Here is a 144179-nt window from a genome sequence, read left to right as displayed (position 1 = left end):
TATTTATACAAAGGTGACACCACCACATAATTACAGCCGCGACAAAAGGGGAGGGGGGATGGGAACACCACAGCTCAGTCTTCTGAGGCGATTGTGCCTAACGGCCCCTCGGGGGCCAGGTAAGCCCAATTTAACCACTAACCTACCGCCCACTGTCATATGATGGCGGGACGGTAAGGCTCTAGTTCTGGGCAGACGTCATATGACATGAGCCCGTTTAAACAGGGCATGCGCGCAATCGTGTGCGCGCAGCCCTGTACTTTCGGTGACGGCATGTCACCAAGACACCGCTCGTCCCTGACAGGGGTGAACAGCCATTGGGCATGGCTGTCCACCACGTGATTGGCCGTAATGAAGTCACGGCCGATCACGAATGGTAACTCCCCGCATTGCATGGCGCATGCGCGCGATCGTGAGCATGCTGTGCGTGCATGTCGGTGGCGGCTCACCGACGATAGTAAACAGCCATTGGCCAGGGCTGTGTACCACCTGATCGGCTGTGATCCATTCACAGCCGATCACTAAATGTAAACACAGAGCGGTAACTAGCTGTTACCAGCACTTCTCTCCTAACACACCGTTTCCAGTGTGAGGAGAGAAGAGCTAGGAGCAGTGAGTTACAGATCTGTGTTTAGTAGTGTCTGCACCAACACCGCACCTGTCCCATCGCCCCCCCATTGTCATCTGTCACCCAACAGTCACCCCATAAAAGTGCACCTGTCACATAAGAGACTGCCATCAGTGACCATCAGCGGTGCAACCGTCACCCATCAGTGACCGTGCCCTGTCACCCGTCACCCATCAGTGACCATGCCCTGTCACCCGTTACCCATCAGTGACCGTGCCCTCTCACCCGTCACCCATCAGTGACCTGCCCTGTCACCCATCAGTGACCATCAGCGGTGCACCCGTCACCCATCAGTGACCGTGCCCTGTCACCCATCAGTGACCGCCAGCGGTGCACCCGTCACATCAGTGACCGTGGCCTGTCACCCATCTGTGACCTTCTCGTCCGTGGCCTGTCACCCATCAGTGACCATCGCCTGTCACCCATCAGTGACCGTGCCCTGTCACCCGTCACCCATCAGTGACCTGCCCTGTCACCCGTCACCAATCAGTGACCATCAGCGGTGCACCCATCACCCATCAGTGATTGTGCCCTGTCACCCATCACCTGTCACCCATCAGTGACCGTCATTGGTGCACCCGTCACCCATCAGTGACCGTGGCCTGTCACCCATCGCCCATCACCCATCACCCATCAGTGACCATCGCCTGTCAACCATCTGTGACCATCACCCTTCACCATCCGTAGCCTGTCACCCATCAGTGACCATCGCCTGTCACCCATCAGTGACCATGCCCTGTCACCCATCACCCATCAGTGACCGTACTCTCTCACCCGTCACCCATCAGTGACCGTGCCCTGTCACCCATCAGTGACCATCAGCAGTGCACCCGTCACCCATCAGTGACCGTGCCCTGTCACTCATCACCCGTCACCCATCAGTGACCATCAGCGGTGCACCCGTCACATCAGTGACCGTGGCCTGTCACCCGTCACCCATCAGTGACCGTCGCCTGTCAACCATCTGTGACTATCACCCATCACCGTCCGTGGCCTGTCACCCATCAGTGACCATCGCCTGTCACCCATCAGTGACCATCTCCCATCACACCATCATCACCTCTCAGTGAACGTCACCTGCCACCCATCGCACAGCCCATCAGTGACCGTCACCTGCCACCCATCTGTCACCCGTCGCACAGCTACCCACCACACAGCCATGACCAAAAGAGTATATACTAGTAAGGAGGCGTTCCAGATCCTCTCCATGACTGATGAGAGCACCGGGGAGTTCTCGTCAGATTCCAATTCTGATTCTGAATCAAATTCGGCATTTGAACCGATCGAGAGTAGTAATGATTCGGATGAAGAATGGGTCCCTCCTAAAAGGGCACTACACTCTGAAAACCAGGCTGCCGCCAGCAACCAGGATTATATTCCCAGGCCCAGTACCAGCGCTGCCGCCAGCAATAGGCCCCAAGAACAAAGGCCCAGTACCAGCGCTATGCCCCAGGAACCATGGCCCAGTAACAGTGCTGCCGCCAGCGATAGGACCCGCAAACAAATGCCCAGGCCCAGTACCAGTGTTGCCACATCACACCTGAGTACCAGCACAGGAAATTCAACTCCCCCAACTACTGGAGTGTCACGTCCCCCAAGAGCCAGGGCAGCTACATACATGCCAGATGGTCTTACCAACCCAACATGGCTGCCTTCCAACTCGGGATCACCAATTATTCCCTCTTTCACAGCACAGCCAGGTGTGCAGGCCAACACCCAAAATTTCACAGAGATTGATTGCTTTCATCTGTTTTTGCCCGACACTTTGCTGCAATTTATTGTGGACCAGACAAATTTGTATGCCCAGCAGTATATTGCCAACAACCCCCAATCATCTTATGCCCATTCGTTTGAGTAGAGAGTAGGGATGAGCCAAACACCAGAACACCAGAACTTGCGAACAGGCAAAAAATTTGTTCGAACACGCGAACACCGTTAAAGTCTATGGGAAACGAACATGAATAATCAAAAGTAATAATTTTAAAGGCTTATATGCAAGTTATTGTCATAAAAAGTATTTGGGGACCATGGATCAATACAAAAAAAGTTTTAAAAACTGCCGTTTTTTCAGGAGCAGTGATTTTAATAATGCTTAAAGTGAAACAATAAAAGTGTAATATTACTTTAAATTTCGTACCTGGGGGTGTCTATAGTATGCCTGTAAAGGGACGCATGTTTCCCGTGTTTAGAACAGTCTGACAGCAAAATGACATTTCAAAGGAAAAAAAGTCATTTAAAACTACTCACGGCTATTAATGAATTGCCGGTCGGACAATACACATAAAAGTTAATCGATAAAAACGTCATGGGAATTCCCCACAGGGGAACCCTGAACCAAAATTTAAAAAAAAAATGACGCGAGGGTCCTCCTAAATTCCATACCAGGCCCTTCAGGTCTGGTATGGATATTTAGGGGAACCCCGGCCAAAATTTAAAAAAAAATGGCGTGGGGTCCCCCCCAAAAATCCATACCAGACCCTTATCCAAGCACGCAACCTAGCAGGCCGCAGGAAAAGAGGGGGGGAAAAGAGAGCGCCCCCCCTGAACTGTACCAGGCCACATGCCCTCAACATTGGGAGGGTGCTTTGGGGTAGCCCCCCAAAACACCTTGTCCCCATGTTGATGGGGACAAGGGCCTCATCCCCACAACCCTTGCCCGGTGGTTGTGGGGGTCTGCGGGCGGGGGGCTTATCGGAATCTGGAAGCCCCCTTTAACAAGGGGACCCCCACATCCCGCCCTCCCCCTGTGTGAAATGGAAAGGGGGTACAAAAGTACCCCTACCATTTCACAAAAAAACTGTCAAAAATGTTAAAAATGACAAGAGACAGTTTTTGACAATTCCTTTATTTAAATGCTTCTTCTTTCTTCTATCTTCTATCTTCTTTCTTCTATCTTCTATCTTCGATCTTCCTTCGGTTTCTTCCTCCATCTTCTTCTGGTTCTTCTGGTTCTTCCTCCAGTGTTCTCGTCCAGGATCTTCCTCTGCGGCGTCTTCTTCCCTTCTTCTCCTCGGCCCGCTCCGCATCCATGATGGCATGGAGGGAGGCTCCCACTGTGTGACGCTTCTCCTCTTCTGACGGTTCTTAAATAATGGGGGAGGCGGGGCTTACAAAAAAAAAGGAAGGACATGCCTATTGGTCCACCAACCTTATCCACCATATGCCCATGTATTCTGCCGCAATGCCCAAGTCCCGATATGAGATGATTATGAGATTCTTTCATTTTAACGACAACACCCAGTGCCCTCCCCGCAAGCATCCAAATTCCAATAAGTTATAAAAGATTCGCCCACTGATAAATTTATTTTCCCAACGATTTGCAGAACTCTATAGCATATATGTGTGGATGAGTCCCTGGTACCATTTTCAGGCTGGCTAGGAATAAAACAATATATTCCTAGCAAAAAGGCCAAATACGGAGTAAACTTTTACAAGCTCTGTGAGAGAGCCACGGGATATCTTTATGCGTTCCGCATATATGAAGGAAGAGATTCCCAGCTCCAGCCCCCTGAGTGCCTGGCCTACATGGGCACAACTGGAAAAATCGTATGGGACCTGGCTTACCCACTTCTGAAAAAAGGATATCATATATACCTTGACAACTTTTATACCAGCCTGCCCCTTTTCAGACACCTATATATCGAAAAAACCCTGGCCTGCGGAACCTCAAGAAAAAATAGGAAGTGCTTCCCACAATCCATAGTAAACAAAAAGCTGCAAAGGGGGGAAAGAGCAACACTGACATGCAATGAAGTGCCGGCCTTGAGGTGGAAGGATAACAGGAACGTGCACATGATGTCCACCATTCACGATGACACTACAGTTGTAGTTCAGCGAAGATGAGGTCCCATTGAAAAACTGACATGTGTCCAAGATTATAATCTCTACATGGGGGGTGGATTTCAATGATCAAATGATTCAGCCCTATTTGTCAATAAGGAGGTCCCGATTCTGGTACAAGAAGTTAGCAATTTATCTCATCCATTTGGCCGTTTATAATTCCTACATAGTCTACACAAAATCCACAGAAAGCCCCGCCCCCTTCCTAAAATTCATAGAAGTAGTAGTCACGTCCCTCATCTATCAACAAAGACCCCCCCAGAAGACCTTCGCTCTTATGCTATTAGCCGACTTCATGAATGCCACTTCCCGTACAACATTCCACCATCGGAAGCAGGCCGAAGATGGCAAAAAAGATGTCGCGTGTGCAGCAGAAGAGGATTTCGAAAAGATACCAGCTTCCATTGTCCCCAGTGTCCCTCCCAACCTGACCTTTGCATTGGTAAATGCTTTGAACTTTATCATACATCCCTAAAATATTAGCCCATATTTTCCCCATTTTCATCATCTGTGCTGACCATTTTCCATGCTTCCCCAAATAACCATGCCACTGCCTTCCACGTGAACTGACCTGGCCTACTTTTTGACTATGCCTCTGCCTACCGTTTGGACTGCTTCCACCTGAACTGACCCTGGTCTGTTTTGTGACTATGCCTCTGCCTACCGTTTGGACTGCTTGCATGTGAACTGACCCTGGCCTGTTTTGTGACTATGCCTCTGCCTACCGTTTGGACTGCTTCCACGTGAACTGACCCTGGCTTGTTTTGTGACTATGCTTCTGCCTACCGCTTGGACTGCTTGCATGTGAACTGACCCTGGCCTGTTTTATAGACTATGCTTTTGCCTACCGCTTGGACTGATCTGTTGCTCTGCTACTGTAGTACACAGGGGTCTCACATATGTGAGAGGCTCCAGAATAGTTTTTTCTGGATGGAGAAAACAATTATTTTTGTTTTCTCCGGGTTTTGTAATTTCCGGACTAGGGTCTGGAGTCCGGAGGCTTCATAGAGATTTGGGTGGGTCGAAGCCTCTACCCCTGTGCCCCTGAGCACAGATCTTACCCCATTGCGGCCCTCAGCCTGCTGCTGACTTACTGCCATCATGCCTTTGCCTGCCGCATGAACGGACCACACCTCTGCCTACTACCTGGACTATGCAAATAATTAGCTGTAGCAAGAGGCAGTATGTTTATGAAGGGATGGAGAGTGGTACAATAATGAGTGTCTGCAGGTAACAGTGTACCAGGACCAATATTATGGCTGTGCTGGGTGTCTCTGCCTGGACAATTTCTATGGACAAATGCTTTGGCTGTGCTGACAATATCCTTGTGCTGACTATAGACAATATTCCTGCCTGCTACCTGGATAATTACTATTGCTGTCGCTAAGCACATCCCTGACTGCTGCCTGGACCAGTGCTCTCTTCTGTGGACGCTAAAAGCACAGGTAATACTTTTTTTTTTACCCTTTCTGCAATAGAATTTATTTTGGATTGTAATTCTTGGTATGTACATGCTATGTGTTAGAAATATGAAGGGCCTTCAAAAATGATAGGTTGCCAGGAAATTATCTATGTAATGTATGCTCTTAGAACACCTGATGGTGCTACTTGGATGTTGGGCCTCTGTATGTGGCCAAGCTGTGCAAAAGTCTCACACATGTGGTATCCCCATACTCAGGAGGAGTAGCAGAATGGATTTTGGGGTGTCACTTTTGCTATGTGTTGGAAATATCTTATAAATAGACAAATTTGTGTAAAAAAAAAATGCATTTTTATTTTTTTCCACATTTTCCAAAAACTTCTGGAAAAAAAAAACTGTTCAAAAGACTCATTATGCCTCATAGATTATACGTTGGGGTGTTTGCTTTGCAAAATTAGGTCATTTTGTGGGCAATTCCATTGTTCTTGTGCTCCAGGGCCTTCAAAAGTGTAATAGGTGGTTGAGAAATGAGATGTGCAATTTATGCTCGTAGATCGCCTGATGGTGCTACTTCAATGTTGGGCCTTTGTATGTGGCCAGGCTGTGTAAACGTCCCACACATGAGGTATCGCCATACTCAGGAGGAGAAGCAGAATGTATTTTGGGGTGTCATTTTTGCTATGTATTTGCTATGTGTTGGAAATATCTTATAAATGGACAACTTTGTGTAAAAAAAATGCGTTTTCATTTTTTTCCCACATTTTCCAAAAACTTCTGGAAAAAAAATAACCGTTCATAAGACTCATTATGCCTCATAGATTATACGTTGGGGTGTTTGCTTTGCAAAATGGGGTCATTTTGTGGGCAATTCCATTGTTCTTGTGCTCCAGGGCCTTCAAAAATGTAATAGGTGGTTGAGAAATGAGATGTGCAATTTATGCTCGTAGATCGCCTGATGGTGCTACTTCAATGTTGGGCCTTTGTATGTGGCCAGGCTGTGTAAAGGTCGCACACATGTGGTATCCCCATACTCAGGAGGAGTAGCAGAATGTATTTTGGGGTGTAATTTGTTATATGAATATGCCCTGTGAGAGAAATAACCAGTTAATATGACAATTTTGTAAAAAAAAAAAAAAAAAAATCTTCCTTTTGCAAAGAATTGTGGGAAAAAAATTACAAGTTAAAAAAACTCACCATAATACTTACTTAATACCTTGGAATGTCTACTTTCTAAAAAGCGGTCATTTGGGGGTATTTGTACTTTTCTGACTTGTTAGTATCTCAAGAAATGAGATTCACCTGATGTACTGAAGGCCTGATCAGATGTTTTCAATTTTCAGTGATTGGCACCATAGTTTGTAGACTCTATAACTTTCACAAAGACCAAATAATATACACTAATTTGGGTTATTTTTACCAAATATATATAGCAGTATAAATTTTGGCCAAAATTTATGAAGAAAAATTGCTAATTTGCTAAATTTTATGACAAAAACAAAGAAAAAGGCAATTTTTCACAAAATATATGGTCTTTTTTTATTTATAGCACAAAAAATAAAAAACCCATTAGTGATTAAATAACACCAATAGATAGGTCTATTTGTGTGAAAAAAAGGACACAAATTTAATTTGGGTACAGTGTTGCATGACTGAGTAATTGTCATTCAAAGTGTTAGAGCACCAAAGCTGAAAATTGGTCTGGGCAGGAAGGGGGTTTAAGTGCCCTGTATTGAGGTGGTTAAACTGGATTTTCCTGGGCACACACACGAAACCCAGAAGAGGTCACCTGTATGCCTCTCCCAAGCCACGTGCGCACCAAAAGATTCCCCTGAGAGCACGAGCTCCCAGGGGGAACTTGAAACTGCCTATTCCCGCCACTCTCCCATGAGAAAAAGGGGAATTGAAACCGCCTTCCCCTTTTCCTATCATGGGACAGCAGGCAGGAACCATAAATAACAAACTATAATTAAAATTAAAGAAACTCAGACAAGTGTTGGATTTTATAAGGCCAAGGCTGTTTATTATTGGTTTCAAAAACAATATATAAATGCATCATATAAAAGACTAAATATATAAACTTTAAGCAACCTAGCCACTACGACTCAGGCTGCATATTAAAACCACCTGTCCCCAAACCCCCGCACCGCGGCCATCTCAACACAAGAATTTAAGCCTGCATTAAAAATGTCCAAACCAATGTCTGATAAATGGATTGCATCCTTTCTATACAAACCCTGTACACCACCTTCTAATTCCAAATGTCTAAACGATAAAATGCCTAATATGTTAAGTAACTTGGCTACTGCTCTATTTAACCGTTTTCTAATTTTTTCCAAGGGGCGCAGTGAAAGAAGGAAAAGCCAATGCAATCTCTGCACTATCTCGGAGAAAACAATAAGTGTTGGGTATAGACAACTGAATCCTGTGTAAATCGTCCCTAATTCCAAAAATGATGTCTAATGTTTTTCGTTTTCCAATATCATTCCCCCCAAGATGTACAATCAATACATCCGGTGGGGGTAACTCTGTAAAAGCTTCCCTTTTTCTCCTAGTAAATCGGCCCACACCACACCTCTCCTCCCACTCCAAAAAACCTTAAACTTCTTTGGCTCCAAACCTAAATTAACAGTGTAAACTCTTTTCTTAGCTCTTAGTTGTGTCCAAAAAACATAGGAATGTCCAATAATCCATATTACCCGGCATTTTCCTGCAATGAATCAAAAAAATTGATTAGAATGAATGTATAACAATTAGCTATCAGATTTCCATATACCTGTTTTTTAAATTATGTTAACATCTAATCCTAGCCTTGAAGCTTCAGTAGCTGCTCCAATTCTAAACGAATGTGACATGAGATGAGAATCTTGTAAGTTCAAAACTGTTAAACTTTTTTTTAAAACGCATATGAATTGGTATTTAGTAAGGGGAGAACTTGATTTATGTATGAAAAAATGTGAACCCACTAAAAGTCTAATATGAAAATAGTTTTTTAATAACTTTACTGGACAAATGGGGGAACCACTACAAGCATATAGATTAACCCAATTACCTTTACCCATTTGATCTGTTTTTGACCTGCTAATAAGGATTTTAACATTGGTATCAGAAATAATAATATTATCATTAGCTTGGATAGAAATCATCTCAGAAACTCTAAGAGCAGCAAAAAATGTAACTGAAAAAAATCCTCGAAAGGGTACGGACTCAAATGGAGAAAAACAAATTAGATCAGTAACTGAGCAAAGTTTACCCAAAATATCTGGAGTAATAGGTTTATGTGGATCCATTTTAAAATTATTCTTCTTATAACCTTTCAAAGCTTGCTTGACTGAAAAATATTGTAAACAACAAGGTAAATTATTAAGCTTCAAAAAGAATGAAACCTCAGACAAGGTCTTATGTATGTAGGACCAGGAATATTGTTTAGTAAATAAGAAACTCAAAAACAATAACACTAAGCCTTCAGAAAAAGATCCCCTGGGTTCTTGGATGGAATTCAAAAATGAAAGCCACAGCAACCAGGCTGATTGATATCCAGCCCAGGTCGAAGGTACTACAGAATTCCTAATACACTCGGATATGGGCCTCAAACAAGGTCCCATAAATTGGGTGGACATGGCATACCCACTTGATCTGCATTCGGAAACAGCTGGAAAAAGCGATCCATCTGTAGGCAAGATAATGAATTCACCAATTCATTGTCCCTTCCAGCCACATGAATTGCTTTCAACCAAATCTTTAAACTCAAGCATTTGAAGATCATATTGCATAAGAGGACATTGACCTGCGGAGACTTGGATGTTAAGCAATTAATAGCGTACATAACTCCCTTATTATCAGTTCTGACCAATATCCTCTTATATTTAAAATAAGGACCCCAAATCTCAAGGGCCACAATAATGGGGAATAATTGTAAAAGAACTATATTTTTCAAAAACCTTTCCCCTGCCATCTGGGACTCCAACGTTTCGCGCACCAATGGGATTGCCAGATTTCAGCAAAACCAAGAGACCCAGCGGCGTCAGTAAATAGAAAAAAGTCTTTGTCCAAAATAAATTTTTCCTGCCACATAGCCCTACCATTAAAATGTGTAAGAAATTGCAGCCAAACTAGAAGATCTTCCCTCATATCCTGTGTAATTCTAATATGAGAAAATGGGGATTGACAACCAGAAATTGCAAGATATAGTCTTCTAGAGCAGTGGTCATCAACCCTGTCCTTAGGGCCCACTAACAGGCCAGGTTTGCAAGATAACTTAAATACATCACAGGTGATATCATTTGCTGCTCAGTGATTGCTGTATTCTAGTCTGCATCTCCTCAAGGTAACACATAAAACCTGGCCTGTTAGTGGGCCCTGAGGACAGGGTTGATGATCACTGTTCTCGAGAACACTTTCCCAATTGGCATAATCCTAGATGCAAAAGCCAGAAGTCCCAGCAGAGACTGCATTTCTTTTAAACACACTTTCTTTTTGCCAATTACGACCAATAACAAAGCCCTAAGCTTGGTTATTTTTTCTTTGGGTAGTCAAAACTCCATTAAATTAGTATCCATAGTGATACCCAAAAATTCCAGACAAGTGGATGGCCAGGCTGTCTTTTCCAAAGCGAAAGGAACACCAAATTGAGAACAAACTTTAAAAAATATCTCCAATAAAAAAGAACAGTCAGGAGAATTGGTCGAGCCTAAAAAAACCCCCAAAAATCATCTAAGTAATAAATTATGAACGTGGAAACGGATTCTGAACTAACCACCCATTCTAAAAAAGAAGAAAATGCTTCAAAATTAAAGCAAGACAGTGAACAACCCATTGGTAAACATTTATCAAAATAAAAGCTACCTTCAAAGAAAGACCCCAAAGAATTAAAACATACCGGGTTAATTGGAAGAAGGTGAAAGGCCGATTTAACATCCGCCTTTGCCATAAGATCTACTTTCCCTAAAATTCTAAGTTTTTCTAAAGCGACAAGAAAGGACAGATGATGTATTAACCTAAAACAGTTCTTCTCCTTTTTAGGGAAAATGCCCAAAGGACAAATCCTAAAATTACTAAAAGGAGGAGAGCTAAAAGGGCCCTCTGCCCTACCTTTCTGAATCTCTCTAGAAATTTTATCAGAAACAATATCTGAAAAATTCTCAACCGATTTTAAATTCCTTACCAAAGTGCATCCTTGACCAGAAATTATAGGTAATAAAAATCCATCCCAAAAGCCTTCAATTAGAAGCTGGGCCCTCAGCTTGTCTGGAAATATTCTGAGCCATGGGAGTATATTTTGTAATTTTACCGGTGTTACTACTTTTGGAAAAATTCCCAGGTAGTTGATTTGCTGCGGACATTTTTTTTAAACATTTTGACACTGGATGCGCTCCGGCACAAAAGGCACACTCACATCGGTATTTACAGGAGTTCGGCCACTTACATTGGCTATTGTTGAAATTGAAGCAAATTCTTTTTTTATATACGGCTTAATGGCTGAGAATTTGGGTTCTGCCTGGTATAAACTGATCTGTGGGGTAGAAAAAGGTTTAGCCATAGGCCAACATCCTTTACTCCCCATTTTAATGTAGGATGTACCGATAATTTTTGACGAAAAGCCTCGTCATAATTATACCAAGCAAAACCACCAAAGTTTTTAAAAGCTTCAAGAACAATATCTAAATGTTGAAAAAGTCCTTCACGACGTAGTGTGTTACCAATTGTTTTCTTGGTAACTATGGTCCCAGCTGCCTTGAGATCATTGACAAGATTCTCCCATGTAGTTCTGGGCTGATTACTCACTGTTCTCATGATCATTGAAACTCCACGAGGTGAGATCTTGCACAGAGCCCCAGACCGAGGGAGATTGACGGTTATTTCGTGTTTCTTCCACTTGCGAATAATCGCATCAACTGTTGTCACCCTCCCACCAAGCTGCTTGCCAATAGTCTTGTAGCCCATTCCAGCCTTGTGTAGGTCTACAATCTTGTCCCTGACATCCTTGGACAGCTCTTTAGTCTTGGCCATGGAGGAGAGATTGGTATCTGATTGATTGCTTCTTTGGACAGGTGTCTTTTATACAGGTAACAAGCTGAGATTAGGAGCACTCCCTTTAAGAGAGTGCTCCTAATCTCAGCTCGTTACCTGTATAGAAGATACCTAAGAGCCAAAAATCCTGCTTATTATTAGAAGATCAAATACTTATTTCACTCATTATAATGCAAATCGAATTATAACTTATTAGAAATGCTTTTTCATGGATATTTGTGTTGTTATTCTGTCTCTACCATTAATATTATAGACTGATCATTTTCTTGTCAGTGGGCACAAGTACACAATCAGCAGGGGATCAAATACTTTTTCCCTCACTGTATTCCATGAAATGGCAAATACAGTGCAAGAGATTAAACAGTCTTCCTAATACTACAAAAACAAATCCAAAACTTCCCATTAAGGCCCACCCTGTACACTAACTACAGAGAGATTAGATTCCTTGATCAGTAAGAAGTTGGCAACTGCAAAAAACATGAGGGAAAAGTTGATGGCCAACATAAAAGCCTGCAAGCCCATAGTGTCATGCTTGTGATAGTGTTTGCCACACATAATTCAGGCTCCCTGTTTACCTGCCTTGTTCCAGTGCTTTGACCTTTACCTCACCCAAGCCCTACTTACTCTGCCTGCCTTTTGACCATTGATTTGACCCTGACTACTCTCTGAACATTGCCTGTTCTGAACCTAGACTGCCTTTAGATCACTCTACCTGTTTGCCACCCACAAGTACCTGTTTGCCCTGCTTAGCTCACTCCTGCCCTAGCATGGTGACCAGGCACTATAGCATTGTGTATAAGACCTGGGGGCAACCGAGTACCAGTAGGCCTACTTGCCTTATGGGAAAGGGGGCTGCTATATTTGAAGAACACAGAACCAGCTATAATGCCTGACCACCTATGTTAGGGGTTGGCGTGACACTATTAAATTGCAGTGGCTAGGGATAGTGGAGTGTAAACCCACCTGATTCACTTTGATTTGAATGGACCCAGCATTCTTTTTTAGGTCTACTTTTTTTTTTTGAGGTGTTTAGTTGTTTTTTTTTTTTTTTCTAAGTGTAGCTTGTACTCATGTCCTTTTTTTACGTTTATGAACCCCATGCAAAAAAGTGATGATGTCATGCACTTAGACTCCACCCTATGCGTTTTGCTACAAATAGCATTTTTCGGTACATGCTATAGGGTGGAATCTAAGTTTGTGATGTCACGATCTGTGAGCTCGCTCCTCTACTGAGACTGGCTGTGATTCACATATGTTTCCTGCTTTTTTAACTTTGTTACTCGGTTTTAATAAATGAGAAGCACTTTTTATCAGTTTCACACTATGTTGTTCCCCTGGTTTTTCTTTTAATTATAATTGAACCGTAGGGTGATCGGTGAGTCCTGACCTGAAATGGTGATTATGGATGGTTCTGTGGTAGAAGCTTGGTCATCGCCTGGCAATTTTGACTGTTCAGTAATGGGGGCCAAAGCATTCTAGTAAACAGGAGCCATTTTGTGTTTGATAGAGGTACACATTAGTGGGATTTAACCCCGTTCACATCTGGCATTTTTTTTGACTTTTTTCACTGGACTTTATTTATTGATATAATTTAATTCACTAGTTTTCTTTGCTATTTATAATTTGCACTATATTGTATATGTGCAGCACTTTTATATATTAGCAGTTGTGACCAATTTATATCTGTTGGTGTGGTTGCTGCTATAGTCTTGTTGCATCTTACTGTTTTAAACTTTGAATATATCTCAATTTATATATTTCCAATAAACTTAGTAAAAAAATAAATCTTTGTGTAGCAAACCAAACAAAAACAGTCCATATGGCTTTAAAACATCAACCTAACCTAAGTGCATTAAAACAAAAGAACAGTTTCTACAACAACTACACTTAATATGCAATGTCAAGATCCTTATAGTCGTCTGCCATCCGTAAAACACACAGCTATATTTAAGTAATCATTTTGTAAGGAATAGTAGAGAAAAAACTACAAACACTACAATTTACACAACTATAGTAAATGATATGTTACAAGACTTGATACATTTAAATAGCACTGGTCTCTGAGCTAAATATGATTTCACTGTGGATGATCAAATTCCTATGTGCTACAATAGCACACGATTGCCTTAAGGCACTGTCTATCAATGGCTGTGCATGGGAAAATCTTATTGCCTACAAACCAGCAATAAGACTCTTATATTTTGTACCTATTCAACAGACAATAGACTGAATTATCCCACAGATCTGGAATAAATACACAATGCACACTAATGCCGCGTACACACAGGCGGACTTTTCGACTGGACTGGTCCGACGGAACGAATCCGTCGGACAATCCGACCGTGTGTGGGCTTCATCGGATCTTCAGCGGACTTTTTCTGTCGAAAATCAGAAGGACTTTAGATTTAGAACATGTTTCAAATGTTTCTAATGGACTCGAGTCCGGTCGAAAAATCAGTTCGTCTGTATGCTAGTCCGATGGACAAAAAAGGACGCAAGGGCAGCTATTGGCTACTGGCTAATAGCATCACAATAAAAAACCAACGGACTTTCGACCGGACTTTAGTCTGTTCATGTGTGGGCAAGTCCGGTCGTTCAAAAGTCCATTGTAACTTCCGTCGAAAGTCCGTCGGAAAGACTGTTGGACCTTTGATGCTGAAAAGTCCGCTCGTGTGTACGCGGCATAAGATTCAAGAAGGAATACTTGTATTTAGACAATATTTGCTTATTCTGGAGTTCAGCTTTAACTAGGAGCACACTAAAGACTGCTTGGCAGTTGAATGCTTCCTAACCTTCAACCACCATCTCATTTCTGTGACCTCATAATTTTTAAGTACAAACATTAATTGTTCTGAACTCTTAAACAAAGTCTTTAACAGCAGAAAATGTTTCCACGTTTTTAAGGCTGGCCATACACGGTGCAAATTTCTTTCCTGCAACCACGAGTTGCAAGAAAGAAATTCACACGATTCCCATCAAGGATTCCATCCCAACCCACGATTCTATTAACACGATCATTTAACTTGGTACAATCAGCCTGCCCATTAACGTTTCGAATCTCAGCCAGTTTCTGCTGAACCGGCCGAGATTCGAACCATGTATGTCTGGCCTAAGTCAGGGAATTCGGAAATTGGTGTGTGGGTGTCATGTCTACATATACATCATTCCTAAGCGCAGGGGCGTTGCTAGGGGGTGGCTATTGGGGCTATAGCCCCGAATCTGGGGCCCATAGCCCCGAGTCTCTTACTTCAGGATCCCTGCCTAACCAGTGGGTTGCGGCTGCTGCGGCGGGCTGGCTGCATGAGAGAGGTGGAGGAGAGGAGAGAAGCAAGCGGGCGGACGAGCAGAGATGACATCTCTCTCCACCCGCTCCACATCATCGCTCTTCACAGCCGGGCCTCTTCAATTTGGGAGCGAAGTGTGGGGAGCAGCAGAGAGATGACATCATCTCTCACTGTCCGCCACACGTCAGTGCTCTTCCGCCCTCACAGCACGGTGGAGTGGAGGTCATGTGCTTCCTGTCATCATGGAGCTCCACTTTGCAGACCCCCTTGCTTCAATGTCGAAGGTGTGGCGGGGAACAGCAAGATGACATCATCTCTCACTGCCCGCCCCGCATCACCGCTCTCCTGCTCTCACTAAATGGACTAGTGCTGTCAGCTTGCCACCAATGCAGCATCAATGCACATTTGGTGGCACTGGCTGGCATGGCAAGTGACAATCCACATCAGTTGGCAAGTGTCAAGCCACATCTGGTGGCCAGTGACATGGCATTTGACAATCTGCAAATGGTGGCAGGAGATGTGGCAATCTGCAAATGGAGCCAGGAGACGTGGCAAGTGGCAATCTGCAAATGGAGCCAGGAGAGGTAGCAAGTGACAATCTGCAAATGGTGGCAAGAGATGTGACAAGTGACAATCTGCAAATGGTGGTAGGAGATGTGGCAATCTGCAAATGGTGGCAGGTGACGTGGCAAGTAGCAATCTGCAAATGGTGGCAGGTGACGTGGCATGTGGCAATCTGCAAATGGTGGCAGGTGACGTGGCAAGTGACAATCCACATCTGCTGCCAGGTGAAAGTGGGAAGTAACACGCTGCATCTGGTGACAGGCGAAGGTGGCAAGTGACACGCTGCATCTAGGAGCAGTAGATGTGGCAAGTGACACGCCCAGGGCCCAGTTGAACCACTTCATTATATATTAGAATGTAACAATAGAAGTAATGCACTTCAATCACCTTGACACCATATCAACCATGGTACCATGATGATTACTATAGCCTGCAGCACTGATCAAATGAAAATTTTCTGACAGGGTGGTTGTACAGAAATCGATTGGTAAGTCGACTTCTGTACAACCATCCTGCCCATATATGGATCGAAATTAGGCTGGTCTCTGCTGAACTGGCTTAATTTCGATCTATGTATGGCTGGCCTAAGGACACAAGGAGAACAAAAGTGCAAGCCAGCTGGTACGCTATAGACAGGTCGACAAAGAGGAGGGAAAACACATAGATAAAAGTGGTCAACAGCACATGTTCACCACACAGTTGTTGAAACGTTGGACAAGAATCAATAGTTCAAATAAGGAGGCATGGGCCTATCGACCAGCTGAAGGAGTGCACAAGGCAGGCCAACAACACTTCCACTTACTGCAAGGCAGTGCTTTATGTTTGTAAGCCTATAACAGGACATGCTGTTGCTGGCAGGATCTCCAAATGAGAAGCTTTACAATAGATTCACAAAAAAATGTTTGCTTCAAGTGTTATTAAAGGCAGTTTTTTTTTTTTTTATTAAAAATAACAAATGTTCAATAAAAAAAATAACAAATGTTACTTATACTTACTTGCTCTGTGGTTTTGCACAGAGCAGCCCTGATCCTCCTCTTCTCTGGTTCTCTGCTGGTGTTCCTGGCCCCTCCCCCCTTGCTGAAGGCCCCCAGTGCAAACAGCTTGCTGTGGGGCCACCCAAGCAGGCTCAGTCCCGAGCCACTGCTCTGTGTGTCTGTTCACACACAGAGCCATGGCTTGGCCCCACCCCCTCTCTCTTCTCATTGGCTCATTGTCTGCCAATGGCTCTCGCTGCTGTCTGAGCCAATGTGGAGGGAGAAACTTCTGGGAGCTGAAGCTCTCGTGCAACATTACTGGATTGAGAAGAGGCACGGGTAAGTATTGGAGGGGGGGGGGGGGGGCTGCTGCACACTGAATGTTTTTTTACCTTCAAGCATAGAATACATGAAGGTAAAAAAAAACTTTAGCCCTTACAACCTCTTTAATACAGTGAATCACAATGCCAAACATATTGGAAAATAGATTTTTGTTTAGATACACTTTGAGGGCTTACAGTACCTGAAAAGTACAGTAGAACCTATGCTGGCAATTATTTGTATTCATCTTTCTCTATAAAATAAAATTTCTTTCATAAAAATGTCTTAGCAAACATCTGTATATATAGTTTTTTTTTTTTTTTTTAATCTTATATGTATGGCAAACATCATCCTTGTTTTGGGACTGGACAAATGGTTTAATTGTGAATATTATTGATACAGTTGAGTGTTTTAGAATCTCATATATTTTAATAATAGAAAAAAGGCTTTATTATGCCTAATTCACAGAAAATATCAAACTGTGATTTGACCTACTTTTGAGCATGTAGGTTGCATACGCTCTTTTGCCAAATGAATACTTTATGAAATGATACTGTATTTGCTAACTGCAATAAATATCTCATTACAACCAAATGATACGGACAATCCAAAACAGCACATAGCGCTGGTTGCATAAGTGGATAATGTGAATCTGCTCATGGCTTCACGCTAAACAAACAGCTCAATATTCATTTAAAGCACATAAATGCGATCTACCTTACCTGCTGAAAGATTTGGAATTCTGTTCAGTCAGTCTTGTGATTAGTACACTCCTACCACACTAAACAGCCAGTTCAGTGAATTCAAATTTCTCCACTGCAGTTAAAGTGACACAAATATCCCTATTCTCCAAAAATAATACATACACATCTATAACTTAATGGCCCTGCAATCTATTTTTCACGAAATAGTTCCTTGCTGTTTGTTTCTGTCTCCATGTAATGTCCTCTGTGAGCTCAAGAACCTCTCCTTTTCTTCTCACTTCTGTTTATTTGATACAAGCAGTGCATATTAGTTCTGGTCATGTGCATTGCTCTATGCACGCTACAAATTCAATAGTCCCTAATCCATCTTAAGAGTGAGCAATAGAGAGTGGCTACTTTCCTAAATACAGTGGGACCATAGAGATGAACATAGCCACCCGTAACAGGAAGGTGGGTGACAGCAGCAAAAAATGGAATTTGGAGGAAGCTGAGAGCAATAGAAGGTTAACCATAAAAGTATCATATCTTTTTGCATACATACCTGTATACATATATGGTACAACTGTTATCTACAATATTTTTCTTTTTTCTTACACATATTTATTACCTTTTTGAATCACTTTTAATTTCATACATATACTGCAGTACATCCATAGATATAGAGATATATATGTGCAGGTATGTATATACAGTATATATATTTTGCCTTGCAGTTTACAACCATACTACCACAGATTTGAGGCCCGCTCTATCACTTTAATACGGCAACATCTAGGTCTATGTATGCTCTTTAGGTGCAGGTAGGCTGAACTATATCCACCCCCTGAATGTATATTTAATCAATGCCCTATATCTTAATGACACAGGTACATTCAAATACTCTCTCTAATTATAGGATCGAGCTTTCCAGGCCTCAATGCTTCCTATTTCTCTCTCATGGGTATAGCGCTCTTTGGCGCCCTCTTATGCTACTACTGGCTTCTCAAATAAAATGATGCTTATTACCTTGAAGGTTGGGCAGACCAGCAGAACTTTAATACCCCGTACACACGGTCGGATTTTCCGATGGAAAATGTCCGATCGGAGCGTGTTGTCGGAAATTCCGACCGTGTGTGGGCTCCATCGGACATTTTCCATCGGATTTTCCGACACACAAAGTTGGAGAGCAGGAGATAAAATTTTCTGACAACAAAATCCGTTGTCGGAAATTCCGATCGTGTGTACACAAATCCGACGGACAAAGTGCCACGCATGCTCAGAATAAATAAAGAGATGTAAGCAATTGGCCACTGCCCCGTTTATAGTCCCGACGTACGTGTTTTACGTCACCGCGTTCAGAACGATCGGATTTTCCGACAACTTTGTGTGACCGTGTGTATGCAAGACAAGTTTGAGCCAACATCCGTCGGAAAAAATCCTAGGATTTTGTTGTCGGAATGTCCGAACAAAGTCCGACCGTGTGTACGGGGCATAAGACTCTGCTTTTAATTGAAACATGGAATGTTCCTCTCTAGCACCATTTAAATGATCTTAAGTCTTGGATTTGATAGGAATGTTGCCTAAGCCTTAGATTTTTGATATAGGCATGTTTTTGATTTATGCATTTATATTGTAGACGAATGATACCTCTTATAATCCTAATGAAGGAGATGCTTAGTTTCTGAAACGCGTCAGGTAGAGGAAGCTATACTGTATCATCATCATTCTCACAGTTGGTGTATCTAATGGCTATTCATACCATGTGTCTATGTTTCTTTTATCTAGTGATGTATCAATAAAACATTTTGTTTTTATGAAATTCATTTTTCACTTGGTATATACTTTAGTATCTAGAAAGTCCATTCAATAGGGGAACCCCCACTTTCTTTGTGTCCAATTTTCAGGGATGTGGCACCTAACGGAGCTTAATCACCTTTATCTTTATACCCCAAGCTAAATATGGGCATTTCTATTGGGGGATCCACAGCCCAGCACTAAGCACCACCCTCTCTACAAGATTCTAACTGTAAATGCGGATGAACTTATACATTTACATGCATTTACCATTGCCATTCATGCACTCTATGCCAGTCATCTCTGGTTAAGCTTTGTTATAAAACTGCAGGCTGCTAGAAATCATTCACTGCACTAGCAAATAGATCACACAGCCCCATGAGTGCTGATTGCTCTGGCACTGGCAGAGCTGTGTGATCTATCTGCCAGTGCAGTGGATGTTTACTAGCAGCCAGCAGATCTATTACACACAGCCCCATCAGCACTGACTATTCATTCACAATAGTAGACAGCAGTCAACACTGTGTGATCTATTTGCTACAGCAGTGGATGTTTACTACCAGCTGCCAGATCTATCACATAGACACACCAGCACTGACTGTTCATTCACAATAGTAAACAATCAATCATCACTGATGGGGCTGTGTGATCTATCTGCTAGCAAACATCTACAGCACTGGCAGATAAATAACACAGTCCCACCAGCGCTGATTGATCTTTTTCTAGTTACTTGTGTTATAAATGGAGATAAGCCTCTCTACTATACTGAATGACAGCACCTGTTTCCAGCATGTAATGAAAACAACAAGGACAAGACCAATGAAGCTGCCTACTAAACACAGGTGAATATGAGCGTCTAAACGGTTTACCTCCTACCTGCTCAAATTAAACACCTGTCTATATCCTCATCCCTGATTATGAATCGTGATCAGATCACATATCACAGGGTGATGATCCTCTGAACTTAACTAACAGCATACAAAAAAATATTGGAAAAAAGGTTCCAGACAGCAGTTCTTCAATGAGGACCTACTGATATATTGTGTTAATTAACTTTATTGAAAAACCCTTGGGTATAAAAATACATATATAAACAAAGTAACTACAATTGAAAAAAGACTATTCCTCCCTCCAGCCAATGATAAAAATAAGACAGACGTCTTACAGGGAACATGGGTGGCCACCTTGCCTTATACACACACTTCTCTCAATCACTCGTCTTGCATACACATACAGACAATGGTCTTAGACCCGGGTCTAATGGATAAATTTTAGCCAAAGCTGCTCAGATGCATTAGGAATAGACTAAAAGTCCATGGGCTTATAATCAGAACAACTGTCTGTATTAAGTCTGCATAATAGGTGAGAAGTCCACCCGTAGGATCGACCTAGAAATATCAGTTGTAAACCGACATCCATGCAATGTATCACTGTTAAATACAGGAGTCAGCGATTTGTGACCTGTCGGATCCGAGTCCACTGATGTTTTCCATGTAATAACATATATTGATCGCTCACCGTTTAGGCGTCTTGATCTGGTTGACTCTCGATCCACAGATGTCCCGTGCTGCTGCCGTCTCCTTGCTAATCACAAAACCGCGCTGGGAACCATGCACTCCAAGCGGTATTGGTTCCTCCAAATGAAGTATACGGTAGGTCGTAAGGTTCAAAATCAGCCGACTGGGCAGTGTCCAAAGGCTATATAAACGATGATGTGACAATATATCAGTGGGTCCTCATTGAAGAACTGCTGTCTGGAACCTTTTTTCCAATATTTTTTTGTATGCTGTTTCCAGCATGTGCCTGCTGGCAGAGATGAGCATTGTCAATCAGCCCTGTGGTCAGACAGCAGTGTGTATGGGGGGGTTTAGCGATCAACCATGATAGCTCGAGAACACCTCTTATACATGTTCACAACATAATTTTTTTAATAAAATACCTCTAGATATTAATTCCAATAAATTGTGGTCCACATGCCTGCTTTTCAAAGGTTATTCCTTTAGAATTAATGTTAAAGGGTAACTCCACTTTTGTGGTATAAAAAATCTTGAATAAAAAAATAATAATATAGTGTATACAATTGCGACAAAAGTCATATTGTGATTGAATGTTATTAAAAATTACCTTTCCTTTTCAATCTGCATCCACTGTCATTTTCTGTGAAATGCAATGAAACATGGCAACCTGGAGGTGTTCTGTACAAAGTATGTGTACAGAACGGCCCCCAGATATGTCGTTGTCTGCTTCTGTGATTGGATAGTAAATAATAAATCTAGCGCTATGTGTAAAATTATAAATATAAAGTGCAAATCTCTAAAATAAATAAATCCTACATATAAATGAATAGTCCATAAAATGAAAAAATTAAGAAATAAAACATGAAAAACTCTTCTTGTGATCAGTGTCACACAATTCCACCACAGTGAGTGTTCGTCCTCAAAAGGAGTGCACACCACCACCAGTAAAAATGCGCGCTCACCTCCCAGATGAGTCAAAACTCATATGCGGATCTCCCCACGAGCTCTTTGCTCTCACTTCCTCTTCCCAATAAATGGTGGGTAATCCAGATGGCTCTTTTCTTAATGGTAACTCAGCTCATTAATATCCAAAGAAGCGGATCATCTCCCAGCTTGGCTCAAGATTCCATGAGTTCAGGACATGTAAATAATAAGTATAAAGACCATAGTGTTCTCCGTATACAAATTTGTTCAAAGCCCCAAATAGACAAGTTGCACTTACAAAATAAAAACTTTAAAATCACATAAAAACCTCCAGAGTAGCACCACCGTTGGTATTATATTTATAATTTTACACATAGCGCTACATTTATTAATTTACTATCCATTTTGAAATTAGTGTGGTGTACCACTTGGAATGTTTAGCAGCTGTGTACGTTTATTATTAGGTTATCTTATTTAAACATCACAATTTTTTATTTGTGGCGCTGATTGTTTCATCTTATAATTTGCTTCTGTGATTGGCTTACTGATTTTCCAAGAAGTCTGCACTAAGATACAAATCAGATTTTGAGCATCCCCTGCAACAAAAAAATCTATTTTGGTGAGATAAGCTCAAAGGGAAATGTCGTCTAAAGGGATGCAAACCCTGCAAGTTTCCGCATTAGAGCCCTGTACGTGAAGCAGCTCATTGATAATTATAAAACCACTCCCATGCAGATTCAATCAGATCCAAACAAGCGCTTTGTGACCTCCCTGAGTAAGGGGGGTCGCTGGCTTTCTGGTAAGCCTCCATTTTGTTGTGGTGATGGGTATCATGCTGTCAGGTGTCTGATTGTCATTTCCAATACTTTTCCTCCATGGGACTTTTCTTTGATGAAATTCAGCTCTATGTGAACTTTTTCACATGTGATGTAATATTGCATATTTATTTTAGAATTTATTCACAGTCTTTACGCAATTTTTCTTGTTTTCTTGTTTTGCTTATATATTACTAACTGCACAGATTGCACTTTAGTATATCTATTTGGATGTTTGCACATATCACGTGCATTGTGTTATTCGCACAAATTTCACTTTACTTATCTAGTGCTGCACTTTATTTATACAATGTACATAGATCACCCAGAAAGGAAGATTTCTTTCACTACAAAAGTGGAGTTACTCTTTAATGCTAACTTTTTTATGTTGTTCTCCTTAAAGATTTTACAAAATATTCTTTGTAAAGAAAATACATACCAGACATAGACAATGAGTTTTGATGGGAAAGGCCTATCAATCTCCCAAACATTTGGTGCCCAGATGAACTTACTGAGTGCTCTTTCTCCAGTAGGAGAGCCTTTTTTTCCATTTTTTTGCCATATACAAGAGTTAAGGATTGCCTCTCTTCTGTGGGATAATGGACACAATACTTATTTGGTTTGATAGATTTATTCATGCTTGATAATTTTTCTCAACCCATTATCTCCCCATTATGTCTAACAATGTTTATATCAGTCTTTTTAAAAGGAAGAAAAAACATAATTGGGAAAGTAAAAGACTGTGCTGTATGTGAGATGTGCAATGGTAAACAGGTAAAATCTTCTGAGGCAGCTCCAAACAGATAGCGGGAAACTCCAAACTCCAAAATAAAATGGACAAAAGCACCTCTATGCGCATCACTCAACTCATACTAAACACACACTCTGTACACCACAGCAAACACATCTGTATCAGGATAACGTGATCCCAGTGAGATTTGACAACTCTCAGTTGACTCCAGACAGAGATTCTATTGCTGGGAGAAAGAAATTAATGACAGCAATGAAAGGCTCACCTTATAGTAATGCCACAACAATTAGTGCACAGGCAGAGAGAGGGCTCTTCTAAGGAATTCCAAAATTCCAAAGAAATCCATTAAAAAGAAGGCACGTGGTTTTGTAAATATTTTCTTTACTTCGTTAAGTTCAAAACAATGAATAAATATTTTGTTTTAGTCAGATAAATACAGTATATAGTCAGGTAATTTTTTTTTAACCAGCAGGCTGCATTCTGTGCACATTTTCACATGTCTAGATGTTAGCTCCCTATGGTAATTTAGAAAAAAAGCCTGTTTGCAGTGATCAGTAGCTCAAGCTGCTATTTATACAAAGAACTGAACAGGTCATCACTGTGAGTTATCCCTTACCGGACAGCTCAGTCCGAGCTTTCAGTCAACCAAAACCTACCTCAAGGCAGCCTGTTACTGCGGTGGGCTATCCATACTGCCTGGGGATTCCATTGTAATGTATTAAATATCTATCTATAAAAAAAATTGCATAGTTACAATGTTTATTTAGGTTGAAAAAAGACACAAGTCCATCTAGTTCAACCAATAAAAATTAAAAAAAACAAAAAAACAATCCCATATACACAATCCTTCACCCACAGTTGATCCAGAGGAAGGCAAAAAACCCCAGTAAAGCATGATCCAATTTGCTACAGCAGGGGAAAAAATTCCTTCCTGATCCCCCAAGAAGCATTCAGATTTTCCCTGGATCAACTTTACCTATAAATGTTAGTACCTAGTTATATTATGTACATTTAGGAAATAATCCAGACCTTATATAAAGCAATCTACTGAGCTTGCCAGAACCACCCCTGGAGGGAGTCTATTCCACATTTTTACAGCTCTTACTGTGAAGAAACCTTTCTGTATTTGGAGATGAAATCTAGACGTAAAGAGGTCCCCTTTGTCCTCTGTGATGACCTTAAATGTGAATAACTCAACACCAAGTTCTCTATATGGACCACGTATGTATTTGTACATGTTGATCATATCCCCCCCATAATCTCCTCTTTTCAAGAAAGAATACATTCAGAACCTCTAATCTTTCCTCATAGCTGAGCTCCTCCATGCCTCTTATCAGTTTGTTTGCCCTTCTCTGCACTTTCTCCAGTTCCCCGATATCCTTTTTGAGAACTGGAGTCCAAAACTGTATATTGTACATATAAGGTTTCTATAACCTCATTTGGAGGTAGCTGATTACAATGATCATTAATTTGCCACTCTCTATGAGACAAAATTCAATCATGTACCCTCATCAGTTCAGAATTGTGTGACAAAGGTATAGCTGGTAGGTGACACAGGAAACATGTTACTGAAGTCCTGTGAGTGTGTCCTGCTGTCAGCATCAGCTAAAGATTAGGACATTGTGCTTGTTGAAAAATAAATCCACAACTATCCTTTTACATAAATAGTTTTTTAAATCATTTTTTTAATGTATTAATACTAGTTCCACAGGATACCAGGGATGGGTCTTGGATGGGAGATACATGTCTCCATTATTTGGGCTATGGTCCCTTTAAGGGGGACATCTTGAATGCAGTTTGGAGTACTCAGGCGTTCTCACCCATGCAGGGTTGGAAAGGGGGTAAGCTGACTTGCAGTTTGCCCAAGATTGATAAGTCCTTTTATGTGAACTTGGAATTTGGAGGCTTGGAAGACTTTTGGTGAGAAAGAGCCTCCAATTCTGAGTACAGGGACTTTGGTCCTCAAAGTCTTAACCCCCCTGCAGGAAAGACCTGAAAAGGAGCAAGAGGAAGACAGTTCAAAGCTGCGAGTGTAAGTGGACTGCCTGGCAACTTAGACATGTTCAACTGAGCTCCTGTGGCCTTTGCAGAACCCTGAAGCAGATGGGAATCCTAAACCTTGGTTTGGGATAGGCATATTGGTGGTAAGCCATCAGGCTGTTTTTCATAATGCCAGAATTATGGACTGTTTATGTTTACCTTTGTTGAAGAAAGCTGTTTGCTTGATTTTTGAATAACAATAAAAATGTTATTACTTTTATAAGCAGCTGGCTGGTGATCCTGAGTTCCCCATATTGCATAAAGCATAGTAAGCATAGTGACACCACTTTGATAGTATTTTTGTGCATTTGATAATCTTTAAAAAACATTTTTTTTTTTAATAATAATCAGTAATCACTGTCAGTAATCACTAATCAGCAATGTACTATCTGTGTATCTAACCATGCCCCAGTTTATGTTACCTTGGCTCTGACACCATCATACTCTAAACCTCCTTCATGGAAACTCAATGAGTTTAAAATTCCAAGATCCCATATGATCTGATGTCTCTTCTGCACTTGTTTTTTTCTTCTCCTGAAACTTTCGAACAGTAACAGCTCCCCTCACCATATGGGAGACTCATAAATGTTTTTTAAGCTCTACTCTGATGATGCTTCTTTCCGCTGATGCAGAGTAGGCCTTTGACAGGGTGGTTATCAGTTCTTGTGATCCACTCTGTCTCATATATGTCTCGGACAGAATATGCTTTTGTGGCTCAATACCCTATATTCATTCTCAGTAGCAGCAGTTTGTGTCAATGAGACCCGCTCAGCTTATTTTCCAATATCCAATGACACATGCTAAAGTTGACCACTTTCCACATTGATCTTTTCCTCACATTGGAACCCTTGCTCTGTTTTTTTCTAACAAATAAAAAATCAAGGGCTTGCACAAACTGATTGTCCATCACAGTAGCTGCCTACGCAGATTACATATTGATCTACATATCTGACCTAGAGAAATTCCTTCCAGCCCTTAAATAACCATTATTAAGTATGGTTCCTTATCCAATTCCAAAATAAATTATTCCAAAACTGAGGCCCCTAATATTTGTAAAACCTATGTAACCTTCTTAAAGTGGTTGTAAACCCCCTGAGACATTTTTACATATAGGTAAGCCTATAATAAGGCTTATCTATATGTAATGAAAATATCTCCTAAACGTGCATCTTGTAGTGCGCCAATGATGTCATTCGCTCATGCGCAGTGAAGAAACAGCCCTCCATGCCGTTTCTTCCCCAGCGTGTGCCGTGACTAGCAGCTCCCGTGCGCATGAGTGGGAGTGACATCACACAGCCGGTCACCGAGCCGGAGTCCACGGCCCCGGAAGGAAGAGGGTGAAGATGAATGCTTCCAGCAGCGGGGACATTGCAGGCTTCATTTGCGGGTAAGTTCCACATAATGGGCTAGTATGTGATGCATACTAGCCCATTATGCTTTTACTTTGCAGGGGAATAAAGAGGAAGTAAAATCCATCAGGGTTTACTTCCTATTTAAAACCGACTCTCCTTTCCATTGGGCTCCAGACCACATCAAATACAATATTAGATAGAAGGGTTGGTCCCGATGTTTAAGTCGAACATAAGTTCGACTTGAACATCAGTGTTCAATTGTTCGAAGAACAAACAAGCATATGGGGTGTTCGCGGCAAATTGGATTAGACAGGTTAGTTAGTGGCATGCAGGCAGTTTAATATATATATATATATATATATATATATATATATATATATATATATATATAGTGCATTAAGTGTGGACTATATATACAGTGCAGGCAGTCTACTATACTGTATATATATATATATATATATATATATATATATATACACAGTATCTCACAAAAGTGAGTACACCCTCACATTTTTGCAACTATTTTCTTATATCGTTTCATGTGACAACACTGAAGAAATTACACTTTGCTACAATGTAAAGTAGTGAGTGTACAGCTTGTATAACAGTGTAAATTTGCTGTCTCCTCAAAATAACTTAACACACAGTCATTAATGTCTAAACCGCTGGCAAAAAATATGAGTACACCCCTAAGTGAAAATGTCCAAATTGGGCCCAATTCACCATTTTCTCTCCCCGGTGTCATGTGACTTGTTAGTGTTACAAGGTCTCAGGTGTGAATGGGGAGCAGGTGTGTTAAATTTGGTGTTATCGCTCTCACTCTCTCATACTGGTCACTGGAAGTTCACCATGGCAACTCATGGCAAATAACCCTCTGGGGATCTGAAAAAAAAGAATTGTTGCTCTGCATAAAGATGGCCTAAACTATAAAAAGATTGCCAAGACCCTGAAACTGAGCTGCAGCACAGTGGACAAGACCATACAGCGGTTTAACAGGACAGGTTCCACTCAGAACATGCTTCGCCGTGGTTGACCAAAGAGGTTGAGTGCATGTGCTCAGCATCATATCCAGAGGTTGTCTTTGGGAAATAGACATATGAGTGCTGCCAGCATTGCTGCAGAGGTTGAAGGGGTGGGGGGTCAGCCTGTCAGTACTCAAGCCATACGCCGCACACTGCATCAAATTGGTCTGCATGGCTATCATCCCAGAAGGAAGCCTCTTCTAAAGATGATGCACAACAAAGCCTGCAAATAGTTTGCTGAAGACAAGCAAACTAAGGACACAGATTACTGGAACCATGTCCTTAGGTCTGATAAGACCAAGATAAACATATTTGATTCAGATGGTGTCAAGCATGTGTGGTGGCAAACGGGTAAGGAGTACAAAGACAAGTTTATCTTGCCTACAGTCAAGCATGATGGTGGGGGTGTCATGGTCTGGGCTGCATGAGTGCTACCGGCACTGGGGAGCTACAGTTCATTGAGGGAACCATGAATGCCAACATGTACTGTGACATAGTTCAGGCAGTCGGTGTACAAGTACAGTATATAATACAGTGCTGGCGGTGTACACAGTATATAATACAGTGTGAACAGTATATCATACACTTCAGACGGCGTACAATATATAATACCGTGCAGTCGGTGTACAGTATATAATACAGTGCAGGTGGTGTACACAGTATATAATACAGTGTGTACAGTATATAATACACTTCAGGCTGTGTACAGTATATAATACAGTGCAGTCGGTGTACAGTATATAATACAGTGCAGGCGGTGTACAGTATATAATACAGTGTAGTGCGTTGTGAAAAAAAATCCCGAACATGTCCGGAAGGCCACCAAGGAGAGGCAGATGCTCACAGGCCACTAAAAGAGGGCAAGCAGCCTCTGTGTCTACAGTGAAAAGTGGTGGTCGCAGACATGGTGCATCCTCTACAGGCGGGGCACATTTGTCCTTTTTTCTGCTGCTAGCCTTGTTATTGAGCCACAACGTGCAGAAGAGTTGGTGGAGTGGATAACTAAGCTGTCCTCATCTTCCTAATCCTCTGTCACCCAGGCTCATACTAGTTTGCCTACCAACGCAGCTGCCAAAGGTGAAGGAGTAATTACTAATTATACAGATTGATCCATCCAATCATACAAGCGGTGTGACCTGTTTCAGGTCGAATATCTGAGGTGAGGGGCCATCTAAGAACGGTGGAGGGAAAAAAGTCACCATCCAGATATCTATATTGTCACCGGTGGTTCCTGTCCTCCTATCCTGCCATTATACTTTTACCCTTTGTATGTTTGTTTAAGGACATTTATTTGCGCAGCACTCTTTATATACTTAAAAGCTGCCTATTCCACCGTCTCCTTGTCCACATTTACTCCTTCTGTAGCCCCACCATTATGCATGGAGGAGTCACCAGAATTATTCAACCATAGTGTCGATTATATGCTGCTGGAGGATACGCAGCAATTTGAAGGCTCCGATGTTGGTTCCCAGGAAGGGAGTAACGTGTGCCTAGAGAGAGCTGGAGAGAGCAGGTGCCACAGAAGGACAGGTAGAGGCGCTCTACCTGCCGGATGCTGGGATGTGTGGTCAGCCGAATTTGTAAACAAACAAATCAAGGGTTGCCTGCCTGCCGGATGCTGGGATGCGTGGTCAGCCGAATTTGTAAACAAACAAATCAAGGGTTGCCTCTCTCAGCCCCAGTATATCGCTCTGGCCTGTACGCATCCGGGTTGGGCGGAGTAGGTGAAACTATGTACCTCCTAGTGGAGACGTGTTGTCTATCAATATCTAGCTAAAACTATAATCATCTAGGAACAGCATCTGTACCCACAAAAATACACCTGCTCACCACCCCTCCCAGCACATCTTGCTTTTTCATGTGGTTTTTAAAGCTTTCCTCAGAGTAACCAATGAAACATTTTCAGATGAACCCCTCTTTTCAATTATAACCCTGAAGAAGGACTGAAATATTAAGTACCCCGAAACGCGTCGGGCTTGAAAAGAGTTTCTCTGTACACAATATCATTGTCTACTGTTTGATGTAAACTATGTCAACCATGTAATATGTTTTTGCTACTTTGGATATCCACAATGTTTTTAGAAAATGCAATTCTTTATTAAATAAAAAATATTCTTTTATTCTTTATATTAGTTTGTACTTTTCTACATATTCAATTTATGTGCAAGTGCCGGGAAAATCCACTTAGGGGAACCTCCTTTTTCTATTATTGATGATTCATTGGATGTGGCACGGCTTTCCCCTCTTTCCTAGGAGAGTTGGTCGCTCTCTTGTTATAACCCCAATACAAGGGCACATAGAATATACAAAAAGAAAAACAGTGTAGCGCTAGACTAGTAAAAAAAAAACATATGTCGATATGTACAAATATGTCAAGACCCACAAGATTATTATGAGTCACTAAGTGATACGTAAAACAATAATCAATGTGACACTGGTTTAAGGTGATACAATACACATATATACTGAGAACACTTGTGGATTATTCACCTGAGATCTATACCATTATAAATAGTATAATATAAATCATATATGTGATAATCCTTATGAATGTGAGTCTATACCCTAAAGGGTGTATATTAAGAAAAAAAAGCGCAAAAATAAACAATAAAGTTCATAGGTGTCTCAAATGAAAAGATGAATCCAGACAAAATCCAGAGAGGCTATTGCAAAGATCAAAATTGCATGGTCCACCTTCAGTGCAGCCCACCACCAGATGGTAAAATTAGAGGCTTACTAGAAAGCCTGCGACGGTCCTTACTCAGGGGGGATCAATACAGGCTTAGTAGTGGAAGATATCCGTGGATGGTGTGTTTCCTGGATCGTTCTCACACTCTTCCTCACCAAACAGATATGAGAGGTCCTCAGCAACGGGGACTCCAATGTAGAAAAGGTGCTCCCATGGATCCCTTCAATACTCCTTCCCGGAGGGGTCAGGCATAAAAAAAGCCACAAATCCCAAAAGAAAACAAAAGGGACTCCAATAGTGCAGATTGATTTAAAAAGGGGGGTCTATTTATTAAGCTAAAATACAGCCAAAAGCACTTACAGCGAAGTGACAGTGCAAATAACTTCCTAGCTGTTTAAAAACAATTCACGCATGCGCGATGCGTGTCGGCGTTGTGACCCTATGGCCGTTTCATCACAACTGAGGTCATCAGGGGTACGTGACCATGCTCGTGCATGCGCTATAAATACACAAGCGCTACAGCGCCATAGCGCATTCATTGGCTGAAGGGGAACAGGGGCGGACATTAATCCAATACATAATTACTCCCACCTAGTTGAAACGCCCATAGATACCTGAATACTCATTTAATGTGGAGGAAAAAGAAAGTATTCATACGGGACAGGGGTGTGTAATACATACTGCCATCTAGTGGCAAAAAAGGAGGAGAAATGTTCTCCAAAGTAAATTAAATGCATAAATGCTCACTTGAGTGTAAAAAATCGAGTCATTCATACAAAGTAGAGGTATATGATGCACACTGCCATCTATTGACAGAAAAACAAAGTGTTCTCCAATGTAAGTAAACACCAGAGAAACACAATTAAGAATAAAGTAGTTCTCATAATAAGTGCATAAAAAAATAATAATAATGAATACAGTGGAATGAATATGGGTGAAATTGATTTACCCATCAGCCATGATGCATCACTAACTAAGACACAAAAAAAAAGACAAAATTCCAATAATATAAAAAATTATTTTAAAATACATAGTAAAAGAATGATTTATAAAAAATTCAACTATTGTTAATAAAACAATTAATGTCCCACTCTATGTTCAACCCATTTGGGGCATGAGAACCAAGTCTGTAGATCCAATTTGTTTCGGATCTAGAGATGGTTCTTTTCCCATTACTGCCCCGCCAATGGGGAACATATTTTTCGATGCCAATAAAAACGGTTCCTTTAGGATTCCTGTTGTGTACTGCATCATAGTGTCTAGAGACACTGTGTTTGTTGAAGCCCTGCTTAATGTTGGTAATGTGTTCTGCCAACCTCACATTCAATTTCCTAATGGTGCGGCCAACATACTCCAACCCACATGGACACCTAAGTAGATATACGACACATTTAGTCGTGCATGTAAGCAGTGATTTAATGGAGTATGTGGCACCTGTACCACTAGAAGTGAACTCGGTTACTCTTCTGTCTCGTAATGAGTTGATACTACAAACATTACATCTCCTACAGGGGGAGAATCCTTTTAAATCCCCAAAGAACGTAGGGCGTGTGGGTGGAACTGGGATGTTGGGTGCCAACAAATGTCTGAAGCTAGTGGCTCCCCTAAATAAAATTCGTGGTTTGTCAGACAATAGGGGTCCCAAAACACGATCATTCTTAATGACAGACCAGTGTTTTTTAATTATCCTTTTAATGGCCCAATGTTGGCTTGAATAGGTCGTGAGGAAAGCTAACCCAAAATCCTCCCTATCTACTACTGGGGAGGTTTATCACGTAGTAGGTCCTCACGCTCTCTATTCTGTATCTCCTCAATTAGGGAATCTAGCTTAGCAGCGTCATACCCTTTATTCACAAACTTTGATTTCAAGGTTAGGGCCTCCCTGCGGAACTCATTAGAATCGGAACAATTATGTCTTAAACGTAAAAACTGGCCCTTAGGTACTGCAGATAGCCAGGACTGATGATGGCAAGAGTCAAGTGGTATGAAGCTATTCCTGTCAGTTGACTTGAAATAAGTCGAAGTGGTAATAGCATCATTGATAACCGTAATGACCAAATCCAAAAAGTGGACTTGAGTGGGACTGGCTTCATGGGTGAGTATTATACCTCTGTCGTTATTATTGAGGACAGACAGGAAAGTGGTCACAGAATTGATGTCACCGTCCCAAATGAATAGGACATCATCAATAAATCTCCTCCACATGACCAGCTGGGGTGGACTGTCACTTAGGACCACATCCTCCTCCCACTTGGCCATGAAAAGGTTGGCCATACTGGGAGCAAATTTGGCTCCTATGGCCACTCCCTTTGTTTGTAAATAATGTGTGCCACCATACCAAAAGTGGTTATGCCCCATCGAGAAGTCCAGTAGCTCCATCACGAAATTACATTGCGTGATGGAGATACTGTAGTCCCGATAGAGAAAGTGGCGCACAGCTTTGTGTCCTAAGCTCTGGGATATTGATGTATAGAGTGATGCAACATCAGCTGTCTCCAGCATGTATGTAGCTTTCCAATCTATTTCACTCAATATATTAAGAACATGTTTAGTGTCCTTGAGGTAGGAGGGGGTGCCCATCACCAGTGGTTGTAAGAAAAAATCAATATACTTCCCCACACGTGAAGTTACGGAATCAATACCACTGATGATGGGCCTCCCTGGTGGATTGGTCAACGTCTTATGGATTTTCGGTAATATGTACATCACCGGTAGCCTAGGGGCTAAGGGGACCAAGTACTCCTTTTCTTTTTTATTTAGGATCCCCAAATCATAACCTTTATCGATCAAGACCTTAAGTTCCCGCTTAAAACCAGATGTTGGGTCAGATGGTAAAGGAGAGTACGTACTTGTATCCGAAAGGATCCTTAACATTTCGTTGGTGTAGGAATCGTGATCCAGGATAACTATCGCTCATATTATACGCCCCTTTGTCAGCGGGGCGTATAATGATATCCTTTCTATTACTCAAAGCCTCCAAACCAACTCTAATATTATGTTGAGTTTGTACTGGTCTAATATTTAAATTAGCCAGATCATTCAGTACCAAATCACGAAAGATGGTAACATTCGGTGCTGCAGTGCTAGGAGGATTAAAAAGTGATGCATTTCTCAATCCTGAATGTGTCACCGCAGAAGCTTCTCTATTTAGTTGTCTAGCGGGATTACTTAAAACATACCTCTATATTTAACCCTTTCATGACTAAGCCTATTTTTGAAATTTGGTGTTTACAAGTTAAAATCCGTATTTTTTGCTAGAAAATTACTTAGAACCCCCAAACATTATATATATTTTTTTAGCAGAGAATCTAGAGAATAAAATGGCGATTGTTGCAATATTTTTTATCACACGGTATTTGTGCAGCGGTGTTTTAAACGCAAATTTTTGGAAAAGTGACACTTTCATGAATTTTAAAAAATCCAAACAGTAAAGTTACCCCAATTTTTTTGTATAATGTGAAAGATGATGTTACGCTGAGTAAATAGATACCAAACATGTCACCCTTTATAATTGCACGCACTCGTGGAATGGCGACGAACTACGGTACCTTTGAATTTCCATAGGCGACGCTTTAAAATTTTTTTACGGTTACCAGGTTTGAGCTACAGAGGAGGTCTAGGGCTAGAATTATTGCTCTCGCTCTGACGATCGCGGCGATACCTCACATGTGTGGTTTGAACACCGTTTACATATGCGGGCGCAACTTCCGTATGCATTTTCTTCGCTGCGCGAGCTCGCGGGGACAGGGGCACTTTAAAAATTTTTGTTTTTTTATTTAATTTATTTATTTTTGTACTTTATAAATTGTGTTTAAAATTTTTTTTTTTTTTTTTTACTTTTATTGCTGTCACAAGCAATGTAAACATCCCTTGTGACAGTAATATGTGGTGACAGGTACTCTTTATGGAGGGATGGGGGGTCTAAAAGACCCCCCATCCCTCCTTTACACTTCAAAGTATTCAGATCGCCGAAAACAGCGATTCTGAATACTGTGTACTTTTTTAAATTCGGCGCCATTGGCAGCCGAGTAAACGGGAAGTGACGTCATGACGTCGCTTCCGCGTTTACAACAAGAAGGCTGGAACGAAGCCGCTCGCAGCTTCGTTCCAGCCCGCCCCCAGCCGCCGAAGGCAGTCGAACGGACACCGGGCCTCCCGATCGCACTGGAGGCCCAGTAACAGCGGCGGGAGGCGGCGGGAGGGGGGGATGACCCCTCCCGCTCCTCCGGTATAACAGCCGAGCGGCTTTTAGCCGCATTGGTTGTTATACACGGGTAGCCGATCGGGTACCGATCGGTACCGGGATGATGCCTGCAGCTGCGGGCATCATCCCGGTATAACCCCGGAAAGCCGAGTACGCATATCTGCGTACGGTCGGCGGGAAGGGGTTAATTTGCGCGTGTATTTCTGCACATCAATGAACGTCTGAAATTTGTTAAGATTCCGTGGTGGAACACATTTCAAACCCTTACTAAGGGTGGAGAGTTCTTCCTTAGAGATTTCCTTGGTGCTTAAATTTATAATACCACTTATATCCTCCTCATTTTTGGGGTGAAGTTTCCTCCCTTCTCTGCACCCTCGCTTGTGTCTCCGTTTCGTTTGTTCCTTCCCCTGCCTGCCAACTGAAAATCCCGATTAAAGTGGTTATCTCCAGTGTGCCGGCTATGGGAGGAGTCAAGAGGATTGTGATTCCTACTTAGACCTAATGCATTATCATTCATGCCATCACATGCCATTAACCCCATAGTGATCACATACCCCATCGTTATTACGATGGTCCTCTCAGAACCTCTGTCCACGAGGATACCCCTGATGACGTCAGTTGTGACGAAACGGCCGTAGGGTCACAACGCCGACACGCATCGCGCATGCGCAAATTGATTTTAAACAGCTAGGAAGTTATTTGCACTGTCACTTCGCTGTAAGTGCTTTTGGCTGTATTTTAGCTTAATAAATAGACCCCCCTTTTTAAATCAATCTGCACTATTGGAGTCCCTTTTGTTTCCTTTTGGGATTTGTGGCTTTTTTATGCCTGGCCCCTCCGGGAAGAAGTAGGGGGATCCATGGGAGCACCTTTTCTACATTGGAGTCCCCGTTGCTGAGGACCTCTCATATCTGTTTGGTGAGGAATAGTGTGAGAACGATCCAGGGAACACACCATCCACAGATATTTTCCACTACTAAGCCTGTATTGACCCCCCTGAGTAGGGGCGGTCGCAGGCTTTCTGGTAAGCCTCTAATTTTACCATCTCGTGGTGGGCTGCACTGAAGGTGGACCATGCAATTTTGATCTTTGCAATAGCCTCTCTGGATTTTGTCTGGATTCATCTTTTCATTTGAGACACCTATGAACTTTATTCTTTATTTTTGCACTTTTTTTTCTTAATATACACTCTTTAGGGTATGGACGCACATTCATAAGGATCATCACATATATGATTTATATTATACTATTTATGATGGTATAGATCTCAGGTGAATAATCCACAAGTGTTCTCAGTATATATGTGTATTGTATCACCTTAAACCAGTGTCACATTGATTATTGTTTTAAGTATCACTTGGTGACTCATAATAATCTTGTGGGTCTTGACATATTTGTACATATCAACATATGTTTTTTTTCACTAGTCTAGTGCTACACTGTTTTTCTTTTTGTATATACTATGTGCCCTTGTATTGGGGTTATTGTGTTTTAGCTGCAAGACTTCCTTCACGGTTCTTTATTTCAGTTTTTATTATCATTTATATTTAGCACCTAGCGCAATTTCTTTCCCCTCTTTTTTTGATCTTTTAAATACTTAGTTATTGCAGCTGGTGTCTCTTCCTGCAAATGGATATTTTTGAATATAGGTCTCAGTTAGTCATTGACACCACAGGTGTCTTTGAGGGCAGAGAAGATTCTAGGGATGATATAGCAGGATGTTTCCTTAGATTAAAAAACCTCACCATTTCTGAGGTACACTTAAGATGGGATATCGCATATCTAGAGGAGTATGTAAAAGAAAACATGGTCCCAAGAAGCTTAAGGTGGGAAGTAAACCCCCAAAAAGAGGATAACGAACTTACAGAATGGTTCAAATACTTTAATGAGGCAGGTGTGGGGTTTTTGCAATTTCTAATTGCCAAAAAGAAGCGTAGGCTCACTATGTTGGATATAGAGATTAACACCATTAAGACCAAACTCACTCCATTTAAAGAGAATCAGGAATACACCCGCAAATCAGAATCCTTGAAGACCCTTCTAATTAAGGAGGAGTTAGAACAGAAACTCAAGAAAAGGAGGAAATATAATAGGGATGCCAAGGATTACAGGGACAACCTGGTATTTAAATGGCAGGTTCCTGCCTCCACTGATCCCCCTACTGCTACTACCCCTACATTTCCAATGCCCAACCTCAACCTGTGCCCCAAGAGATGCAAGGGAGCACTAGGTTTGAGGCAGTCCCGAGTCAATTTCCCTCCCCCCATTTACGGGAAAGTGGGAGATCTCGAGGACGTCCCCACCAAATAAGGGGTGGAGGGGGAAGGAGGAACTCCTCTTCCCGATCACGACGTCGGTCTCCTGTATCTTGGAGACAACTGAAAAATCGGGAAGTTCGTCAGGACTTTGTTAGTAACCAACAACATCATGATCCTCGTGGACAGAGGTTCCGGGAGGACCATCGCAATAACGATGGGGTATGTGATCACTATGGGGTTAATAGTGCCCACCAACCTCCTCATTTGTGACATGCCCACCAGGTGGAACTCATCATTGGCAATGCTGCAGTGGCTGCACATACATCAGAGGGCCATCAATGAGTACCTGTGTGAGTATGGCGCTGGACAGGCTCAGGGGAGCTTGTCTTCTTTTCGCCACACCAGTGGCTACCAATTAAGGATGCATGCACTGTCCTGTCACCATTTGAGGAGGCAACAAGGATGGTGAGCAGCGACAATGCATGCATTAGTGCCACTGTCCCTCTAGTCTTTCTGCTGGGGCACACACTTTGTGGAATCATGGACAGGGTACCTGAGGCAGAACAGCAGGAAGAGCAGTGCTTCCTTTCCTCTCCAGACCCCCTTTATGCAGATAGCATTCCTGCGGGGCCGCCAAACATACAGGAAGAAGAGGAGGATATTGTCAACATGGATGTAGAGGACAACACGCAGCAGTCTTCAAGGGATGGTTTTCAGTCCCAGAAACCCAAGTAATGGTACGTGGCTGGGAAGGGGTAGTTCCTGACAATGTCATCCTTAGTGACCCAGAGAACTCAGAATCGAATGTCTCTGCAAACTTACGCTGCATGGGCTCCTAGATTCTGCTAAACCTGCAAAAGGACCTTAAGATTCGTGGTATTAAGGAGAGGGATTGTTACTGGCTGGCAACCCTTCTTGATCCACGTTACAAGGGTAAAATTGCAGAGCTCACCCTGCCTACGCAGAGGGAGCAGAGGACAAAACATCTTCAGGATGCCTTGAAGAAAAGTTTGTGTAATGCCTTTCCAGACCCTGGGAGGTTACAATTTCCTGGTGCTGGATAACATGTTTCTGAGGCTTTGTTCGGTCAGAGGAAGAGCAGTGGCTGGCTGACCGATGCCTTTAACCACTTAAGGACCGCCTCACGCCGATTTACGTCGGCAAGGCGGCACGGGCAGGCAAAATCACGTACATGTACGTGATTTGCCTCCCGCGGGTGGGGGGTCCGATCGGACCCCCCCCGCCGCCCGAGGCGGTCCCGTTTGGTCCCCCGGCGATCGGAGATGAGGGGGAGGCCATCCGTTCGTGGCCCCCCCCTCGCGATCGCCGCCGGCCAATCAGATCACTTCCTTTGCTGCTGTATGCTAAACAGCAGCAAAGGAAATGATGTCATCTCTCCTCGGCTCGGTATTCCGTTGCAGCGCCGAGGAGAGAAGACATCAATGTGAGTGCACCAACACTACACAACACAGTAGAACATGCCAGGCATACAAAACACCCCGATCCCCCCCCCGATCGCCCCCCGATCCCCCCCCAATCACCCCCCCCCTCCTGTCACAAACTGACACCAGCAGTTTTTTGTTTTTTTTGTTTTTTTTTTCTGATTACTGCATTGGTGTCAGTTTGTGACAGTTACAGTGTTGGAACAGTGAGTATTACCCCCCTTTAGGTCTAGGATACCCCCCTAACCCCCCCTAATAAAGTTTTAACCCCTTGATCACCCCCTGTCACCAGTGTTGCTAAGCGATAATTTTTCTAAACGCTGTATTAGTGTCGCAGGTGACGCTAGTTAGTGAGGTAAATATTTAGGTTCGCCGTCAGCATTTTATAGCGACAGGGACCCCCATATACTACCGAATAAATGTTTTAACCCCTTGATTGCCCCCTAGTTAACCCTTTCACCACTGATCACCGTATAACCGTTACGGGTGACGCTGGTTAGTTCGTTTATTTTTTATAGTGTCAGGGCACCCGCCGTTTATTACCGAATAAAGGTTTAGCCCCCCGATCGCCCGGCGGTGATATGCGTCGCCCCAGGCAGCGTCAGATTAGCGCCAGTACCGCTAACACCCACGCCGCAGCATGCGCCTCCCTTAGTGGTATAGTATCTGAACGGATCAATATCTGATCCGATCAGATCTATACTAGCGTCCCCAGCAGTTTAGGGTTCCCAAAAACGCAGTGTTAGCGGGATCAGCCCAGATACCTGCTAGCACCTGCGTTTTGCCCCTCCGCCCGGCCCACCCAAGTGCAGTATCGATCGATCACTGTCACTTACAAGGCACTAAACGCATAACTGCAGCGTTCGCAGAGTCAGGCCTGATCCCTGCGATCGCTAACAGTTTTTTTGGTAGCATTTTGGTGAACTGGCAAGCACCAGCCCCAGGCAGCGTCAGGTTAGCGCCAGTACCGCTAACACCCACGCACGCACCGTACACCTCCCTTAGTGGTATAGTATCTGAACGGATCAATATCTGATCCGATCAGATCTATACTGGCGTCCCCAGCAGTTTAGGGTTCCCAAAAACGCAGTGTTAGCGGGATCAGCCCAGATACCTGCTAGCACCTGCGTTTTGCCCCTCCGCCCGGCCCGGCCCAGCCCACCCAAGTGCAGTATCGATCGATCACTGTCACTTACAAAACACTAAATGCATAACTGCAGCGTTCGCAGAGTCAGGCCTGATCCCTGCGATCGCTAACAGTTTTTTTGGTAGCGTTTTGGTGAACTAGCAAGCACCAGCCCCAGGCAGCATCAGGTTAGCGCCAGTACCGCTAACACCCACGCACACACCATACACCTCCCTTAGTGGTATAGTATCTGATCGGATCAATATCTGATCCAATCAGATCTATACTAGCGTCTACAGCAGTTTAGGGTTCCCAAAAACGCAGTGTTAGCGGGATCAGCCCAGATACCTGCTAGCACCTGCGTTTTGCCCCTCCGCCCAGCCCAGCCCAGCCCACCCAAGTGCAGTATCGATCGATCACTGTCACTTACAAAACACTAAACGCATAACTGCAGCGTTCGCAGAGTCAGGCCTGATCCCTGCGATCGCTAACAGTTTTTTTTGTAGCGTTTTGGTGAACTGGCAAGCACCAGCGGCCTAGTACACCCCGGTCGTAGTCAAACCAGCACTGCAGTAACACTTGGTGACGTGGCGAGTCCCATAAGTGCAGTTCAAGCTGGTGAGGTGGCAAGCACAAGTAGTGTCCCGCTGCCACCAAGAAGACAAACACAGGCCCGTCGTGCCCATAATGCCCTTCCTGCTGCATTTGCCAATCCTAATTGGGAACCCACCGCTTCTGCAGCGCCCGTACTTCCCCCATTCACATCCCCAACCAAATGCAGTCGGCTGCATGAGAGGCATTTTCTTTATGTCCTCCCGAGTACCCCTACCCAACGAACCCCCCCAAAAAAGATGTCGTGTCTGCAGCAAGCGCGGATATAGGCGTGACACCCGCTATCATTGTCCCTCCTGTCCTGACAATCCTGGTCTTTGCATTGGTGAATGTTTTGAACGCTACCATTCACTAGTTGAGTATTAGCGTAGGGTACAGCATTGCACAGACTAGGCACACTTTCACAGGGTCTCCCAAGATGCCATCGCATTTTGAGAGACCCGAACCTGGAACCGGTTACCGTTATAAAAGTTAGTTACAAAAAAAGTGTAAAAAAAAAAAATATATATAAAATAAAAAAAAAATTGTTGTCGTTTTATTGTTCTCTCTCTCTATTCTCTCTCTCTATTGTTCTGCTCTTTTTTACTGTATTCTATTCTGCAATGTTTTATTGTTATTATGTTTTATCATGTTTGTTTTTCAGGTATGTAATTATTTATACTTTACCGTTTACTGTGCTTTATTGTTAACCATTTTTTTGTCTTCAGGTACGCCATTCACGACTTTGAGTGGTTATACCAGAATGATGCCTGCAGGTTTAGGTATCATCTTGGTATCATTCTTTTCAGCCAGCGGTCGGCTTTCATGTAAAAGCAATCCTAGCGGCTAATTAGCCTCTAGACTGCCTTTACAAGCCATGGGAGGGAATGCCCCCCCCCCACCGTCTTCCGTGTTTTTCTCTGGCTCTCCTGTCTCAACAGGGAACCTGAGAATGCAGCCGGTGATTCAGCCAGCTGACCATAGAGCTGATCAGAGACCAGAGTGGCTCCAAACATCTCTATGGCCTAAGAAACCGGAAGCTACGAGCATTTTATGACTTAGATTTCGCCGGATGTAAATAGCGCCATTGGGAAATTGGGGAAGCATTTTATCACACCGATCTTGGTGTGGTCAGATGCTTTGAGGGCAGAGGAGAGATCTAGGGTCTAATAGACCCCAATTTTTTCAAAAAAGAGTACCTGTCACTACCTATTGCTATCATAGGGGATATTTACATTCCCCGAGATAACAATAAAAATGATAAAAAAAAAAAAAAATGAAAGGAACAGTTTAAAAATAAGATAAAAAAGCAAAAAAATAATAAAGAAAAAAAAAAAAAAAAAAAAAAAAAAAAAGCACCCCTGTCGCCCCCTGCTCTTGCGCTAAGGCGAACGCAAGCGGCGGTCCGTCGTCAAACGTAAACAGCAATTGCACCATGCATGTGAGGTATCACCGCGAAGGTCAGATCGAGGGCAGTAATTTTAGCAGTAGACCTCCTCTGTAAATCTAAAGTGGTAACCTGTAAAGGCTTTTAAAGGCTTTTAAAAATGTATTTATTTTGTTGCCACTGCACGTTTGTGCGCAATTGTAAAGCATGTCATGTTTGGTATCCATGTACTCGGCCTAAGATCATCTTTTTTATTTCATGAAACATTTGGGCAATATAGTGTGTTTTAGTGCATTAAAATTTAAAAAAGTGTGTTTTTTCCCCAAAAAATGCGTTTGAAAAATCGCTGCGCAAATACTGTGCGAAAAAAAAAAATGAAACACCCACCATTTTAATCTGTAGGGCATTTGCTTTAAAAAAATATATAATGTTTGGGGGTTCAAAGTTATTTTCTTGCAAAAAAAAAATAACTTTTTCATGTAAACAATAAGTGTCAGAAAGGGCTTTGTCTTCAAGTGGTTAGAAGAGTGGGTGATGTGTGACATACGCTTCTAAATGTTGTGCATAAAATGCCAGGACAGTTCAAAACCCCCCCAAATGACCCCATTTTGGAAAGTAGACACCCCAAGCTATTTGCTGAGAGGCATGTCGAGTCCATGGAATATTTTATATTGCGACACAAGTTGCGGGAAAGAGACAAATTTTTTTTTTTTTTTTTTGCACAAAGTTGTCACTAAATGATATATTGCTCAAACATGCCATGGGAATATGTGAAATTACACCCCAAAATACATTCTGCTGCTTCTCCTGAGTACGGGGATACCACATGTGTGAGACTTTTTGGGAGCCTAGCCGCGTACGGGACCCCGAAAACCAAGCACCGCCTTCAGGCTTTCTAAGGGCGTGAATTTTTGATTTCACTCTTCACTGCCTATCACAGTTTCGGAGGCCATGGAAAGCCCAGGTGGCACAAAACCCCCCCAAATGACCCCATTTTGGAAAGTAGACACCCCAAGCTATTTGCTGAGAGGTATAGTGAGTATTTTGCAGACCTCACTTTTTGTCACAAAGTTTTGAAATTTGAAAAAAGAAAAAAAAAAAATGTTTTTTCTTGTCTTTCTTCATTTTCAAAAACAAATGAGAGCTGCAAAATACTCACCATGCCTCTCAGCAAATAGCTTGGGGTGTCTACTTTCCAAAATGGGGTCATTTGGGGGGGTTTTGTGCCACCTGGGCATTCCATGGCCTCCGAAACGGTGATAGGCAGTGAAGAGTAAAATCAAAAATTCACGCCCTTAGAAATCCTGAAGGCGGTGATTGGTTTTCGGGGCTCCGTACGCGGCTAGGCTCCCAAAAAGTCCCACACATGTGGTATCCCCATACTCAGGAGAAGCAGCTGAATGTATTTTGGGGTGCAATTCCACATAGGCCCATGGCCTGTGTGAGCAATATATCATTTAGTGACAACTTTTTGTAAATATTTTTTTTTTTTTTTGTCATTATTCAATCACTTGGGACAAAAAAAATAAATATTCAATGGGTTCAACATGCCTATCAGCAATTTCCTTGGGGTGTCTACTTTCCAAAATGGGGTCATTTGTGGGGGTTTTGTACTGCCCTGCCATTTTAGCACCTCAAGAAATGACATAGGCAGTCATAAACTAAAAGCTGTGTAAATTCCAGAAAATGTACCCTAGTTTGTAGACGCTATAACTTTTGCGCAAACCAATGAATATACGCTTATTGACATTTTTTTTACCAAAGACATGTGGCCGAATACATTTTGGCCTAAATGTATGACTAAAATTGAGTTTATTGGATTTTTTTTATAACAAAAAGTAGAAAATATCATTTTTTTTCAAAATTTTCGGTCTTTTTCCGTTTGTAGCGCAAAAAATAAAAACTGCAGAGGTGATCAAATACCATCAAAAGAAAGCTCTATTTGTGGGAAGAAAAGGACGCAAATTTCGTTTGGGTACAGCATTGCATGATCGCGCAATTAAAAGTTAAAGCGACGCAGTGCCAAATTGGAAAAAGACCTCTGGTCCTTAGGCAGCATAATGGTCCGGGGCTCAAGTGGTTAAACAATTTTTTTAGTCCTCCAGGGCTGATAAGTTTAAGCAACCATCGGCAGCGTCTGCATTATATGGTGCAGGAATATCTAGGGGCAAGAGCAGACTTTAAAAATACACAAATTCCCTTACTATACACCTTCTCACAGGTGTGCGCAGCCTATTGCATTAGGGTCTGCAGTCCAAAGCTGAAACACTAATGCTTTTCTCAGCCTCAGTTGCACTGGACAGTGAATGAATGGGAAGTGATCTGTGCTTTCTGTTCATTCACAAATGGAAGCATAGGAAACACAGTTTCCTATGCTTAAGTTATGAATAAACACAGTGAGTGGATGTGTTCACTGTGTTCATTTAGAAAAGTAAGGGACCGGTAAACTACATATTTACTAGACCCTTCACCCATTCTCCATTCTGAAGTATCCCCCGCAGCAGCTGGAGGGGGGGGGGAGGAGGAAAGCCATGGGGGGATGCCTGGCCAGGAGGGGGAATCGGTACCGCACGTAATGATTAGGGTGTGCCCTGGCACACCTCCTGCGCAAGCCTATGCACCTTCTTATTTCAGAAAGATCTTGCATTTCTGACAAATGTAAATAAGCATCACTTTCAGATTAACCCCTCTGGTTTAACAATGTGAACAACTTTATGCGTATATGGAAAACCTTACAGCCACAACAAAAAGAAAACTTTAGTATTGCAGGGCATCCTGGATATGCTACAATAACTCAACACAACGTAAAAACATCATAACATGAACCTGAAACCAACCCCTGGCTCCATCATTCTGCAACTTCTCTGGGTACCATTGCCCTTTTTCCCACCTCCCAACCCCTTCTGCTCCTTCCCTTCGCCTTCTTTCCCTAGTTCTCATTCCCCCTCCTCCTTTCCTCCTCATTTTACTTCCCTTCCTTTTCCTCCCACCCTCATATATTAATTCCATCCATGTCCATACCTCAACAACATACCCTTGATGCTCTTTACATTCTTTTCCATCTTTCACTTTGTGTACTGTCAACACAATTAGTTTCAGCCGCACCACTCTAACCTTACCCTTAACTATGAAGCGACCATATACTGTAAAACATATCACCTTAACCACTCTTACCGTCATAGGCGTGCGCACAGGGTGTGCCAGGTGTGCCTGGGCACACCCTATTTGCCTTGTGTGCTGCATATTCCCCCCTGTTTAGACCACTGATATTTCATTCCCCCCCCAAAAAAATGTTTCACAAGCCCATAAATTTTGGGAAAAGAAAATTAACAAAATTACACTATCCACTGCCCTACTGGCACCATCAGTACATATACACATGCATATGTATTTGAGCTTTGGGGTGCACACCCTAATGCAAGAGGCTGCGCACACCTATGCTTACCGTTAGTAATAGTACCACCCTATATCCCATATCCCCTTCACCATTCTAACCCTTAACAATAGATTCCACCACCAATACTACAACGTCTTATACTCAATTCCACAATGCTAGGTTATGCATGTATGTTTTTTATCATACAAGCAATATATGTCCTTTCATATTTATGTAATTTTAAAGTGTATACTGTAGTAAGTTGAATCTCATTCTGTCAGATGTTTTAAACTGTTTGTGAAATAATAAATAAAGAGATTTAAAAAATTCCCCAAAAATATTTTATGCAAGACCTAAGAAAGCATCCAAATCATGGAGATGGAATTTAGTAAATAATTGATGAAAACAAAGAAGATTCTTGGCTCCCATCTAGTGGTTTGTAATGGAAAAACAGTTTGCTCAAGATTATGTTTTGTTGAGATCTGACAACCTGAGGATTATTTAGTATAAGAATATGTTTTCTCCCGACTAAGCATAGCTGCACTTGTTTCAAACACCCGGTCAACATGCACTCCTGTTTTGTTTTTTTTATGATTTGAATGGGGTTTGAACTTTTTTTTTAACAATATAGTGTCTCTGATTTCTTGCTATTCCATGGATGCCACACAGAACAGAAATTGACCTGGAATTCACCCCAAGTGTAATACAGACAGCCAGGGGCGTTGCTAGGTCTAAAAAAGATCTGGGGCTAGAGCCCATAGCACCGGTCACCAACCGAGGGGGGGGGGCACGCTGGTGGTAAGCAATTTTTCACGGGCAAAGGAAGGCTGGTGTTGGCGTTTCAATCATCATGGAACCATGGTTGTTATGGTGTCAGGATGATTGAAGCGCATTATTTCTACATTACATTACATTGTAATATATAATGAAGTAGTTCTACTCACCATAATGCAGAATCAGTGGGAGCCTTGGGCGTGTGTCACTTGCCACCGTCACCTGCCACTACATGTGGATTGTCACTTGGCACCATTTGCAGATTGCTATTGCCACCATTTGCAGATTGTCACATGCCATGCCAGCCAGTGCCACCAAATGTGCATTGTCGCTGCATTGGTGGCAGGCTGACAGCACTGGTCCATTTAGTGAGGGCAGGAGAGCGAAAATGCGGGGCAGGCAGTGAGAGATGATGTAATCTCTCTTCTTCCTGCCGCACCTCCGACCTTTAAAAGGCCCGCACTGTGAGGGCGGAAGAGCGCTGATGTGTGGCCAGGGCTGATCCTAGGGTCACAGACGCCTGGGTGCAGAAATATTTCTGGCGCCCCCACGTGGGCGTGGTCAACTTACTAACTCCTACCCTTTACAAATGTTTATATGGCAACGACTCAAACACAGAGATGCTCCCCTAAGTAGTCTTTGTTACCCTGGGATCCTCCCACAATCTCTTAACAATAAACAAAATACAGGAAGAGAAGCAGAGTACGCTAATGGGACCTGGAGGGGAGTCTCTCTAATGAACACAGAGAGAGAGTCTGTTAGAAAGAGCCCCCAGACATACTACAGGAGATTTTCAGAGACTGCAGACATGACACAGAAGATGGTCAGAGACTGCAGACATCATACAGAAGATGGTCAGAGACTGCAGACATGATAAAAGAAATGGTCAGAGACTGCAGACGTGATAAAAGAAATGGTCAGAGATAGCAGACATGATAAAAGAAATGGTCAGAGATTGTAGACGTGATACAGGAGTAGATCAAAGACTGCAGACATGCTACAAGAGATGGTCAGAGACTGCAGACATAATACAAGATACGGTCAGAGACTGCAGACTTGCTACAAGAGATGGTCAGAGACTGCAGACATGATACAAGATACGGTCAGAGACTGCAGACATACTACAAGAGATGGTCAGAGACTGAAGACATGATAAAAGAAATGGTCAGATTGCAGACATGATACAGGAGATGGTCAGAGGCTGCAAACATGCTACAGGAGATGGTCAGAGACTGCAGACATGTTACAAGAGATGGTCAGAGACTGCAGACATGTTACAAGAGATGGTCAGAGACTGAAGACATGATAAAAGAAATGGTCAGAGACTGCAGACATGATACAGGAAATGGTCAGAGACTGCAGACATGATACAGGAGATGGTCAGAGACTGCAGACATGATACAGGAGATGGTCAGAGACTGCAGACATGATACAGGAGATGGTCAGAGACTGCAGACATGATACAGGAGATGGTCAGAGACTGCAGACATGATACAGGAGATGGTCGGAGACTGTAGACATGATATAAGAGATGGTCAGAGACTGCAGAAATTATACAAGAGATCAATGCATCAAATGCAGCCTCATCAGTGCCCACCAACTGCAGCCTACCAGTGCCCACCAACTGCAGCCTGCCAGGGCCTACCAATTGTAGCCTACCAGTGCCCCTGGATCACACAGAGCGGCGATGATCTCGGAGCTTGGATTTGAATCACCTGGGCAACCATTGTAACAAAGTCCCTCCTCCTAGACCATCTCGCGGCTCCTATGATACACATCACACTGATTCAATTTTACTGCATTGGATCAGTGTTTTGTCTATCTCACAGGACCTAGTCTAGGAGGCGGGACTTTGTTACAGTGCCACCGGTCATTTCAAACCAAAGCTTGTGTTTTGTGTGCAGGCCCGGACTGGGACAAAAATTAGGCCTGCCATTTTAGATTGAGCAACCAATTTTTCCAGGGGGGGGTTGGTCGGACGTTTTTGGGGATGGCTAGTGATGGATAGTGCGGAGTCGGTCCCCTGCACTGTATTGTAAAAGGGGACTGCACTGTAATTATTACATGCCCCTTTACAGTACAGTGCCCCTAGCAATCACAACCCCCCCATCACAGTGCCCCTTGCTGTCATGCCCCCCTCCCCTTTTCTCTCTACTCACAGTGGCCCCTTTTATTCTCTGCCTCCCCTGCAAAGTCCTATCTTCTGCAGAGCATCGTAAGGAGTCAGCCTGTGTGTCCTTTTCCACCCCCCCCGACGTATCAGCAGGGCACGGGCGAGAGGAGCTGCAGATCTGGATCATATTAACAAGCGGGTGACTACATGCTTGCTAAAATGAAAATACTGTGTGCAGATCTCCAGCTCCTAGCATTGCATTCAGATCTGTAAAAAAGATACATTAAATAATTCCTGGTCAGTATTTTCCATGGGTACTCCTGACTACTCATACACACGTGTACACACTAAGCACAACCCCCTAGAAAATACAAATGCAAGAAAAGTCAACAAGATTATCAATTAGAATATAAAGATTTTCATACAAAAGAGCCACATGGGAGGTGGAGAAATTGAACACATTAATACTCACATGGATGTCTACACATAGGAGTAAACGCATGCACTATACAGGTCAGACTTTTTCTTCCAGGAAGCTGTGTGCTGGGAGCCTTAGGCCTTGCTCACAGGGGCATACTAAAGTCTATGCCCATGGAGGGCTGTGGTTACCTGCACAGGGGACACACAGGTGTGCCATGCATCCATGTCGAGTCTGACCCCCCCACCCCATCTAACCCAGACTGACCCCCCCGCCCCCCTGCCCCCGACTGACCCCCCCTGCCCCATCTACCCCCAGACTGACCCCCCCTCGCCCCATCTACCCCCAGACTGACCCCTCACCCCATCTATCCCCAGACTGACCCCTCGCCCCATCTACCCCAGACTGACCCCCCCGCCCCATCTACCCCAGACTGACCCCCCCGCCCCATCTACCCCAGACTGACCCCCCCGCCCCATCTACCCCAGACTGACCCCCCCTGCCCCATCTACCCCAGACTGTGCCCAATCCACCCCAGACTGCCCCCCCTGCCCCATCTACCCCAGACTGCCCCCCCTGCCCCATCTACCCCAGACTGACCCTCCACCCCCATTCATTCAAGACTGACAACCCCCCCAGACTGACAGACCCACACTCACCAAGACACTAACACCCCCTACACTCAACTTCTGTCCCTCCAGACTAACTCAGACCCTGTACAGCTCCTCCCCATGAAATCAAATCCCCTGTGCCTCAAATGTCACCTGGGCATGGAAACTGGTGTAAAGCACATTGGGATCAGACTCGGCGCTCCGCCCCTCAAACCAATCAGTGTTTGTAAGACCTGGAGGAGCCTGCAGTGATTAGATACAAGGAGCTAATGACTGCTCCAATCACATACATGGGGCGGGGCTTGTGGCTCTCCAGACGTCCACTGCTCCTCAGTGCTCAGTCAGCAAGGGGATATCAACGGGTTGAAAAAACATTCCACAAGCCAGCCAGATGATTGGATGACTGTGTGTGTGTCCCCTCCCCTTCCTCTCCGTACATTTGGACACTGACATCTCCGCCTCTGTCCTCTTCACCAACTGAGGATGACATCGTTGGTGGGGCAGGAGAGCAGACACAGTCCGGGCCAGTGTGTGTGACACACACAAGGAGGGGAGCATTCTGGCACTCGGGCGCCCCCACCTCTGCTGCGCCGGGGTGCAGGGCACTGTGTGTGGTGAGCAGTGAGGGCGGAAGAGTGGTGACAGGTGGGCGGAGAGGTTATGTCATCTCTGCTCGTCCGCCCGCTTGTCTCTCCACCTTCAAAGCCGCGACCCGCTGAGACTCGGGGCTATGGGCTGCACATTCGGGGCTCCAGCCTCGATAGCCACACCCTAGTGACGCCTCTGCAGACAGCAATACAAAAACATTTTAACAGAGTGGCAAAGGAACAGAACTCCAATGTCACAAAGGAAGTGAGAGTAAATCTCTCTAAAACTTTCAGAGATAGTAATAAAACCTTGGCTAAGATTTGGACTCTTCTTCTTGGAAAGCAAAAAAAAAAGAAGTTTATCCTGAAGTTAGGCTTTAAATATATATATATATATATATATATATATATATATATATATATATATATATATATATATATATATATATATATATATATATATATATATATATATATATATATATATATATATTTAAATTTTAGAACGTTCCTCTTAGTCTGACTGAATACTTGATCCACAGTGTGCATCTTTTGAGAATTAGTTGTATGGAGTAAAAGACGAGAGTGCCAAGCCTCAGGGATTAGTCCACATATATATTTTTAAAGACCCTTTATTGTGACGAAAAAAAATATACATATCTGGACCAAACCTTACAGCTTGGCACTATAATCCTTTCACTCTATACAAGAAAAAGAAGCATGGAATTAAAGCGGCGTTTCACCCAAAAGTGGAACCTCCGCTTACCTGCTTCCTCCCCCTCTCTGGTGCCACATTTGGCACCTTTCAGGGAGGAGAGGGGAACGAGTACCTGTTTTTGACAGGTACCATTCCCCATCTCCTGGAGACAGCACCACGGCGCTGTCCCTCAGAAGTTCGGCCCCCTCCTCCTTCCTCCGCCACCGACCCAGTTAGAAAGCGTAGCGCACTTCGCAAATGCGCAGTAGGGAACACAGATTCCCTTAACATGAATGGTGGTGGCAGCACCCGAGATCCAAAAATCGTCTGGGGTGCCCACATCGCAGGAACCCTGGACAGGTAAGTGTCCTAATATTAAAAGTCACAAGCTACAGTATTTGTAGCTGCTGACTTTTAACTTTTTCGTGGGGGGGGGGGAAGGGGATGGAACGCCGCTTTAAAGAGTATCTAAACCCAAAAACATAAAAATACTATACTGCTTACCAGTCTTTAAATGTGGTGGCTGTATTATTTTTACTTTTACGATTTTTTCCCCTGTAGTTTATCCTTGTGATTCTGCCAGTAGCACACTTCCATCTCTAGGAACACAACATGTACTTACAGTTCTCTATCAGGCAACAGAAACAAGATAGAACTGTAGAACCCCAATCCTCCCCTATTTTCCATAAAATAAAGGACAGTGGTTCTGCTGAGAACAATTTAATAGGTATTTTTGAACTTATCAAACAGATGTAACAAAATACTTTTAATGGTATATTTAATAGACCACCATTTTATTTAAAAGAGACGTATGGCCAAAGCTTTTTGGCACTTATTTCTGCACTCCTGTGACTCAGATTCAGCTTACAGTGGGCTAAAGTCCACTGTCAGCTAACAACACAGAGCCGGTCCAGTCTCTGCAGGGATCCCGAATTTAAGGTCACGATTCACTAAGCTGGCTGAGCCTCCCAGTGTGCTGCTGACAGCTCAAACCACAGCCTGGTGCTCCAGTAAGCTCTGGAGGAGTAAAGCAGAGAGCTGGTAACTGACAGTCACTGCTCTTTGCCCAGTGAAAACAGAGAACTGAACTGATCACTCAGTTCTCAGTCTTAGAGCTAGTGAGGGACAGCTGCCGCATTTGACCGATGCTGCAGACATATCATTTATGTTTACTTTTTTGCTATCCCACACGTCTCCTATAAATAAATGCAAAAATATGTAAGATGGTATATTTAACAGACCAAAAGGGAGACAATAAGAGAAATTCATTGAGAATAGATAAACAGAAAATACCTCTGTGCTACCTAAATATAACATTTGCATACACAATGCGAAAGAAAAAAATATATAGAGGTAAATAAAAAATATGTGGTTGCTTAAACACCTAAAAATGTCAAAAAATTTTACAATAATAATGAACCAAGGTGATGAAACATATATAAATATGTTCTTTTACTATGGATTATATCACTTTATATTCACCATATATTCATATGTTTACATTTGAATTTTTGTATCTCAACTGATGTGTTTATATGTGTTTCATCGCCTTGGTTCAGAACCTCATTGTTAAGGTTTAGATACAGTATACTTTAAATTAAAGTCAAAATGACTACCATTCACTCTAGACAGGGCTGGCGCCAGCATAAGGCTACTTAGGCAGCTTTCTTAGTGGGGGCGCAGGGCCACTGTTAACACAGTTTACTATGTTTCAGTTTGTGATTGAACAGGAAGCAGCTTAGTACACAGCGCTTCCCGTTTATTCACTGTCCAGGGCAGCTGAGGCTGCAGAGAAAGGGACTGATAAATCTACAGTATGTCCTCATTCCCTTTTACTCTCTCAATAATGATACATCAGGGTCTGTTTAAATGCCTGATATCTCACCAAAAGTTAAAAATGAATTATAGTATTCAATATGTAGCGGGCAACTACTTTCATGTAGGTGACCTTTCCTGTGTTCAAATTTCAAAGGGCAGTTTCAGGTAAAATTTAGGCAGGCTTGTACTATTATAACAGGCCTGGTTGTTTACTTTGGGAACTGGGAGTGTCAGTGTAGTGCAGGGTGTGGCCACCTGTGCTTGGATCCAGAGATGCCTCCTCTTGCTTTCAGTGACATGGTTCTGGAGGAGAGGTTGGACTTGGGATCTGAGTGACAGGCAGCTTGTGTGTGAGTTCTGGCCAATCATTAATTTGTTTGGTAGGAGGCGGGACTCTCATAAAAGCTGGGCTCACATGGCCAGTCAGGAGTTGGAGTTGGTGTTCGTGGCCCAGTCTGGTGCCCTTAGAGGGGAGAGGTTCCCCTGCGGGGAGGGAGGGGGAACCGGGACACGCGGAAAAGCTAATGACACCGGGCAGCATGTAGTCGTTGGTGTCACTGGACACCCCTGCAGGGAAGGGAGCATGCCAGACCGGAAAGAAGGGATGGAGAAGCCATTTCAGAAGAAGTAGCAACTATGCGGAAGACAACTGGGCTATCGATCGTTTATGAGTGGTACATGGACTGTTGATCAAGTGAGTGAAAGCCCAGGGGAAAGGGTACTATCAGAGGCTGAGGGATGTTCGTACGCAAGTCAGTGAGACAGGTGGTGAAGGCCTGTGACTTTGGGTTCAACAATACCCAGAGATTCCAATCAGTCAGGCGGGAGGAATTATTCAGAATAATCTCTTCCTTAGCTCAGCTTGGAAGTACCATGCAGACGGGAAGTAGTGGTCAAAAGGCAGCAGTAAAGCTCCCAGCACAAGTAGAGATACAGACTGTTCTTAAAAAGTTCTGCAGGTGAAGAAGTTATTCAGAGTGACTCTTTACCATATATTCTCTAGCAAATCTACTTTCGTCTTTCCCACTGAAGAAATCATTCAAAGTGATTTTTTATAGTCCGCATTGTTCTAAGTCTTTGCATAAGAAGGCAAAGAAAAGAATACAAAGCAACAAAAAAGCATCTCAGAAAACCCTTCTCCTATCCCAGTTTGTGTTTTATTTATAAAGCAAGAGAAAAAGTACAAAATGGACTGTTTCTATTTCTATGGGCTGCGATGGGCTAAGTGGAAAACGTGATTTACGGATATAATATCTAATCAGCAGCTCCTTCGGGGGTAAGTGCTACAAATACAATCGTGTTTTGTTCCACAAAGTCTCAGACCCATATATGACAAGCATCTAGCTGAGATGCCCTTATTGGGTCTAGCAGATTTTCTGACTAAGGTTGCAGATGATTAGCATCTTCCTTTACAGAAGATAAATCAGTGACACCAGTTTCAATTTCATAATATCGATTAATGGTTTGTTTCTCTTTCTGCAGTACTGGTGGGGCTTCTTGCTCCGATTGTTGTGCAGAGGATGCTGACTATGTCACTTAATGAGACTTTTAGCATATAGGTGCTTCATTAGCATTTACACTTTTGCACAGGTAGAGCACAGTATACCTTGAGGAGTCATGAATGCATGAGAGAAGGGACTCTTTCTTTTCTGGAGCCTGAGCTTTCATAGGACCACAAACATCCAAGTGAATTAAAGTAATTGTAAAAGTGTCTGTAGTGCTAATTCCTAATCCAAATCATTAGGGGTTAAAATATGGCAAGAGATCGGAGGATATGATGAGATATTTGGTAGCTATAATGTAAGCTGTCTGCCAGCTGAAATAGATAACCTGGAATAGTGTTAAAATAAAAAGTAGCAACCAACAAAAATATTTAAAATATAAAAAGATACAAAGTGTGACAATACAAGTAAAGATATTCCTGGAGGTATAGCTTAATACTAGACACAATTAAACTGAAACTGGCTGACACAAATTCACTCCTGTAAGAGTCATTATGGGAAAAAGGTGTCTCCACTGATGCTTTATCATCAAGGCTTGTTTCCACAACAAAGCAAAATTTTAAAAATCCAATTGTCATTGGGACAGAAAGTGAGGTGAAATCTTCTTAACAGGGGCACAGACAGCAAAACAAATGTTACAGGGGTGTTAACCCTTCCCCATGCTATCCAAAAAGCTTAAAAATATTTATTTTGGATGGAGCTACACTTAAAAATTGTACCTGTTCCGACTTACAAACAGATTCAACTTAAGAACAAACCTACAGACCTGATTTTGTTTGTAACCCGGGGACCGCCTGTATATTAGGCTCCTTGGCACCTTTCTCCTGTGTCTACATGCCAAAAACGATATACTTACCTTCTTGAGTCCCCTGTCAGCGCTTCTGGATTCTCCTACCACCAAGTGCTAGCTCCTGACTCTCGACCCCTCCTCACTTGCTGTGATTGACAGCAGCGAGAGCCAATGGCATGCTGCATGCAGAAAGTTTTTTCTACGCGAATGCATAGAATGCACTAAGGTAAAAAACTTTTTGATGGGCTCTGCTGTTGTTACTTTTGGAAAATAATTACTAGTTAATTTCTCCTTATGTAAGTGGTACACTTCATTTGTTGACTGCATAAATCAATGCCACTGACATGCTGATCTTCAGCTAGCTTTTTATAAGTTTTAGGATCCATTATTTAAGACAACAGTGCTAGATGTGAACACAGCTAAAAGGTTTTCCTCTTTGACAGTGCACTTCACTGCACTTCAGCTGATACGGTTCATCTGTATTTTTTTTTTTATTAGCTGGTATTTGCTTCTTTTCTTGATATTACAGCTGTTACCTCACTACAGGTCCTTGGTTGGTGACATTCTTAAATGACAGGAGGTTGCTTCCAAGAGTAGAAACCTATAGCAAATTTTAATAGGTATCTTTCTGGTGACTGTTGGGGGTAAAGGGCAGTGTAGATAACTGTCTCCTATTCCTTCTGACACTATACTATATATTGTTCATTAGCTGTTGTAAATCTGGCTATCTTGCTTTGATCAAGGTAAGTGAAGAAATTTTTATAATTGGCCATATGATTTGCTGCTCCAGAGTCGATTTGGCAGGTCAAAAATTATGAAATACCCTCCTTGGAATGAAAGGCACACTTAGTATCTGAAGCATGTACTATTTCTTCTTTAACACTTTTGGCCTTTTATTGCTTAACTTGTGTCTTTTGCTGATGCATTCTAGCTTTCCAAGTTCTGCAGTCTGTCTTTAGGTGACCTGTCTTATTGCACACAAAACATTCACAGCTGCATATTACTATTATTGTGGTCATTGACTCTAAAAGCAGATTCTGCCATGGGAGCATTTTTATCTGTTTTTCACTTACTTTCATCCTTATGCTTGCCTTGCTGTATTCCAGGAAAAGGCCATCTTCTGGGTGAGCATCAAGTGCTGTATCAAGTTTCTCATAACTGTCTTGGAGACCACTGCTGCTTTATGACAATCTTTAATTTTTTCTGCTGGAGATTACAGGCATTCCACTATGTCTAGGGTACAGCTTATATAGTCATGCATGTGCTGGCCTTTCATCACCGTAGTCTTGTATAACTTTCTAATTAAGTACAGTTTATTTCTAAGATTTGCTGTTACGTACCTAGTAGGTGAGCCCGAATTGCAGAGGATGGCCTCTCTTATGCCTCCGACTCAAGGCCCCTGATAGGATAAACAGGAAGCACAGGAGTGAGGAGTTGTACGAGAGCCTGGCAGGATCAACAGCAGGAGATCAGGCCAGAGGTTCGGGAGATTCCTTGCAGAAGATAGAAGTCAAGAACTGGCACAGAAGGTTTGTACCCAGAGCAGGCAGGAAGGGTAGGCAGGCACAGCAGGCAGGAACTGGATCAGCGGACTGGAACCAGAAACAAGCTGGATCATCAAACAGGCACAGCAGAACCAGATCAGCATACTGGAACCAGGAACAAGCTGGAACAGCAAACAGGCTCAGCAGACTGGAACTGGATCAGCATACTGGAACCAGGAACAGGCTGGAACAGCAAACAGGCACAGCAGTTTGGAACCGGATCAATGGACTGGAACCAGGAACAAGTTGGATAAAGACTTGTGGAAGGTCAAACAAGCTGGGTCCCTTATCAGGCGGGCAGCAAAAGGATCAGAGGAGCAGGCAGAAGAATAGTCAGACAGGCCGGAGGTCAGATGCAGGCGGATAGCAGGGATGGTCTTCAGGCAAGCCGGATCAACACAGGAACAGATTTCAGATTGGCAAGTAGCACACAGAATGCTGTAGAGCAGACAGCAAAGTTCACCTGTGTCAGTCAGGTTTAAATAGCCCCCCTGGCACTAATGAGTGCGCGCGTGTGCATGTGCACATGCGCATTGGTGCCCGCAATCGTGCACCAGCAGGTCTGGATCAACTGTTACTGGCAGGATCTTCCTGACATTGCCCCCCTAAGGGGCAGCCTCCGGATGCCCATCTGGGCCAACTTCTCAGGATGGGACCTTTTAAAGGATTGGATCAGACTCTTAGCGTGGATATTCCCTTCAAGTACCCATGAGTTCTCTTCAAGCCCATAACCCTTCCATTTAATCAAGAATTGGATTTGATTGTTTCTTTTCCTGCAATCCAATATTGTTTCCACTTCAAACTCATCTTCTCTGTCCACTATTACAGCGTCAGGAGGATCCGAACTTCGGCCAGAAAAAGATTTGGAAACAGAGGGCTTCAGCAGTGTCACGTGAAAAATGGGATGAATTTTAAGTGAATCAGGGAGTTCTAGTTCATAAGCCACTTCATTGATTTTCCTCTTTATGGGAAATGGGCCTATGAACATAGGACCCAACTTTCTTGAAGGACACACCAACTTTAGGTTCACTGTGGACAACCATACTAAATTACCGGGTGCCAGTATTAGTTCCCCTCATCTTTTCTTGTTGAAGACTTCCTTGTTGTGTTCCTGTGTCCTGGTCATGGTTTCCTGTAACAACTGATTGTTGGAGGAGAAAAAATGTATTGTTTCACGGACTGCTGGTACAGGGCATTCTGGGATGGAATTAGGCAAAAATGATGGATGAAAGCCATAATTGGCAAACAATGTGGTTTGTTTTGTAGCAGAGTAAGTGGAGTTGTTGTAGGCGAATTCAGCCAATGGAAGCAGAGAAATCCAGTCATCTTGGGCAAATGAAGAAAAGCAGCATAGGTATTTTTCAAGGGTCTGATTGGTCCTCTCCATCTGCCATTTGCCTGTGGGTGGTAAGCAGAAGAGAACGATAGCTCGATTCCCAGAGCCTTGCACAGAGATTTCCAGAATTGGGAAGTAAATTGTACTCCCCGATCTGAGACAATGTTAGCCGGTACTCCATGGAGTCTAATCATTGATGAATATCTGCGCTATTTCAGGGGCTGAGGGAGTGCCTTTCATTGGAATAAAGTGTGCCATCTTCGACAGCTGGTCTACCACCACAAAGATAGTGGTATGGCCCTCTGCCGGGGGGCAACTCAACAATGAAGTCTATGGATAACATCTTCCATGGTCTATCTGGAACAGGTAATGGTTTTAATAAACCCCAGGCCTTAGTTCTACTGTTTTTGTTCCGAATGCAGGTGGTGCAAGATTCCGCAAACTTCTTGCAGTCTCCACGTACTCACGACCACCAAAAAGTGCATTGTACCAGGTCAGTAGTCTTGGTTATGCCAAAATGCCCAGCTAGTGCATGATCATGACAAAGTTCCAATATAGAAATTTGTAAACTTTCGGGTACAAAAATCTTGTATCATCCCTGTACCAGAATAAACCTTCACTTGTAGCTCTGATTCAATGGGGGGGCGCCCACACCACGGAAGCTTGCTTGATCTGAGAAAGCAGATCTTTTTGTGCCAGAAGAAAATTCCCTGGAGAGAAAATAGTATCTGGAGGAGAAGTTTCTTTAGATCTATGAAACATCCTGGACAGAGCGTCAGGTTTTGTGTTCTTTGAGCCTGGTCAATAAGTGCCATGAAAAGAGAACCTGGAGAAAAACAATGCCCACCTGGCTTGTCGTGGTTTCAACCTCTTTGCAGACCTCAGGTACTCCAGGTTCTTGTGATCTGTGAAAATCAAAATTGGGTGAGCTGCTCCTTCCAATATGTATCGGCACTCCTCCAGTGCAGATTTTATTGCCAGTAGTTCCCGATCTCCCACATCGTAGTTCCTCTCTGCTGCCGATAATTTGTGGGAGAAGGAGGCTACTGGATGAAGCAGGGCCTTGGTTCCTTGACATTGGGAGAGGACTGCCCCAACAGCGATTTCGGAAGCGTCTACCTCAAGTACAAACTGCAGGGTAGAGTCAGGATGCTTCAAAACAGAGGCGGATGTAAACAGTCTCTTGAGGGACTCAAAGGCAGCTTGGGCCTCTAGTGACCAATGGAAGCGGATTCCCTGTTTAGTTAACTGGGTGATGGGGGCAATGATGGCAGAGAACCCCTTAATGAATTTCCAGTAGAAATTAGCGAATCCAACAAAACGTTGGACTCCTTTCTTATCTACAGGAACCGGCCAGTCTAGTATTGCAGCAATCTTCTGAGGATCTATCTTAATACCTTCTATAGAGATGATCAATCCCAGGAACGGAATACTCTTCTGCTCGAACTCATGACATGTCTGCGATGGGCATCTAGGGAAGAAGAAAAGATTAGAATATCGTCTAGGTAGACGATGACAAACAAATCCAAATAGTCCCGAATAACATCATTAATAAAGTACTGGAACGTGGCAGGAGCGTTACATAACCCGAAGGGCATTACTAGGTACTCAAAGTGCCAGAATCTGGTGCGATAAGCTGTTTTCCACTCGTCCCCTTCCCTAATACGGACCAAGTTATAAGCCCCTCGGAGATCAAGCTTGGTAAAGATGGTAGCAGCCCCCAGTCTCTGGAATAACTTGGGTACCAAGGGAAGGGGATACCGGTTTTTAACAGTGATCTTGTAGCTCACGATAGTCTATGCAAGGCCGAAGGGTGTGATCTTTCTTTTCATGAAAAAGATACCTGTACCTGCCAGGGATGTGGATGGACAGATGAAACCTTTTTTTTAAGTTTTCATCAACATACTCTTTTAGTGTCCCCTGTTCCAACTCAGTTAATGGTTAATGCAGGTCCACCTTGCTCCATCTCCCCCTCCTCTCTTCTGTCCACCCTCCTCTCTTCTGTCCACCCTGCTCTGTCCCCCCCTTCTTCTCCATCCACCTAGATGTAGGGCAATTGCCCTGGGTGTCCACCCTAGGCAAGTTTGTGGAGCCAAGTGCCAGATGCTTTTGTTTTATTTAACCATGCCCATTTAAGCTCCTCCCATTGTAAACACAATTTGGCCACACCCACTGTTTGCCGAATTGCTGCTCTGCTTCGGGCATCTAATGGTGTCCCAGGTCTTTTACAATCCTATAGTGTATACTACAAATATATATATGTAAATCAGAACATGATGCCGGCGCTCAGTGGTAGTTGCCTGTAAAAATTCAGTGGAGAGAGACAGAAAACAGAATCTCTTATGCAATGACCTGCCTCTCAATAGGCTATCCCCTATCCCCTCTTCAGTCTATCATGAATATATTCTATCATGAAGGAAAGACATCATTGAAACAGGCAGCAGAGGAGAGTACCTGTGCTGAGGTGAGGTCCATCCATTGGTCTTCCTGGCGGTCTTAGAGTATTGATATCCATACCTGTGCATTGATCAGCATACCTCTGGCGGAGTGGTTCTACCTGCTTGTGATGATTGCTGTTTCCATCATTTGACCATCCACTGTGCAAATCCCTTTGATTTAGGGTAAGAGTCAGTACTGTTGGGTGTTGGTGACGGATTTTTTTATCCAGCGTACCAGTATTCATCTCAAGAAGTGTTTTGACTCTTTATGAACTTTAAATTACTTATTGGACTCTTATCTAATAAGCGTTGCACCTTTTCATTTAGTCTATCATGAATGCTGCTGCCTGACTTATCCACCTTACCAACCATTAAGTGTCTGCCACCCCTCTCCGCCAATCCCTACACTGGCTCCCAATCGCCCAGCAAATTAAATTCAAAATACTAACCACAACATATGAAGCCATTCTCAACTCTGCCCCGAGCTACATCACCAATCTTGTCTCCAAATATCACCCAAACAGTCCTATCATCTCCTCAAGACCTCCTACTCTCAAGGTATCTTGTCTCCTCCTCCCATGCTCATCTCCAGGACTTCTCCAGAGCTTCTCCCATCCTCTGGAACTCGCTACCTCCACCAGTCTGGCTATCCCCTACCCAATCCCTGAAAACTCATCTCTTCAGGGAAGCCTATCACACCTCAGCTAATATTCTACCACTTCCATCAGCTCATTCCCCACAGTTAGAACCTTTTGTACCACCAGCCCCACCCTATTAGATTGTAAGCTCTTCTGAGCACTGCCCTCTTAATCCTCTTGTATTTTACTGTATTGTAACTGTACTGTCTCCCTTTTATATTGAAAAGTGCTGCGTAAACTGTTAGCGCTATATAACTTCTGATTAATAACAATAATAATGTGCATAGCCAGGAGAGCATTAATCAGAGGAGCAGACAAGAGGCCCATGGTGATTCTGGAGGAGCTGCATTGATCCACAGCTCAGGTGGGAGAATCTGTCCACAGATCAACTATTAGTCGTGCACTCCACAAATCTGGCCTTTATGGAAGAGTGGCAAGAAGAAAGCCATTGTTGAAAGAAAGGCATAAGAAGTGCAGTTTGCAGTTTGTGAGAAGCCATGTGGGGGACATTATAAACATGTGGAAGAAGGTGCTCTGGTCAGATGTGCCCAAAATTTAACTTTTTGGCCTAAAAGCAAAACGCTATGTGTGGCGGAAAACTAACACTGCACATCACCCTGAACACGCCATCCCCACCTTGAAACATGGTGGTGACAGCATCATGTTGTGGGGATCCCTTTCTTCAGCAGGGACAGGGAAGCTGGTCAGAGTTGGTGGGAAGATGGATGGAGCCAAATACAGGGCAATCTTAGAAGAAAACCTGTTAGTCTGCAAAAGCCTTGAGACTTGGTGGAGGTTTACCTTCCAGCAGGACAATGACCCTAAACATACAGCTGGAGCTACAATTAAATGGTTTAGTTTAAAGCATATTCATGTGTTAGAAAGGTCTAGTCAAAGTCCAGTCCTAAATCCAATTGAGAATCGGTGGCATGACTTGAAAATTGCTGTTCACAGATGCTCCCCATCCAATCTGACAGAGCTTGAGCTATTTTGCAAAGAAGGATGGGCAAAATGTCACTCTCTAGATGTGCAAATCTGGTAGAGACATCCCCAAAAAGACTTGCAGCTGTAATTGCAGTGAAAGGTGATTCTACAAAGTATTGACTCAGGGGGGCTGAATACAAATGCACCCCACACTTTTCACATCTTTATTTGTAAACAATTTTGAAAACCATTTATCATTTTCCTTCCACTTCACAATCATGTGCCACTTTGTGTTGGTCTATAAAATAAAATCCTAATAAAATACATTTACGTTTTTGGTTGTAACATGACAAAATGTGGAAAATTTGAAGGGGAATGAATACTTTTTCAAGGCACTGTAGGTACAACAACCATTCTCATATCATATACTTTGATCAGTAGTTCTGCTACAAGGAGGTAATGTTACTTTAATGCTTGTATAATGTAATGGTCTTTCTAATGGCACTACATGGTTATGATGTCATTTTCTGTCTCTTTGCATCTGTTGTTTTTCAGTAGAACAAGAAAGCACCAGCCATATGTGACATATGGAATACTGACATATAGCCACCAGATGTCACTATTATATTATACTGTATAGTCTATCACCAAATATACTGAACAGCAATCAGTAGAATATACAGGTCAAGCAGAAGTGATCAGCAAATGCTTAAGCAAGAGTTTACAAAATGATTCAAAATTGTACTTAAATAGTTTTTTTCCTTTTTTCAGAGTCTAAATGGATAAAGCTTTTAATTCACTAGTTTACATCAGTTAGAAATATGTCATATGAAGTGATGCAACTGCAATTACCATAACCAGCTAAACCGTTACATATCTAAAGAACAAAAAAAAAGTATTGCAGCTAAAGAAAACAAAATTCAGGGTGTTGCAGCCATCTACTGTATATACCATAAAGTATATATTTCCATTATAGCCCAGCTGACATTCATTTATTAAGTAAACAGTCATTATAGAAAACTGTAAAAATTGTACAATTTAAAAAAAATCAAGGTACCCAAAGCTGGGCATTAACCACGTCAGCCCTGGAAGGATTTACTCCCTTCCTGACCAGAGCACTTTTTACAATTTGGCACTGCATAGCTTTAACTGCTAATTGCGCGGTCATGCAATGCTGTACCCAAACGAAATTTGTGTCCTTTTCTTCCCACAAATAGAGCTTTCTTTTGATGTTATTTGATCACCTCCGTGGTTTTTATTTTTTGCGCTATAAATGGAAAAAGACCGAAAATTTTGAAAAAAAAAGACATTTTCTACTTTTTGTTATAAAAAAAATCCAATAAACTCAATTTTAGTCATACATTTAGGCCAAAATGTATTCGGCCACATGTCTTTGGTAAAAAAAATGTCAATAAGCGTATATTTATTGGTTTGCGCAAAAGTTATAGCGTCTATAAACTAGGGTACATTTTCTGGAATTTACACAGCTTTTAGTTTATGACTGCCTATGTCATTTCTTGAGGTGCTAAAATGGCAGGGCAGTACAAACCCCGCCCCCAAATGACCCCATTTTGGAAAATAGACACCCCAAGGAAATTGCTAAGAGGCATGTTGAGCCCATTGAATATTAATTTTTTTTGTCCCAAGTGATTGAATAATGACAAAAAAAAAAAAAAAATTACAAAAAGTTGTCACTAAATGATATATTGCTCACACAGGCCATGGGCATATGTGAAATTATACCCCAAAATACATTCAGCTGCTTCTCCTGAGTACGGGGATACCACATGTGTGGGACTTTTTGGGAGCCTAGCCGCGTACGGGGCCCCGAAAATCAATCACCGCCTTCAGGATTTCTAAGGGCGTAAATTTTTGATTGCTTGCCACTTCAACAAAAGGCTACCAAAAAAAAATTTTAGCGATCGCAGGGATCAGGCCTGACTCTGCGAACGCTGCAGTTATGCGTTTAGTGTTTTGTAAGTGACAGTGATCGATCGATACTGCACTTGGGTGGGCTGGGCTGGGCTGGGCCGGGCGGAGGGGCAAAATGCAGGTGCTAGCAGGTATCTGGGCTGATCCCGCTAACACTGCGTTTTTGGGAACCCTAAACTGCTGGGGACGCTAGTATAGATCTGATCGGATCAGATATTGATCCGTTCAGATACTATACCACTAAGGGAGGTGTACGGTGCGTGCGTGGGTGTTAGCGCTACTGGCGCTAACCTGACGCTGCTTGGGGCTAGTGCTTGCCAGTTCACCAAAACGCTACCAAAAAATCTGTTAGCAATCGCAGGGATCAGGCCTGACTCTGTGAACGCTGCAGTTATGCGTTTAGTGTTTTGTAAGTGACAGTGATCGATCGATACTGCACTTGGGTGGGCTGGGCCGGGCCGGGTGGAGGGGCAAAACGCAGGTGCTGGCAGGTATCTGGGCTGATCCCGCTAACACTGCATTTTTGGGAACCCTAAACTGCTGGGGACGCTAGTATAGATCTGATCGGATCAGATATTGATCCGTTCAGATACTATACCACTAAGGGAGGCGTATGCTGCGTGCGTGGGTGTTAGCGGTACTGGCGCTAATCTGACGCTGCCTGGGGCGACGCATATCACCGCCGGGCTATCAAGGGGCTAAACCTTTATTAGGTAATAAATGGCGGGTGCCCTGACACTATAAAAAATAAACGAACTAACCAGCGTCACCCGTAACGGTTATATAGTGATCACTGGTGAAAGGGTTAACTAGGGGGCAATCAAGGGGTTAAAACATTTATTAGATAGTATATGGGGGTCCCTGTCGCTATAAAACGCTGACGGCGAACCTAAATATTTACCTCACTAACTAGCGTCACCAGTGACACTAATACAGCGATCAGAAAAATGATTGCTTAGTGACACTGGCGACGGGGGGTGATCAAGGGGTTAAAACTTCATTAGGGGGGGTTAGGGGGGTATCCTAGACCTAAAGGGGGCTAATACTAACTGCCCTACCACACTAACTGTCACAAACTGACACCAATGCAGTAATCAGAAAAAAAAAACTGCTTGGTGTCAGTGTGACGGGGGGGGGGGGGGGGTAGTGATTGGGGGGTGATCGGGGGGGATCGGGGGTGTATTGTGTGCCTGGCATGTTCTACTGAGTGTGTGTGTTGTGCACTCACAGTGAAGTCTTCTCTCCTCGGCGCCAGAACGGAAAATACCGAGCCGAGGAGACATCATTTCCTTTGCTGTTGTTTAGCATACAGCAGCAGAGGAAGAACCTGATTGGCTGGGAGCGATCGCGAGGGGGGGCCACGAATGGATGGTCTCCCCCTCGCCTCTCATCGCTCCCAGACAGAAGCCGACCACCTCGGGCACCGGGGGGGGGTCGGTTCGGACCCCCCGCCCGCGGGAGGCAGATCACGTACAGGTACGTGATTCTGCCTGCCCGTGCCATTCTGCCGCAGTATATCTGCGTAAGGCGGTCGGCAAGTGGTTAAAGATTCTGCAAATAGAGAAAAATAGCAGTTGATCTGCCAAAAATAGACTTTTAATTTCCTTTTATGGAATAACAACACCCTCGGGTTTTTCCACTTTAATGCATTCTATGCATTAACCGCTTGTTGACCGCCGTGTGGTCACATGCGCACCGCCGGCGGCACACGCGTGCGACCCTGCTGCGAGCTCCGTGTGATTGCGGGTCCCGTGGACTCGATGTCCGTAGGGATACCTGCAATCGTCTCACGGAGCTGAAGAACGGGGAAATGCTAATGTAAACAAGCATTTGCCTAGTGACACTGTCACTGATCACAGCTCCCTGTAATCGGGAGCGCTGATCAGTGATGTGTCACACGTAGCCCCTCCCCCCACAGTTAGAATCACTCCCTAGGACACACTTAACCCCTACACTGCCCCCTAGTGGTTAACCCCTTCACTGCCAGTGTCATTTACACAGGAATCAATGCATTTGTATAGCACTGATTGCTGTATAAATGACAATGGTCCCAAAAATGTGTCAAAAATGTCTGATCTGTCCGCCATAATGTTGCAGTCATGATAAAAATAGCAGATCGCCGCCATTACTAGTAAAAAAAAAAAATTAAAAATAAAAATGCCATAAAACTATTCCCTATTTTGTAAACGATATAACTTTTGCGCAAACCAATCAATAAACGCTTATTGCAATTTTTTTTTACCAAAAATATGTAAAAGAATACGTATCAGCCTAAACTGAGGAGAAAAAAGGTTCTTTTTAATACATTTTTGGGGTATATTTATTATAGTAAAAAATATTGCTTTTTTTTCGAAATTGTCGCTCTTTTCTTGTTTATAGCGCAAAAAATAAACACCGCAGAGGTGATCAAATACCACCAAAAGAAAGCTCTATTTATGGGGAAAAAAGGTCAGTTTTGTTTGGGAGCCACGTTGCAGGACCGCGCAATTGTCAGTTAAAGCAACGCAAGGCCGAATCGTAAAAAAGTGCTCTGGTCTTTGGCCAGCCAAATGGTTCGGGGCTTAAGTGGTTAAGGTAAAAAAACTTCTGACACTGGCCAGCGCCCCAGCCCCCAGTTTTTCTCACCTGAGCCCATTCCTTCCCATGGCGGAGATGCGCTTTACCTTTCTGCCCATTGTATTGGCTCTTGATTGGATAGATTGATAGCAGGGCAGCCATTGGCTCCCGCTGCTGTCAATCAAATCCAATGACACGGGGGTCAGGGGGTGGGGCCGAGTCCGGCATTCTGTGTCTATGGACGCAAATGCTACACTCGGGAGTGCGCCCGCACAGTAACACCCAGGGAGAGCGCTTCTCCTAGGGGGTTTTCCGATGCGGGAAGGAGCCGCGAGCGCCATTGGGGCACCCCAGAAGTTGAGGATCGGGGCCACTCTGTGCAAAACGAATTGCACAGTGGAGGAAAGTATGATATGTTTGTTATTAAAAAAAAAAGAGGGTTTACAACCCCTTTTATGTTAGGCTAGTGAACTATTAAGCTGATTGCTTACCCCATTCTCATAATCTTCACAAGATAGAGTGACTCTACATTAAGGCTCACCAAGAGGGTATAAGGAGAGACCTCCTTTATATCCACTTTTTTGATCACATGAGGATTATCCTTAACAAATGATGTTTGTTTGTCTATTTAGCTGGGGAAGCTGACCCCTGATGTCCCACCTGACCTCCATTGTAGCCTGGGTGGTAAAATAGACAGCCAAACCCGGAAGTGATGTAATGAATGCATGTTGCTCCTGGCCTTTTACTTGGCAGGAGAGATCAACGAACTGACCTTCACTGGTCTACCTCCTCTCTACCCAGGGGACCGGCCAAGGGGTTCTCTGCCTGCGGGTGGAAAAGAGGAGCAGTACAGCTGATGGATCACTTTCACCTGACAGTCGACTTACTGTAGCAACCAGGAGAGTGTGTAATAAAAATACACCAAAACACAAGTACTCCATCCTAAACTGGCAAGAAACACAGTAATCAGATGTAAATTAATACAATGTATACAAAATACCAACTATAGATCTAGAAACTGCCAGTGACCAATCAGCGGAATAAGGCCTCTTTCTTACTCCCGGGTAGCTGCGGCCGTCAGATTCCTATGGCAAGAATCGATGGATTCTTGCTGTTCAAACGACCAGATTGTGTTCAGCAGTGGCCGCTCAGCCCATTTAAATTAATAGTTGTCTGAGAGAAGCTGCTGTTATGCGCATGAAGCCACACACAGAGCAGATAGGAACAAATGTTTGAGCCTGGATGCAGTCAGCTGCATCAAGGCTTGGACATTTGTCCCTAACCACAGCTGAACATATAAACCAAGAGTGGTTTTCTGTCCTAGAACTACTCAGTAATACTGGCCCTCATGATGACCAAAGGAAGAGAGAGAAATAGTTTAAAGTTTATGAAAACTCATCCAGTAGACCATTTGTTGCAATCTTTCCACAAAACTCAAAATTGGGGTTTGGATTTGTAATGATCACAGGTAGCCTTTTGCCTTGCCAGAGACTCCATCATTCATTGCAACCATCATCACCAGCACCACCACCTGTAGCTGTAGTGTTGCCAAGCCACAGCCATTACATCCTCAGGCTGCCATGTCCCACTTTTCCCTCCTAATTCAAACATGCTCATTCAGCGCCCTTTGCTAGGTATGTTTCCAAGAACAGAAATAGAGCAGAAAGAGGAAAAATTAAGGAAAACCCATTGATGGCAATACACTTTACAATCTAATTGCACAATCTTCTTTTGGCTGCTAGGTGATTTTTTTGCAGCGACCGCCCCCACAATTTTGTTACAGGAATCTGTTACTAAGAAACTCATAATGATTTTTTGTAGGGCCACCAACAGTGACATTTTTAAAGCAATGTGTTGCTCTGTCTCAGCAATTGAGATTCATCAACATTTTCTATGAAATGTTGCAGCAATTGCTAGGCTTAACTACAAATTGTTGAAGGAGAATGATTTGTAGCAGAACACAACCCAATGCTGTAGCAAATCTCCAGCGACTCTAGTGATTAAATCAATGGCTGCCAACCACTAGAATTAGTAATTTTTAAGCAGTGATTAATCACTTGTGCTTTGGAAGATTTTACCCCTTCATGGCCAGGCCATTTTTTGCTATTCAGCACTGCGCTACTTTAACTGGTAATTGCCCAGTCATGCACCCAAACCAAATTTATATCATTTTTTTTCACTTCTTTTGGTGGTATTTGCTCACCACTGGGTTTTTTTTATTTTTTGCGATATAAATTAAAAAAGACTGAACATTTTTTTAAAAAACAACAATATTTTTAACCTTCCACTATAAAATATCCAATAAACAAAATTAAAAAATCCAATTTCTTCAAACATTTTGGCCAAAACGTATTCTGCTACATGTTTTGGATAAAAAAAAATCCAAATGAGTGTCTATTGATTGGTTTGCGTGAAAGTTATAGCACCTACAAACTTTGGTATATACATACTGGAATTTTTTCATTTTTTTTCTTTATACTACTAATGGAGGCGATCAGTAACTTATTCTTTTGGTGGTATTTGCTCACCACTGGGTTTTTTATTTTTTGCGATATAAATGAAAAAAGACTGAACATTAAAAAAAAAAAAAACAATATGTAGCGCTGACAGATTTTTGCCTGTTTCCTTAATGTAATGTTAAAAGTATGGACAATGCATTCTTTGGCATTTGGAGCCATCTAGTAGCCAAAACGTGAAATGGACTTTATTTTACATTCTGTTTTCAAGTACATTAGAGTACTGTTACAGGAAGGGACTGTTTGTTTACATTTTACAAAGAGCTGACCTACCCACAATGCCAAGTGACCTCCCATTGACACTCAGCACTGAACTGCATACTAAGTAGGTTATAAAAGGGCCCGCGCGGCCATTTTCTTGCTCTTGTTCCTGGGACGCATGGCCTGCCAGCAGGGCACTGTGGGTGTGTGTGCCCCACAGAGTTGCGGCCTACCTTGTGCGGAGCGGAACAGCCAGCAATCCTGCCTTACATCACAGCGTGCTAGAGTAGCAGTGTGATCATTCCAGAGACCCTTGAAGGAGGTAACCGAGGACTCACGGTCATCTGTGAGCAGCCCTTTGATCCTGCCTTACATCACAGCATGCTGGAGCAGCAGTGTGATCATTCCAGAGACCCTTGAAGGAGGTAACCGAGGACTCCCAGTCGTCTGTGAAATGGAACAGTGTGACGGCGTGGCCGCAGCGAACTAACTGAGATACTGTGGAGCAGAGGCATCCATCTTTCTGGACCTAGATTGGTGAGAGGGCTGATGCCCAGAATGTTTGTACCGCACCTTTTCACACTTAGACTGTAGACACAGTGTTGCTGGGACCTGTAGTCCCACAGAGAAGATCTTAAGCAAAAGGACTAAGTTTGAACAGGCCTCAAGCCTATCCTTCACTGTACTACTGACACTGTGTTATAAAAGCCAAACTGCATCGAAGGCAGTTGCAGGTGTACTACACTACAAGAATAGTTCTAACATACACTTTCATTTAATCCTGGTTTCAACTGTTGGATTACAATTGGTACCACACAAATAGCTAGCAGAAGACAGAAGGCTGAAAAGACTGCATCTCTCATTGCAAGGCCTTGCATCCTAGTAACGATAAGAGGGACTGCATTATAAAAGTAGGGGGAGCTCCCTAGGAATTGTGTTGGGCTTTATTGAATAACATTGTCTTCTTGTGGTCACCAGAGCGTGCTGGAAGTGGGAAGGTGCCCAGAGTTAAGGCGTTTGTGCTCTGAGCATTAGTCCCACTTGGAGACGCACTTCCAGGGGTCATCTAGGACAACTTCATATGTACAAAGTGTTGTGAATACCTTTTGGGCTGTTGTATTATGTTTGTGTGACAGACCAAATATTGTAATACTACTTTTATACTGATTCCAGTAAAAGTTACGTTCCTGGTTAAGTACAATTGGTGTGGAGTGTTGTTCCTTTTACAGCAGGTGGAACATCGGATACCCAGGTAATAACAAAGGTATACTATTGTTGTATTGCACATTGTGGGGTTATCCTTCACTATTAGTTCCACACTAACACTGCACCACAGCTGTGTCAAGGGGATTGAGCCAAGTTATAGGGGGTGTAAGAGCAGAGTACAGGGCCAATCAAAAATTCAGCAGGTCCTTCGGGGGTTATATTTTTTACTTTCCGCTATAAAACATCCAAAAAACAAAATTAAAAATTCCAATTTCTTCAAACATTTTGGCCAAAATGTATTCTGCTACATGTTTTTGTTAAAAAAAATCCCAATGAGTGTCTATTAATTGGTTTTCAAAGTTTTTTAAAGTTGTAGCACCTACAAACTATGGTATACATACTTTAATTTTTTCATTTTTTTCTTTATACTACTAATTGAGGCGATCAGTAACTTGTAATGGGACTGCAATAGTGTGACAGTCAATCTGACACTAGAGCCTCGTACACACAATCGGATTTTCCGACGGGAATTGTGTGTTGACATACTGTTGGCCTAAAATCTGGCCGTTTGTATGCTCCATCGGACAATTGTCGGATTTTCCGTGGACAAGTGTTGGATGGTAGGCTTATAAATTTTCCGCGGACAGCGATCTGTTGTCAGATTTTCTGATCGTGTGTACACAAGTCTGTCAGACAAAAGTCCAAACTACAAATACACATGCTCGGAATCAATGCTTACCGAACACAACATTAGCAGAAGGTGCCCAAAGGGTGGCGCTCAAGAGCTGAAAAGCCACGTAGTACGTCACTATGTTCGTTTTTGTTGGCCAACAATTGTGTGCCGTTTGTATGCAAGACAAGTTCCTGGCCAACGCCCTTTGGACAAAAGGTTTACGCTTTGTCTGCGGAAAATCCGATCGCGTGTATGAGGCTTTACTGCCACTGGGGGGAACTGGCTAACCGCCACTGACATCACCAGTGACATTAATACAGCCATTACATCCTCAGGCTGCCATATCCCACTTTTCCCTCCTAATTTAATCATGTTCACTCAGCAGTGATCAGTAATAATACTGTACTGTTCACTCACTGTCACTGTGCTAAGGACATTGGCTGGGAAGGGGTTAACATCTAGTGCGATCAAGAGATTAAAAGATTGCCTAACTATGTGTAATGTGTGTACAGTGTGCTGATTTACTTATTTACTACAGATCTCTTAGTTTTATATGCCTGCTTTGCAGGCATGTAAAACTGACAGATTCCTCCCTGGGTACAGAGCTCTGAATTGTTTACCAACACAGAGCTCTCAGCTGTGATTGCACACAGCCGATCAGCAGGTCTAGCCATGAATCATTGGCCTGGACTTGATGGCAGGCTCCCACTGTGTACAATCACAGCGGGAATCAGGCAGGTGGTGCCCTAAACCCAGGAGAAGGCAGCGACATATGAGTACATCGCTTTGCCTACAGCTGCCGCTCGCCTGTAGTACATTGTGGGAGGGCAGGCGTTAAGTGGTTCTCTGACTTAATAATCCATAAAAAAAAAATCAATTAGGCAGGCCCTTACAGTAAAAAAGCTGTTGGTTGATCTAATGTATATAGTACAATCATATTGTAACATACATGGCCAGTGCTTTAGACAGCATGCCACCCCTCCCCTAATAACACAAACGTTCTTTTACATTTTTTGCAAAGCTACACGCTGATATTTTACCCACAAACTAGTCACTGTTTTAAACCACATATTCTATGAATGTATACTGTACTTTTGAAAATCAATGTAACAAAACAAACTATAGTGCTTGCAAAACTTATTATCTTATCACAGACTTGTGGTTTCTTGAACTTTGGTCCATAATAACAGACATAATTTTCTTTATCACTGTCGTTACTGGTAATGGGGGAGTTATCTATCATGGTACAAAAATTCCCTATATAAAGGACTGATGCCTTTCAGTCTGTCTCTCTACCCTGTTTGGATTCCCTTTAACAAAAAAACAACATGTGCTGCAATAAAAAATGCTGTCTAATAGTGGGATCTGTGGTAGGAGGACTACTAGTCATCCTTGGAGGAGTCTTGTTTCCTGCGGGAGATTTAATCATTAGCAATACAATAGACAAGGTACAGTATGCCTATTATTTCTTCCTATTCCATTACTTGGTGATATAGCAAACATCTGCATGATTTAAATATTAACAGCTTGGTGCTAAGTGCTAACTGGTACCTACCTACAAATAAATGAAACCTCTTGATAACTATTTGTATTAACTTGGTTGAATCCAGGGTTTACAATATAATCTTAATTTTAAATCATCATTTATGCTGTGATCATTTAAAGTATTCAAAGAGTAGCTGGTATTTTGTAAATGATGGGGAGGATTTACTAAAATTGGAGCATGCAAAATCTGGCGCAGCTGTGTATAGAAACCAATCAGCTTCCAGGCTTTATGTTCATAGCTTTATTGAACAAGCTTAAGTTAGAAGCTGATTGACTCCCGTGCATGGCTGCACCAGATTCTGAGTGCTCCAGTTTTAGAAAATCTCTCCAGATGTGTACTTACTGCCTAAGACAATGAGGACAATGTATGCTTCCTTCCGAAGCCACAGCTGAGTTAGGCTCAGGCGGAGGAGGCAGGTCAGTGACTGAGACCTCTGGTGAGTGTATATGTTGGTGGAGACTCACTGAAGTTCATTTTGTCTACTTGACACCTGGTGGAGTGTAATGGCGGTGAGCGCATGACTGAACTGTGTTGAACAACCGGAAGATCATTTATGCACAAAGTGGAGACCTAATTTATGTCAAGGACTGTGTTCACATCACATTCTGGGACTGTATCATACATTTTTGAAATTTTTAAATTACATAATGGATTAATCAATGGATTAAAAACATATCTGTTTTTGTTTGTTATAGAGGGAGTTGTATAGTCACTCTTTTAGCGCTCACTTTCTATATAATGTATATATTTTTCCAGTTATTACTATGGCTGTGTTACAGTATTATGCTTTATATAGCATCATTGTAGAGTTCATTTAAATAGATTACAACATGCCCCATCCCTTAACCACTTGAGCCCCGGACCATTATGCTGCCTAAGGACCAGAGGTCTTTTTCCAATTTGGCACTGCGTCGCTTTAACTGCTAATTGCGCGGTTATGCAATGCTGTACCCAAACGAAATTTGCGTCCTTTTCTTCCCACAAATAGAGCTTTCTTTTGATGGTATTTGATCACTTCTGCAGTTTTTATTTTTTGCGCTATAAACGGAAAAAGACCGAAAATTTTGAAAAAAATGATATTTTCTACTTTTTGTTATAAAAAAAATCCAATAAACTCAATTTTAGTCATACATTTAGGCCAAAATGTATTCGGCCACATGTCTTTGGTAAAAAAAATGTCAATAAGCGTATATTTATTGGTTTGCGCAAAAGTTATAGCGTCTACAAACTAGGGTACATTTTCTGGAATTTACACAGCTTTTAGTTTATGACTGCCTATGTCATTTCTTGAGGTGCTAAAATGGCAGGGCAGTACAAAACCCCCCCAAATGACCCCATTTTGGAAAGTAGACACCCCAAGGAAATTGCTGATAGGCATGTTGAACCCATTGAATATTTATTTTTTTTGTCCCAAGTGATTGAATAATGACAAAAAAAAAAAAAAAAAAAAAATATTTACAAAAAGTTGTCACTAAATGATATATTGCTCACACAGGCCATGGGCCTATGTGGAATTGCACCCCAAAATATATTCAGCTACTTCTCCTGAGTACGGGGATACCACATGTGTGGGACTTTTTGGGAGCCTAGCCGCGTATGGGACCCCGAAAACCAATCACCGCCTTCAGGATTTCTAAGGGTGTAACTTTTTGATTTCACTCTTCACTGCCTATCACAGTTTCGGAGGCCATGGAATGCCCAGGTGGCACAACCCCCCCCCAAATGACCCCATTTTGGAAAGTAGACACCCCAAGCTATTTGCTGAGAGGCATATTGAGTCCATGGAATATTTTATATTTTGACACAAGTTGCGGGAAAGTGACACTTTTTTTTTTTTTTGCACAAAGTTGTCACTAAATGATATATTGCTCACACAGGCCATGGGCCTATGTGGAATTGCACCCCAAAATACATTTAGCTGCTTCTCCTGAGTATGGGGATACCACATGTGTGGGACTTTTTGGGAGCCTAGCCGCGTACGGGGCCCCGAAATCCAATCACCGCCTTCAGCGTTTTTAAGGGCGTGAATTTTTGATTTTACTCTTCACTGCCTAACACCGTTTCGGAGGCCATGGAATGCCCAGGTGGCACAAACCCCCCCCAAATGACCCCATTTTGGAAAGTAGACACCCCAAGCTATTTGCTGAGAGGCATGGTGAGTATTTTGAAGCTCTCATTTGTTTTTGAAAATGAAGAAAGACAAGAAAAAACTTTTTTTTTTTTTCTTTTTTCAAATTTCAAAACTTTGTGACAAAAAGTGAGGTCTGCAAAATACTCACTATACCTCTCAGCAAATAGCTTGGGGTGTCTACTTTCCAAAATGGGGTCATTTGGGGGGGTTTTGTGCCACCTGGGCATTCCATGGCCTCCGAAACTGTGATAGGCAGTGAAGAGTGAAATCAAAAATTCACGCCCCTTAGAAAGCCTGAAGGCGGTGCTTGGTTTTCGGGGTCCCGTACACGGCTAGGCTCCCAAAAAGTCTCACACATGTGGTATCCCCGTACTCAGGAGAAGCAGCAGAATGTATTTTGGGGTGTAATTTCACATATTCCCATGGCATGTTTGAGCAATATATCATTTAGTGACAACTTTGTGCAAAAAAAAAAAATTTGTCTCTTTCCCGCAACTTGTGTCGCAATATAAAATATTCCATGGACTCGACATGCCTCTCAGCAAATAGCTTGGGGTGTCTACTTTCCAAAATGGGGTCATTTGGGGGGGTTTTGAACTGTCCTGGCATTTTATGCACAACATTTAGAAGCTTATGTCACACATCACTCACTCTTCTAACCACTTGAAGACAAAGCCCTTTCTGACACTTATTTTTTACATGAAAAAGTTTTTTTTTTTTTGCAAGAAAATTACTTTGAACCCCCAAACATTATATATTTTTTTAAAGCAAATGCCCTACAGATTAAAATGGTGGGTGTTTCATTTTTTTTTTTCACACAGTATTTGCGCAGCGATTTTTCAAACGCATTTTTTGGGGAAAAAACACACTTTTTTAAATTTTAATGCACTAAAACACACTATATTGCCCAAATGTTTGATGAAATAAAAAAGATGATCTTAGACCGAGTACATGGATACCAAACATGACATGCTTTACAATTGCGCACAAACGTGCAGTGGCAACAAAATAAATACATTTTTAAAAGCCTTTAAAAGCCTTTACAGGTTACCACTTTAGATCTACAGAGGAGGTCTACTGCAAAAATTACTGCCCTCGATCTGACCTTCGCAGCGATACCTCACATGCATGGTGCAATTGCTGTTTACGTTTGACGACAGACCGCCGCTTGCGTTCGCCTTAGCGCAAGAGCAGGGGGCGACAGGGGTGCTTTTTTTTTTTTTTTTTTTTTTTCTTTATTATTTTTTTGCTTTTTTATCTTATTTTTAAACTGTTCCTTTCATTTTTTTTTTTTTTTAAATCATTTTTATTGTTATCTCGGGGAATGTAAATATCCCCTATGATAGCAATAGGTAGTGACAGGTACTCTTTTTTGAAAAAATTGGGGTCTATTAGACCCTAGATCTCTCCTCTGCCCTCAAAGCATCTGACCACACCAAGATCGGTGTGATAAAATGCTTCCCCAATTTCCCAATGGCGCTATTTACATCCGGCGAAATCTAAGTCATAAAATGCTCGTAGCTTCCGGTTTCTTAGGCCATAGAGATGTTTGGAGCCACTCTTGTCTCTGATCAGCTCTATGGTCAGCTGGCTGAATCACCGGCTGCATTCTCAGGTTCCCTGTTGAGACAGGAGAGCCAGAGAAAAACACGGAAGACGGTGGGGGGGGGGGGCATTCCCTCCCACGGCTTGTAAAGGCAGTCTAGAGGCTAATTAGCCGCTAGGATTGCTTTTACATGAAAGCCGACCGCTGGCTGAAAAGAATGATACCAAGATGATACCTAAACCTGCAGGCATCATTCTGGTATAACCACTCAAAGTTGTGAATGGCGTACCTGAAGACAAAAAAATGGTTAACAATAAAGCACAGTAAACAATAAATAAATAAAGTATAAATAATTACATACCTGAAAAACAAACATGATAAAACATAATAACAATAACAATAACAATAAAACACTGCAGAATAGAATACAGTAAAAAAAGAGCAGAACAATAGAGAGAGAGAATAGAGAGAGAGAACAATAAAACGACAACTATTTTTTTTTATTTTATATATATATATTTTTTTTTTTACACTTTTTTTGTAACTAACTTTTATAACTGTAACCGGTTCCAGGTTCGGGTCTCTCAAAATGCGATGGCATCTTGGGAGACCCTGTGAAAGTGTGCCTAGTCTGTGCAGTGCTGTACCCTACGCTAATACTCAACTAGTGTATGGTAGCGTTCAAAACATTCACCAATGCAAAGACCAGGATTGTCAGGACAGAAGGGACAATAATAGCGGGTGTCACGCCTATATCCGCGTTTGCTGCAGACACAACATCTTTTTGGGGGGGGTTCGTTGGGTAGGGGTACTCGGGAGCACATAAAAATGCCTCTCATGCAGCCGACTGCATTTCGTTGGGGGATGTGAATGGGGGAAGTACGGGCGCTGCAGAAGTGGTGGGTTCCCAATTAGGATTGGCGAATGCAGCAGGAAGGGCACTATGGGCACGACGGGCCTGTGTTTGTCTTTTTGGTGGCAGCGGGACACTACTTGTGCTTGTCACCTCACCAGCTTGAACTGCACTTATGGGACTCGCCACGTCACCAAGTGTTACTGCAGTGCTGGTTTGACTACGACCGGGGTGTACTAGGCCGCTGGTGCTTGCCAGTTCAATAAAAAGCTTCCAAAAAAACTGTTAGCGATCGCAGGGATCAGGCCTGACTCTGCGAACGCTGCAGTTATGCGTTTAGTGTTTTGTAAGTGACAGTGATCGATCGATACTGCACTTGGGTGGGCTGGACTGGGCCGGGCGGAGGGGCAAAACGCAGGTGCTAGCAGGTATCTGGGTTGATCCCGCTAACACTGCGTTTTTGGGAACCCTAAACTGCTGGGGACGCTAGTATAGATCTGATCTGATCGGATCAGATATTGATCCGATCAGATACTATACCACTAAGGGAGGCGCATGCTGCGTGCGTGGGTGTTAGCGGTACTGGCGCTAATCTGACGCTGCCTGGGGCGACGCATATCACCGCCGGGCGATCAGGGGGCTAAACCTTTATTAGGTAATAAACGGCGGGTGCCCTGACACTATAAAAAATAAACGAACTAACCTGCGTCACCCGTAACGGTTATACGGTGATCAGTGGTGAAAGGGTTAACTAGGGGGCAATCAAGGGGTTAAAACATTTATTAGATAGTATATGGGGGTCCCTGTCACTATAAAACGCTGACGGCGAACCTAAATATTTACCTCACTAACTAGCGTCACCAGCGACACTAATACAGCGATCAGAAAAATGATCGCTTAGCAACACTGGTGACAGGGGGTGATCAAGGGGTTAAAACTTTATTAGGGGGGGTTAGGGGGGTACCCTAGACCTAAAGGGGGGTAATACTCACTGTCCCAACACTGTAACTGTCACAAACTGACACTATGCAGTAATCAGAAAAAAAAAAAAAAAAAAAAACCTGCTGGTGTCAGTTTGTGACAGGGGGGGGGGGGTGATTGGGGGGGGATCGGGGGGCGATCGGGGGGGGGATCGGGGTGTTTTGTATGCCTGGCATGTTCTACTGTGTGTGTAGTGTGTTGTGCACTCACATTGATGTCTTCTCCCCTCGGCGCTGGAACGGAAAATACCGAGCCGAGGGGAGATGACATCATTTCCTTTGCTGCTGTTTAGCATACAGCAGCAAAGGAGTGTTCCCATTGGCCGGCGGCGATCGCGAGGGGGGGGCCACGAACGGATGGCCTCCCCCTCATCTCGGATCGCCGGGGAACAGAACGGGACCGCTTCGGGCACCGGGGGGGGGGTCCGATCGGACCCCCCACCCGCGAGAGGCAAATCACGTACATGTACGTGATTTTGCCTGCCCGTGCCGCCTTGCCGACGTAAATCGGCGTTAGGCGGTCCTTAAGTGGTTAAAGAGGTTGTAAAAACCAAAAAAAGAAAACCAAAAAAAAAAAAAAAACTGTAATGAGCCTTTGCATCACATACTAGCTCATTATGAAATACTTACCTTAGAACAAAGCTGTTGCAGTGGTGCCCGCACACCGCTGAGACGACTGACATTTTACTCTGAGTTTCTTCTGGATTTGTGGGCTCCGATGCTGCAATGACATCACTCCCACGCATGCCCATGGGTGCTGCCAGTTACGGCACAGGGCCATGAAGAAATGGCATGATCGGCCGTTCCTTCAGTGCGCATGCGCCGATGAAGTTGGCGTATATAAATATCTCCTAAATCTTTCAAGTTTAGGAGATATTTACAGTACCTACAGGTAAGCCTTATTAAAGGCTTACCTGCAATTAAACAGAAAGACTTCACTTCCTCTTTAACCATCTATGTATTATTTCAGTGTTAACTGAATATTTAATTTATGATTTACATATGAGTTATTTAACATTTAACAGACTCTGTACTATTTAGTCTTCTTTTTTTTTTCTTGTTTAAACATTTTACTATGCGAGAAAATAAATGCATCCCTTATACAGCAGGTCATGCAACCGTGTACAACAATCGTCTCTGCACGGGAAACAATATCATGTAATGAGACTTGGTTTGTGGTTGCCTTGTACAATGCATAACAAGTCGTAGCGTAATTGACAACATTAACTCTTAGTAAATAACATTGAAAATGTACATATATTCATATATAAAAGACATCAGGACTAATAAGAAAGGCAGCGGTGTCCTTCCCTCCCCAGCCATAGCTTGGGGTTTTGATAGGACAGATAGCCCCCTTAAAGATAACAGTGTAGTAGATGGGGGGAAGAAAAGAGGGGATTAGGGTGGGTAGGTTCTCTGGACATAACTTATAGCACTCAGGAATGTGATAAGGAGAGGTCAGGCTGCAAAGGCTCCATTAAGGTTTTGTCAAAATAGGGAGGTAAGTAAACATCGATCCAAGGCTGCCATACTCTCTGGCACTTATGGACTCTGTCATGTAGAGTTGTCTTAATGTTAGCATGGACCATCACCTGTCTAATCTTATGTTTCGTTTAAGTTTGGTTGCCAATACTATTTAGTCTTCTAATACATAGAAAATAATCACCACTATCTTGGAGTAGCCATAATAGTAACAGCAGAGGTAACAGTAGTAGCAGCTAATAGCAGCAATGGTAGTTGTAGTAGTAAAGGTAATTACAATAACAGCAGTGAAAATTAAGATCTAGAAATCCAGCTCAGTTTAACCTTTTTACTTCATTCATTCCTTCAAGTAATACACCCCATTGTTTTTTTTACTTTATTATATAAAAAAATTACATGCACACGGGGTTGTTGACAAAAAATGTTTTTTGACAGTTGACAGTCATCACGCACAATACAGCTATGAGCTAAAAATAAATTAGTGAGTAGGGATGAGCTTGATGTTCGGGTCGAACATACTTGAACATCGGGTGTTACTGTTTCTAATACACTTCAGGCAGTGTCCTAATATATATAGTGCAGGCGGTATACACAGTATCTAATACAGTGTGTACAGTATCTACTACACTTCTGGTGGTGTACTGAGTATAAAATACAGTACAGCCGTAGTACAGTTATTAATACAGTGCAGGCGGTGTACACAGTACCTAATACAGTGTGTACAGTTTCTACTACACTTCTGGTGGTGTACACAGTACACAATACAGTGCAGCCGTAGTACAGTTGTTAATATAGTGCAGGCGGTGTACACAGTATCTAATACAGTGTGTACAGTGTGTACTACACTTCTGGTGGTATACACAGTAAAAAATACAGTGCATCCATAGTACAGTTGCTAATACAGTGCAGGCGGTGTACATAGTATCTAATACAGTGTGTACAGTGTCTACTACACTTCTGGTGGTATACACAGTAAAAAATACAGTGCATCCATAGTACAGTTGCTAATACAGTGCAGGTGGTGTACATAGTATCCAATACAGTGTGTACAGTTTCTACTACACTTCTGGTGGTGTACACAGTATCTAATACAGTGTAGTGTGGTGTTGCAAAACAAAATATACATCATGTCCGGAAGGCCACCAAGGAAAGACAGATGCTCACAGGCCACTAAAAGAGGGCAAGCAGCCTCTGTGTCTACAGTCAACAGTGCTGGTCGTGGACATGGTGCGTCCTCTGCAGGTAGCCGTGGGGCACGCTTGTCCTTTTTTTTCTGCTGCTGGCCGTGTTATTGAGCCAGAACATACAGAAGAGTTGGTGGAGTGGATAAAAAAGCTGTCCTCATCCACCTCATCCTCTGTCACCCAGGCTCATACTAGTTTGCCTTCCAACGCAGCTGCCAAAGCGACCTATTCCACCAGCTCCTTGTTCACAGTCACTCCTTCCGTAGCCCCACCATCATGCATGGAGGAGTCCTCAGAAATATTTGACCACAGTAACGGGTACATGCTGCTGGAGGATGCGCAGCGATTTGAAGGCTCCGATGTTGGTTCCCAGGTTAAGGAAGGGAGTAACGTGAGCGTAGAGAGAGGGGGTGCCCAAGAAGGACAAGAAACTGGCAGTCATGTTCCCCCAGCTGCAGCATACTGCCAAGTTTGCTCCAGTGATGAGGAGGGAGGGGATGATTAGGTCATTGACTCTACTTGGGTGCCTCAGAGAAGAGAGGAGGAGGCACAACTCTAATGAGGCAGGATGTCCTCTAGGGGGCAGCTTAAGGGCAGCCACCTTATTGCAGCACACTGCAGAGCTCCGCAGGTGCAGAGCACTGCCGACTCCCTGCTGACTTTTAAAAGTTCCTTGGTGTGGGCCATTTTCAACACGCATGCAGCAGATCACACCGTTGCTGTTTGCAACCTATGTCTGAAGCGGATCAAGCGTGGCAAGAACAGCAGCTGCTTGGATACCACATACTTGACCAGACATATGACGACCTGCCAGGCAGTCCTGGTGACAGGTACTCGGGTACTCTGATGGTCTGCAGATAGGTACTCGGGTACTCTGATGGGTTGGTGACAGTTACTTGTTTACTCTAAGGGGTTGTGACAGGTACTCGGGTACTCTGATGGGATGGTGACAGGTATTTTGATGGGGTGGTGACAGGTACTTTGATGGGCTGGTGAAAGCTACTTTGATGGGGTGGTGACAGGTACTTTGATGGGGTGATGACAGGTACTTTGATGGGCTGGTGACAGGTACTTTGATGGGCTGGTGACAGGTACTTTGATGGAGTGGTGACAGGTACTTTGATGGGCTGGTGACAGGTACTTTGATGGGCTGGTGACAGGTACTTTGATGGGGTGGTGACAGGTACTTTGATGGCCTATTGACAGGTCCACTTTATTACAGGGGGCAATCAGTGTGTTTTACTGTAGATGGTAACTAGCTGTTATCGCAATCTCCTCCTCAAACACAATCGGTGTGTGAGGAGGAAAACCTGATAACAGCTGGTTACTGCGGCTTGTTGACATTCTGTGACCGGCTGTGATTGGACACAGCTGGACACGTGGTAAAGAGCCAATTTCATTGGCTCTTTACCCCGATGGGGGATGGGCTGTGTCAGGGTGACACGCCTCGTTCCCGATCGCCGTTCTTCGTGCCCCTAGGGGCGCGCACGAGGACAGCGCATGTGACTGGCTGTGATTGGACACAGCAGGTCACGAGGTAAAGAGACATTCTTATTGGCTCTTTACACTGGTCAGGGATGGGCTGTGTCCCGAGGGACACGCTTCATCAGCGATCGCGACACTGCGGGCCCCGCAGGAGCGGCAAGAACCGGAGGACGTCATATGACGCACACCTGGAGGGAGGAGATGTTCCTGCTGGTGTCATTTTACAATGGCCCGGTATGGAAGTGGTTAAAAAAATCACTAAGATGGATATTTTAATCTTTAGGGGAAAAGTGAATATAATGTTTTCTGCGGAGCTCTAAGGGCTCATGCACATTGCAGTTCAAAGAAGTGGCTTCTACAGGTTTTTGAGCTTTTTTGAGCTCTCATTTTTTCTGCCTGGAAACGCCCCTCCTTGTTAGCCAATGTATCCATGCACACTATGGCTTTTTCAGGAGTTCACAGGCATTAGCTATTACAGGCAGAAAAACCCCCCCACCAAATTCGCGTTTTTGAGAGGAGTTTTCGAGCAGAAAAGACGCCTAAGTGCCCAAAAACATGCAAAAACAGGCACAAAAACGTGAATGATCATGGAAAAGCTCAAAGAAACTTGAAAAGCACACAAAAAATGTTAAAAATGAACTGAGGGGAGGGTTTGTGAAAAAAAACACTTATGATCAAAAAAAGCTCAAAGAAGCTCAATAAAAACGTGCCCAAAAAAAGTACAAGCTTCTTCAAGCTAAAATGCACAGCTGTTTTTTTTGAGCTGCAGTGTGCATGAGCCCTTAGTTGGTTATATTGGGGGACATTTATTAAAGCAGCTGTGTGTTAATTGTGGTACAAGTTGTGTGCTAAAATGTTAGCATGAATCTTTCTGTCTGTTTTGCATCTGAAGGGACAGATTTATTTCTTTGAGTTTATGTGGCCATATAGCAACTATCTACTTCTGTTCTGCAAGCAGTTATTGACACTGATTTACTAAAAAAGTTGAGAATCTTCACTGAGAAAAATGTGTAAACAGTTACCCAGTCATTTTAAAAGCATCTGCAGATGATTGAACAAAGTGAACTGGAATTTGCTTTTCACGTGATTGGATAATTGAAGTAAATATTCACACAATTTTTTCCAATAAAGATTCTAAACTTCATTAGTAAATCAGCCTCAAAATGTTAGGTAATTAAGCCTCTAATGATCTGTCACAGAACTAAGAAGAACTAATGAGCACCTTTTAAACATATGCAGATATGCTCATATTCATAGGGTAACATTTATTAAAGCATTTGTTTACAGAAAATAAATCGGTCCAGACTTTGCAATACAAAATACAAGAAGCAACAGATGAGCAACTGCAAGCAGTAGGACAACGCTAAACTCTTTATTTTGCTTAACTTTTTATTTTGCTTTCCACAACACGTAAGAAGTTTGGACATATCCTATTGTATCCAAAGTTGTTATACATTTATTATTTAAAGTGGAAATAGATAAGGGTTAGTAGGTTGTTGGGAGCTGTATTGGTCATTACTGCAACAAAAAATGAGGGGAAATCCAAAATGTTACAGATATTAATCCAATAGGAGGTCATTGGAAATCTCCCAATCTGGAATACCTGATCAACAAATAATTTGAAAAGGGAAGGGGGGTGTGGAGGCGCCAACTCTGCTGACACTGTTATATGGTGAAGGTGTAATACATACACTTACTGGTTAGTCAGTTCAGATAGGGTGGCGATGTCCCATCAGGGGTTGTGTTGTCCTGGGATGTGCTGGTGTGCAGGCTTCACTGGCGGTCCTTCACCTCAGGGGATGTTGGTTCCTGGTTGAGAGAGGCTTAACAGCAGTGTCCAGTGTGTGGAAGCTCCACGCTAACCCTAGGATGATTTGGAGCTAAAAAAGTCTCCAAAAAAACCCACAATTTCATTAAGGGGTTTGTGGGTAAGTCTTACAACAAATGGTGGTACAGTGCATGCATCTGCAATCAGAAAGGGATTGCAGCAACTTAACTTGTATGGGTCATGTGCAAGAAAAAATCTTTTGTTGTTCAAAAAGAACATTAGAGCAAAACTGGAGTTTGCCATTGAACATATAGGCAAACACTAGGCAGGCCTTCTGGAAAAAAATGTGATGTTGGCTGATGAGTTGTTTGGACACAGTAAAGTTAGTCAGAATTAGTCATAAACCAAGGACTGCATTTTAGGACAACAACCTCATACCAACTGTGAGGCACGGTGTTGGAAATGTTATCCACTTGAAAACATGCCAATTCTGACATTTGTTTTACATGTAAAAATCTGTATTTTTTGCTATAAAGTTATTTAGAACCCCCAAACATTATATATTTTTCTTAGCAGAGACCCTAGAGAATAAAATAGTGGTCATTGTATTTTTTTATGTCATATGGTATTTGAGTAGCAGCTTTTCAAATGCAATTTTTTTCGAAAAAATACACTTTAATAAATTTCAATGCAAAAAAATAACAACAATATACTATATAACTAATTTTTTTAGCAAAATATAAAATTTGATTTTACCCTGAGTAAATAGATATCTAACATATCATGCTTTAAGATTTGGCATGCTCGTTGATTGGTGACAAACTATGATGCTTAAAAATCTCCATAGGCGATGCTTTAAAAATCTTTACAGGAGGTCTAGCGCTAGAATTATTGCCCTCAACACCGTTTACATATGCATGCTCGACTTACTTATGTGTTCACCTCTGCCTGCGAGCACATGAGGATGGTGGGCTTTAAAACTTTTTTAATTGTCCCTTGTTTTATCATTTTTATTCCCATTACGAGAAATGTAAGCATGCCTTTTGATAGAAATAAAGCATGATGGGTCCGCTTTCTGAAAACATCTGGGGTCCAATAGACCCCAGGTCTCTCCTCTACCCTTGAAAGCATGAGATTAAAAAAACATTGATCTCATGCTTTCCAAAAAAAAGACACATCTGCCCTAATTTGAGGGACAAAAATGCTTGTTGCTTCTGATTTCCTAGACCAGGGGTCTCCAAACTTTCTAAACAGAGGGTCGGTTTATTGTGCTTCAGGCTTTAGGGGGTTGGACTGTGTCCAGCAGGAGTGGAAATTTTCCTGGCATCAGCAGGAGTAAACATCACCACATTTGGTATGAAGGGGAGGAATAGTGCCCCATTGTTGATGTCAGTGGGAGAATAGTGCCCCATTGTTGGTGTCATTGGGAGGAATAGTGCCCTATTGGTGGTGTCATTGGGAGGTATAGTGGCCCATTGTTAGTGTCTTGGGGATGAATAGTTCCCCATTGTTGGTGTCAGTGGGAGAAAAGGTGCATCACTGCTGATATCAGTTGGTAGAATAGTGTCTTATATCAATGGGAGGAATAGTGCCCCAAGGCCCAGATAAAGGCAAGCCAGGGGCCATCTGGCCTCGAGGCCACAGTTTGGAGACCACTGTCCTAGACCATAAAGGTGATCATAGATAATCCAGTCTCCAGTCACCTCTATTGTAAGCCGGTGAAAGTGCCGGATTGAATGCTGGGCTCCTCGCCAGTACAGGAGAGCCTGAAAAGTCATCTGTGGGTAGCAGGAGGGGGGACCCCCTTCCACTTTCTGTAAAAGCAATCCAGCAGCTAATTAGCTGCTAGGATTCCTTTTACTTGTTAGAGCATTGCCAGCTGAAAATGTTGATACTGTGGTTGTGGCTGACAGCTGCAGCCATAACCCTGGTATAACCACTTGCAGTCAATCACGTAAATCTATGTGATTTAGCAGCAAGTGGTTATAGTTTGGGGTTGATAGGGCCTAGGCAGCCTGCAGTCCACTATTCTACATCATATCAGATTGCAGCCATCTGTATAGAAAGTTTAAGTTGACTAAACAACACTAAAATGATCTGAAGTGCACTAACCATTCCACCAAGGAATGGTTCAGAGGAAAAAGGACACAGCAGAAAGAGACTCCTGAGGATGCACATTGGCTGGGAAACATGTAGGACAGAGCTATCTACGTGACATCACACAACCTGGCAGCTCTTGGATGTAAGGGAATGAGTGGCATCTTTTTATTCTTTTACTGGCTAATCATTACTTTTGTATTGCTGCTACATTTGGTTCAATAAAGAATGCTACAATATGATTCATCATTTATGTCGTTTTGGTGGTATTGCTTAACCGAATGAGCTGTAAAGTGTCCCTAAAGAAGATCAATGAAAGCATGCCACTGGAGGAGATTGTTATCTTTCTTGTGTCCATCCATCCTTTCATCCATCCTGCTAAATGTGTTAGCTGCTCTCTCTGTGGCAGCACAATAGATTTGGTGAGTGTGCACTGCATGAGGGGGAGGAATCCTGGCTTGTGATTGATGTGTGATTTACATCCACTGTTATATTCATTTCACAAAATGTGTTTTGCTGCAGTCTCTTCTGCAGCACAATACTTCTGGTGAGTGTGCATTGCATGAGGAAGAAGAACTTTAGATCACAAGTGTATACTGTGTATACTGTTCTTTACTGCCTGCACTGGTTTTTATTTGTATAGTTTTTAATTTTAAATTACTACACTATAAGCTTTTTTTGATTCCATGGTGATTCACATGCTATGGTATTGCGGTAACCTGAGGAGAAGTTTGAACAGCTTAATACTGGATTCTGACAACCATACCACAGAGGGATTATACTAAGTGATTTTGCTGTTCTCTTGATTGAGGCAGCATTTATTTCTGGTGAGTTGCCACTTCTTCTGTTAAGCACATGGAAAGATGTTTCAAAGGCTAAGATTCTTGAAACAGTGATGAACTGTTGATTACTATTTGGACTCTTTGTATGTTTTTTTGAGTGCTGCAAATTTTTAAAATTTTTTTTTAGAGGAAAAGAAGGGTTATCGACTGGCCTATTCCAAGCTCTGATTCAAATCCGATTAAAATGTTGTGGGATGCAAATATCTTGAAACTGAATGAATTTTACATAGTGGAGTGGTAAATGCCAGAGACTGGTGGACAGCTACGCAAAACACCTATCAAAAAAAATGTCTGCTATATTCAATTTTATTGCATGAATTTTTAGACAAAATTGAAATTGGAATCTAGTGTTTGCTTGTTCTGTCAATATCTGTCAAGTCAACAAAAAAGTCAAACATTTCCATTAGATGTACTTATTTTTTACATGACTGTAAATCAGGTACTCCTTTGTAACCTAAAAAGTTTAGAAAGTGGTGTGGTGTGTTTCACTCAAAATACCCTCAAAAGTCAGTAGGTTGAGAACTTGAGACCGTTATCTGAAGTAATTTATCCTTATCTTGATTTAATCTCATCTCAGTATTTGTTTTTCTTTATTAGGAAGCTGTCATCGAGGAAGGAACTATTGCTTATGACAACTGGATCGTACCTGGAAGTCCCGTCTATAGATCTTTTTGGATTTTCCATGTTACAAATCCAGATGCAGTTTTAAAAGGAGGAAAACCACATTTAGAACAAAAAGGACCTTATGCATATTTGTAAGTATATATATTTTTATGTTGTACTTCATATTTGGGCAAGCTAACAGTGTCTCTGTAAGGAATGCGATGGGCTTTAAATTATACTCTTGTCAGGAATTATTCTTGTGCCAAAAACAGACACTCATTAGCCTCATTATTTTACCATTTCTTTTTCAAAGAAAGAGAAAAACAGCAAAAAAAGAGTGAAAAAAAAACTAAATTGACAATGCAGAAAAAGAAAAAAAAAAAACACAAACACAAAGAACAATAAATTAAATAAACTAAACTGCTATAAAGACACAAAAAAGTAGTAGATGTTTTTGTCAAACAAATTTTGCCTAAAATGCTCATGGGGAGAAATTGAGAGTTCCTAACATTGCAGTCAAATAGATGTTACTGAAATATTTGTACTCATCTCTAAAACTGAGCATGTCAAAATAGGAGTGGCATTGCTCTAGTATGATTTTGAGATTTTTTGAATGCACATATTCAGTAAATATTAAGAAGAGAACCAACTCTATCCAGGATTAAAAGGCTTGTATTTTAGAGGGGTTATGTAATAATTAAACATGCTCCTTGTTGCCCTTGTCTATGTAAGTTGGACAGTTACCTAACCATGATGCAAGTTCTATGCTGGATCCACTGATAACAGTGCCCTTTAGGGAAAGAATCAATAGTTGCCATGAATTAAAAGTTGCCCTTTAAATAGACAGAGGACCCAACCTAGCTATATACTGCATCTACTTTTCATGTTTACTTTGGTTGCACCAGGTGTACGAACTTATCAAAGCGGTGTTCCAGCTGCAAAATTTTTTTTTGAAAAGTCAGCAGCTACAAACACTGTAGCTGCAGACTTATAATAAGGACACTTACCTGTCCAGGGAGCCCACGATGTCGCCCTCCCCCCCCCCGAGGTCGATCCATCCATCAGATCGGGTGCAGGAGCCGCCATTCTAACTAAGGGAAACTGGCAGTGGAGCCTTCAGGCTTCGTCGCCGGTTTCCTAGTGCGCACACATGAGTCGCGCATCGCTTTCTGAGTGGCTCTGTCATCTTCTGGGACACAAACAGGTACCAGAAGGCAGTGGGCGAGCAGCAGGAAATGAGGCCCTGGGCCACGGCGAGGCTGGGTCATAAGTAAATAATGTACTTCACTTAAGGTAGAAAGAAAAAAGAAAAAAAAATCATTAGCCAAAAACGAGGGGTGGAGGGGTAGTCTTTCCTTTAAGATCTAGTTGAAAAAGTGGGTGGAACTCCGCTTTAAATCTCTGAGCTTGCTTATTTTGGAGGCTAGATTCTACAGGTATCATCTCTTTTCCAGCTAAAAGATATTTTGATGAAAGATTTCACCAGACCTTAAAAGATGAAATGTAATAGTATACGGCTGTTCGGTCTTCTTTTTAGGCACAGACATGTGATAACTTCACTCATATTGTTAGAGAAGTCACCATTGGATCACCTTGTTTTTACAGTTATACTTAAAGTGTATGTAAACTCAAATTATAAATCTATGTAAATAGCTCATATTTTGCCTTGTAAATGTTGTTGTACAAGCTTTTATTTTTGTATTATTGTAAGTAAATTTTTAATGAATACTTGTTATCCCTGCCAGCTGCTGCTCTCTCTAAAGCATTCTTTAAAGCGTTTGCAAAACTCAGACATGATATATGAAAAAAAGCAAATCCTTCTATAATGTGTACTTGTCTCCATTAAGAGCACAAAGTGTCATTCCTTTGCTAACAGCATGAGTCACTTCTGACAAGCTTTCCTGACACCAAGAGAAAAAAGGAGACAGGGGAGGGACTGCCAGCTGATTGACAGTCTCAGCTCTGTTTCCGTGTGCTGTGTGAAAGGGGGTGTGTTCCTTCCCTCCAATCAGCTCCCAGAGCTCTCTTCACTGAGCTCTGCAGAGTGTAATTTCAGCTCTCTGCCCCTGTTATCTGACAGCTCAGACAAACTTAATAAATTCTGGACTTTGAACAGCTGTAGAGAAAAGAAGGCTGCAGATAAACAGGTACGACTTATTTAGGAGGATTTGTTTAATCTCTGTGTATCCCCTGAGGCTAGTCACTTTACTGGGTATATGTAAGGGTTTACAACCACTTTAATAGGATGACTACCAACCCCTAATACGTCAAGAACTTTGTCATCCTCCATATACGAACGACAGGCAGCTGTGCTTTATTCCAATCCATTGCAGCCAATGCCTCCTCTGGATGATTGACAACTGCTCTAGACATTTAGCAGACTTCCTGTATGTGCCACATTTGAAGGACAGTTTGGCCTGTTACAGTAAGTGCGAGAATAACAGATTTACTGTCATATAGTAAGAGGAGAACATTCGTGTTTGGATCAAAATTTCAGAATCTACTTTGATTAAATGAAGGGAGCATCTGTACTTGGATCATTTGGGGTGCTGGGGCACAATTTCTTATTTAGTGATTTTTTTTTCTTTTTGGTGCATCCTAACCTTCCTAATTCTCTGAAGGAGACCACTGACTAATTAAACATAACATTTCTACAAAACAAAAAAAAAATGGTTGGGTAACATTTGTAATTCATCAATATTTTGGGAAAAATTTCATTCTGAAAGACAATTTTGTAGTTCCATTACAGATACGTTATATATACAGTACCATGTCACAAATATAAACAATCGGCAATACCTTGTTATCTAGTATACATTTCAGCTAATACAAGCCTGTATTGTATGTTATATCAAAATTAAAAACTAAACTACTTTAACTTAAAGTGGAACTTTAGTCATTTTTTTCATCTTTCCATCTATTAAATCTTCTGCCCTTGTTGTTTTAACTTTGGATAGTAAAACATTTTTTTTTTCTGCCAGTAAATACCTTATACAGCCCACTTCCTATTTCTTGTCTGGTAAAAAGCCTAGGCTTATGGCATCATGCACAGCTCTCTCTCTCGTGGGAGTATGCCAGGAAGGGAGGAGGGGTGAGTCATAAGAGGGCCAATGAGAGCTGCAGAGCTGGAGGTGTGCCTTTGTGTGTTTGTGTAAATCCAGGAAGTGAACAGGGAGCATGCTTCAGCTGCCCACCATTAAAATGGATGCAGCCAGACTCAGTGGAGGGAGATTTCTGCAGTATATTTGGCAAGTACAGAATCACAGTATATATAAAATAATATCCAATGTGGTTGGAGGGAAGCTTCAGAATGGCAAAGATGTTTTTATTACACATTATGTGAGCAGACTGCAGTTCCTCTTTGAAAACAACATTTTTTTTCCATGTATTTATAATTTGCGAGGAATAAAGACAGAGATTTACTTTAAATGAAAGCTGTCAGGACAGAAATATGGGAGAAGCTGTTGCTAAGTTGGGGCTTTCTTACCTATCCATGCTTCTCTACTTAGTGAGTCAGTGACTTGGGACTGGCATGCAGCTTGTGAAATGTTAGCAGCACCGCCTTCCGCCTTGATATATACATGCTTGTTCCAGGTCATCCATTCACCAAATAGTGAAGAAAGTCCACATTACCAGAACCTTTAAAATAAGTCGGCAAATACTGCTCCCATATTTCTAGCCTGACATCTCTTTATAATGAAATTTACAGAGAAACGTACAGTATTTCTTTTAACTTCTCACCACACTCATGTAAACATTTTTTTCTTTTAAAGGGTCAGACATGTAAAAAAGAGTAATGTGACACAGAACAGTAATGATACAGTGTCGTTTTATCAGCCAAATGAAGCCATCTTTCAACGGCATTTGTCTATTGGGCCCGAAGAAGATACATATACAGTTCTTAATCTGGCTGTGGCTGTAAGTACGAACAATTAAAGAAGAACAATAGACAAAACGTATTTTTTTTCATTAGAGTAAGGGAGATGTATAACCCCTGTCATTTTTTTTCTATCTGTGTCCCACTGGGGAGATTTACTTTCACTTCCTGCCCCATAGCCAAACAGGAAGTAAGAGGATATCCCTGCAAATTAAGGGAATTCACTTTCAATAAGAATGGTTAACGTGAGGGTAAATAGAGAGTGTGGATCTCCCTAATGGGGCACAGACAACAATAAAAACCTGACAGGTGTTCTAATCCCCCTCCACTTAAAAAAAAAATAAAAAGTTTTGCTTTTAGTTATACTTTGAATTACTAATGTAAGATGTTATATATACGGGTTCTTCAAAGAGTTTCCACACTTTTTTAAAACTCTTTATTAGGAATTTCAAAAACAAAATGCATCAGTTTTACTAAACTTCAAGGTCAGTCGGCCAGACTGGTCACATGACACTCTCAGACACGACCACTTACTACTCCTCCCGCCCTCACCGTTTCTAATGAAAATATAAAAGTGCAGAAACTTTTTGAAGACACCTCGTACAACAAATTTAGGAATTGTTCAGCACTTCAGATAGAGCTAACACTATAAGCAGCACAGGGATAATCAGATGCAAATAACACTAATAACAAATAACACTAAAATCAAGGGATAAGTTCACTTTTTACTTTTTTTATAAAAAAATTATAAAATCACATCTTTTTGCAGGTAAAAAATGTGCTTTTATTCTTTTTTACACTGGACCCTGTAAAGCATTGCATCCATGATCATCAGATTGTGAGTACAATGCCAGGTTCCTGCAGACTCTCAGTCCACTGTCTGCCTGTACATGGGCAGGCAGTTACTGAATTGCAGAAAGGATCAATTAACTATGAGGATGCTCACCATAGCCCTCACAGCTATTGAGAACTCAGCAGTGTTGGCCGATGATATTTGTAGTTCATTCATTCACATAACTTTTTGAATGAGTGACGCAGCCTTGTGGGCGAGCTATGCACAGCCACGCTGTTTTTAAATTGTGTCTTCGGGTATGAGGAGGAGATCCCAGGGAGGAGGGATCAGGAGGAGAGGATGCAAGAGCTAGAACATGTTACATGTTCCACCCTAAATATGGTCAGGTATGAAGATAGCTCACTGTAGAAAAATTAAAAAAAGAGGGCACACTAGCCTAGTGCATTATCCAACACTTATTTATTAAAAATGATAAGGTAAATAAAACTACTCACAAGTATAGGTAGTATGCTTATACAAAGAGCCACTACAGGTGGCAACAACTCCAAACAGAGCCCTGGGCTCTGATGAAGAAGGGACACATTTGAAACGCGTCAGAAGCAGGTACCCTGGTGAGGTCTCCCTCAAGTCAGAGGTTCCAACAAAGTTTGGAGTTTGTTGCCACCTTTAGTGACTTTTTGTGCAAGCATACTACACTGAGTAGTTTTATTTATCTTATCATTCTTAATAAATATTTGTTGGCTAATGCTTTGTTCGGGTCTCCAGCCAGGCGGTGGTCATGCCGGCTGGTCGCTTGGGCCTCCTGGTGGAACAAAAGAGCCTGGGCTCTCGCAGAAGGCGGCGGGAGGAGGGGGACTTCCCCTCCAAATGTTTGGGATAAAGGCCGACTAGCTTCAACCGCCGGCTCTAAAAAATGGTACCGGGGTGATGCCTGCAGGGGTATAACCCCTTCAAGCCAAGGCCGCATATTTGCGTTACGTCGGCGTGAAAGGGTTAATATGCTCGTATGAGCTGGTCTGTATTCAGTTAGGCATGTGTGACCCAAATTCACTAAATGTTTGACACGCAGACTAGTATTTAGTGATAAAGATGTTGTCTTTTATAATTTGAGTGACATGAATGGTGATGGAATTAGATTCACAAATCTTCAATACTAACCTATTGTGCTTAAGAAAGGATTGATTTTTTTTCATTAATTTTTTTTTCATTAACTGTGCACATGCCACGGGAGTCCATCGGACATGGGCGCTTTAATTCAGGGTGTCTATGCCTTGATTTGTAGTTGAGTTAATTGTTTTGATAACCACCAGGGCAATGCACACATTTTGTGAATTGGCATACTGTATGGTAATTGCCACCCTGTAGTAATTACATTTTTCTCTTGAGAGCGGGTGAAGAGGCCAGTAAATGTTGTTTACCATCCCCTTCCTTTTCTGAATGAACACAGTTGTGTTTACTATGCTTCAGTTTGTGAATGACCACAATTTGTGAGTTGGCATACTGTATGGTAATTGCCACCCTGTAGTAATTACATTTTTCTCTTGAGAGCGGCTGAAGAAGCCAGTAAATATGTTGTTTACCTGCCCCTTCCTTTTCTGAATGAACACAGTTGTGTTTACTATGCTTCAGTTTGTGAATGAACAGAAAGCCACTCAGCACAGAGCACTTCCCATTCCTTCACTGTTCAGTACAGCTGAGACTGCAGAGAAAGGGATTGGGGAATCTGTCCTCAGTTCCTTTCTGTGTCTCAAAAATCAGACATCAGGGGCCATTTAGCCATTTTTGACAGTTTGGCATCTTTGCCCTGGGCACTAAATAACTTTGTCCCGATATTGGGGGGTGCCGAACTAAGTCTTTGGCCTAGGTCAGGGGTGTCCAAACTATTTTCAAAGAGGGCCAGATTTGATGAAGTGAACATGCGTGAGGGCCGACCATTTTGCCTGACATTCTTTGAACCATTAAAATTCGGTATGTTCGTTCGCGCACTAATACACTAATATACTGTCCCACAAGAATTCTCTTGCCTTTGTGGCTGTGTGTGAGTAAAGAGATTAGCTTGGGCGTGTTATTTGGATATACCATATTTATCGGCGTAAACCACGCACCTTCACTTTAAGAGGGATGTTTCAGGAAAAAAACTTTAAATAAAGAACTGTGAAGCAAAATAAGGGTCAGTACCCATCTGCAGCCTCACAAGTGCCATGAATGCAGCACCCCCATTGCCATGAATGCAGCCCCACCATTGCCATGAATGCAGCACCCCTATTGTCATCAGTGCAGCATCCCCACTTCCATCAGTGCAGAACCCCCATTGCCATGAATGCAGCACCCACATTGCCAGGAATGCAGCACCCCCCATTGCCAGGAATGCAGCACCCACCATTGCCAGGAATGCAGCAGCCACCATTGCCAGGAATGCAGCACCCACTGTTCCTTGCACCCACCGTTGCCAGGAAAGCAGCACCCCCATTGCCAGGAATACAGACTCACCATTGCCATCAGTGGAGCCTGACTGAGGGGACAGGGAGGGGGGCGGAACGAGCGCCAAAAGATTACATACAGGAAAAACTCCTGTTTTCTCAGCAGCCTTTTAAATAAAAAGTTCCGCATCCTATGATGGACAGAACAGTCGTCCAATGGCAGCACAGGAGATGGGACTTCCTATTACAAAGGCTGCCTTGTAAACAGGAAATACTCCTGTATGTACGGCACTCATCCCGCCTCCTCCCTGTCCCCTCCAAGGGAGCCAGAATATATATCTTTTGTGGCCCCGGCGCTGGGAGATTGTTGGGGGGCCACAAAACATATATATGTCCAAATAACCAGGCGGGCCGTTCAAAACCGGAACGCGGGCCAGATTTTGGACATGCCTGCCCTAGGTGAAAGAATGTCTAGCTTTGCCACTGGCCCCCTTTATTGTTTGTTTCATTATAATATATGTACGTTTGTTTTCAGACCAGGTACATGACACTCAGGGTCTTCTTCCTTTTCTCCTGATGGAGATTGAGCAGTCCTCAACAGTACATAGAGTGGAGCTGACTTGATTACATCATTGCCACTCTCCTAATCATTACTGTGAATGTAAAAAGCCGTGGTTATGCCTCCTCAGGGGGCAGGTCCATGAAACCCTGCATTCACTCATATTCTAAGTCAGAATCATTCCACCCAGAATTACTGTGGGGTACAGCACTGGATTGGTGATGAGCACTGATGGGGGACTATTTCAAAATTCCCCCAGAGGAAGACTTAAAGCGGAGTTCCACCCAAAAGTGGAACTTCCACTCATTTGTCTCCTTCCCCCCTCAGGTGCCACATTTGGCACCTTTCGGTGGGGAGGGGGGAGAGAATACCTGTCTTTGACAGGTATACTGTTCCCACTCCAGTGAGTCTCGGCCGCGGCCGCTGACGTCAGCACTCGACTTCCTCCTCCTTCCCCCGCCGCTGGGACAGTAGGAGAGTGCAGTGGGTGCCTCGTGCATGCGCAGTAGGGACCCAGAGTGAAGGCGTAATGCTTCATTACCAGGTTCCCTTACTGGCAATGTCAGCGGCAACATGGAAACATCAGCTGCGGTGCCGACATCACTGGACTCCAGGACAGGTAGGTATCCTATTATTAAAAGCCAGCAGCTGCAGTATGTGTAGCTGCTGGCTTTTCATTTTTGCAGCGGTGGGCGGACCTCCGCTTTAAGTTAAGTCTGTCTGTTTAGTAAATCAACCCTACTATGTTATATTTTATTTAGGTCATATTCACACTAGTGACTGTTAGACATGTGCAGAATGAAAAAAAAAATGTTTCTCTTTGATTCGTTATTTACATAAAGTTTTTTAGTTAAATTTGTTTAATCCATTTCATTTGTTTTCGGAATTCATTTTGTTTATTTGTATTCGAATTGAATTTTCAAATTCGGATTGATTCAAAAAGTTTTCAAATTCGAATCATTTTCCAATTTCCAAAGAGGTTCAAATAGAATAGAAAGAAAATTATAGAATAGAAAAGAATATAACAGGAAATAAAATAATAGACTATAATAGAGTAAAACAGAGCAAAATAGGATAGAAAATAAAAGAACAGAATAGAATGGAATAGAATAGAATAAAAAAGACTATAATTAAATAGATTATAATCTTCTGAAATTCGAATAGAATAGAAAAGAATAGAATAAAAAAAATAGAATAAAATAAAATAGAAATAATATAATCAATAGTATAGAAAAAACAACAGAATAGAATGAATATAACCATCTTCCTATTCTAATTTATTCTATTCAAATTTGAATTGATTCTATTTGAATTTTGGGAAATGGTTATACTCTTTCTATTCTATTCTTTTTTTAATTATATTATTTTCTATTTGTTAATTCTATTCTTTTCTATTCAAATGTATTCTATTTAAATATCGATTTTTGAAAGATGATTATATTCTTCCTATTCTATTCTATTGTTTTTTTCTATACTATTCTGTTATTTTCTATTCTATCCTAATTATTTTTTTTTCTATTCTATTTAAATTCAAATTGATTCTATTTGAGTTTTGGGAAATGGTTTTATTCTTTATATTCTATAGTTTTTTAATTCTATTCCTTTCTATTTGATTATAGTCTGTTCTATTCTATTCTTTTTTTCTATTCTATTCTTATGTATTCAAATTCAAATGTATTCTATTTGAAATTCGAATTTCAGAAGGTGGTTATATTCTTTCTATGTTATTCTATTCTACTTGTTTTTATTCTATTCTATATTCTAGTCTATTCTCTTCTTTTATTTCCTATTCTGTTTTGTTCTGTTTTACTCTTTTATATTCTATTCTTTTATTTTCTGTTATATTCTTTTCTATTCTAATATTTTTTTTTCTATTACTTTATTTTCTATTCTATTTTATTCTCTTTGGAAATTGGAAAACTGTTCGAATTCGAAAACTACTCAAAATCGATTTGTTATTTCAGATTCATTTAAATTCGGTACTATTGTAATTAAAACAAAAATTTGTCCGAATTTCAATTTGCAATGAAACGAACCGCACATCAATGAATTACCATATACTGCTCAATTTCTTTTTACTGATCACCTACTATTATTTGTGCACATCAGGCTGCCCCAGACATATTACCAAACGCTTTGTCGATAATAAACCTTGCCATAAAGTCTTCCAATTCATCATTGTTTCAACTCAGAAGTGTGAAGGAGTTACTGTGGGGTTACAAAGATCCATTCTTGGAAAAAATACCAAATTTCCTCTTAGCAGATAAAACCACTGGAGTATTCTATCCGGTAAGTATAGAAGTATTATACCACAAGACATCAAAAATGATGATAAAGCTGTACAAGGGTCTAAATGCAAGTGTAATAATTATAACATATTTATTTGTGGTTCCTCAGACCAATGATTCCATGTTCATTTAATAAGTCCCCTCTTGTAAATCCTTCTGTTAGTTTGAAAATGAGGCAAGCAGATTTGTTATAGAACAAATTCAGGTCAGTTTTAAAGCTTACATATTACTGTTTTTATGAAAACTATTATCACCTTTCCCTTAGGATTTGTTCACACATATGTAGGTGTATGAGTGCGTGTTTATGTGCGTTTTGTAGAGTCATGATAAGGGCAGCACTTTCTTTTTAATAGGCTACCCTATACATGAAAATCTATTTTAGTAGGATCATCACATTAGCCAGGTGCGTTGGGGTGCCATTAAGAGTTAATGAATCCACCACACCTGCAAAAGCAAAGCGTGTTTTTATATACTGGAGGAAAATGCACAATTGTGTGTGCGTTCCCGCATTACACAAATGTGAACCTGGCCTTAGACACAAGTCTAACATCATTCTTTAGTTGTATGTACTAAAGACTATTCTGGTTGGCTACTTCAACAAAAATCACAAGAAAATGTGTAATACACTTATTTATCCTTCCTGTGCATCAATTTTGCAACAGAACTGCAAAAGTTGTGATGATGTTATATTTCATGAGGTCTGCTCTGAGAATAGTGGGCCACCCTGAAGCAAGTTGCTTCCTACTAACCTACTCTCTTATCTTTTATATAACTCAGGTTCACAACAAGCTCCTGATTTTTTTGACAAGCAGTGGGACAAGACAGGGATGGATTTTGTTTTTTATTATGTGCCAAGTGCTTTACTGAACAAACTTCTTGTTATTTAGTTGCAAACTGAAAGAGCTGTAATCATCAAAAGCATTACCAGCACATTTAGGATAAACATTTTTTTTTTTATCGAACTGCACTAAGGAATTACATATTAAAAGGTCCACTGTAAAGCTAAATAGAGGACCTTATACATTATAGTAAATTACGTTTATTGTTTAAAGTTAAAGTGTTACTAAACCCACAACAGTAAAATCAGTGTGTATATACTGTAAAGCATGCTTGTTATACTCACTGTGGAACCTAAGGGGTTAATCCTCTGCATTGTGTAAAAATGCTGTTTGATCTTGTATGCACAGATGCTCCTCTTCTTCCACTGACTCCAGAACATGTCCGGATAATACAGAGCCTTTGGAGTTGGGTTACACATGCCCAGTAAGGCTGGATTCACACCTATGCATTTTTAGTGCTTTTTGCATTTTGCAGATTTGCACTACAGAACGTGTTCCATAGGAAACCATGTAAAATGGACTGTAATGCAAATCTGCAAAATGCAAAAAGCACTGAAAATGCATAGGTGTGAATCCAGCCTAAGGGATGAGGGGATATCACATGAGGCGCTGTCTGGTCAGGCATAGTATTAAATCCCCCAGTGAAAAGAAATCACACACAGGGGGAGCAGTGGAAACGTCTGCAGACAGTAGCTGGAAAGAAAAAAGGGGAGATAAATGGTGCTGTGTGATTGATTGAAATCACAGATAGCAGCCATATATAACTCAAACTGCAGCATGGAATGTCCTGAATGGACAATAACCATTGCAATACAGTATAGAAGTGAGTTTGCATATAGAGGCACTTTGCTCTCTACAGAGTATCATATCAAGAGATACAGGTGTGCTTTACAAAGCAAAAATGGATGATTTACCTTTAGGGGTGAGCAGCTGCATGACCAGTCCGATGCATGTATGAGACTGGGCGTCCACACGTGCAGCCTAAATAGCACCACTCATTGAGGAAAACTGACAACAGCTGGCTCATGTTGGAGCAGGCGTCATCAACAATGGCAGGGGCCGCCCTGCCTTACAAAGTCCCATCAGAGGAAAATTTCCCATTGTACTGCACGTGGGTGAAGTGTTCTACGCTTTGGGAATGGCCTGGCGGCGGGGGAAGGAGGAGGGGGGCCAAACTTCCAGGTGTCTTTGTCGTGGCTAAGTCACCCGGAAGTGGGAGCGGGTACCTTTTAAAACCAGCTGCCTGCTCCCCCAGAAAGGTGGCAAATGTGGTAGCGGAGCGTGGAGGAAGCAAACAAGCAGAGCTTTCCCTTTTCGGTGGAGCTTCACTAAGTTCTCGTTACAAAACATTTTTAGTGTGTGTTCGTTCTTGTCTTCTTAAAATGGCAATGATTGCTTTAATGTTTGAACTAATTATAATTTCTTACCTGCAGTACAATGGAACAATGGACGGGCCTTACACAGTGTATAATGGCAGGAATGACATCAGTAGAGTAGCCATAATTACCAAATATAAGGGAGAAAGGTAAATATTGTAGTATTCTTTGCTTTGTTTTCTACTAGATCTGTCACATTTGTGAAGCTTAATTGACAACTATATTGTTAGACTGTTATAGGACTCAAAAAGTAAGGTGTCTTAAAGCTTCAGTCATATCTCTTAGGCCGCTTTCACACTTGTGCGACTTGTCCTGCGACTTGGGACTGCAAAGTCGCATGACAAGTTGTAACCCATGATTTCCAATGAATACCATTCATATCAGTGTGACTTCAAGTCGCACCAACATCAAAGTAGTCCATTTAATACTTTGGTCCGACTTTGATGTGTGTTACACAGGCATTCCCTGAAATTGCGTCAAAATCGCGTCCACGAAATTGTGTGACTTTGAAGTCGTGGTAGTGTGAAAGGGGCCTTACATGTAATGAAGGATATCCCACATTGTGCAGGCAGCAGGATCCTGAAGAAATCTTCATTGCAGGAGTGCCTATCCTCTTCCTGTCTCTAAACTTCTAACACAGCAAAAGTTAACAGCTTTGGCTCTTCAGGCAGAACAGCATTACAGATGACCCATGGGACCTGTCTGTGTATGGGGGAGAGAATCCTGTGACTGATCAGACTATTCCATATTCACAGATAGTGCTACAAGTGTAATCAATGAAAGAACTTGTCTCACTGGAGGAGGAAGAAGAAGGAGGGTGTGTCCCCTTTGCACTATATGTACAGTTGTTCTGTTTGAAGCTGTTAACTATTGCAGGGCCGGTAGAGACAGGAAATCTTCATTGTAAGGAGGGCATCCCTGTAATGAAAAGTTCTATAGAATGAGCAGCCTGCACAACATGGCCATACTTTATTACAGGTAAGTGATGCGACGAAAGCTGTAGGATTTTTTTAGCTAAACTTCAGGATATATTAAAATATACACACTATATTACCATAAGTATTGGGACACCTGCCTTTACACACACATGAACTTTCATGGCATCCCAGTCTTAGTCCGTAGGGTTCATTATTATGTTGGCCAACCCTTTGTAGCTAAAACAGCTTCAACTCTTCTGGGAAGACTGTACACGAGGTTTAGGAGTGTGTATATGGGAATGTTTGATCATTCTTCCAGAAGCGCATTTGTGAGGTCAGGCACTGATGTGGATGAGATGGCCTGGCTCTCAGTCTCCATTTTAATTCATCCCAAAGGTGTTTTATCGGGTTGAAGTCAGGACTCTGTGTAGACCAGACAAGTTCCTCCACCCCAAACTCGCTCATCCATGATGTCTTTATGGACCTTGCTTTGTGCACTTGTCCAGATCATTTGGTGGAGGGGGATTATAGTGTGGGGTTGTTTTTCAGGGTTTGGCTTGGCCCCTTAGTTCCAGTGAAGGGAATTCTTAAGGCGTCAGCATATCAAGATATTTTGGACAATTTCATGCTCCCAACTTTGTGGGAACAGTTTGGGGATGGCCCTTTTCTGTTTCAACATGACTACGCACCAGTGCACAAAGCAAGGTCCATAAAGACATGGATGAGTGAGGTGGAGGAACATGACTGGCTTGCACAGAGTCCTGACCTCAACCCGATAGAGCACCTTTGGGATGAATTAGAGCAGAGACTGCGAGCCAGGCCTTCTCATCCAACATCAGTGCCTGACCTCACAAATGCGCTTCTGGAAGAATAGTCATACAGACACACTCCAAAACCTTGTGGACAGCCTTCCCAGAAGAGTTGAAGCTGTTATAGCTGCAAAGGGTGGGCCAACTCAGTATTGAACCCTACGGACTAAGACTGGGATGCCATTAAAGTTCATGTGCATGTAAAGGCAGGCGTCCCAATACTTTTGGCAATATAGTGTGTATATCTATATCTATATATATCTATATATATCTATATATATAGATATATATAGTGATTTAAGAGACACATTTGGTTTTAGTGATCTTATCCTGTAAATAAATCCCCCCTAAGTGCAGCCGGCCCTGATAAATACTTCTTCCCCATTCCAGCGATTTTCACTGTACAGCCTTGCCTGGTGCCACACACCCTTTATTCTGAAATCATCCCTGCCAGGCAGTGTTAATTTTGACGATACATTTTGATTTCGTTTTAGTCATAGTCTGTTGACCAAAATGCCATTTTAGTTGTATTTTAGTCATCTATATTGTTTTCATTTTAGTCGTATTTTAGTCAACTAAAATCCCCAGTACATTTTAGTCTACTAAAATCTAATGGGTTTAGTTAAATTGTAATGCATTATTAAGGCTCCGTTCACACTGAATCCGACTTTGAAATTGTGCGACTTCACTTGAAGTCACACAATTTAAAAGCTGCAGGTCAGTGCAACTTCTGGTGCGACTTGGCTGACATCTGTACAACTTCATGCACAAATGAATATGCAAGTTGTACCTGAAATCGCAAGAAATAGTGCAGGAACCTTTTTTTCAAATCGGTGCAGCACTGCAAAGCAGGAGTTGTACTGATTTGAACAGTTCCATTGCTGACAATAGGGTGCGACTTGTCATGTGATTTGGACCTGTCAAGTCGCATTGCAAGTTGCACCGGTGTGAACAGGGGCTTAAACATTTCTCTAGAATTGCCAAACTCATTATATACTCCTGGACTAAACATGTAACAACATTAATACCTTAATAACATTATTATTATTATTATTTATGGTATTAAGGTTTGAGCATGCACTATTGACACAGATTCAGCCATTGTGATATATAACATCTTTATAAATAAAACCGAATAAACCAGAAATATTGCTTTTTGACAAACAGAAGTGCAACTTTAAAATGGGAAAAAAAAAAACTGTACACTCTATTGGCTGTAATGCTATTGCACATATTACCTGAATATATTACCTACATTAAATAATAATAAAAAAAAAAACAAGACAAGCCTTTTTCTTTTTCTTTTTTTTACCGCAGCTTAGTAAATGTTCCCTACTTATTGTTATGTGGTAGTGCAGTGTTCATTTTGACATCAAATTTCAGTTTTGTTTTATTCATAATCTCTAGACTAAAATGCATTTTTATTTTTAGTCATATTTTAGTCATCTGAATTGTTTTAGTTTTAGTTGTAGTTTTGTCATCTGAATTGTTTTAATTTTAGTCGTATTTTAATCATCTGAATTGTTTTAGTTTAAGGCCTCTTTCACACTGACGATCCGTATGTCCGTTTTTCATCCTTCCGTTTCCGGATGAAAAACAGACATACATCTATCCCTATGGAGCGTCGGATGTCAGCGGTGACATGTCCGCTGACATCTGACCCGCTCCGATCCGAAAAGTGTAACGGAGGAAAACCCTACTTTTCCATCCGTTTTCGGATCGGATCGGGTGACGACGGACACTACGGTCCGTCATCATCCGATCCCCCATAGGGGAGAGCGGCGCTCTGACAGGTCCGTCGCTGCACAGTGTGCAGCGATGGACCTGTCATCTTCCTGCTCAGCGGGGATCGGCGGAACGATCCCCACTGAGCAAGCGGGTGTTCACGGGGCTGATCATCACTGATCCGCCCCGTGTGAAAGAGGCCTTAGTCATATTCTAGTTCACTAAAATAATGTTAATTTAGTCTGCGAAAATATTTTAGTCGACAAAATTAATACTGCTGCAAGATCTCTCCTAGACAAATGTTCCTCATACATACAAAAAAAAGAAAATATATATTACAGTATAAATGCATAATAGGTGTAAAGTGATTGTAAAGTCTAGTTTTTTGCTTTTGCTTTTTTGCTCTAGGCCCCTTTCACACGGGCGTGTCCATGTATGGACTCCGCTTTTTTCAGCAGGGATCGCTCTGCTGATCCCCGCTGAGCAGACGGATGACAGGTCTGTCTCTGCACACTGTGCAGTGATGGACCTGTCAGAGCTCCACTCTCTTCTAAGGGGGATCGGATGAAAATGGACCACCCAGGGGCGGACTGACCATTCGGGCACTCGGGCATTGCCTGAGGGCCCCATGCCACTAAGGGGCCCCATCAGGGTTGTCAGCCTCAATAAAACCAGGGACAGTATGTAAAAATCTGTGTTTTTTAAAAAATTCCAAGATTATAGCTGCCCCGCCTCTCCAGTACCTTTTCAGTGTGTGTATGTGTATTCTATGTGTGTATACTGTGTGTGTATATTGTGTGTCTGTGTGTGTATACTGTATGTGTGTGTGTGTGTATACTGTGTGGCCCCATAATCTCCTATTGCCTGGGGGCTCCATAATCTCCTATTGCCCGGGGGCCCCATAATTTTCTCCTATTGCCCAGGGGCCCCATAATCTCCTATTGCCCAGGGGCCCCATGAGTTATCAGTCCGCCCCTGGGACCACCTGTCCGTTTTCATCCAATCTGATCCGCCAGACATCTGAATTTAGTGGATCGAAGCGAATCGGATGTCAGCGGACATGTCACCGCTGACATCCGTCACTCCATAGACCTGTATGGAGCGTCCATTCAGGTCTGCCTAAAAAACTGACAGGCGGACCTGAACGATCTGCCGTGTGAAAGGGGCCTTAAAATGAACAAACAAGTTATACTTAACCTGCTCTATGCAGTGCATTTGCACAGAGCAGCCCAGATCCCCCTCTTCTCGGGTCCCTCTTCAGTGCTCCTGGCCCCTCCCTCCTGTTGAATGCCCCCACAGCAAGCAGCTTGCTATGGGGGCACCGAGTCGAGTCACAGCCCCCTGTGTCCATTCAGACACGGAGCCGTGACCTGGCCCCACCCCCTTTCTCGCCTGATCGGCTGACTTATTTTGATTGACAGCAGCGGGAGCCAATGGAGTCGAGCTGCTGTCTCAACCAACGAGGAGGGGTGTCCCGGGCAGACGAGACACTCGTGCAACATCGCTGGATAGAAATGGGGCTCAAGTAAGTATTAGGGGGGCTGAGGGGGGCTGCTGCACACTGAAGGCTTTTTATCTTACTGTATAGAATGCATTAATATATAAAACCTTCTGCCTTTACAACCTCTTTAACTATGCCAATGTATTGCACACAATGTTAACAAACAAAGGTTTACTATAGACGTTATTTAATTATTTTCCCATGTTTTTACAAATTACAAATCATATTAAAATGAATGTTTCTCTTTCAGTACCCTCTCATACTGGAAGGATAACTACTGTGACATGATAAATGGAACAGGTGTGTGTAATTATCTTCAATCGTTTTGCCCAAAAATGTCTTAAAAGCAAACATTGTTGAATGCAGACTATATTGTAAAAAAACAGTGAGCACTCAAAAACCAAAAGAGCAGCTCGCACTATATAGGTGACCAACCTAAAGCAATAAATCAAAAAGGAAGTGTAGTGCTTATAAAGTATTAATTATACCTCACAAATAATATTTTGCATAAAGTGCATGTATATCTAACAAGTGCTGGAGACTTATCTCACATGTGTATTACATCGAAAATATATATCAGAATGAAAAACATATCACACTAGAAACCAATAATAAAGGCGCTTAAAAAAGCATCTGAAAGGTGCTGGTCCTTTAAGTAAAAAAAAATCCTAAAATGTGGCTATTGCACCAAGTTGCCAACCATAAAGTGCCTTGGTGCAGTATACAAAAGGAGAAGTGTACGATACATCCACTCATCCGCTGGTGCAAATCCTCCATTACCAAGCACTCACCAGAAGACTAATGGATATTAGCCTGTAATCGTAATCCACCTTCCAAGTATAAAGTGCTGCCAAACATCCATTCTGTTAGGTAAATGCACACATATCTCTGAACCAGAAAAGTGGTATATATTGTAGTATTTAGTGGTATTCCAGTACATCCATAAAAACAGCCATAAAAACAATATTTTGCATGCGCACGAAACTTGTGGGGTGGAGCCATACACGTTGGCTATTTAAAGGACCAGCACCTTTCAGATGCTTTTCTGAGCACTTTTATTATTGGTTTCTAGTGTGAAATGTTTTTCATTCTGATACGTAGATTTTTGATGTAATACACATGTGATATACGTAAGTCTCCAGCACTTGTTAGATATACATGCACTTTATGCACAATATTATTTGTTGGGTATAATTTATGCTTTATAAGCACTGCACTTCTTTTTTGATAAATAAAGGGAAACATCGTGTTTTGTTAACAAGGAACCACCAGTCTTTTCTTTTTGCTGTGGCATGCACAGAAGTGTTTGGGGTAATAATTGAAAATGGTATTTTCCTTTTCCTGAAGCACCAGCATACAGGCATACAGTATAATAACACTTTTAGAGGAAGGTTAGAAGTGAGTACCAGCAGCACGATTACAGCAGCAGAAGACAGTAGTACTAATCAAGCCATGTACATGTTAGCTTTGACCAATGTTAAGCACTTTTGAACATTGAAAGAACTTCAGCCAAAATAAAATAAAAATGAATAGCCCATTATATGATAAATATTAAATTAAGGGATTTCCCCAGCATTACTTCTGCCATGAAGGAGTTGAATTAATAAAATTGGAGAGTGCAAAAACTAGTGCAGTTCTGCATAGAAACCAATCAGCTTCCAGGTTTTCTTTTTGTTGAAGCTTAATTGAACAAGCTGAAGTTAGAAGCTAACTGGCTATCATGCACAGCTGCACCAGATTTTTGCCTCTGCAGTTCATCGGTGGCTGGTCCATAAAGGGCTCTGCCCCCTAATCTCCATGCGCCACCCTCTAATCTCCATACGCCGCCCCCTAATCTCCATGCGGGACTCATAGGTTTCTATGAGTTTTTTTGGTTTTGAAGCACATGATCAGAGCCTGAGGCTCTAATCGGCTTCAAAAAGGTTAGGCTTGGGGCGGTGTGCCATCCACCCACCCACTTGTAGCATTAGCAAATCAATATTCGCTATTGTTTTCCGGCTTCTCCTCCTTGCCAATCAGGACAGGAGGTGGATCTTAAAGTAACACTAAGGCCCCTTTCACACTTATACGACTTCAAAGTCGCGCAATTTTAACGCAATTTCGTGGCCGCTATTTTGCCGAGATTTTACTGTGATTTTGCCGTGATTTTACCGTGATTTGGGAGCAGTACTACTTTGTACGACTTTGCCACAACTTTAGCTTTAACCATTCTCAGCTTGTGCTTACAAAGTAGTGCTGAAATTGTGTCTATATTATTCAGGTATCATTTGCATGCTACTTGAGGGTTTAACATTGAGGTCTATGGAGTACAAATCGTATGGAAGTTGGACCAAAGTAGTGCAGGGACTACTTTGAAGTCGGCACGACTTAAAGTCGTGCCAATATGAATGGTAGTCATTGAAAATCATGGAGAATGACTTGTCATACGATTTTGCAGTACAAAATCGTGGGACAAGTCGTATAGGTGTGAAAGGGGCCTAATGGTTTGATTTTTATTTTTAAAAAATAACAAACATGTCATACTTACCTCCACTGTACAGCATGTTTTGCACAGAGCGGCCCCGAATGGCGTTTTCTGGGGTTCCCCGGTGGCTCTCCTAGCTCCTCTCCATCTCAGATAACCCCCTGGGAGAAGCGCTCTCCTGGGGGGGTTACCTTGCGGGTGCACTCCGGGCCCTGCATTCGGCGTCCATAGCCGCCGAAAACAGGACTCGGCCCCACCCCCCTGCGCCCGCGTCATTGGATTTGATTGACAGCTGCGCGAGCCAATGGCTGCGCTACTATCAATCTATCCAATAAAGAGCCAAGAACACCAGGAAAAGATCCAGCGTATTCGGGACGCAAGACTTTCCAGGGCTCAGGTAAGTAAAGCGGGGGGCTGGGGGGGCCGGTAATCGTCAGATGATTTTTCACCTTAATGCATAGGATGCATTAAGGTGAAAAAACAGGAACCTTTACAACCCCTTTAAGACCGGATTAGCCGGGAGGAGAAGCAGGGGAAGCCGCGACCTGAATAAGGTAAGTGCGGACCTAGGGGGGGTTTGTTTGCCACCCCCTCAAAAAATAGAACACCAGCCACCACTGCTCCAGTTTTAGTAAATCAACCCCTAAGTGACATCAGTTTAATGCCCAGCACCATTTAACCCCCTTCCTCTGAGCCAAGGTCATCCTGAACCTGCCCCAGCTTGTACATTAGCAGAGAAAGGAAATAGCCAGTGGTAATCTCACATTTCTGTTACACTGCTCTCTCTACATAGTATACATGTTTCTTATCATTTTGACAGTATAGGTAATCAAACAAATAACCAAACCGGAAGTAACTGTAACTTGAAGCTTACTAAACAGCTGCAAAGTTAGAAGCAATAATGCAAAACAGGTTCAGTATGATAATGAGCATGCATACTATGCAAAATAATACACAACATAGTATAAAAAAGTGCACAAACATGGACTGTTCAGAGCAATGGCCCTAGAGATCCTAGAAACAGAACAAGATACATCTCACCTAATTAACTGCCAGTGGGCTGTATTAAATAATGTTTACCACAAAATTAATATTAGATTTTTTTTTTTAACAGATGCAGCTTCATTTCCTCCATTCGTTGATAAAAAGAAAGCTTTATATTTCTTTTCATCTGAAATCTGCAGGTAAGGTTTTATTTTTGATTTCCTTCATGTTGGGCATCATTTAGCTAAAAAAAAGAAATAACCAAGTGCTAATTTATAGATAACTTCTCCAGGTTGTCAAGCACACCATTCTTTCTCTGAAAATGTTGGCAATAATTTACACCACCCTAATAAAGTGTAGCTTATCAGTGCGACTGATTAACTAAAACAGTAGATAATGTTCACTTAGCAGAGTTGAGTCATGCTCATGTCAATCATCTAATATTGTGGCAAGTTATATTTTATTCTTCTGCTAATGATTTGTCGCCTAAAATGCATACTGCTTTACATGAATTTCTAAGTAGGCTTTCTCAAATCTGTAGTAAATCAACCCCTTATGCCCCATACACACTATTAGATTTTCTGCAGATTTTTGTCTTCAGATTTACCATATAATATGAGGTCAAACCTTAAGAGTTTCAATTTGTATGCAATCAGGCAGGTTTTGGTAAATCTGAAGATAAAAATCTGCAGAAAATCTAATAGTGTGTATGGGGTCTTATGCCCTGTACACACGGTCGGATTTTCCAACGGAAAAAGTGCGATCGGATTGTGCTGACGGAAATTCCAATCATGTGGGGGCTCCATCTGACTTTTTCTGTCGGAATTTCCGACACATAAAGTTTGAGAGCAGGCTATAAAATTTTCTGACAACAAAATCCGATTGGTTAAATTCCGATCATGTGTACACAAATCCGATGCACAAAGTGCCACGCATGCTCAGAATAAATTAAGAGACGAAAGCTATTGGCTACTGCCCTGTTTATAGTCCCGACGTACGTGTTTTTTTCAGACCAATTGGATTTTCTGACAACTTTGTGTGACCGTGTGTATGCAAGACAAGATTGAACCAACATCCGTCGGAAAAAATCCATGGATTTTGTTGTCGGAATGTCCGATCAATGTCCGATCGTTTGTACAGGGCATAAGAGTTAAGAAGGAGTTAAGCAGAGGAACATTTAATTAAAAAAATAAGCTTTTTTTTACTTGTTAGGTTGCTTTAACTAACTTCATATGCAGATCGAAGTTCATCCCTGCAGATCATCACTAATTGCATATCCTTGCTGTAGATGAATAAACAGAAAGATACAAAATGTAACCATGTTTCTTTGTATCTTTCGCTGAGTAATGTTATGGAAAACATTGTCAGACAGCTTTTTTTGATAGCTCTACTGGACCTTCTCTGTGTACTCGGCATGCATCTATGATTCATCAGAGCTAAATTGCTGTGTCCTGGGACATGGGAAATCCCAGCAGCAGGGCAGAAGGACTGGATGTACTAGACATGCCCTGTGTACACTGATGACTTTGGGGCGTGTCTAGCACGTCCAGAGTCTGCAGCTGGTTAAAATGCATTGTTAACCCACCTATTTTAAAAATTGATTCACCATAAACTCGCCCCGAGTGAACTCAAATTAGCAGCGCTAAACCAATCCCTAACCACAAAGGGTCATAAAGTGAAGAATTATGAAAAATTATATCAACCAAAAAATATATGATCATAACATCACTCCTCCCCATTAATGTGCATCACGTGATATGATCAAGAGATCACAGAAGATGGTGCGCAAACCACTAAAGTGAATAACATAGCTGTGCACACAAATTATGATATATAAACAAAAAGCAATGTGAATCGATGTAAATCAGTCCACAAAAATATAAAAAAATATATAGAATGAAAAATAAAAAATAAATAAATATGTGTCCACAAACAATTAAAAAAAATGTATAATCCAAAAAAAATCCGTGACGTGATGTAGTGTAGATCTTCCACTTAATAAAATCTTCCACCGCACCTCTGACTGTGAATCCACTCCCCTTAGGTAAATAAACTCACCAGCTCCTTTTGCCCACACTCTCATGTCAGGGCCACCAAGCTTTTATCCCACACAATAAGGGGAAATATATGATCTCCAATGGTACACCTTTACATATCCAGAGTATGATGCAAAAGAGCTCTCTCCGCATGAAAAAAAGAAAATAATCCAATAGTGCAATAACGTATTGATATTTATTTTAAAATAACAAATCCCTCAACCATTGAACTCACATCTTTAAAAATCACTGCAAGCTCAGAAATAGCACAGCACAGCAAACTGTCACAGCATCAACGCAAATCAGTAAACCAGTGTGTGGTGGTCGCGGCGGACCCAGGTACTGCGCTCTCAAAATACCCGTCTCACCCGATCCCTGGTGTAGATAGGATCAACTTCCGCACTTCCTCGTATGGCGCTCCCTGTCACAGCGTCCTACGTCACTAGCGTTCGATTGCCGTGTAGCCACGCCCCGACATGTTTCGTCATAAAGACTTAAAGTCTTTATGATGAAACATGTCGGGGCGTGGCTACACGGCAATCGAACGCTAGTGACGTAGGACGCTGTGACAGGGAGCGCCATACGAGGAAGTGCGGAAGTTGATCCTATCTACACCAGGGATCGGGTGAGACGGGTATTTTGAGAGCGCAGTACCTGGGTCCGCCGCGACCACCACACACTGGTTTACTGATTTGCGTTGATGCTGTGACAGTTTGCTGTGCTGTGCTATTTCTGAGCTTGCAGTGATTTTTAAAGATGTGAGTTCAATGGTTGAGGGATTTGTTATTTTAAAATAAATATCAATACGTTATTGCACTATTGGATTATTTTCTTTTTTTCATGCGGAGAGAGCTCTTTTGCACCATACTCTGGATATGTAAAGGTGTACCATTGGAGATCATATATTTCCCCTTATTGTGAGGGATAAAAGCTTGGTGGCCCTGACACGAGAGTGTGGGCAAAAGGAGCTGGTGAGTTTATTTACCTAAGGGGAGTGGATTCACAGTCACAGAGGTGCGGTGGAAGATTTTATTAAGTGGAAGATCTACACTACATCACGGATTTTTTTTGGATTATACATTTTTTTTAATTGTTTGTGGACACATATTTATTTATTTTTTATTTTTCATTCTATATATTTTTTTATATTTTTGTGGACTGATTCACATCGATTCACATTGCTTTTTGTTTATATATCATAATTTGTGTGCACAGCTATGTTATTCACTTTAGTGGTTTGCGCACCATCTTCTGTGATCTCTTGATCATATCACGTGATGCACATTAATGGGGAGGAGTGATGTTATGATCATATATTTTTTGGTTGATATAATTTTTCATAATTCTTCACTTTATGACCCTTTGTGGTTAGGGATTGGTTTAGCGCTGCTAATTTGAGTTCACTCGGGGCGAGTTTATGGTGAATCAATTTTTAATTTATGTTTGTTATTATTTAAGCAGCAGCTCAGATTCACCTTTTTTTCCATCAGCGCAGCGTTTTTGGGTGTATGAGTGGGCGGATTTTTGTACACCTGATATTTTACATAACCCACCTATTTAGCTGCTCCTCTGAAGTTTAAGAATAACTATTATAAATGTTAATAATACATTATTCATTTACCCTCTCTATAGGTCCATATATGGATTATTTGAAACTGAATATATGCAGAAGGGAATTAAACTGTATCGATTTGTAGTGCCAAGCGCGGCTCTTGCCTCACCCGTCACCAATCCAGACAATCAATGCTTTTGCACGGATGAAGTGCTATCCAGAAACTGTACAGGTGCTGGTGTGTTGGACCTTCGAGCTTGCCAAGGTGGTAAGTTTGGCATGTAAAAAACAATGCATTTCATATCCAGGGGCCCAAACCTCTGTTTTTGAATGTGCATGTGTAAAATGTTGCATTTAAAAATAGCACTGGATCAACTGTCCCTTCAGTAAGTCAATGTATTGTTATAATTTTCTACAATATATTTAAAGCCCAACATACAAGTCCAACCTTACCAGCGTTAAATTAGTCATACATCCCTTTGCCTCAAAAGCAATCCCTTATCATGCAGTCTTTTTTCTACATCTGGAAAATCTGCCTGTTTACATGCCGAGATTAGTATAGCCCCTGCTCTGTACTTCCAGGCCATTCAGATTTTCTTCCAGGCCGCTTAGATGCTATTCCATGTCATTCATATATAAGTGCTGCAGGTCTCATAGACCCAAGTGCTGAGGTCCTGTCTTTACTTTCCTTTTCTCCTGGCTATTCACAAAATGACACCTCTGGGTCTGTGTCTTGTGAATTGCCTGGAGGAGATGGAGGTGAACACATGACCTCAAAATCTGCATAATGGGGGTTGCTTTTGAGAAAACATAATTTATAACTGCTTTGATCCTGGCAAAGTTATTGTGCCCAGAGTTAGGCTTTAACCGAAAATAATAAAATAAATGAGGCTGAAGTCTGTCACGGGCATTATATTCATTATATTGCATGGTTACATGGGTGCATAGCCGTGTAGTTGCCTAACAAATTTTTGTTTTATAGCTTGCTTGATCAATGGCAGATATCATGATTCAATGTTGACATTTTCTTTGAGCATAATATATATTTGTTTTCGTCTAGGTAAACCTATATTCCTATCTCTGCCTCACTTCTTGTATGGAAGTGACTTCCTGTTGGAACAAGTGTCTGGTCTGAATCCTAGTAAAGAAGAACATGAGACTTTTGTAGATGTTGAGCCTGTGAGTAAAACAAACAGATAAATGACTGCCTGAATTTCACTACAGGAGTTCTTGTTTCTTGTAAATTTGTTTATTGAGAAAAGGCATCAAGAATATAACAGACCAGTAAAAGTAAGTTCAGATGCAACATTTAAAAAGGAAATAACTAAACAAGCCAATGCTTGACAATCAAAACATTTCAGTAAATCACAGGAGTTAAATACAACAGTTGTATAGGGGTAGGTCTGCAGTTGTGTATATACAGAGGCATAGTCTTGAGGAGAACCAACAATTATACATAGTGAGTCATGGGAAATGGTAGAAAACCTCCAAGAGCACAGTGCTAGTAAAAACTCTGGGAGTACCAATGCATGGTAGGGTGCCAGATGGGACGTTGCTGCTCCCTCTAGTTAAGCAAAGAGAGGCAAATATGACAAACTGGTTAAAAGAAAACAGGCAGGTAAAAAAGGGAATAGTAAGAGTAAAAAGTAAGGAAAAAGAAAAGAAGGGGAAGATAAGATAAGAGAGAGGGAGAAGAAGATGAGGGCAGGAGAGGAGGGGAAGAAGGCACTGGGGAAGGGGGACCCCAGGGAGCAACGCAGTTCCCAGTGTTCACAGATGCTGTAAGCAAACTTAAAAAAAACAATCACCGAGGCTGAAGTAAAGATTCATTAAACTCCACAGGGAAATAGTGCGTCACGCAGCGGTGCCAGTGTGGAACCCTGTCCAGACAAATTGCTTCAATTATAACGTGGATCATTGCCTGGTTTATTCTGTGTTTAGTTTCAGCAAGAGTGAGAGTTGGGGTTTTCCAAGCTTTTGCGATCGTTTGTTTTGTGGCTGTAGTGATCTGGAGAAGTAATTTGATTTGTCGGTGGGTGAGCATTACAGGAGTTCTTGTTATACACAGTTTTAATTTACCCCAGTTAAAAATAACACCAGATTGGTCATTTTGATTAAATACCAAAAATTGGGCATTCTGAAATGTGAGGCCCCTAGTGATAATGCAAGGCCTGGAGGTGATGTTTTCTGTATTCATACAGTGCTGTATTCTTTATACCGATACCCTACAGAGGTTTATTCTGAGGTTAGATACCCTACAGAGATTCACTGAAATCTGACCCGTGATTTAGACCTGTGCTGCAAGACACATTGCAAATATCCTCATTGCAATATGATCAGTGCTGGAAGACATGCTGTAACTTCTTAGTGTATGGCAACTCTTAACATTCCCTTCTTTATCCTGTCAGTTGGGTCTGAACTACATGTTCTAATTATAGAAGTTTACAATAAACTTGCTCTTCCAAGAAAACTTGCTCTTAACCTCTTGCTGACCATGTAATGTATATACAGTATGCAGCAGCAAGTAAGTTGGGCTTTAATGTCTAGCCACAAAACATATGTATTCATGGTGGGAGGATGGCAGGAGGTTGTGCTCACGATGTGCTCCAAGCATGCTGACTGGAGCTGTCACTGTCATAGGGAAGGGCTCTCGATCATGTAACTTCTGTGAGAGCCAGGAACATGTTAGAGAAGCCACACAGCCTCCCAGGCATTAAAGCCAACCTAAAGGGCCTAGAGGTTGCAATAAGGAAATAATTATGCAGCTGTGCTTTCAGAATGCAGTCCTGCATATAGAGTCACCTGCTGTATAGATATTGTGACGGATCTCGGATACTCTGTATGGGAACCTCCGCCAGACCTGTGTCTCCTGTCCTCCAAACGCACCCGCAGCCTGTAGACTCGCCATAACCAGCCCTTAACCCATCAATCGCGAGACAAGCCACATAGGTGTTGAGAGTTAAACATGCAAAACATAAACTCTTTATTAAGTACCAAACATACATTTTTAAACACAGTTAGGGACACTCCCCTTAGCCTTGTCATAGAGTGGGTAGGGGACAAGGAAGAACCAATGGAAACTCAACACTTGTATATTCAAACAACTACAGTTGAAACACATAAAGGGATTATGATAAGCAGGCAGCCCCTCCTTACACACCCCCTGCTGGGAGGTGTCTTCAGACCTTTGTCTATGTGCCATGACCCAACACAATTAAACACAGCAACAAGAGGGGGGATGGGGGAGAAGGGATGTAGCATTACATTACATTATCTCATTGCCATTTTGTTCCCAAGTCTCTCAGTCTCTTCTGGGTCAAAATCTGTGGAAAGGAGGCCAGCCCACAGCCCCCTCCAAAACACACAGTGACAGTGGGTTCTGTCACAGATAATAACTGAGGTTTTAAGTAAATCTTTCATGATCAAGTATGCAGGTCAGGAGTCCTGAACCATACCAGGCCACATACCCTCGACATGGGGGTGGGGGGGGTGCTTTTCGGGCGGGGAGACCCATTCACCAAAAAAGTGTGAAAAAGTAATAAAAAAAACACACACACAGTTTTTGACAAATCCTTTATTAAAAAAGAAAAAAAGAAATGTCCCCCGATGTAAATCCATCGTCAATCATGCCACCCGGGCACCCGAAAAAGAAATAAAAAGCGTTCTTGCCGACATGAAGGCTGGCTGTCTACTGCAGACTATGCCATTTGACAATTCTGATATAGGTAAGGGGCGGGGCCATCTGGCTACATCACCTGGTGGCACCACCCCCTGATGTCATGGAGCGGTGCATGCTTGTTAAAGGGGATTTCCAGATTCCGATAAGCCCCCTGCCTGCAGACCCCCACAACCACCGGCCACAGTTGTGGGGATGAGGCCCTTGTCCCCATCAACATGGGGACAAGGTGCCTTGAGGTTGGGGGCAGTGGGGGGGGTGGTATGGATTTTGGGGGGACCCCACACTGGTTTTTTTTTTCATTTTAATTTTTTTTTACGGCAATTTTTTTTTTTCAGCGGGGGGAAGCACATTGACAGCTGATGACTCATCAGTTGTTAAGGATGCCGCGGCCAGCTTCCCGACTCTGCTCCTTAACAACCAGCTTATACTGCGTCCTGATTAGGCAAAGTTGCACGCAGTGCATTGTAGGGCATTTGGCAGGGCCGAACACCCTGCAAATTTCCAGAATGGGGCGAATAGCCAATGTTCAGCCCAAACTTATGCTCAAGCCCAACCATTCGCCCAACTCCATATGTGATGGGGGACGGTGGAGGCAGTATTATTAAAAAAAGGTAGGAGTTATGGTGCCTAAATTTCTACATTAAATCTAATGCATGCTCACGTCTATTCAATAAGGTTCAGAGAAATGTTCTGTTTCTTTTTTTAATTCACAATAAATGCCTGGAGCTAACACTAGGCTAGTGTAAAAACTCCTTCAGTTATTCTACCATTCACCATGATCTGTGTATTATAAGGTAATAAGCAATGTGCTAAATGCTTTTTATTGCTCAGTTGTGGAGTAGTGTGACTGCCAGGAAAGAGGATAGGTACAGGTACTCCCATCCCTTATCCCCATACTTGTCTCTGTGCCCCCCTCCACCTCAGATCACCCCCCCAGTGAATCTGTAAATAGTGAATCTGTTCCCAAGGTGGGTGGCCTCAGTGGGTGGCCCTGTCAACATCCCTGAACTGAAATATTGAAGGTGCCAGGAGGAAAATTGTCAGACAAAAAGTGGCTGCATCCAATCAGATAAAGCTGCTGTTTGAGTGGGCCATCTGTCATGAATTATGATAACTCGGTGACACAGCGACCCACCTTGCCCAACGATGTTCTCCCACCGCTGCTCCCAGCTCAAAGGACAGATCCCGGCTGGCTGCTGTATGACAACAAACCAGCTGGAAATGATGATATTTATGAACATATTTGGTCAATGACATATCCCAGGAACCCCACCAGCTAGTTTGTTTTCAAACAGAAGCTGTCCGGGACCTGTAATTTTGCAGCACCAGTGCACAAACATCAGCTGGGTGATCAATTGGTTGAACTGCCCAATATGACCAGCTTGTTTGCCCTTTTGCTGAACTTCAAACTAGGTTCAGGCTGAACCCGAAGCTCATACCCAATCCTAATAAACCTTCTGCTCAGAAGCATTTAAATAAAGTAACAGTGCTTTATACACTTCAATATAATTGTGACATTTTTCAGCCTAGGACACTTTGGTATTCATTTACTAAAACTGGAGAGTACAAAATCTGGTGCAGCTCTGCATGGTAGCCAAACGGCTTCTAACTTTAGCTTGTTCAATTAAGCTTTGGCAAAAACAAACCTGGAAGCTAATTGGTCTCTGGGCAGAGCTGCACCAGATTTTGCACTCTTTTTGTATAATATATAGCATCCACCAGATCATCTCATTCCTGTTCAGCAATGTTCCTGGATTGAAAACAGCCTTGGGAATTCTCATCACAGATGCTTGCAAGGAATAGCAGCATTCTAAACACATCAGTAAGATAAGATAACATAAGTCTGTAGTCCAAGGCTTCCCTGCTGCAAGCCTCATTCTCACCTCCTCAAAGCATTGTCCAAAACAAGGCTTCAGTATTCCATGTCTTGTTCTCACTCCATCCAGCAATCTGTGTTTCTTGAAACATATTTCCTATAGTAACTGTCTCTCCCACATGCCTTTCGGTGCTGCTTCTGTATTGACAAGAGGCAGTGACAAGTCAGTGAGCTGTCACAGTGGTGTACTAGCTACAGGAATAATACTGGACGATGCTATGCACAGTTCAGGCACATTACAGCCCTCACAAGTGTCCTTAAGACAAAGCAGGAGACATCTCAAGCAACTATAGGATAATGACTTTCTGAAAACTGATATTTTTAATCATAGGCATGTTTAGAATTGCCAATAGGTCCTTTAGACACCAAATGCTGAATTGTGGGATGAAGGAGAGATATGCCTTTTAACTTTATAGGAAAAAGTTTTTGGGATGGTTCTCTGAAAGTGCTCTATGATATTGTATTGGAAATGATAGAGGTGTCATCTGGCACATTATCCAACAGTTAGAGGTTTAGAAAGTTTAAAGCCCAACTGAAGTCTCACACTCTTTTTAATCTCATTATAGTCTTCGCTTTTTTTTTTTGCTTGTAAATGCTGTAAGATACATGTTCTCTTAGTGAAAATGCTGCTTTCTCCAGTGCTTTATGCAGGTACAGCTAAGTAACAGCTACACCCCTTAGCACAAGTGTCCCCACACAGACTTGTATTGAAGAGAAGGGCAGGGAGTGTTCCTGGCCAGGTCTGGTACTGAGAACTGATTACAGAGTGCACTGGGTCTAGCGCTGATGTTTATTAAAGCAATAGTAAACCCATCGATTTAATAGTTTCAAAACACAGTTACATTCCCGGCATACCGGGAATGCTAACTGCACATTGGCTGTGCTCTCAACCAAACTGCCAAACCATCCAATGGCTAGTGACATAACGGAACAGATGTGCAGCACCATGGCAGTTGAAGATTAAACAGAGGCAAAGATGGAAGCTTCCTTCGCTGAAAATGATAAGAGGGTTTACTTCCACTTTAAGCTGCACAGTCATTTTAACAAGCCGCAGAACTGAGATAACAGGAAAATAGAGGTAAGTCAATGAAGATGAAGGTTGCTAGTACACTGTCTATCAGACTGCATGTCTACGTCTGTGATTTCAGCTGGGCTTTACGTACTGTGATCTCTATATTAAATAAAGCTATGCAATAAAAGAATGGTTATTTCTGTTGTGGGTTTTATGACTTTAAGAAACAAGAAAATACTTGATATTTCCCATAGTAATCAACAGTAACAAAGTGTTGCTATTTTACAGTCTTATTTCTGTGCTGATATGCCAGTTTCATGCACTTAATACGTTTCTTTTTCAGATAACTGGGTTTACAATGCACTTTGCTAAAAGATTACAGGTCAATGTAATGTTTCAGCCAACAAGTCAAATAGAGTGAGTATGCAACAAGTATATCTCACCTGCAGTAGTCCTGTCCTTTGCTCCAGCTGTGGTCTGTAGGATTATAGCAATAATATTTGTAGATAAAAATTGTGCTCCCAGCATACTTGCGGCCTGTTTTGCATTGTATCGTACGGACAAAATGTTGGAGTTCTGTGTACTAAATGTGACTGGGTAGATAAAAAACAGAAACGCAGAAAACTGGAGAAAATGTAGGACTGTTGCTTGACAGTGACCATTATTTATCATCTTTAAAGATGGAAACAAACAACACTGATATGCTGTATACATATTTTTGTGCATTTGTTAATGCCTTAGAATGATCACTGCATCCATTCTATTAATATTTTGCAATATTAATGCAATAGTAATAATAATTAAATAATTAAAATGAGTGATGTTATGTAGCCATTTTAGATTCTGATTTTAAAAATAATAGTCAGTTGAGTTCTACTTTAAAAAGTAACCTGTTGCCAAGAAACAACTATTTGCAGAGCAGTACCTTATAAATGAGAAATATTAAAATATTTTTACTGAGTCTGTCTGCAGTTTGATTTATATTACAATGCAATGCACTTGGTATAACATATTTAGAATATACCAAGACCAATGTCAGCTGCTTTCTTTTATAGCTTTCCAAATTTAAGAAAAGAGCACAAATTTGCTGATGTTTCCGCTATTGATTGCCTGAAAAGGGCAATTGGCAAACAATGTGACCATAGCTCATATCTAAGAGGTTTGCTTTAAAGTAAATGGTGCCCATCTGTACCTACCCCAAGTTCCACCGCTAGGCGCCAGCTAAATCTGCATCTGGTGTCCCCTGAGATTCCTGTGCAAGGTCCAGAATGCTGAAACCTACACAGAACAACAAAAGCCCCTACCTCCATGTGACAGTGCTCAGAGATCAAGTGCTGAATTGAAGTGGGGGTGTTAGCCTCTGTGTCCCGAAGAATTGGGTTTATCTTGACCCATGAATCTGTAGCTTTGATGACAATAGAGTTTAGGGCTGGTAGGTGAGGCACCTTATGGTTCCTGCTATACTGTGTGAATGTCACTTTGACAAACCTGTACTGGATGAATGTCTGCTTTAAGAAAACATTATTTAATATATAATTCATATATATATATCTATATCTATATATATCTATCTATATATATAGATATATATAGATATAGATATATATAGATATAGATATATATATATATATAAAATTATTATTATACAGGATTTATATAGCGCCAACAGTTTGCAAGCGCTTTACAATATAAAGGGAGACAATACATCAACAGTACAATTCAATACAAAAGTGTTAGAAGGGCCCTGCTCCTGCAAGCTTACAATCTAAGCGGGAGGGGCTGGTGAAACAAAAGCTAGTGACTGTGGGGAATGAACTGATGATGGAAGTAGACGATCCAGTTGTTAGCTGAAGGCAGGTATATATATATATATATATATATATATATATACCTGCCTTCAGATTATGAGCATAATTAGTTCCAGAAGAATGCTTGTATTCCAAAGCACTCATATATCAAAGCGAGTTTTCCCATAGGAATCAATGGAAACTCAGATAATTAGTTCCAGTGGCACTGATAATTTATGCAGTACCATATGTGGCCAGGGGGGGGGGGGACGCTGGAGACACTTGGAAACACTCGGAGACCGCTCAGAGCTGCTAGGAGACACTCAGGAATGGAGTGTTTCCGAGTGTCTCCGAGTGTCTCCGAGTGGCTCAGAGTGTCACTGGTACCCCCGTACCACCAAATGTGGTACTGCACACCCCAGAGGCTTGAATCCTGCTTGTCTTGAGAGACAACTCTCGCAAACCGAGTCAGGATTAAAAAAAAATAGCTCGTATTGCGAAACGCTCGTAAACCACGTAACTCGCAATCCGAGGTATTACTTTATATAATATAATAGCAGCTATGACGATCTTACTAAATCTTACTATGTTATACCATGTTATACCATGGTGTTATACCATGCCATGGTCTTCTCATTTTTGGACCATTAAATGTACACTGTGTTCAAAGCAGAAAATTAAACATTGTGCTGCATATGGGTAGCACAACCTACCTGCTAAATACTTTAGTTTTTCATCCAGATGGTGATCCCCTGAGAACCCCTGCTAAAGGAAAGATATTCCAATAAACACCCACTGCAAGCTTCTTGCTGTTTCCTACATGCAATCTGTCAAATATACAGGTATGAGTAATACAAGTTGAATTTATTTATTTATTTAAACTTTATTTTTCAGTGTTTTGGCAAATCTCACATCAGAATTTGTGTTTCCTGTGTTGTGGCTGAACGAAGTAAGCAAATACTGATGTACTTGTTATAGTGTATTTATACAGTGTCTATTGAAAATATTAGTTATAAATAAATGATATGTATCCATTTCTATACATTCAACAAGTCAATACAGCTGTCCACAGTTAGCTAAGATGAGTCCTCCTGTCAGAACACTTATAATTGTACATACAGTAGCTACACTGATATTTACCTGCACAATAATGTTTTCCTTGATTTATGCACAATCATAAATGCACATATATTTAAATCCAATAAGCAAGCTATGCAGTGATTTTAAACATAGTTTCTTTCTATGATTATTATTGACATGACAAAGGCAATACAATAGTATACAGTGTGTGTGTATATATATATATATATATATATATATAGATATATAGCCCCCTGTTCCTAAAAATGGGGCTATAGTGTAAATTTAGTTTTTGGCTGAGCTGTAAACAGCTCAGATTTTATTGAATAGTTTATTTGGTTCTGTTCTAAACATAACTGAGTTGTGCATTTCTCACTATTGCCATACCTCGCAACTTTCTGAGATGGGAATGAGAGACACCTATCAGCAAAAGTATGCAAGCATAGGACACACCCCTTGTCACGCCCCATTAAAGGAGAATTGTACAAAAAACAAGATTGGTTAAACCCACAAGTGTTTTTTTTTTTTTTTACCACTACTATTCCTTTATATTGGCTTTTGGAATTTACAAATGCAGCAATTTAGAAATCAGATGAAAGGTTTAGCGCTGGAAAAGACTTTTTGATAAATAAAAATTGCATTTTATATACATCTTTATAGATCAGAACAAAATGAGGGACAAATGAGAAGGAATGAGGGACAGAGGGACGTTGCTCCAAATCAGGGACAGTGCCTCGAAATTAGGGACAGTTGGGAGCTATGCTATTGCCAGTAGGTGTCATTGGTACCACAGGCCAGTATGAGAATTAGGGATGAGCCTGATGTTCGAGTCGAACTTCGGGTGTTCGCCTGTTCGCCGAACAGCGAACATTATGCGGTGTTCGCGGCAAATTCGAAAGCCACGGAACACTGTTAAAGTCTATGGGACATTAACATGAAAAACCAAAAGTGCTCATTCTAAAGGCTTATATGCATAAAAAGTATTTGGGGACCCAGTTCCTGCCCCAGGGGACATGTATCAATGCAAAAAAAAGTTTTAAAAACAGACGTTTTTTCAGGAGCAGTGATTTTAATGATGCTTAAAGTGAAACAATAAAAATGAAATATTCCTTTAAATATCGTGCATGGGGGGGGGGGGGGGTTGTCTGTAGTATGCCTGTAAAGTGGCACAGTTTTGCCGTGTTTAGAACAGTACCACAGCAAAATGACATTTCTAAAGGAATAAAAGTAATTTAAAACTGATCGAGGCTGTAATGAATTGTCGGGTCTCGGCAATATAGATAAAACTCATTGAAAAAAACGGCATGGGTCCCCCCCGAGTCTATTACCATGCCCTTTGGGTCTGGTATGAATATTAAGGGGAACCCCGACCAAAAATGTAAAAATAAATTGCGTGGGGGTCCCCCCAAAATCCATAGCAGGCCCTTCAGATCTGGTATGGATTTTAATGGAAAACCCTGTGCCAAAATTTAAAAAAATGGCGTAGGGGTCCCCCCCAAAATCCATACCAGACCCTTATCCAAGCACGCAACCTGGCAGACCACAGGAAAAGGGGGGGTGACAGAGCGCCTCCCCTTCTGAACCGTACCAGGCCGCATGCCCTCAACATGGGGAGGATGCTTTGGAGTAGCCCCCTAAAGCACCTTGTCCCCATGTTGATGGGGACAAGGGCCTCATCCCCACAACCCTTGCCCGGTGGTTGTGGGGGTCTGCGGGTGGAGGGCTTATTGGAATCTGGTGACGTAAATGGCCCCGCCCTCAGCTATATAACAGCTGTCACTGAGAAGAAGCGTCACTCAGTGGGAGCCTCCCATGGAGGCTGAGCTGTTGCGGCTTTTTTTTTTTCTTTTTTCAGCTCGTCAGACGGCGTGAGATGGATTTACATCATGGGACATTTTTATTTTTTTATCTTTTAATAAAGGACTTGACCCAAAGTGTCTCCTGTCTTTTTTACTATTTTTGACACTTTTTTTGTGAAATGGTAGGGGTACAGGGGTACCCGTTACCAATTCACATAGATGGGGAGGCCGGGATCTGGGGGTCCCCTTGTTAAAGGGGGCCTCCAGATTCCAATAAGCCCCCCGCCCGCAGACCCCCACAACCAGCGGGCAAGGGTTTTGGGGATGAGGCCCTTGTCCACATCAACATGGGGCAAGGTGTTTTGGGGGGGCTACTCCAAAGCACCCTCCCCATGTTGAGGGCATGTGGCCTGGTATGGTTCAGGAGGGGGGGGCACTCTCTTGTACCCCTCTTTTCCTGTGGCCTGCCAGGTTGTGTGCTCGGAAAAGGCTCAGGTATGGATTTTGGGGGGACCCCATGCCATTTCCATTACAGACCCCTATGGCAATTCATTACAGATGCGATCAGTTTTAAATGACTTTTTTCCTTTAGAAATTTCATTTTGCTGTGATACTGTTCTAAACACGGGAAAATTGCACCACTTTACAGGCATACTATAGACACCCCCCAGGCACGATATTTAAAGGAATATTTCATTTTTATTGTTTCACTTTAAGCATCTTTAAAATCACTGCCCCTGAAAAAACGGCTGTTTTTAAAACTTTTTTTTGCATTGATACATGTTCCCTGGGGCAGGACCCGGGTCCCCAAACACTTTTTATGACAATAACTTGCATATAAGCCTTTAAAATGAGCACTTTTGATTTTTCATGTTCGTGTCCCATAGACTTTAACGGTGTTCACATATTCGTCTAAATTTTTTGCCTGTTCACATGTTCTGGTGTGAACCGAACCGGGGGGTGTTCAGCTCATCCTTAATGAGAATTACAACTAGGTTGAGCTATGTAATGAATATTCTTTCTCCAGAACAGCCCAGTAGGAGGTTCCTGGCCAATGTGCATTCTGGGAAGGGGGTATTTATTGGGCAGAGCCATGTGCTCTTGTGTCATTAACTTCCTCCTGGCCTGAGGGTGTGTTGCTACAAGTTCTGCAAGTAGGCCCAGAAGCCTATCTGGGGCCTACTAATACTCTGGTGGTCCTTAGGCTGTCTTGCCTGTGTGGAAGAAGCCGAGCCAAACTGAGGAGATCCAGGGGAGGACCCTTGCTGGAGAGAGCCAGGATGAAGGCTGATCTCTCAGGAGGGCCTGGTGACTCGTTTGGAGGATACACCTATATCTAAACTACTCTCGGATGGCTTAAAGGTTCTGACACTGAATCTGAATCCTATTCTACAATCTAAACCGTGGTAACTAACTCCTGGCTGCTATGTCTGTGAGAGAGAGGCTTTTCCAAGAGTGCTACTGGTTGCTAAGTCTGTGAGAGAGGCTTGTCCAGAAATTCTACCGGCTGCTAGGTCTGTGTGAAAGGCCTATCCAGGTATTCAAGATCTGCTAAAAGAGAAAGCTTTTTTACCTTTGCGATCAAGGAGACTGTAAGTGATCTGCAAATGGTATCTGAAACCTCCCCTAACCCTCTCTCTTACTACTTCTTCCAAGTTCCTTATTAAAGCATTACAAATATATATAGTGACTGGCACCCAAATTCTGTTCTAGCTTCCCATTATAGCCATGGACATAGCCCTGAGGTGAATGTAAGTTTGCCCCCTGCCCCTGGAGGTACCTTTTTGCTCCCAGTAGACCCAGGGGGGCGCTACATATTATATGTATTATATATATAATATATATATATATATATATATATATATATATTTTTTTTTTTTTTTTTTTTACTTTTAACCTACTATTGTTTGTATGCCACACACATTATACAGTCATTACATATCCACGTCCCCTTTTGGCCTTGAATGACAGATATGTGGTATCTCTTGGTACCTTAATAGTTTTGAAAAAAAAAAAACACTTTTGCGTGATTTAAAAAGTTATGAGGCTGATCGCTTATATATTATTGTTTTCCTGTATGTGATAACTTACTGTAAGTTACCAATAGGTAGAAATCAACATTCCAGCAACTAAGTTTTGTCCTGGATTCTAATGTTAGTTGTTTTATTTTTTAAAAATTCAAAGCCTACAACATAACAACTGTACAGGCAGTTGTGTTACCAGTTGCAGCGCAATTTCTCTTCTATTCGTTGTAATGTATTTTACTAGACTACTACAAATCAGATACAATCAGTAATGTTTTGCTTTGTTTCTTTTAGACGGCTCTTATTGGTGATGATTCAGCAAATACATTTAAATCAAGTGTGACTGTGCCAATGAAGGTGCTGGAAGTAATACGGATCCTGCTAATATGTCTGGGTGGTGTTATTTTCCTTGCCTGTTCTATAGCACTTTGTGTTAGAAGATCTAAGAAGTAAGTCTACTAAATGTATGCAAAAGTTAGTGCCCATTCTAATTTATATTTTCATACTTCTAATGCTCACTCTAAACGTTAAAACATAGCACTGAATCTGTTTTGAATTTCAGCCTGTTGTAATTTACTTCACGCAGCACTGTAGAGAGCAATGGGCAGCAATCGGGGACAATCAATGCCTACTGCTTTGCATGGTGTGGTCTGTGATAATGCTCAAAGAAGGGGAGAGCAGAGGAATGACTTCATCAGGGTGCTGCTGGACCTTGTTTTATCATAGACAGGGACAGTCTTGGACTGGGCTGCATTGGGTCCAGGGCCTAGGTTTGCTCTCTGGCAGGTGTTCCTGGAACACATATTGGCTGAACAAAATTATAAATCTTTTTGGCACCTGTATTTAGGGTGTAACATGTAACATGGCTCCATCCACACAGCCATGTCATTTGCTCAGAGTTCTGTGAATGAATGAACCACCACTGTGGCAGATGGCTTGAAGATGCATTTGTGATTCTCCTAATGTATTTGTTACTCATTTAATCTTTTTGCCTACAGTTTAGCCTTATAGTATATTAGTCAAATACTTTTTGGAGGATCTGTTACCAAGTATTTTACCTAAAGATCCCGCAGTACCAACATATCTTGTTGTAGGCTGATAACACTAAGCCACTACTTCACAGTTAGAAGCAGAGTTGTCAGCATGCTATGGGTGCTCCTTAAGCAGCTATGCGGCTGCGCTTGATGCATTTTTCAGGCACTTTTTTTGCGTTTTTAAACCAGCGCTTTTTATGCATTTTTGCATGCAGTTTTCATGCATTTTGAGTTTTACTTTTTTTTTCTCTCTTTAAACACACTGTAAAGCACACTGTATATAGCTGGTTGCTAAGGAGGGGGCATCAGCTGTCAGTGGCATTCCCTACTGAAAGCTGAATGTAAAAAAAAAAATAGAAAAAGTTGTTGGCAAAAAAATGTATGAAATAAACGGCGTGGGGTCCCCCCCCCCAGGTAATACCAGGCCCTTCTGGTCTAATATGGATTTGGAGCGGACCCCCACACCAAAATTTTAAAAAAATGGCGTATGGTCCCCCCCAAAATCCATACCACACCCTTATTTTATTTTTTTTACATTCAGCTGACAACTGATGACTCATCGGTTGCTAAGGACATGGCGGCCGGCTTCCCAGCCCCCTGCTTATCAACCAGCTATTGACAGTGGTAAAATAAGAACCGCAAAATGCAAAACACATCAAAAATTGCATCACAAACACAAAACACTTGCGGTTCAATCTGGTGCGGTTCTATTGAAATCTATTAGCCGCAAATCGCGGGAAAAAAAGTCCCCAACCCTTTCCAAAAATACACCGGCCGAAAAATGCATAGATGTGAACTAGTACCATAGAAAACCATGTTAAATGGACTGTAGTGCATTTCTGCAAACTGCAAAACGCACTAAAAAACGCATGGGTGTGAACGTAGAGTTAATCAGCCTCTGGACTGATTAGGCTTGCACAGCAGGCTGACAACATTACTGCTAATTGTGAGGCAGTGGTTTAGAGTTATCAGCCTACAACAGGAAGTGTAAATCAAAAAATGGTTTGCTTAACCACTTCAGATCCTGAAGGTTTACCCCCCTTCATGACCAAACCATTTTTTGCGCTGTATTGCAACGATTTTGAAAAAAAAAAAATATATTTTTTACTTTCTGCTAAAAAAACATATCCAATAAAAAAAAATGTAAAAAATCGAATTTCTTCGTCAATTTAGGCCAATATTTATTCTGCTACATGTTTTTGGTAAAAAAAAATATCCCAATAAGCGTATATTGATTGGTTTGCGCAAAAGTTATAGCATCTACAAACTATAGGATTTTTAAAAATTTTTTACTAGTAATGGCGGCAATCAACAATTTATAGTGGGACTGCCACATTGCGGCGGACAAATCGGACACTAAGTGACACTTTTTTGGGGACCAGTGACACTAATACAGTGGTCAGTGTTAAAAATATGCAGTGTCATTGTACTAATGACATTGGCAGGGAAAGTGTTAACATCAGGGGCAATCCCTGGGAGGGCTTTCTAAATGTGTGGGGGATGCTTGACTAGGGGAAGACAGAGATCTGTGTTCCTGCTTAGCAGAAACACAGGAACTCCATCTTCCCCTCATACAGAAAGGCAATCTGCCTTGTTTACATAAGCAGATCATCATCCTGCCTCTCATGGGAATGATCGCCCGGTGCTGGCGAACATCGACCTCCGCCAGAAATGCTGATTGGCTCTCGCTGTGTCTAATCACAGAAGGACTTGGTCACCAGCAGCGTGTATGCCTGCCCCAGACCCGGAACTAAAGATGACGTACAGGTACATGATTTTGCACTGAAGGGCCGCCCTACTGCAGTACACGAACGTGGGGCGGTCCAGAAGCGGTTAAGGAACATGTTTGCATTAAGGCATACTGGTATAAAACCAAAGGCTGCTCCACTTATAAGACAGGCATTAAAGTGGTTGTAACCCCACTTAAAAAAGACAAAAAAAAAAAAAAACTAACACCTGCAAGACAAAGGCATAATGAGCTAGTATGCATAGCATACTAGCTCATTATGTAATACTCACCTGAGATCAAAGCCCTCACTGCGGTGCCTGTACACCGCTCCGGCAGCCGACATCACTCCCAATCACAGGGAATGCACGCGGTAATGGCACACTCGCTGAAGCAACGGCACATACATGCCGTTGCTTCAGTTTGTGTCAGTGCGCCGGCACATGCAAATACAGGGGATATTGTGCAGGTTTAGGAGATATCCTGGGTAGCTACAGGTAAGCCTTATTATAGGCTCACCTGAAGCACAAAGTGATCTGTAAGGGTTTACAACCACTTTAAAGCAGTAGTAAAGTCTGCTTTGTGATTTTTACCTACAGGTAAATAAAATATAATAAGGCTTATCTGTAGGTAAAATTAATAGCTCCTAATTGGGCACCGTTTAGGAGATATTCACACTGGATGCAGACGATGATATCATTGGAGCATGTGCTCTGAAGGGCTCCTGTGCTCATGCGCGGGAGTGACATAATCGCGGCTCTGACCACTCACACAGCCGGAGTCCGCGAACCCAGAGGAAAGACCAGGGTAAGATGGAAGCCCTGTCAGCGGTGGCAGCGCACTACTGAAGGGCTTTGTTTTAAGGTAAGTATTTTTTATTTTTTTTATTTTTACTGCAGCATTTTAAAATCACTTTAATATGCTTTAGTTAGCCTTGAGGTTTTTAGTGGCAGTATTTTGGATTAAGGCATGGTGCCACACATAATAAAAATAGATTAAGGTTTTCACATGATTAAACTGTTCAGCATTACTACTGGTATTATTGTTAAAGTCATTTTTTGCATTTCTTTTTTTTAGGAAATAATTGCTATTCCGGACGCAAACTGACTTACTGAAAAAAATTAGGATGAAATGTAAACTACTGCATCAAGTCACAAAAAGAGGTCGATTGCATCAGCATGAATCTTAAATGATAGCCAATGATTTTGTTTTAATACAGATCAAAAAATAAATCATTTTTGAAACATTTAAAAAAATAAAAGTGCTTTATTAATGTAGTCATACACATTTTACTGTAAATGTATGTGTTATTTGACTACATTTGTATAGTGGAGCTTTGAGCTCTGTCTTGTTGTATGATTAGGTAACATACCCACAGACACTAGATGTTTAGTATAAGACAAACTATTGCAGACTAGAAATTAGGTAACCCTTTTACCCAACAAATACATTTTCAAAAATGGGAAGACTGGTAAAATATTTCACAGGAGGTGTCTTATATAAAATCTACCACACATCCACTATTAGACCTGTTAATAACATTTTGAACTACATGTTTTGCTTATTCCATTAAAAGAAGTGTCGAAACTCTCTACAAATTTCATGAACAACGTTCACTTCTTCAGGAGAGTTGCTGCCGTTCCATTAATAGAATACGCAAAGTGTGTAGCTTTCCCTACAGCAGCTTTGTGTGCAATAATCCATAGCAGCCAATCAGCAATTTTCTATGATCGGTCTAATTCATTGTAGACTAATGAAAACAAATTAATGACTGGTTGCAATCTTAGTTTTGTACTTTGTTGGAAAATGTGCCCCATTAAAGGCAAGTATATAATCATTTTCAATGACCTATACATTTAATATATACTGTCATCCATCGATTACTGGAGAGTCAAGAAACTGTGCTTTATTTAGCACGTTTATTGTAAAAGCCTTATCTAAGAACAGAGCACCAAAACGCACCTACTATTATCTGTATTAACCAAAATAACTCTGCCATGTGTGCCAGTTTCTCTTCTATGTGTGCCGGTTTTATTTTGTTAGTAAGGCGTTGAATACTCCCCATCCTTTGTCCAATAAAAGCAGTCATACTGACAACTGAGGCACTCTGGCTAAATAAAGGGATTGATAGTGGGAAGAGCTTTGCTATAAAAAGCCAGGTCTATCAGGCCATCCATAACAGGGTAATGAAGGTCAGAGGTGAGCACAGATAAGACTTTTCTGGCTAGCAAAGGCAAGAGGCACCCTGTGGTTTGGTAGTCAGGACATTTACATGCTTCAAATGGCTGAAGGGTTCACTTGTCCCATAAAGGATTGCACAAAAAAAAGGTGAATTCTAATTATACCTATCATTTACTTTTAACAGAGAACACCATGTTGACTTGTATGAGTACAACTCTACCATCATTGTATGTTTTTGTTTCCTATTTTACCAATCCATCAATTATCATTTAGATCTAAATGTACTGATTTGTGATCAGGTTGTAACATAAATGTAAATATGTATCATCAATAAATATATTATTTTGCATGACTAAGGGAATGTTATTAATTAAATGTTAAATGCAGTTGTATTCTGTAATATTAATATGGATGAGAGGTAAACGCTTTAAACAAAAGTAGGTGTAATTAATTTAGGGATTCTATTGGGGGAGATAGTCTCTCTGTGTAGTGAAACAAGAATAATGATTGTGTGTTCTTCATTCTCCGAGTGCTATGTGGGAAAATGAATGTAAATGTGATAGTTCAACAAGCATTATGAAAAGCTCTCAAGCTACTACTGAACTTTTATGTACAAAGTTGACCTACCCTACTTTAGATTTCTAGCTCCGCATAGAGTGGGAATGTTCACTTAGTTCCTGGAACTGTTTGGCTAGCACTTAAGGCAGAGCTGATCAGATATAATAGACCCATATTATTGAGTTAGAATGCAATCCTCCTATTTAGTTGCTGAACAAATACAGTGTGTTTTAGCACAAAAACTATGCTCCCAATCTAAACATTGCTAACTATGAACAGCTAGCGTTAAAGTTAAAAACTGAGTGATATACCGAATAAAGATCAATGCCCTAAACCATATGAAACCCATACAAGATTCAAGTGTTGCCTAGGATGATCAATTAGCATAGAGTGTATAGAAAAGATCCTGCCCCATCCACAGAGATGTTTCCATATATCATGGATTTGCAGAACAGAATTCTAATGTTTACCTAAAAGCAGTTTGGCATTAATTTTCACAATGTTTGCTTGCTTGCTCTGTAATAAATGTTTTTAGTTGATCATTTAATGGCAAATAACTCTCAGACAATGCTGTCAACACTCTTACTAAATGTCTGCCACATGAGATATATATACAAGATATATCAATGCCAGAGTATTATTCAATGTGAGAGTATTGCTTAGGTCTCATGAGCAAAGTTCTGTCCTTGGACTTGCACTGAAATAAAAGAGGCACTAAGTACTGTAATTAACTTAGAGTAAATAAAGTAATATTAAGTACAGGGCGTACATGAAAAGTATGGATGCATCAATGTACTATACTTGTGCAATAATTGATACGGTGACAAGGAGATTCTAAATCTTTTAGTGAAGTAGATCCAACCAGTTACAGTCGTGCTGTACAGCGAAAGGGTAGATTGATTGCATTGGTACCATTCTTTATGACACACATAGCTATCATTGACTAAATGTGAACTTACAGCATTTGAAATCACTTGTGAACATCATGATTTGTTTATTTTTTATTACTGTAAAATGTATTTAATTTGTCAGAAGCCATTGTTCAAAAGAATTTTGTGTAACTCCCCTAAAATATTCTAAATAATATATTTGTATCTCTACAGACTTTGTTTTTGTTGTTACCCTTTAAAAGAAAAAGGATGTTTACCAACACATTGTACACATAATTTGTATTTGTATCTCTAAAACAAGTGCCCTACTAATATGATGTAAAATTAATAAATAATATATTTTGGTATCTGTTGTTAAATGTGTTATTTTTGTAATACTGCAAATAGGTAAATATGATTGTTTAACAAAATAATATTTATTTATCAAGAAACAAGAAGAGTTATGTTTTTTATACTTTATTTATTGAAAATATTTTAGTTCCCAACAAACACATATACCATAGAAAAACATCTCATTACAAACAACCCACATCCAAAAATAGAAAACAAAAACAAAAAAAACAAGATGAGTGTCATCAGTACCTATTTTTATGCATTGTTTATTTAGGAAGGATTTTACAAAGAAAAAAAGTTTACATTTTAGTACAGCAGACAAGAAACACTGTTAATGAGCATTCTCAAATGACACATAAAACAATTACATAGGACAGTCCTATGGTCCAGTAATAAAGATGACACTAGGCAGGGAAGATGCTATCCACAGGCCCCTGTGGTGGATGCTCAGAGACATTCGCCATGCTGATGTTTGGGCCAGACACAAGTATGCCTGTATTTAGGGTAGGTGTGTCGAGACAAAGAAGAGAAAGGAAAAAAGGAAGAAAATAAACATCAAAGAGGTTCCTTGGAACAAGCCCAGATGGGCCAAACAGGCTTAAAAGCTTGAAGGTACTGTAGTCAGTGATTAATATTAGGGCAGATAAAGAGAACAGACAAAGAAAATAGACAGAGAAGGGGAGGGGGGGAAATTGGGGATTGGAAAACTGCATTGGACAGGGCAAAGTATCAGCACCTACGTAAAAAAAATACATATTCTAATCTTTCCCACGGAAATAGACTAAAGTTCTGAGCCTTTCTCACCCTATCCATAATGTGAATATTTGATTCATCTGATTATTGCTATATAGATGTAGATAGTATACAAGCAGTTATTCTCCAAGTCCACATGACTAACTCCAGATGACTGAAAAGTGTTCAGATAGAACTTCAAGAAGTAAGTGTAATATGTTAATTACATGTCATCACCAGGCTGTCTCATCTAAAATACAGCACTGTGCAAACCCCTTTAGTAGTACCATTATTTTTATTATTATCATTATTATTATTACACAGGATTTATCTAGCACCAACAGGTTACAAGACAGTACAATACAATAAAATACAAGACGGTTAGGAGGGCCCTGCTCATAAGAGCTTACACTCTAATAGGATGGGGCAAGTGCTACAGAAGGTTGAAACTGTAGGGGATGAGCTGAAGGAAGTGATAAAATATTAGTTGGAGGCATGATAGGCTTCCATGAAGAGATGGGTTTTCAGGGATTGCTTGAAGTCAGGCAGAGTAGGAGAAGCTGGACAGATTGAGTTGAGAGTGCCAGAGGATAGGAGAGGCTCTGGAGAAGTCCTGGAGACGAGCATGGGAGGAGGAGAAAAGGGAGCTTGAGAGCAGGAGGTCTTAAGCGGAGAGGCGATATATGGGTGATATTTGGAGACAAGATTGGTGATGTAGTTCAGGAAAGAGTTGTGAATGGTTTTGTATGTTGTTGTTAGTATTTTAATTTAATTCACTGGGAGATCGGAAGTCAGTGTAGGGATTGGCAGAGAGGGGTGGCAGATGAGCAGGTAGATGAGTCTGGCAGCAGAATTCCTAATAGACTAAAGAGGGGATAGCCTATGAAGAGGTAGGCCTATGAGAAGGAAGTTGCAATAGTCAAGACTTGACATAACAAGGGAGTGAATGAGCAGCTTGGTGGTTTCATTAGTTAAAAAAGGGCACATTTTAGAGATGTTAATGAGGTGAAGTCTACAAGCTTTTGACGATTGGATTTGGGACTGAAAGAACAGGTCAGAGTCTAGGATTGCACCTAGTACTCTGGCATGAGGGGAGGGATTGATGGTTGCATTATTGACCTCAATGGAAAAGTCATGGAGGGGGGCACGGGCAGGGGGGAATATTATCAGCTCAGTTTTAGAGATATTTAGTTTAAGGAAGTCGTGCGATATCCATGACAATATGTCAGTTAGTAATGTGAAGGAGTGAGGTGAGGAGTAGAGAGATAGATTTGGGTGTCATCGGTGGAGATGGTATTGAAAGCCAGGGGAGGTTTTCAAGTGACCAAGGGAGGAGGTGTAGATAGAGAAGATAAGGGGTCCAAGAACAGAGCCTTGGGGACCCCTACAGAAAGAGGAAATGAAGAGGAGGAGACAGAGTTGTAGGTAACTCTGAAGGAACGCTGTGATAAGTAGGAGGAGAACCAGGATAGAGCAGAATCTTGTAGGCCAAGGGAACAGAGTTTATTGAGAAGGAGCCGGTGATCAACAGTATTGAAGGCGGCAGAGAGGTCAAGTAGTGAGAGTATGGAGTAGTGGCTTTTGGTTTTAGCAGTTAGTAAATCGTTAGTGAGTTTGAGTAGGGCAGTTTCTGTGGAATGCTGCGAGTGAGAGCCAGACTGTAAGGGGTCAAGAAGGTTGTTTTCAATGAGGTAGGAGCTCAGACATTTGTAGACTAAGCATTATAAAAGTTTAGAGGTAAATGGGATCAATTAGATGGATCTTAAGTTGTTCAGGTTGGTGGGGTCCAGTGAGAGCTTTTTAAATATGGGAGTGATCTGTGTATGCTGTAGAGGGGAGGGGAAGGTGCCAGTAGAGAGGGAGAGATTAAAGATGTCAATGAGGGAGCATAGCATAGAATAAGAGGGTGACTTTAGTAGCTGTGCAGGAACAGGATCCAGGGGACATTTGGTTAGGTGGGCATCAGAGAAATGTTTTTCAACCTCAGTAGTCAAAAGAGGAAAGTGTTGACTGTGGAGTTGGATAAGGCGTGTTACGTGAGGAAGATGTCTGTACAGTGGAGGTGTCCTCACATATTGCATCAATCTTGTCTTTAAAGTGATTGGCAATCTCTTGGGCAGTGAGTGAGTTAGTGGGTAGAGGGGCTTGGGGATGAAGCAGAGAGTTAAAGGTAGAAAGAACCAACAGGCACTGGATGACAAGGTATTTAAAATAGAGACAAAGTAGGTTTGTTTGGCAGCATGGAGGCAGGAATTGTATTTTAGGAGTGCAGATTTATATAGGGTGAAGTCCTGCAGGCATTTGGTTTTACGCCACAGTTGTTCAAGAGCACGGCGATGTCTCTTGAGATTTGTGATGTTGTCGGTTTGCCAGGGTTGTAACATAATTATAAATTACACAACCACTTGAAGACATTTTGCAATATTTGACATGAAGTTGAAGTAGCCTGTCCTACCTCCCTTTTTCTATTGTAATGACAGCTTTAATTTACGACAGGATTTTAGAGCCCTTTCACACTGGGGCGGTTTGCAGGTGTTATTGCGCTAAAAATAGTGCCTGCAAACCGAACTAAAACTGCCGCTACAGTTTCTTCAGTGTGAAAGCCCGAGGGCTTTCACACTGAAGCGGTGTGCTGGCAGGAGAAAATAAAACTCCTGCAAACCGCATCTTTGGAGCGGTGAAGGAGAGGTGTATTCACCACTCCTAAACCGCTCCTGCCCATTAAAATCAATGGGGCAGCGCGGCTATACCGCGCCTATAGCGGCGATATGAGAGCGGTTTTAACCCTTTTTCGGCCACCAGCGGGGGTTCAAAACCGCATCGCCAGCGGCCGAATACCGCCGCAAAAACGACGGTAAAGCAGCACTAAAAATAGCACTGTTTTACCGCCGACGCCCCCACCGCCCCAGTGTGAAAGGGGCCTAACTGACTTTTGTAGTGTATATGTGAAAAAACAGCACACGCAAGTGTATTTGCATTTTGCTATGCACACAGAACTAACTGGGCATTACTCTGCATCAGCACTGAAACTTGTGTCACATCAACAATTTTATGTTACATAGTTACATTGTTAATCTGGTTGAAAAAAATATACAAATCCATCCAGTTCAAACAACATAGAAAAAAAAACACACACATACATAGAAAACTTACATATACACTATCCTAGATGTGAATTCATCATTTTTTATCTTATTTAATTCAGTGTGTCTTCATGTCACTGTGCACATGACTGTGTTTTACTTCATCAACAGTCCATGTTTTATGCAGTTTGATCAATCTGTAGGGATATCTCCTATTCGTTATACATCTGAATCCTGCTGTGGTTTGGGCTTCCCCGCTGACAGCTGAATAAGAAAAAAAAGCATTTGCTGGTAAAAATAGAAAAAAAATGGTGTGGAGGTCACCCCCCATTCAATACTAGACCCTTTGGGTCCCCTTAAAACCATGCCAGATCTTAAGGGGGTGGGAGACCCAAGCTGTTTTTTTCTTAATTTTCTTTTTCAATAGCCAGGTGCCGGCAATTGCAACCGTGAGTCAATTTAAATGTTATTTGATTCATTTTTTTTTCTTTAGAAATTCAATTTTTGCTGCAGCATGTTCTATATAGATATATATGCTACAGATGCAACTTTGCTGGCAGACTGAGGGGACCCCCAGGCACTATATTTAAAGGAATTTTCCATTTTTATTGTTGCACTTTAAGCATCATTAAAATTACTGCTCCTAAAAAAACCTATAGTTTAAAAAAAAATTTTTTTGCATTGATACATGTCCCCCAGAGCAGTACCCAGACCCCCATACCCCTGAGACCATAGGTAAAGTGCTTTTTTTAAACAACTCCCTATCTCCCCTATTTTAGTAAATGGGTGAATCAAACATATAAATTGTTATAAACTCAGTGAAATAAAGTGCTCATGCGTAGATAAATAATCAGTGCTCCAATGCTCAGTGTTCAGACAGAGGTGCCCCACATGGATGTACACTCACCCCTAAACGCTGACCACCTATCGCGAGAGTGGTCACTTGCACTTTGTGGGGAATAAAGACCCCTAGATGGTTTGTTCCAAGCTGTACTTAAGATGATCCTCCACAGATGGGAAGAAAAAATGTCAGAAGGGGGCTCCTATGGTGTAAAACCATAATTTATTAAAAGAATTCAAAGTAGAACATATAAGATGCACTCACATGGTTTGGTGCCTGTACCTGGCACCTGGTGTGATCAGCATGTGTTTTAATGGAGGGTAATTCTGCCTGTCTCCATTGGACACCACTCAGTTGTGCTGAGGCTTGGTCCCCTGTACTTGTTTTTCGGGCTGGTCTAGTGTTGCAATGATGCAATCAAGCATAGACACGTTTCAGCCAATAGGAAAGGCCATCATCAGGAAGCTCTGTTTGCCCCCCTCCTCCTTCCTCTGCCGCCTGACCAATTAGAAAGTGCAGAACACTTTGTGCCTGAGCAGTAGGGAACCAGCTGTGAAGCAACCAGCTGTGAAGCTGAAAGGCATCATTGCTGGTTTCCCTTACCAGTAATGGCAGCGGTTGCCCCCCGACAGCCGATCCGAAGATCAGCTACGGTGCCAACATCATGTGCTCCCTGGACAGGTAAGTGTCCATATATTAAAAGTCAGCAGCTGCAGTATTTGTAGCTGCTGACTTTTAATTTTTCATGGGGGGGCTGGACCTCCTCTTTAAGAAGGAGTGTATTTCATGTACTACTGGATTTTGCTAAGATCGTCTATATCCACAGAACATAAATAGGCAATAATTGCAATAAGCTATGTTGAAATATTTTTACATAATTGGTCAAAAGAGTATCGTTTTTATTTTCTCAAAAACTAGAGCCCCCTTTTTTTTTGTTTCATCGTTTTTTTTTTTAGAAAGTAAGTACAAAAAAGAAAACAAAATGCCAGAGCAGGACTCCTTCAAGGTACTGGCACAAGTATGAAAGTGCAAGTATGAACCCTATGGGCCATCATCTGTCTAGTAAAATTAACCTAAAATATAGGGAGCGTCATTTTAAAACAATGCAGGCAGCATAACAACCATGTCTACATGCAACTGAAATTGAACTAGCTAACCCTTACAAACTACCTTTCCACAATGTCATCTGTAGTGGTGTGTTGTCAATCTTACATGTCCTGAAGAAACAGGATCTGGAGGATTGGGGGTTTAGGCAGCTTAGAGCAGTCTGTTAATGGCCAGCCATATTCCACTGAGCAGACAGATGATACAAGAAAATGCAATAATGGTTTTATCAGGCTGGGTATTATTATTATTATTATTATACAGTATTTATATAGCGCCAACAGTTTACGTAGCGCTTTACAACTTGAGGGTAGACAGTACAAATACAATACACTTTGATACAGTAGGAATCAGAGGGCCCTGCTCCTTAGAGCTTACAATCTAAGAGGGAAGGTCAAAAGATACAAGAGGTAATAACTGTGGGTGATGTGCTGATTGGGAAGATAAATATACAGTTGTTAGGTGAGGGCCAGATAGGCTTCTCTGAAGAGATGAGTTTTCAGGGATCGTCTGAAAGTGGATAAAGTAGGAGAAAATCGGACGGATTGGGGGTAGAGCATTCCAGAGGATGGGGGAGGCTCTGGAGAAGTCCTGAAGGCGAGCATGGGATGAGGTGACAAGGGAGTTTGAGAGCAGGAGGTCTTGGGAGGAGCGAAGAGAACGATTAGGTTGGTATTTTGTGACTAGGTTAGAGATGTAGCTGGGGGCCAGGTTGTGTATGGCTTTGTAAGTTATAGTTAGTATCTTGAATTTAATTCGGTGAGTGAGTGGCAGCCAATGGAGGGATTGGCAGAGGGGTGTAGCAGACGCTGAGCGGTTTGTGTGGTGGATGAGCCTGGCAGCAGCGTTCATGATGGACTGAAGTGGGGATAGCCTATTTAGAGGTAAACCAATGAGGAGGGAGCGATGAGAACCAGCGAAGAGTACAGTCACGGAGACCAAAGGAGTGGAGTTTTTTGAGGAGGAGGGGGTGGTCCACTGTGTCAAAGGCAGCAGAGAGATCCAGGAGAAGTAGTACAGAATAGTGTCCATTGGCTTTAGCCATTAGTAGGTCATTTGTGAGTTTAAGGAGAGCAGTTTCCATGGAGTGTTGAGGGCGAAAACCGGACTGGAGGGGATCTAGAAGTTTATTCATGGTCAGATGGTCGCTTAGTCGGTTGTAGACCAGTATTTCAAGAAGTTTGGAGGAGAAGGAGAGTAAGGAGATTGGACGTAAGTTGTTGAGATTGGTGGGATCCAGTGAGGGCTTTTTTAGAATGGGGATGACTAGCGCATGTTTTAGAGAGTTTGGGGAGATGCCACAGGAGAGGGAGAGGTTGAAAATGTGAGTTAGAGAGTGTAGAATCGAGTCAGAGGGTGAGCGTAGCATTTGCGAGGGAACAGGATCCAGGGGGCAAGTGGTTAGATGGGTGCTAGATAAAAGTTTAGCAACCTCAGTAATAGTAACAGGGTTGAATGAGGGAAGTAATGATTGTACCTGTGGACATGGGGTGTTGCATGGGGGAGGTTTTTGCGCACTGGTGATCTCCTCATGAATTATATCAATCTTAGTTTTGAAGTGATTGGCAATCTCCTGGGCAGTGAGTGAGTTGGTGGGTGGAGGCAGTGGAGGACAGAGTAGAGTATTGAAGGTAGAGAAGAGTTGACGTGGACTGGATGAGAAGGTGTTAATGAGTGTGATAAAGTAGGTCTGTTTGGCAGTGTGAAGGCAGGAGTAGTATTTTAGGAGGACAGATTTATATTGTGTGAAGTCTTCCTGGGTCTTAGTCTTATGCCACAGGCGGTCAAGAGCGCGGCTACGTTTTCTGAGACTTCTGGTGTCATCTGTTTGCCAGGGTTGTAGCAGTCGGGGCCTAATTCTGCGTGTAGTGAGGGGGGCAAGCTTGTCTAGGGAGGAAGACAGTGAGCTGTTGTAGATGAAAGTAGCTTGGTTGGGGCAGGACAGAGGGGAGATTTTGTCATAGAGGTGATCAGTAACAGAGTAGAGAAGAGAAGGGTTGAGGTGGCGAAGGTTTCTACGGGTAACCGTTAGGCGGTTGGAGGGAGAAGAGGTGGAAGACAAGGAGAGAGCAAAACTAATAAGGTGGTGATCAGAGAGTGGGAGTGGATTGTTGGAAAGGTTGCACGGAGTGCACAGATAGGAGAAGGCAAGGTCAAGGGTGTTGCCGTTGGAGTGGGTAGGAGCCTGTATCCATTGCTTCAGGTCAAGCGATGAGGTGAGACTGAGAAGTTTAGAAGTAATAGTATTGTTAGTGTTAACAGGGAAGTTGAAGTCCCCAAGAATGATTGTGGGAATTTCAGCAGAGAGAAAGTAGGGTAGCCAGGCAGAGAAGTCATCGAGAAAGGCTGATACTGGTCCAGGGGGCCGGTAGATGACAGCAATTTTTAGAGAAATGGGAGAGAATAGACGAATGCAATGTGCCTCAAAAGAGGAGAGTGTCAGAGAGGGAGGTGGGTGAAGTACCTGATAGGTGCTGCATGGGGCTAAAAGGATTCCCACTCCACCTCCCTTCCGTCCACTTGGTCTGGGGGAGTGAGTCCAGAGAAGGCCCCCATGGGAGAGGGAAGCAGGAGAAATAGTGTCCGATTCATGACGCCAGGTTTCAGTAATGGCAAGTAGGTTAAAGGAATTTGTGATAAAGAGGTCGTGAAGGGCGGTGAGTTTGTTGCAGACAGAACGTGCATTCCACAGGGCACAGGAAAAGGGGGGGTTGGTTTTGGAAAGAGGAATAGAGACCAAGTTCTGTGGGTTACGGCTCCTTCCAGAGGGTGTAGGGGGATGGGAGCGATGGGCAAAGACAGATGATGGTGGCCCAGGGTTTGGGGATATGTCACCAGAGATTAGAAGAAGCAGGAGGGTGAGGGAGGTAATGTGGGAATGTGATTTATGTGAAGGGGCATGTCTCAGAGTACAGGAGTGTCAGAAGCAGTGGTAGAGAGTGCATGTTACAGAGCGGAAGGAGAGCTTATTAGAGAGACGGATCACCTGTAGTCTGTTAGGTGCTTTCCAGTGCAGATTGCTGTATTTGTTTGCTTCGTGCAATCGCTGAAGTGCAGAGAATGAAGTGCATATCACTTGTAGAAAGAATCACTTAGAGAAAGAAGCCATTGCAATGTGCACCCCGAGCAATGTGCTCACCCCTTAAGGATGCTCAAATATATACTGTTATAAGGGTGGGGTTGAAGTTTGTTAATTAATCATGAGTGACTATAATGCCCCGTACACACGGTCGGACTTTGTTCGGACATTCCGACAACAAAATCCTAGGATTTTTTCCGACGGATGTTGGCTCAAACTTGTTTTGCGTACACACGGTCGCACAAAGTTGTCGGAATTTCCGATCGCCAAGAACGCGGTGACGTACACCACGTACAACGAGACTAGAAAAGGCCGGTTCAGAACCAAGCGCGGCACCCTTTGGGCTCCTTTTGCTAATCTCGTGTTAGTAAAAGTTTGGTGAGAGACGATTTGCGCTTTTTCAGACTCGTGGCTTTCAGATCGTTTTCTGCCGTTCAGTTTGTGCTTGTGGGTTTGTATCTGCTCTTCAGTGCGTGCAGTCAGTTCGTATCGGAGTTTTCTGTGCGATCTTGCCCGCTCGTTGCTGTTTTTCAGGTCGCTCTTCACAGGCCTTGCTGTTCTTCAGTGCGTTCTGTTACTTCGTTCTGAGCAGCCGACCGTTTTCTAGCCATGTTTCGTATGCGTACTCCTCGTAGAGTTCGTGCTTTGCGGGGGCTTGGTGTTGGGGTCCTGACCTTGACACAAGTCCAGTCCATGAACAGGGTGGGGAGGAATTCATGGACCAAGAATTGGTTGCTTCAGCGTGACCAGTTCTCTCATATGCCTTTGCTCCGTGAGATCCGTAAGAATAATCCTGATGATTTCAGGAACTTTCTCAGGATGACGGACCCCGTGTTTCACCGTTTGTTGGCTTCGCTGACCCCTTATATTAGCAGGCAGGATACCTGCATGAGGCAAGCCATCACTCCGGAGCAGAGGTTGGTCGCTACCTTGCGGTATTTGGCCACAGGGAGAAGTCTGCAGGACTTGAAGTTCTCGACAGGCATCTCCCCCCAGGCTCTGGGGATCATTATCCCAGAGACCTGTTCTGCCATCATCCAGGTCCTGCAGAAGGAGTATATGAAGGTAAGATTTTTATCCTTTTATATCACATTTTATTGTATTGAATGTTTGATAATATATTGTATTTCTTCCCTCATTCCCTAATTACCATGATTGTAATATGCTGTGAATGTCCCCTTTGTTCTCATGCATGCTGGATTTTTAAGTAATTATTATTTTATGTCCTTCATACATATTTGCCCTTCAATAACCTCCCCAGCATGGTGTCTCCTGGCCTATATTCACCTCATGTAGTCACTTAACAATGTATTTTATCAGCTCCATAGTAGTGCTTTACCCCAAACACCCCCTAAAATGTTTGGAAATGTTATTTTTGATTTAAATTCAGGCAGAGTGCCAGAGGCTTTTTTTTGTGGTGTCCCCAAATTTTTTTTAACCCTCCCCCCCCAACTGCTAAGTCAGCTGATCCCAATTCTCTATCCTCAATCATCTATCTGCTGACTTTGCCAAACCCATACACACTATACCCATCTCTTTACTGGTCAGATTTATGGATGAATTCCCCAAAGCATGTAGTGCAAGGGCCTGCCTGTATACTTTCCAATGGTACTGTTTAAAGTTTTTGTATCCTATTATTATCTTGATAGGTAATAGCAGAATGTTCAAATGTCCTCAAATGTGTACAGTGTGTATTTATATCTTTGTATTATGACACTTCTTACCTGTCCAGTGGTCTGCCAATAGTGTAACTAAGGAGGGGCTGTTCCAAGTAATACCCTGTATTTAGGCATTCATCTCTCAATGAAGTGAAGAGGGTTACCTGTCCAAGAGTTCCCCCCCCTATAATGTTAGAAATGGCCCATGAGAGGGGGGGAGGGGGAATATGATAGGTGTACCTTATACTTTGTTGTTGTTAAATTCCCCTTAGTAAATGCTATCTGGAGGTTGCCCCATAATGTTTGTGTCTAATCTGCTTGCCATGTTTCTGTGAAAAAATAGTAATGTTTATTTTTTTTTCCTCAACAGTTTCCTTCAACGCCACAGAAATGGCAGACTGTGGCCTCCCACTTTGCCCAGCGGTGGGACTTTCCTAACTGCGGAGGGGCAATTGATGGGAAACACGTCCACATCGTCCCACCACCCAACTCGGGGTCGTACTATTATAATTACAAGGGGTTTAATAGTATAGTGATGTTGGCGGTGGTGTCGGCTAATTACGAGTTCTTGTATGTGGACGTGGGTAAGAATGGCCGGATGTCCGATGGTGGAGTGATCGCCCAGACGGAGTTCTACAGGCGTCTCCAGAATGGCAGCTTGGACTTGCCACCTCCAGAGGACAATGTTGAAGGTCTCCCATTTGTGTTTGTTGCTGATGAAGCATTTGCGCTGGGGGACCACCTGATGAGGCCATTCCCGATGAGGACCCTCACCCCGGAACAGAGGGTTTTTAATTACCGGCTGGCCAGAGCCCGAAGAGTGGTGGAGAACACATTTGGAATCCTGGCCAGCCGGTTCTGATTATTTCTGACACCCATCCATATGGCGGAGTATAAACTGAACCATATAATACTTGCCTGCTGTGTTCTCCATAATTTTTTAAGAAAACATTCAGCCAACTATGCTGGCTCAGTTGGGCCTGAGGCCGGAATCCCTAATCCATCAACACTGACGGCGCTTGAAAGTGGCTGACCTGGCTTGCCCTCCCTGAATGCCCGTGATGTCCGGTTACGCTACCTGGAGTTCTTTGCGGGTAGGGGGGCTATCAATATGCCAGACAATCTGTGACACCTTTTTCAAATAAAAAACAACCAAAAGAAATTCTTTGTGGACATTTACTGCTTGTGTTTGTTTTAGCTGACCCTGACAGAAATGTGTTGAGTGCAGAAAATGTCGTGATTGGGTAACCTTATAAAAAACAGTGTTGGCTGGTACTTCCTAAATGCAAAAACACATTTCACTACAAGTGCACTTGCAACTGCACTGAACCTGCACTTGTAGTGCAAAGAGGATTTGCCCTTAGGAAATAACCCCCATTTTTGCATAAAACAGCAATTACATCACCCCAAAAGTGTTGTAGTGTTGAGACAATAATCCACACATTCTTGAGTAAGGCACTTTTTTATACCTGCACAATCACATGTGCATTTCCCAAAGGTTTTTAAAACAAACCAACATGTTTGTTGTATAACAATGTTTTGCAGTAGCATTATCAAAAATCGAAATATCCATTTCAGATAAAACAGGCCTGTGTAAAACCAACAAGAAAGCCAAAAAACTTGAACTTACAAAGTTCACATATGGTAAAACCTGAAGGCTATATCAGACATGAGTATTTATGAACTGTGTTTGATATAGCGTTCAGATGGGGGGAAATCACCCCTGGAAAAGCCAAATTTGAAAGATGCACACCAATTTACGAATGTCAACATGTGCTATCTGCCATCAGGGGGGATCAAGGGACGTGTTTTGGGGGAGCAAGCCCTTCCTCAACGCTACTTTATAATTGAGGAAGGGGTTGCACCCCCAAAACGCGTCCATTGATCTCCCGTGATGGCAGATAGCACATGTTGGCACACTGTGTGCATCCTCCAAATTTGGCTTTTCTAAACATTGAAAAAATTTTGGTACGATAAAACAGGTGATTTTGTGGGGTTTAAATTCGCCCCAAAACATCAATGATGTTATTATTTTTTTTAATAACATCACTGATTTGTTGCTGGATGTTTTGCAATTGGAGATTACACCCCATGATCTCCCCGGTCAGTATCTGGGCACTTTCAGATGTAAAGCATTCTGGATCACGATCACCTAAAAAGAGATAAAGAACAAAAAAAAAGGTTCTCTAAAATATGCCACCATCCATCTCTTTTACCTGAGCCTGTGGTCGCAGACACTCACCTGTTGTGGTGCCAATCTCCACCACGTCTTCTTCTTCCTCCTGCTCTTCTTCTTGTGTTGGTATTTCCCCTTCTTCCAGAGGGGGGGGTCTCTGGTCTCCTGGGATGAGGGGTGTCCGAGTCTTTTCTCCCCTATGTAAAACAAAAATGGTATACTTAGCACACAGATATTTGATGGCAGAACTAGAAATAGGAAACATTGCTCGGAAGTGGGGTACAATTGTCTATTTTAGCAGAGTTCCAAGATGTATATTTTTTATTGCCCTTTGTCAAGCTGCAATACTTTACCTGTTTGGTACAAGCGTCACAGATGTAGCCCCCCCTATAGTATACACTGGAGCACCTGTGTGCCCCCCCTAATAAAAATGGTGTTCTTGTGTCCCACACTAGTGCTCCAGTGTCCAGATGTGAAAACAGCTGCTCAGTGTCCTCTCCTTACACACAATCTAGTTTGCATTTCATTCTAGTAACAAACCCATCTACACAAACAAATATTTGGCAT

At 42.1% G+C, this 144179-nt stretch overlaps 1 protein-coding gene across 1 annotated transcript; it reads left to right on the top strand.

Annotated features, from left to right (window-relative positions):
* The first annotated feature begins 71631 nt into the window (after nucleotides 1-71631).
* Nucleotides 71632-128176, top strand: CD36 (CD36 molecule (CD36 blood group)). The gene is made up of 13 exons (XM_073624019.1): nucleotides 71632-71751; nucleotides 86815-86972; nucleotides 90594-90738; nucleotides 96579-96758; nucleotides 99030-99121; nucleotides 104175-104224; nucleotides 107503-107572; nucleotides 111041-111228; nucleotides 112021-112139; nucleotides 117871-117944; nucleotides 120209-120263; nucleotides 124512-124666; nucleotides 128055-128176. Exons 1-13 carry the CDS (start codon nucleotides 71632-71634, stop codon nucleotides 128059-128061), a joined length of 1413 nt encoding a protein of 470 aa, XP_073480120.1. The 3' UTR covers nucleotides 128062-128176.
* The last annotated feature ends 16003 nt before the right edge of the window (nucleotides 128177-144179 follow it).

Source organism: Aquarana catesbeiana, linkage group LG03 (genome assembly GCF_042186555.1).
Source record: "Aquarana catesbeiana isolate 2022-GZ linkage group LG03, ASM4218655v1, whole genome shotgun sequence".
NCBI classification, from domain to species: domain Eukaryota; kingdom Metazoa; phylum Chordata; class Amphibia; order Anura; family Ranidae; genus Aquarana; species Aquarana catesbeiana.
The sequence above is the reverse complement of the archived record's forward strand: the minus strand, read 5'-3'. Positions and strand labels throughout refer to the sequence as shown.

What these genes read in the sequence shown, in the direction of transcription:
- CD36 (XM_073624019.1), top strand. Translation starts at nt 71,632, where the DNA reads ATGTGCTGCAATAAAAAATGCTGTCTAATAGTGGGATCTGTGGTAGGA. An exon ending in TTAGCAATACAATAGACAAG is followed by an intron (nt 71,752 to 86,814) that starts GTACAGTATGCC and finishes TTTCTTTATTAG; the next exon opens with GAAGCTGTCATCGAGGAAGG. An exon ending in TTCTTAATCTGGCTGTGGCT is followed by an intron (nt 90,739 to 96,578) that starts GTAAGTACGAAC and finishes TGTGCACATCAG; the next exon opens with GCTGCCCCAGACATATTACC.